The following is a 102,840-nucleotide window of genomic DNA, read 5'->3' on the forward strand; positions in this document are numbered from 1 at the left end:
TTTTTTATATCATTGGGTTAAAATTAACCCACAATTGGGAAGGTGCTATACTAACCCATAGTTGGGTTATTTTTTAATATCATTGGGTTAAAATTAACCCACAGTTGGGAAGGTGCTATACTAACCCATAGTTGGGTTATTTTTAATATCATTGGGTTAAAATTAACCCACAGTTGATAAGGTGCTATACTAACCCATAGTTTGGTTATTTTTTAATATCATTGGGTTAAAATTAACCCAAAGTGGGGAAGGTGCTATACTAACCCATAGTTGGGTTATTTTTAATATCATTGGGTTAAAATTAACCCACAGTTGGGAAGGTGCTATACTAACCCATAGTTGGGTTATTTTTAATATCATTGGGTTAAAATTAACCCACAGTTGGGAAGGTGCTATATTAACCCATAGTTGGGTTATTTTTAATATCATTGGGTTAAAATTAACCCACAGATGATAAGGTGCTATACTAACCCATAGTTGGGTTATTTTTTAATATCATTGGGTTAAAATTAACCCACAGTTGGGAAGGTGCTATACTAACCCATAGTTGGGTTATTTTTTAATATCATTGGGTTAAAATTAACCCACAGTTGGGAAGGTGCTATACTAACCCATAGTTGGGTTATTTTTAATATCATTGGGTTAAAATTAACCCACAGTTGGGAAGGTGCTATACTAACCCATAGTTGGGTTATTTTAAATATCATTGGGTTAAAATTAACCCACAGTTGGGAAGGTGCTATATTAACCCATAGTTGGGTTATTTTTAATATCATTGGGTTAAAATTAACCCACAGTTGATAAGGTGCTATACTAACCCATAGTTGGGTTATTTTTAATATCATTGGGTTAAAATTAACCCACAGTTGATAAGGTGCCATACTAACCCATAGTTGGGTTATTTTTAATATCATTGGGTTAAAATTAACCCACAGTTGATAAGGTGCTATACTAACCCATGGTTGGGTTATTTTTAATATCATTGGGTTAAAATTAACCCACAGTTGATAAGGTGCCATACTAACCCATAATTGGGTTATTTTTAATATCATTGGGTTAAAATTAACCCACAGTTGATAAGGTGCTATACTAACCCATGGTTGGGTTATTTTTAATATCATTGGGTTAAAATTAACCCACAGTTGATAAGGTGCTATACTAACCCATAGTTGGGTTATTTTTAATATCATTGGGTTAAAATTAACCCACAGTTGATAAGGTGCTATACTAACCCATGGTTGGGTTATTTTTAATATCATTGGGTTAAAATTAACCCACAGTTGATAAGGTGCTATACTAACCCATGGTTGGGTTATTTTTAATATCATTGGGTTAAAATTAACCCACAGTTGATAAGGTGCTATACTAACCCATGGTTGGGTTATTTTTAATATCATTGGGTTAAAATTAACCCACAGTTGATAAGGTGCTATACTAACCCATAGTTGGGTTATTTTTAATATCATTGGGTTAAAATTAACCCACAGTTGATAAGGTGCTATACTAACCCATAGTTGGGTTATTTTTAATATCATTGGGTTAAAATTAACCCACAGTTGATAAGGTGCTATACTAACCCATAATTGGGTTATTTTTAATATCATTGGGTTAAAATTAACCCACAGTTGATAAGGTGCTATACTAACCCATAATTGGGTTATTTTTAATATCATTGGGTTAAAATTAACCCACAGTTGATAAGGTGCTATACTAACCCATAATTGGGTTATTTTTAATATCATTGGGTTAAAATGAACCCACAGTTGATAAGGTGCTATACTAACCCATAATTGGGTTATTTTTAATATCATTGGGTTAAAATTAACCCACAGTTGGGAAGGTGCTATACTAACCCATAATTGGGTTATTTTTAATATCATTGGGTTAAAATTAACCCACAGTTGATAAGGTGCTATACTAACCCATAATTGGGTTATTTTTAATATCATTGGGTTAAAATTAACCCACAGTTGATAAGGTGCTATACTAACCCATAGTTGGGTTATTTTTAATATCATTGGGTTAAAATTAACCCACAGTTGATAAGGTGCTATACTAACCCATAATTGGGTTATTTTTAATATCATTGGGTTAAAATTAACCCACAGTTGATAAGGTGCTATACTAACCCATAGTTGGGTTATTTTTAATATCATTGGGTTAAAATTAACCCACAGTTGATAAGGTGCTATACTAACCCATGGTTGGGTTATTTTTAATATCATTGGGTTAAAATTAACCCACAGTTGATAAGGTGCTATACTAACCCAGTGCATTTGTCGAGTTAATTTTTATCCCAACATTTTTTAGTTAGTGGCAAAATTTGCAACCCTGTAAGCCATTCTCACATTTTTAAAATGATCATTAAATGTATTTCATCATCTTAATTGTTAATTGTAATATTATTGTAAAATAACACAAAACTTAACTTTGTCAAAATTGGCTTTTATACTTTAAAATGAACAGAAAATAAAACAGCTCATTTAGTTTGACCTCTTAAAAACAACCTTCCTGAAGCTTAAGCGCAATCTCACTGAACTGATTAATGATCATTTAATGAACAGCATGTTACTGAACTCATACAGGTGAACAGTCGCAATGAAAACATTCTCTTGACTTCAGAAGTTCCGTCATGTTCAGTCCGGCTGAATCTCAGTGTCAGTGCGGTGTAAGATGACACCTGTCCGCAAACATCCAGTTTAGACCTGCTCTCAGCCGCCTGTCGGCCTTTTTCCTCAGTTTTTCTATTCTTGACCATAAGGTATGTGAATATTTAACTGTATTCGAGTACAATGTTCAGTTTTATACCTAACTCACTGTCGCTGTGGACGTGTTTCGAGTAACCAGGTAGATGTGACGTCACGCGCTGTCATCTTGATTTCAATGAAAACTTGCTTTTCATTTCTACGGGATCAAAATAACACGCATGAATCTAAATGCAAGCTTAATTAAGGTATAATTATACAAGCTAAACAATAAACATGAGTCGCGTCTGTCTTTACAAAAGCTGTCGGCGTTCACATCTGTTTACATATTGGAGGTGTTGACGGAAGTAGCTCGAGCTTTTAGAAACAGGTTTGCATTGAGAAATCATTATATAACATTGTGTATTCTTGCTAAAGTAGTTCTGAATACGTTATCGAATACTGTATAACGCGTGTGATCATGTGTCAGGTGTGCATGATGGAGGATCTGGCGGTTTTGGACCTGTTGGAGTGTCCTTTGTGTATGGAGCCCTTGGATGTGTCTGCCAAGGTCTTGCCATGCCAGCACACGTTCTGTAAACCATGCCTTCAGCAGCACGAGGCATCACACCCTCATCAGATGTGCTGCCCTGAGTGCAGAGCTGCTGTTCCCGGATCAGTGGAGGAGCTTCCCACCAATCCGCTGCTGCTGAGACTCCTAGAGAGCCTCCATGAACGGGGTCCATCAGGCACACCGAGGGACCGCTCCAGATATGTGAGCTCTACAGTCCAGGAGGACCTCTCAAGCAGTTACATTCAAGATCTGCCCGACACACAGGCGGTAAGAAGTACAACATGTTGCATGCATTAGAGATGAATGCAGCTTTTGTGACATGCACTTGTTGAGATTTAGGCTTTTTTACTTTTCTTTGTGAGTTTAAAGTTTAGTCATACTTTATATTAGGTGTCTACTTTGTACTTGCATCAAAAAATGAATTGTTAGGCACAATGTACTGCAGTTTTGTTGCTTTTGAGGTGGATGCGGGTGAAGTTAAGGACAGGTTTAACCCTTGTAGGGTTTTGAGATCTTTTTAGACCTAAAATAAAAAATAAAAAAAGTTCTCTTTGTCCAAATGACATGAAACTTTGTACTGTTGTTAACACTTTCTAGATCTACAAATAAAAAAAAAAGAGTGATATCTTGTTTTTATGTTAGTGTAGAAAAAAAAGTCACACTCAGGGTTTTTGAAATGAAATATTGTAACAAAATAATTGTTTTTTAAAAACAAATGCAATTTTACTCTGTTTATTAATGTTTTTACTTCATATTTGTGCAGTTTTTGAAGGATTTATCATATCTTTTAAATTTATATAAATAAATAAATAAATATTTTGTTGAGTAGGTTTTTATGCAAATACTTTTTATACTTGTACAGCTTTTTATGTAAAATTCACTTTATAAAAGACCCACATTTCTAAATTGCATTCATGGGGATAACATGGATAATTTGACATGGTTTAGTGTAAGATTTTTGTCCATCTTTTGGAAAATGCAGTTTTAAAAGCCACTTTTACCAGTAGATGCTGCAGAGCTCCACTATTTGCTATTTGACTGACTGAAAGACATCTTTTCACAAGTATTTTTTCAGTTGGATTCATATCTAAATATTATGAAATCACAATTATGACAATAAAAATTACTTTTTGTCATTTGTTTTGTAGTGAAAAAAAAGGAAAAAAAAAAAAAACTATTTAAAAAAACATTTTTTAATTTATTTATATAAATGTAAAAAATATGTTAACTCCTCCAAAAACTGCACAAATGTTGTGTAAAAACATTAATAAACAGAGTAAAATTACATTTGTTTTAAAAAAAAAAACAATTATTTTGTTACAAAATTACATTTTGTTGCCTAGGGTCTGTGGAAATCTGAGTGTACTTCCCAAACGAAGACCGCACAAGAGTTAAGGAGTAAGGGAAGGGTTGACAGTGTAATTATAGATGATTTTACATAAATTAATTACAGGTTCATTGTTAAAACATTTATGTGCAATGCATCAATTGATTCATTTCAATGTTAGTACATAGTAGTTGAAGACACTTCATATAAATTGGTACCAAAAGTTTTTATCTTTGATTTATCATTAGTGTTATGTTAAATATGAATACTTCCATAAATCTGTCCTGAAAGTATCATATTACATTGCGTCTGTTGTCATGCCACATCAAACATGATGTTTGCTTTTCGATAGAACGATAATGCTGCGTAAATTATGATGAAATGTGTATTTATCAACACATCAGTATGGGTTTTGTGTTGGGATGTATGGGAGATCGGTTTGCCTTTCTGATTTGCTTAAGAGCTCAATTATCTGTGTGTGTGTTTAACAATGACCTCTGAAACACACTGGGCCTTAGTTTAGTTTAAGTAGGTCGGTGGATTTGAGTTTCATTTGGGAAAAAGGCCATTGCATTTCCAGCCACAAACAGTAACACTGTTTAAACTTTTGGGTTGATTTTGAGCTCTTGGGAAACTTTTCCCACTGCATTAGCCTCTAATTTAGTAGACATGCATTTGAAGTACTAGAGAGAGAACTTTTGGGATACTAGTATTTCAAATGCATGTCTACTAAATTAGGGGCAAATGCAGTGGGAAAAGTTTCCCAAGAGCTCAAAATCATCCCGTAAACCAGTGTAATAATTTAAATGACATATCATCGTTTTTGTGCATTACGATAATAAGAATTAAATGTATTTAAAGGGGACCTATTATGCCTCTTTTCACAAGATGTCTCTGGTGTCCGCAAAATGTGTCTGTGAAGTTTCAGCTCAAAATATCCCATAGATCATTTATTATAACTTGTCAAATTTGAGCAAAAACACAGCGTTTTTGTGTGTGTCCCTTTAAATGCAAATGAGCTGCTGCTCCCGCCCCCTTTCCAAAAAGAGGGCGGAGCTTTAACAGCTCAACAACAAAGCTGGAGAATCTCACGCAGCCAAAATGAGGAAAGTGTTCAGCCTTACATTGTTCAAACCGGAGTCGACACTGATGGAGAGACTCAGGAAGAAGTTACAACTTTTAGACGTTTCTGAATGGTTAGTGGATCAATTGATGTAGTTGCTGTGGAGTTGATTCAACTCATCCAAAAAAAAGTCTGATTTTCATGATATGTCCCTTTTAATTGTCATGCCAATAATGCCACAATGTAAAATCTTTTTTTTTTTCTTTAGAATTTGGAGTAAATTATGATCCAGATATGTTCTTAACCAGCATCAATTTTATTTCTTTCAGGTGCAAGCCCAAGCTTTATATGACTTCCATGGTAACGCACCCGGGGAGCTCACAATGAAGTCAGGTGACATCATTTATCTGCGGTGGAAAGTAGACGATAACTGGTATTATGGGGAAAGCAAAGAGAGCAGCGGTCTGGTTCCGGTCAATGTTTTGCGAGTCATAAGTGAGCAGCCGCAGCCTCTGGCCCTCTGCCGAGCACTTTATGACTTCAGCGCTAACAATCTGGATCCAGATGACAGCAAGGAATGCTTAACCTTCTTCAAGGTCAATCTCTTCTACTTTAATCAGTGTATTCAGTTTTGTTAGTACAGTAACCACGAACATATTTGGACACTTAAGCCATACTAAAAAAGGTATGAATTTTTTTTTTTGCAATGACTTTGCAACTATACAGCCAGAACATATATAAATACTTCTGTCTGTATATATTTGGTATAATTTAAACAAACCTCTATTTGTGAAATGTTTTGCATGAAAAGTGTTTGTGCTGTCTTTCTTAAAATATAAATTACACTTGCTTTCAGTGCTGGGTAGATTACTTTTTAAACATGTTAATCACATTGATTTAAATAGGATAATCTTGTGCCATACTGATATAAAAATACAAAGAAATTAGATTGTATTATATAATATGAAATGTATATAAAAAGATAAAAAATAAATATTTTATTCATTTACATGCATGTCATGTGACCATTAAATGAAATCAGAGAACTGTTTACTTAATTTTATTATTATTTATTATTGATTTACTTTTATTATTGTCCTAATTTATTGACTTAAATCTCACGAGGTTAAGCTGACAAAAAAAGTTTGTAAATATGAAATTATGTGAATTTGTATATTTTAATATGTTTGAAAGGCAAAAGCATGATAATTCAAATAATCATTAATATGTTCATCAGGAGTTAGATATGCAGTGTTGCAATGCTAAGAAAACACTTTTAGGCTTTTTATAGAAATGAAAATTTAAAAGAAAAAAAGACAGTGAATTATGAATAATTTACTGCCATTGTAAGAATAACATGTAATTATGTAATCCATAAAAAAGTAACTGCACTTTGACTGCGTGCATTTTAAAATGTGATATAATCTAATTACAAGTACTTAATTTTTTTAATCTGATCACGTAATCGAGATTACATGTACTCAGTTACACCCAGCCGTGCGTGCTTTAATGATATTCATTGATTTTTACATGTGGCTGAAGTGTCAAAATAGTTCTTTTGGCTATTATATGTTGAGTATTACATGCCCCATTTGTGTGATTTATATAGTGGGAACCAGGAAGCAAATACATTTCTTTTCTTCGAGCTCTTTTATAGCAGTATTGTTAGTCACACCACAGGACTTGAATTATATAACAGTTTTGACTCAGGCACAGCTTCCATTAAAGGACATTTTCCTGGAGTGTTTTTTTTTTTTTTTTTTTTGAGAGCAGATGGTTTAAATGGGTCTGGAGTCGAGTTAAGGGTGTAATGGGCCTGCGGCTTTGAGTGATTCGAGCCAAGTAAACGTCTTCAGGGACATCCATGCACCCTCAGCTGCCTAACACATGGCTGTCTCTCTTTCCCCCCCCACAGGGAGACAGCATTACTCTCATTAAACAAGTCAATGAAAATTGGGTTGAAGGTAAACTTGGAGGCAAAGTTGGGATTTTTCCTCTGCAGCTCACAGAGGTAAGACAACAAGTTTTTATTCTAGATTTCAAAACAAGGAAAATCTTTGATGAAATGTTTTATTAAACCCTAAATATCAATCCCTTTCATTACTGTAATGTGAAAATATTGGAAATACTGTTTTTTTTTAATTATTAAAATGCCCACAAATTAAAGATACTTTCAGTTGTACTTTTAAAGGGGACCTATTATGAAGATGTCCCCAGAATGTGTCTGTGAAGTTTCAGCTCATTTATCAGATCATTTATTATAGCTTGTCAAATTTGCCCCTATTTGGGTGTGAGCAAAAACACGCCATTTTTGTGTGTGTCTCTTTAAATGCAAATGAGCTGCAGCTCCCGCCCCCTTTCCAGAAGAGGGCGGAGCTTTAACAGCTCAACAACAACAAAACTGGAGAATTTCACGCAGCCAAAATGAGGATTGTTTTTTCACATGCTTGCAGAGAAAGGTTTGCCAAAACAAAGTTACTGGATTGTCCTTTTTCCTGTTTTCTGGGTTAGTAGATGCACCGGCGACCCGATTATAGCACTTAAACATGGAAAAAGTCAGAATTGCATGATAGGTCCCCTTTAAATCTGCTTTACAATTTAAACCAGGGGTCTTCAAACATTTTCTGTTTGTTATATTTTGTATAAAAGTTAGTGTTGGATTTTAAGCCTGGCCTATATATAATATAAGATATTACTATATTCACATACTTTGTTGTGTTTCTTACATTACAATTAAAAGCCACTAAATAATCATTGTTAATGTGCGTATAGTTGTGCAATACATTATAAGTTTACTTAATACATTTTAATGTGGAAGGGATAATGAAGCATGCTGAATTTAGAATCTTATATTTGGTCATTTTTAGCAACTTTTTAATTGTTTTGATTTTTAACAACCTACAAACAAAACTAATGAACATTAGTTTCTTTGAAAAAATGACTTCATCTTTGATTAAATATAGTAGTGGACTTTAGCTTCTTAACATCAGCACAAATTAGTTTGAGATCAAACATTAATTGGCAGACGCCTGCTGTGCCGCCACAGACCTCCTGTTGATGACCCCTGATTACAGAAATTACAGTAATGAGAATATTGTGCACCATTGAGAATGAGGGATATTTGCTTAATTGTCATGAAAATAATGTCGCAGCACAAACAAATAATTATCCTAAAAATAGACTTCTTTGTGCAATACAAACCCATATATATAACCCAGATATTTCTTGACTATTTTGTACTTTCTAAGCCTTTATGCAATAATAATTAGGGGCCAAGCACAGAAGGTACCTACTGTTGGCGTTCTTATTCTTATTCTTCCGTTTCCGCTCTGGAAGTCTATAGTAGCCCATAGAAGCGCTAGCGGGAAAGTTCTGAAATTTGGCACACTGACAGAGGACAGTCTGAACTGTCACCATAGCAAATTTGGAGTCTCTAACTTAATCGCTCTAGCGCCACCAGCTGTCCAAATTTGCACTCACTTCAAGACCATTGCTCCAATTTTCACGAAAATGGACTATATGCACGGAGCATTCTTTAGAACTTCCGCATTAATATAAGCCAGCTCGAAAACTTCCGGTGAGATGTCATTTGCTGGTGTGTTGAGCATCAGTAGTGTAATACTTAGTTTATTATCAGATTGTAGTCGCTTAAATAGACAGGCATAGCATTAATTTAGTTATTCAAATGTAACACGCATAAAAAAATAAATAAAGACATGCCTCAGTGTTCCTCCTCGGCTAAATTCAATTCGACTATCAGTCTTCACACTTTTATGTGAAAAAAAGCTTAAAAAAATTTAATATTTATTGTGCACTTTAGTTAGATTCATTGAATAAACTGTGTGTTTTTATAAGTGTGCTGAAATCATTGATGTTGCGCTGCACTGACTGACAGCTGCTGTGATTACAAGGTAAAAGTGCGGTACTCACTTTCTGTTTAATTAATTCACTATAAAAGTTATTGTTTTTCTTAAGATTTTGTAAGTATTTCATACTTCATATTTGTAAACCTAGTTATTTTATAATGTTTAATATTTAGTCAAAAACGAAGTGAAAAACTATTAGAGAAAATGGCTCACAAATGCGCAAATACATGCTACTTTGCCGTCACCTGCTGGTTAAAGTGATTTTTTTATTTTTAAAAAAGTGTTTTCTATCAAATTATGAATTTACTACATTTTTAGACGATCGGTTTTACAATGGGGACAATCTCAGAAGAATGAACAAGTAATGTTTGTGGTCACCACATTAAAAATAACATTTGAAGTGCTGAGGAAAAAATGCGTGTCTAATTACAGACACAGCGTTTTTAAACGGTCTGAATAGCTTCGTCTTTATTGCAATCAATAAAACTGGTTTATTGGCAAATTAGGTAAATGTGATAACTGCATTAAAATATGAATACAACATTAAAAAGTCAACCATTGATGGTTTTGTGTCGATGTACAGCGACTACAGAATGAACAGCTAACAGTTCACCGGAAATGCCCGAGCTGGCTTAACTACAACCAGGAAGTAACCGTGCATATAGTCCATTGAACCAGATCATCTTTAGACCATGCCTATAAAAAGTCGATTTGTCAAATTTGTCGAACAAATTTTACATAGGGCTTGTGAAAATTGATGTTAGGCTGTATCTCTTCAACGCTTTATCATATTCAGACCAAACTTGATACATGTCATCACAAGCATGACCTGGGGCTACATGCTTTGTTTTGGCGCAGCACCACCTACTGGTCCAGAGATATGAAAAATTACTCTTTTTGCTTATAACTTCTGAACAAATTGTGGTTTCTAAAAGTGGTCTTGTTGGATTTGGGGCATCGTTATGAAACTCGGTGTGTGTCTTTGGCACCATGACCTGAAGGCCCTTATAACGTTTCTGTGCAGTGCCACCTTATGTTCAAATGTTAAAATGCAATTTCCAAAAACTGTCTTAATAGATTCCTTGGGTCATGCCTAGAACATAGATACCAACTTCCTGTCCACCATTTAAATTTTCTTTAAAAACCTATCTTTTCGAACTCAACCAAAACAACTTTTGAGGCTGTATCTCTGCAATGCTATGGAATATTGACACCAAACTTTGCATGTGTCAGTGTCACCTCCCTCTGACTACACCACATAAAATTGGTCACAGCGCCACCTATTGGTCGAAAGTCATAAACCATTAAATTTTTATTAGTGGCTGTATTTATGATTTTTCAGGCATTTTGCCTAAAATCATCTTAATATGCCTTTAATTGCTCATTGTTGCAGTTGGTCTGATGCTCCTAGCAATTGACTCTTTGCCGGGAGTTTGATTGACAAGTGATCTAACCAATCAGAACGCCAAATCCACCATTTTGTCTGACAAAGCAGTCAGGAGTTAAAGATTAACCTCGGTGGACTTGAACTTGAAAAATGGTGTGTATTTACGTCTTTCTGCGTTTGAAACAACATTCCTTCTCATGTTCATTCATGTTTATTTGATGCTATAAATTAACTAGTTGGAACAGATGATCGGTTCACGAGCCGCTACAGCACACATTAAAGAGTCACAATTGTTCAAATTTCTTTAAAAAATTACACAATTTAAAAGCTGGGACTTTCTTTAATATCATAACCTGTTCTGTCTTGTCTGTCGACGTGTTGTCAGTGTCCTCTTTGCTCCACGATATATTTTACACTGCATGTGGCATGACAGCGCCATGGCTTGTCGGACAAAGCAACATTAACTAAGGGGGCGGGTCTTTTGGGTCAATTGTGGCTTATTGTGCCTTCTTTGTGCTTGGCCCCTTAATGGTTGCTTGCAGCTATATTTGTGACTGCTTTGTGACGTGAAATCTTTGTCACTATTTGGCAATCTTTTAAATTTTCCCTAATCGTTTCTCTGTTTAATGTCACGATTAAATTCAGTACAATAGGCCCTCATCTCTTAGCACTCGTGGTGTCGGTAGCCACATACAGAGTGTGATAACGGGCTTTTAGACGTGAGCTTGCTATCTGTGACGCTGCAGTCTTGTGACTGACATGTGCATTCAGCTCCAGTGAACTTCATGTGCCGCTGGATAATCGAGCTCCAAATAGGAGCTCTTTTCATTATCCGTGCACTGGATTATATCTGAGGTTAGTAAGATAAAACAGCCAGCCTCCCTCTCAGTGCCAGTCGGGCATCTCAGCGGTGACCAGCCAGGCGTGAAGGCACAGTAATGCTGTCTTTTACTTTGGTGGCAGAGCAGCACATCATGGGAAAAGGGAGGGGGAGCATCACTCCTGCCCACATGTGCTGCACCAGTCCATCTTAACGTCGCGTTCCTCAGATCAGCAGCTCCAGCTGCCACTTAAGAAGTTTGGGGCGAGCAGGTGGGACTAATAGCTTTGAACTTGCACTTTTCCTACTAGCAAACTAAAGTGGCTTACCAGCATGTCTTTTTAACCTGCTTTTGTGTCTTTCCGCTGTAGCCGAATCCGGCAGCGTACGAGCTTCTGGAAAAACGCAAGAGGAGGGACTCGGTGGAATCGCACCCACGGAGCGGCGCTAGGGTCAACGCGGATGCTTCCATCCACAGGCGGCTCGCTGGAGCATCTCACAAGTCAGCCAGGCCTCCAAATGTCAGTCTCCTGAACAGCCTGAACCATCCTCCCCTCAGCCAGAGCCAGCAGTCTCCTCACATCAGCTCCACCGCACAGCCTTCCTCCAGCAAGACGCCACAACTCGCCTCATTTAACAAACCACGTCTGAGGAGCTCTCACAGAAACTTGCCTAAGGTGAGCTGTGTTTTTATCACATTTTGTTTGTTTAGGAATGATGATTAGCTATTTATTTGCTATGCAGACATGTAATACGTGTGATTTTAGCTACACTGGGTGTGTTTTGGATGATAAATCATGCATTTAATACCATAGTGAGATGAGAGATCTTCATTTTTAGATTTGGTGAGGCAATGTTTGTTTTGGTTGTCTGTGATCCTTCTTGTATATCTTAATGCGCTCATGATGCAAAAGATTTTGTCAGTATTGTAAATTAGATATGCTTTGAAATCACTGCTAATGAATGTGATTTACCTAAAATAAGCAATTCCTTCTTGCATTTTCCCCTCACAAATGTTTCTCTCCGCTGTCAGTCTGAGATGTTCTCCTGTACGAGAGGAAGCCAGCGTGCTTGAGTGCTAAAAATGCCCCATTCTCTGTTGCTGCTTTACAAGCTCATGACTCATATAGGGTTACATAACACTTTCCTCTTATCTGCTTGGAAGGCTCGTTCCTTTCCACTGAGCAGTGACTCTCTCTCCTCCCGCCATCAGCTGTGTCATTAATAGATGGCGAGGAGAACATCACATCATGGGGAGGCGAGTCACTCGGGGGGTCGGTTAACACTGGATTTTTGCATTATTTGTGTTTTTTTCTTCAGGTTGTGCAACCGTGTGTGAAGTCACAGGAAACATGCCCACTGCTTTCTGACTCAGCAGTGTCATTCCGATGGGAAGGAAAATATTTAAAGCAATAGATCACCCCCCAAAAAAAAAAACAAAAAAAAACATCAGAATTTTTTTTTTTACTCATCTTTGGTGCAAAACCATCATGAGCTTCTAATGGAACACAAAAGTAGATATATTGCAGAATTTGCTGGCTGCTCTTTTCCATACAATTAAAGTGAACTAGAGCCATTAAAAATAGTCCATACAATTTTTTGGGGCAAAAAAACTTTGAGGGCAAAAAAGCTCAATTGTGTAGTGATGTATGAAGCACCACTCACACAGAAGTCACTTTCAAACCAAGCAGCTTTCTGATCGTTGACACTTTGAACTCAATTGCATGGGAAATCTTTCGCCCTTAGACGTGAAATGAACATCAACCTCAACTTTCAGACGTTATTACTGTCACGGAATGAAAAGCACAGGATTGTGGGATGTTAAAGGCAGTGATGAGTTTGCATCACCAACTTGAACTCATAGGATTCTGATTGAAATGACTGGGGAGCTTGTCTTGCAAGACGGACTTTAATTCTGAAGTTGCAAATGAAAGGCAAAGCTAGATATTATCTGTCAAGTTGGGTCTCCCATGGTTGGTTAACAGAGCAATATTCATGTCAAACACTCTCTAGTCAAAAAACAGATCATTTTGAATAGGCACAGTCTAAAAAACTAATTTATGGATAAAAGATAATTGCTTTCTATCTCGCAATTCAGACTTTTTTCCTCACAATTGCGAGTTTATATCTCGCAATTCTGACTTTTATTTGCAATTGCGAGTTTATATCTTGCAATCGCAACTTTTTTTTTGCAATTGTGAGTTTTATCTCGCAATTCTGACTTTTTTCCTCGCAATTGCAAGTTTATATCTCGCAATTCTGACTTTTTATTTGCAATTGCGAGTTTTATCTCGCAATTCTGACTTTGTCTTGCAATTGTGAGTTTATATCTTGCAATTGCGACTTTTTTTTGCAATTGCTAGTTTATATCTCGTAATTCTGACTTTTTTCCTCGCAATTGCAAGTTTATATCTCGCAATTCTGACTCTTTATTTGCAATTGCGAGTTTATATCTCGCAATTCTGACTTTGTCTTGCAATTGTGAGTTTATATCTTGCAATTGCGACTTTTTTTTGCAATTGCGAGTTTATATCTCGCAATTCTGACTTTTTTTTGCAATTGCGAGTTTATATCTCGCAATTCTGACTTTTTTTGCAATTGCGAGTTTATATCTCGCAATTCTGACTTTTTTTTGCAATTGCAAGTTTATATCTCGCAATTCTGACTTTTTTCCTCGCAATTGCAAGTTTATATCTCGCAATTCTGACTTTTTATTTGCAATTGCGAGTTTATATCTCGCAATTCTGACTTTTTTTTGCAATTGCTAGTTTATATCTCGCAATTCTGACTTTTTTCCTCGCAATTGCTAGTTTATATCTCACAATTCTGACTTTTTTCCTCGCAATTGCTAGTTTATATCTCGCAATTTTGACTTTTTTCTTGCAATTCTGACTTTTTTCCTCACAATTTCTAGTTTATATCTCACAATTCTGACTTTTTTTTGCAATTGCTAGTTTATATCTCGCAATTTTGACTTTTTTCTTGCAATTCTGACTTTTTACCTCAGAATTTCTAGTTTATATCTCGCAATTCTGACTTTTTTTTTGCAATTGCTAGTTTATATCTCACAATTCTGACTTTTTTCTTGCAATTCTGACTTTTTTCCTCACAATTTCTAGTTTATATCTCGCAATTCTGACTTTTTTCCTCGCAATTGCTAGTTTATATCTCACAATTCTGACTTTTTTTTGCAATTGCTAGTTTATATCTCGCAATTTTGACTTTTTTCTTGCAATTCTGACTTTTTTCCTCACAATTTCTAGTTTATATCTCGCAATTCTGACTTTTTTTTTGCAATTGCTAGTTTATATCTCACAATTCTGACTTTTTTCTTGCAATTCTGACTTTTTTCCTCACAATTTCTAGTTTATATCTCGCAATTCTGACTTTTTTCCTCGCAATTGCTAGTTTATATCTCACAATTCTGACTTTTTTTTGCAATTGCTAGTTTATATCTCGCAATTTTGACTTTTTTCTTGCAATTCTGACTTTTTTTCCTCACAATTTCTAGTTTATATCTCACAATTCTGACTTTTTTTTTGCAATTGCTAGTTTATATCTCACAATTCTGACTTTTTTCCTCCGAATTGCTAGTTTATATCTCGCAATTTTGACTTTTTTCTTGCAATTCTGACTTTTTTTCCTCACAATTTCTAGTTTATATCTCACAATTCTGACTTTTTTTTTGCAATTGCTAGTTTATATCTCACAATTCTGACTTTTTTCCTCCGAATTGCTAGTTTATATCTCGCAATTTTGACTTTTTTCTTGCAATTCTGACTTTTTTTCCTCACAATTTCTAGTTTATATCTCACAATTCTGACTTTTTTTTTGCAATTGCTAGTTTATATCTCGCAATTCTGACTTTTTTCCTCGCAATTGCTAGTTTATATCTCGCAATTCTGACTTTTTTCCCGCAATTTTGAATTTTTTCTTGCAGTTCTGACTTTTTTCCTCGCAATTGCTAGTTTATATCTCGCAATTCTGACTTTTTTCTTGCAATTCTGACTTTTTTCCTCACAATTGCTAGTATATATCTTACAATTCTGGCTTTTTTCTTACAATTGCGAGTTGATGTCTCATCTATGCTGACCTTTCCCTTAATCAACCTTTAAACTTAACCATACCATAAAGCCTGGCCCTAACCTTACCCATATCCCACCTAGATAGCAGCAACACAATAAGTACATTGTACCTAACAATTTTCTTTACACAAGTACATAGTAAAAAAAAAAAAAAAAAATCAAGAAAATACTATTTCAGTCTTTCTACTTCAAAATGTCATGTTTAATTAAACGGGTTACTTGCTGTTCATTTGTAAGTATTGAACATGATTTGAAAGTAAATCCTACACCAAATGTCAGTGATATAAACTGGGACCGAACTTACTTTCTTAAAATAAATGCTCTTATTGTACTCTTGCTGCACTTTTAAGATACAATATTGGATTGCAGCGCTTCTTCTGTTAATGTTACCGCCTCGCTAGGATGAATCACCTGTGCTGTACTTCTCCTTTGTTCGTTGCTTTGAATAAAATGTGTTAATTTATAACTTTTAGGCCTTCTTTGTCTTCTGTCGCAGTGCTAGTGTAACTAAGCTGTAATCACCTGCTCTCTCTGAGATAATCATGGGACATACTGTAGGTGTAAGTGTTTAAGAGAGGCGTAGAAATTGTCAAAGATACAGAAACTCTACAGGATTCACAGATCGCTCTCTTGTTTCATCATGCTTTTGTAATGCACTATTATTAGACTGGATCTCAGTAGAAGAGAGGGACTCATGACTCAGTTGCCCAGACGTATTTCTCTAACAGCCCATGTGACTCTCTTCCACGAGCCCGTGTCCTTAACATTAGTCGTTTGTTATCAGTGAGGAAAAGTCTCAGTCTTCTGAGTCAGCTCTGTGACTGATATCAGATGTTTCATTTGCGGTTATGTAACTATACAAAATAACTCCTGAATTAACCATAAAACTTCATTATAAAAGGGGAGATTGAAACTTTGTTTATCAGTTTGAAGTGCTTTAACAGGTAGCGGTCCTGTCGTGTGAGGAAGATCCGTTTAGATCCACTCTGACGGACAACAACAACAAAAACTCCCTAAGACTTCTTAGTTCGTCCATCCCGATAGCAAAATTCTCTGTTTTTACTGTTATTTCTATTCCTTATGTTTTATTTTTATTTTTCTTCTTTATGTAAAGCACTTTGAATTACCATTATGAAATGTGCTATACAAATAAAATTGCCTTGCCTTGCCTTGCATATAATGTATCTGTTAAATGTTGATTTATCTGTTTATGGTTGATGTTAGGGATTGCATAAAAGTTGGAAATTCTTCATTTGTTACATATTTAGTTGGCTAACTCCTTATAATAGTAATAGTAATGTGTCATTAAACTGTCAGTCACCACAGCTATTGTAGAAGTACTCATTTATTCAGGGAGCTCATGGTCTTTCATTCATTTTTGGTCTTGTGAAATTTCGTCATGTTTTTTGTTTTGTCTTGTTGTTTCTGTGTTGCCTTGTTTTATTTGATCTTATCTTTTGTCTCTTTTATTTGTTTGTTTTGTTTTTTTACTTTTGTCTTTAGTCGTCTTTTTTGTTTTATTTTGTTTTGTCTTGTTTTTTTGCTTTGTTTTTGTCTTGTTTTGTTTTCACGCTTTATTTTGTTTTTTTGTCTTGTCTTTTGTTTTGTCTTGTTTTTTCCTTTGTTTTTGTCATGTTTTGTTTTAAAGCCTTGTTTTTTGTTTTTATTGTCTTTTTTATTTAGTTTGATCTTATCCTACTTTCTCTCTTATTTGTTTTTTTTTCTACTTTTGTTTTTAGTCTTGTCTTTTTTTATTTTTTGTCTTCATTTTTTCTTACTTTTTTGTCTTGTCTTTTTGTGTTGCCTTATTTTGTTTGATCTTATCTTACTTTTTCTCTTTTATTTGTTTGTTTTGTTTTCTACTTTTGTTTTTTTTTGTCTTTTTTGTTTTATTTTGTTTTGTCTTGTTGTTTTTGCTTTGTTTATGTATTGTTTTGTTTTCAGGCTTTGTTTATTTTGTTTTGTTTTTGTTTTTTGTGTTGTCTTATTTTATTTGATCTTATCTTTTGTCTCTTATTTGTTTGTTTTGTTTTTTACTTTTGTTTTAGTCGTCTTTTTGTTTTATTTTGTTTTGTCTTGTTGTTTGCTTTTTGTTTTCATGCTTTATTTTGTTTTTATGTCTTGTCTTTTGTTTTTTCTTGTTTTTTTGCTTTGTTTTTGTCTTGTTTTGTTTTAAGGCTTTATTTTTTATTTTTTGTCTTTTTTGTGTTTTTTATTTTGTTTGATCTTATACTTTCTCTCTTTTATTTGTTTTTGTTTTCTACTTTTGTTTTTAGTCTTATCTTTTTTAGTTTTGTCTTCATTTTTGTCTTGTCTTTTTGTGTTGCCTTACTTTGTTTGATCTTATCTTACTTTTTCTTTTATTTGTTTGTTTTGTTTTCTACTTTTTTATTTTTTTTATTATTTTTTTTTGTCTTGTTGTTTTTGTTTTGTTTATGTATTGTTTTGTTTTCAGGCTTTTTTATTTTGTCTTGTTTTTTGTGTTGCCTTATTTTGTTTGATCTTATCTTTTTGTCTCTTTTATTAGTTTTTTTTTCTTCTACTTTTGTTTTTAGATTTGTCCTTTTTGTTTTATTTTGTTTTTGTCTTGTTTTTTCACGCTTTTTTATTTTAATTATTATAAAGTAATCATCAAGTGCTACTCATAATTGTTTGCATATAATAAAAGATATGTTGTCAAGGGTCTACATAAGCATGAATGTTTGGAGTTCAACAAATCTATTGTAGTGTTTCAGAACACTTGTATTGAAGAGATCACATTGCTGTTAGTGTTTTTGCAAAGACAGGAAAATGACCAGTTACAGTACTTTCTTGCTATTACAGAGGGACAGGACAATGAGCGGTGAAAGTCCGCCGACCATCACCATGGCACTGATTAACCCCCAGGCGTCCCCAATGCCATCGGAGAGCAAGATGTCTGCCACACAGCAGCTCTCCATCAGTGTGTATGTACCTTCGAAGAACACCTAAAAGATTTTCTTGCATCAAAACGAAAACATTTTGTAGGTTATAAAGATGCTTAGTTACTGCTTGAGCTTTTAAAGCGACATTTTTGAAGAATCTTTACATTGCTCATACTACAGCAAAAAAGTATGGGGTTGAGTGACTAAACAGTGGCAGTATTTTCATTTTTGGGTGTTTGGCTGAAATGTTTCTTTAACCTTGATGTATGACCTGTTCAGGTGCGCAGCGCTGTATTCCTACACACCCCATCGCTCTGAGGAGCTGGAACTGAGGAAGGGCGAAATGGTGGGGGTTTATGGGAAATTCAAAGAGGGATGGCTGCGTGGACTGTCTCTCAGAACAGGCAAAGTAGGGATCCTGCCGGCTAACTATGTTACACCTGTGCTCAGGTGAGCAGAAGAACAGTTACAACAACTTCTTACATTGTTTAATATGATACACACATTATTAAGAAATATCAATTAATATATTATATTATGTTTATTATTGCATGCGTTCTTTATAAATATTCGAAAGAACTGCTAGACAATGCAAAAAAAAATTTTTAGGAACATTTTTATTTTTACAAGCACACGCCTCATCTCGTTAATCAAGTTTACAGTAACATACTAACTTTCTCACAGAACATCTGCAAGGTTTCTTGAACAAACCAAACCTGCCATTCCCAATACAAGTACAGTGTCAACAAAACGACACACCCAACACAAGCCGCAGGCTGTTGTCTTGGCCCTAGACAGAGTAAACGGCGACACCCCTTCAGCAGCAATGGCTGTGATGTCATCTGCCGGTCCTGGGAGAGCACCGCAGCTGGGCGGAAAGCAGGGATGGAGCACAGTGAGGCGCACCTTCCATGCCACACACAGGGGTGAGAGCCAACAAGCCCCAGCATGCTGTCAACCTTAAGCCATTGAAACTGTTATCAATCAAAAACTAGTCAAATTAGTGTCAAATTTACACATTTCGTCCTTGTAAGTCAATATATATTGCCAGTCAAAAGTTTAGAACAATTACGTCTCTTATGCTTTGATCAAAAATACAGTTTATTTGGTTAAAAACAGTAAAAACATTACAATTTAAAATAACTGTTTTCTATTTGAATATATGTTAAAATGTAATTTATGTCTGTGAGGTCAAAGCTGAATTTTCAGCATTATTACTCCAGTCTTCAGTGTCACATGATCCTTCAGAAATGCTGATTTGCTGCTTCAACATTTCTGATTATTATCAATGTTGAAAACTCTTGTGCTGCTTTACATTTTTGTGGAAACCGCGATTCACTATTATTCATGTTTAAGGGTCAGTAAGATTTTTGTTTGATTTTTGAGGCATTATTTACTTAAAATGTGCTAATTTGCATACATTTCTAGTACAGAAATCTGAACATTGGATGAAATCAAAGGTTTTTACAGGGGGGATTTTACGTATCTCTTTTTATCTCTCCATAACTCAGAAAATACTGTCAACAGTCAGAAAAAAAAATAAAAAATAAAATGTTGTATATAATCTTGCCAATTATACATGAACAAATCCATCTGTAAAAAAACCTTCAGAATATAGATAGGACTAAAACTGTAAAGTATAGTGTATGTATGTGCTTCTGAAGTGGAGATACATGGCTCAGTGTAGGAGAAAAAAGTAATTTTGAGAAAACAGCCTTAAAAATATGTATTGTAATTGAAATATATAAACACAAATAAATAAAATGGCAAAAAAAAAAAAATGCTTAAAGGTAGATTTTGGATGTTTTCTTACTACTAGTCTGAAAAAAAACACTTTATTAAAAGCCTAAAATTGAAAAAAATACATTTTAGCCTGTAGTGTCGCGCCTTAAAGAAATGAAGAGTTTTAACACATTAAATTGAAAAAGTGATAGTAAAGACATTTATAATGCTACAAAAGATATATATTTCTGATAAATGCTGTTCTTTTGAACTTTTTATTTATCAATGAATCTTAAAAAAAATTATTGCAGTTTCCACAAAACTATTAAGCAGCAAAAACAATGTTTTCAACACTGATAATAAGAACCATTATTAATAAATGAGCACCAATAATACTTATATTTGTGTATTTGTTCAATCTGGTGCACTGACACACTTCTGCTTGGCCTTTCGTTTAGGGTTGCCTCACCATGGAAGCTACAACTCAAATTCCATCCTAAGCCTTCAGCCACCACCTCAGGATTTGGGACAGATCTACACTTTCGGTCGCTCACCTGTTCTTCCCAAAAAGAGAAATGGTTTGTTCTCAAACCCCATCAAGACGCAGCATTGGGCATATGAAACAACAGCACCCTCTGCTGGTGGATATCAACCAGCAAGCAGGGATCCTGTCCAGAAAGAGGCCAGCACAGCTCCTCAATCCATTCTGGTTAAACCAGATGCTCATAAACACAATGCAGAGAAGGTAAATAAAAAATTCTCTTTTAATAGTTATTAGGGGTGTAACATGATGGTTCGGTACGTACCCCGGTATTGAAGTCACGAAAACTAAACATAAAATTGCTTATTTTTTCTTAAACAGTTGTTTACTGAACAAATTGTGTCCCTCTTTTTAAATAAATTCAACAATAATTAATATTTTCTTAAGGATAAAAAAAATCTATCTCAGCTAATACTGTAAACTATATACCTTTCTTGCACATTACTGTAATATTAAAGATTATAAATTAACAACAGAGCCCAAACTATTAAATTCAGTTGCTATTAATTTTTTTGATATAATAATCAACACTCAAATAAAAAAAAAATGTAAATTACAGATAAGGCAGGATTTGAATTAAATTTTAAATCTAATAATAAAAATAGTGCCACCGCCACCGTACTTTAATCCCTCGCCATGTCAACACCACTTGAGATATCCAATATCTGTTCACAATCTTCAATGTCTTATCATGTTGAAAAAGTTTGGTGTGAATCAAACAAATCCACTAGGAGTAGTAGTTTAAAATTCAGAGCCTGATTTCCCCCCAAAAAATCAAAATTCAAACCAAAATAGCTGATTTCCTGTTGGTTGGAGCTAATGACTGTAAATTAGAAAGTTGCCCGGCTTAATGAGATCAATATATGTACCGAGTTTGGTTGCTCTAGGCAAAACTGACCTCAAAAGGTTTTTTTTTTTGTCAAAAGGTGGTGCTATAGAGGCCCTCCTCCCCACCTGCTTCTAAGGCTTTGCCCATGTCTACTGGCCAACAACTTATGTGTGTCATATGTTCATGCAATTTGAAGCATGCTAAGGGGCTCAAAACATCCAAAAAGATTATTAAAGTTTGATGCATTGCCATGGCAACAGTATTTAAGATATCAAGAATCCTTTCACAGACCAGCTTCGGCTCGGCCCTGATGGTTGAAAGAGATTTTGAGCATGTCAAGGACCCCAAAGTGCCTGTGAAGTCCCCAAAAAATATATTCATCATAATTCTTAGCAAACAAATTCACCCTTTCAAGGCTTGGGCCCTAATTATTTTTCTTTTAATTATTATTTTACTGTGATAACTTGTTTTCATGACAAATTTATTACAACATATATTAAATATTCAAGTCATTACTAACAGGTAAAGTAAATATAATGAATATATAAGCTAATACAGTGCATATATTTAGTGAAATGCTTCATTTCTCTAGTGAACTAACATGCTGTGGACACTAAATGACTTGCCTGAGGTAAATGTAATGCTGCGTGAGTTGTTTTATTGATGTCTTTCCATGTTTGAAAGACTGGTTGAGAGATTACACGTAAACATATCTATGCATAGATCATCTGTTCTTCTTCTTCTGCATTTGATCCTGTTGATAGCAAACAGTGTTGCATTACCATGTGTGCCCCCTTCTGGATTGGAGTGTGAATCACCTGTGACTAACTGTATTTGTCGTCTGACTGTATGCACTGAAACGTGACGGTTCGGGACGAATAATGTACCGTTGCACCCCTAATAGTTATGCTTCGTAAGGATTTCAATGAATTACATCAGTTGACTGAATGTGTTTTTTGATGTTCTTTTAGCCAGTAAAGTCAGTGCGGTTCCTGACTCACGATGCTCCTCAGACAACATCAAAAATGTCATCCGCCTCAACCACAGGACATATCTCTAGTTCGCAGTCAGCCCTGGACCACTGGAACCCGTCAGCCATCTTAGGTCGGGATGGAAGTACATTAGTTCTTAAAGATACAAAAACACTTCCAGCCAGAAAAAGCACAGGTCAGGATCACGCCGCTATGGACTGCCTCTCGCTAAATATGAAGCCAGTATTGATCAACAACCAGTCCGGCTCTAATAGGTGGGTGTTTTTGAGAGTGTCTTTAAAGAGGAAGTATTGCATTATCTGATCTTGTCTCGCTCATGTGTAGGAAAATTACCTAGAAATTAGTTGTAAATTTTTTTTTCCCTTCCTCCTGAAAATTGTCAGTCAGCAGATAATATTACGAGAGATCTCTCGAGATAATGCCGTGAAACAGATCAACATTTCCTGTCAAGAAGAAGCATTCAGATATGCTTGATATATCTGGTGGATATTGTTTTTGATGTTCACAGATGTTGTTTTCTTTAGATATAGGGTAATGAAGGGATACAACGCTAAAACAGACGCAGAGCTCACGCTGACCGAAGGTGAAATAGTCATCGTTCAAAGGCCTCGAGCAGATGGAAGGCTTCTCGTCACCCAGGAGATCAGTGGGAAAACGGGCCTTTTCCACAGCAGCATTCTGGAAATACTAGACAGAGTCCTTTGAGTGCCATAGTTTCCTCTGTTATGTAATTGTTCTTCGAGTGCTGTGTTTAGAGTCACACTGTTTTAGCCTGTTGTGTAATAAACCAAAATAAAAGCAATATCCTGTGTACTTATAGGGTATATGACAGATTATGTCATTTTTCATGCACACCCACCCGGCACAAAAACCTGTAGGCTTTTCCTTCGTCGCTAGTCAGTTATGACTGAGAAATGTGCCTTTTTGTATGTTGAATCACTGTTTGCACTTTTGGATGGAGTGAGAGATGGAGAAGTTTGTTAATTCTGGGAAACCAGTAAGGCCTCAAGATTGTCTTTTTCACGCACAAATCCTGTTGTCTCAATATAGTAAAGGTGGAATTGTTTTGTTTATAAAATGTCATAGCAACTATATCCTGATTTATCAGGTTTCCTGTTCTCAGTCCTTTTCTTCCCTTTTCTTCTTTTTTTTTATTTTGGGAAAATGACTAAAGTAATAATAATAAACATAAAAAAAAAAAGACTCAAGAATTTTGTCTCGATGGGCTTTTTGACTTTTATTTAACTAACTCTTTAGGTGTCACCCCCATTTTTGAGAATTGACATGAAAATGCACTATCCAAACTAAATGATTATAGTTCAAGAATGCTTTGGAGTACAGACCTACGTTTCATTTTGTTTAAAAGAAGACAACCAGATTATTGCTGACATGAAAACGCTTTTGAAAACATTAAAACAAAAAAGTTGAGTAAGTATGAAAGTATGAAAAAGTTATGTAGGTTTAAAGTCACTGTAAATCAAATGTACTTGTGTTATAAACATTTTTTATATTATATAAAATGTATATTTTATCAAATATATTTGACTCTAAAATTGCTATCAAATGAAAGCCATATGTCTTACCAAGTTGTGTTCCAAATTTGAAGTTGATATCACAAAAATTGTAGTTCCCATGAGATATTAAGGCGCTGTACCAAAAATAGCCACCGGGTGTCTTCGACATTCTATCAAAAAAAAAAAAAAATGCATTCTCCTGTTACAAATTGATACATTTCTTTCCAAATATCACTTCTATCACAAAACAGTTGTCAAATACGGAACCGTGAGATTCAGACCTTTCCGATGATATGTGTTTTGTCAAGGTTAGAAAAGGTTTTGACTATAGACATTATGTAGCCCCGCCCCTTTTCAGCACTGCGCTCGTTTCCGGTTTGTGTTTCCACAGCGATCTTGCGTATTTATGAATGAACTGTTAATTTTAAAATCTTCCCGGGCTACTGCCATTTGTTAGGACATCTGATTTAAACATTACAATGCTCATGATAACATTTGTTAACTCTACAATAAGTAAATCCGCTTTACCAGCTAATTATTCTTTAACAGCGACGCCATAGAAATGTACAGGTCTACCGCAAAAACGGAAGTTCAAAGACAAAATTCTAAAGATGGCTGCTCGCACGTTTCTCTGTCTGGCGCATATCGCTGCATTCACATGGGGCGTCGGCATTAACGCATGACGGAGGGTGTGTCTGAAGCTTGTGTTGACACAAACCGTTATAGTGATAACAGCCAATCACATTACTTTTCAGTGTTGCATGAACGCAAATGGCTAGCAACTGCTCTAGAGTGTTTGCATAAGGTGATCTGATTGGCTGACACCTGCGTTAGCGCTTGAAAAGTTGAGAAATCTTCAACTTCTGCTGCTTGCAACGCGAGTGAAGCGACGCGACGGAAACGTAAACGAGAAGCGTTAACGGCTACGCCCCGTGTGAATGTAGCTAAAAGAAATATGGTAATATGAAACCTGACACCACCCACTAAGGGAGGAGCTTGCTAAAAAAAATGTAAGTACTGTTTCCTTGGTACATCCGATTTCAAACCGGTTTTCACCGGCTGAAACTTGAGTTTGTAAACTTTAGAATTACACATTTATGATGATTACTAAAATATGTGATATGAAAAAAAAAGGCAATAAACAAAAATAGCACCAAGCGGCCAATTGGTGGGCCCATAACGCTTAATTTTCAAAAATGAAAATTCTGTCATTTATTACTCACCCTCATGTCATTCCACACCCGTAAGACCTTCGTTAATCTTCGGAACGCAAATTAAGATATTTTTGATGAAATCCGATGCCTCAGTGAGACCTGCATAGCCAGCAATGGACACTTCCTCTCTCAAGATCCATTAATGTTCTAAAAACATATTTAAATCAGTTCATGTGAGTACAGTGGTTCAATATTAATATTATAAAGCGATGAGAATATTTTTTGTGGATCAAAAAAACAAAATAACTACTTATATAGTGATGGCCGATTTCAAAACACTGCTTCAGGAAGATTCGGAGCGTTATGAATCAGTGTGTCGAATCATGATTCGGATCGCGTGTCAAACTGCTAAACTGCTGAAATCATGTGACTTTGGCGCTCCGAACCACTGATTCGACACAAAAAATTCATAACACTCCGAAGCTTCCTGAAGCAGTGTTTTGAAATCGGCCATCACTATATAAGACGTTATTTTGTTTTTTTTGGCGCACCAAAAATATTCTTGTCGCTTTATAATATTAATATTGAACCACTGTACTCACATGAACTGATTTAAATATGTTTTTAGTACATTAATGGATCTTGAGAGAGGAAATGTCATTGCTCCCTATGCAGATTTCAACAAAAATATCTTAACTTGCGTTCTGAAGATGAAGGTCTTACGGGTGTGGAACGATATGAGGGTGACAGAATTTTCATTTTTGGGTGAACTAACCCTTTAAGGGGTTAAACTGGGTATTATTGCTTATATTAAAAACTAAAATAAAAACATTTTTCTACTATTGCACCCCCTCTACATGAATAATTTGCCATTTTAGTAAAATACAGACTAAAACATGACAATAAATAAATGATTCAGTGACATTGTGATAATAATTTTTCAGATGGCAAAAGGATATGCAGTTAAATGAATGAAATAGCTATTGTATTGGGACATTTCTGACATACATAAATATGTAAATGCCCGGGTGATGTATCAGGAGCGCACATTACCGCGCATGTGCAGTAACCACAGCAGCAGCGGGCAGGTTGGGATCGGCGCTGGAGCTGGAAAAACACACCATCCACCCGAATGAGCTCATCGATTATCATTCCACACAAAACGCGTTATTTAAAGTCTTAATAAAGAGCCGTATATCCGCATCTTAAAATGCCGGTAAGACTGTAATATCATATCTTTATATATCGCTGTGTAATTTGTTTGTTGTTATGCCCCACCTTCCCATCATTCCTTCGCCTTGCAACCGGAATCTTATGCAAATATTCACGGACTGTTACGTGACAGCGTTTTCCACCACGCGTTTCAAGTAACGTTATATGATGTATTTAATAATGTAATGTTTTTGTCTTCTCAATAACTAGAGTGTTTTTGTGCACATCAAGCTAACAGCAGCCTGCTAGTTATTAGCATCATAGCAAGTTTAGCAGTATTAAGATCTCTCAACGAGTCACATTCACGCTGGATTCATTTATAAATTGGCTTACAAGAGATAGTTGGTTATGTTCTGCGTGTAAAAATTAATATTGTTAATTAATTTAGCTGTTAGCTCGACATTTATCCGCTGCTTAGCAACAGCGTTGACCCCACCTATTAATGACATCAGCAACCGGTGACCTTTACAATAAAGGTTAGCCTGCTATTACAGGAGCACCCAAAATACCCTAACTGGGTGTTTCTTTAGATATGGCTGTGTGTACTGTGACTAATAAAATGATCTAGTTTATTTGTGAACTAGCAATGTCCAGCAGTGGACTGGCCACTTTATTAGGTACACCTTGCCAGTACCAAGCTCCTTTTGCCTTGTTTGTGGCTTAGATTCAACAAGGTGCTGGAAACAATCCTCAGAGATTTTGGTCTGTATTGACATGAATGATATCTGCAGATTTTTCTGCTGCGCATCCATAATGCACATCCCAAAGGTGCTCTATTGGATTAGATGACTGGAGGTCATTTGAGTATAGTGAACTCATTGTCATGTTTAATGCTGCTATTTCATGCATTCTGACTTATTTACACTGTTAAAGAGTTGCATTTTCATGCTAAACATGGCTAAAGTTTCAAAACACGAGTTGGACATATAACAGAGTATTTCTGTGCCTAATACACTCCTTCCGGTTTCGGTACAGGATTCAGAGAGTTTTTTTTCGAGTGTGTCCTGTATGATGTCAAAAGAGAGCGGAATTCCTGGTATTGATACAATTTTCACGATTCAATTCAATTACTATTCACATGCTTTCGATTACGATTTTGATTAAATATCGATTATTTTGGATGTAGTATTTCAGTTTCAGCACATGGCAAATTTTCTAGAGGAAAAAAATCTCTCAACTAATGCTGTTATCTACACATGAGAGTCAGCTGGTACTACTATAATAATATTGAAGGTTAAATTATTTATATACAAACACTTAAATTACACTCAATGATGTTTTTATTATAAATAAAGTTTAGAATTATATAATCATATTTCTACTCCAATTCGTTTTTTTGAAATGTAAACATTTAAATCGCGTCTGTCATAACTGATTTATTCAAACGTGCATTAAATATTGAAGAACATTAAAAATTTTAATGAAGATGTAACTGTGCATAGCTATATTTATTTATTTATTTATTTGATAGGGACAGTGTGTGTTAATGGACAGACATGATAGTACATGAATGTAAACACACCGGATTGTAGCCGAAGGCTAATTTCCATCCGTTGTCCCGGAGGCTGGGGTCACAAAGGGCCGATACATGGACAAATACATTTCATAAATTTTTTTTTTTTTAAAAATACATTGCACAATCAACATTATTACACATCCTTATATTGCACGATCCACATTATTGCACACACCTCACATTGCACACTACTCACATTACATGATTCACATTATTACACAATCCACACATTACACACTCCGCTTATTGTACAAATCGTATTATTGTGTGGTCCAATAGTGCACAGTCAGATCAACCAACAGTTCAAATAATGTACAGTTTCTACACACACACACACACACACACACACACACACACACACACACACACACACACACACACACACACACACACACACACACACACACACACACACAATCAGCCCATACATGCAGTTATGTCTCAATAAAAGGTTTAAATAGAAATGTAAATTGCCAGTAAAAATGAGTGCAGGTTTGGTTTGACCAGAGCCGATTCTTCATCTGAGCTTTAAAAGAATCATACGTAGAACTTTCTCTCAGTGCTAACGGAAGACTATTCCAGATTCCCACCGTGAACAGACAGCACAGTCTGTCCAAAGGTGGTGCGTCTGTGTGGTATTGCCAGGTCACCTCTGCTAGTAACTCGTGTGATGCTTTCTGAGCTATCTTAATGTTTAATAAAATCATTCAACGGTGGTGGTGCGAGGGAGTGTAGGACCTTAAAAATCAGACAAGCTCTTTTAAGATTAATCATGTTGTTGATATCCAATAATCTATGCTTTTTCAAAATATGGCAGTGATGGTGAGAAATGGGTTTTTTATCAAGTATTTTTAAACTTTTTTTGAAAAGATTTTCAGTAGTTTTAAGTGTTGTGGGACAAGCAAGTGACCAACTAGTTAAACAGTAGTCCATATGTGAAATATGTTATCTTTCTAGAGTTCACTTTTCTAGCTGACTAATGAGTTTATGGTCACTGAATATGTTTTTCTGAGGTAAATGTGACGTGACATTGTTTACAAGCTATTTTATTGAGGTCTTTCTGAGTTTGAAACAATGATTGAGCGATTACACAAGACATGATACGGATTTCGGTAAGTTGTATTGCAGTTCCACGCAAAAGTCATCTTTACCATGAAAAAAAAAAGTTTTAACCAAAAGAACAAAACCCTTTTTAAATGGTCCATTTAGGTCTGTAATATACTGTATTAATGTGCTCTAGCAGAATTTTTTTAAGAAAATTGCCTTGTTTATCCACAATATAACAATGCTTAAATTAAATTTTCGACCAACCATATTTCATGCTTTCAAAAAAGGGATCAAAGACCCCCTTCTTTAAACTTTATTTTAACAGTAAGCATTATATAGAAAGATGGAAGCATGCCAGAGAAATAAATACACTCATTTTGTCATAACAGCACTGCCTGATGAATTTAGGGATTAGGAATAAAGAGGTCAGGACGCTTCAGTGCTCTGTCACATCCGTAATGTTTTAAAGATTAAGTTTATGTCATGTAAAAATTATAAATGCAAATAACTTGAAACTTTATATGCAAAGCTAAATTATGCTTATGCTTATTAGGATCAACAATTAATTTCACTACGTTGCTCTGAACAACCATAATAAGCGTTACGGACGCTTCATATTAAATCCTATGAGTTTGCTTCTTTATATTGCTTTCATCTGTTTCAGGCTTACCATATCAGAACATATCAAGTCAAGTCAAATTTATTTATATAGCGCTTTTACAAAAATAATCGATAATATCCATATCCAATAATCGCAACAGTCTTTGTGCTTTGTTAGTTTTAATATGAAAAAAAGGTTTAACTTTCAAATTCAGTCGATTTTATAACAAAATTTAAACAATAGATGTTGCTCTTTAATAGCCTACGGCACATGACAGATTATCTTTCTAATGTCTGGACTCCTTTATTAAGGGATTATGAATATATAAATAGACGGTTCAATATGTTGCTATTAAATGCATTCTTTGAGCGTTTATATATTTCAAGTTTTGACTCCAAATGTCACGTCCATGCACCTATAAATTGTCTGTTTATTTTACTCATAGTTTAGATTTGACAAAATTGGTTACAATCACACACAAAAATGATATAATTTTCACATTTTTATGGCCGACTTACAAACAATGTTTGTAAATAATGTTTTTAAACTGGTTTGTATTTGTACAGAGTAATAAGCTGGATAAACCGGAGAAGATGGAGGTGAGCGATAACGTGAAGGTGGTGGTGAGATGTCGTCCACTCAACGAGAAGGAGAAGATGATGGCACACAAGCAGGCCGTCACTGTGGACGAGATCCGAGGAACCATTACTGTGAACAAACTTGATATAATTAGTGAGCCGCCAAAGACGTTCACCTTCGACACAGTGTTCGGCCCAGATAGCAAACAGCTGGATGTGTATAATTTAACAGCTCGACCCATCGTTGACTCAGTGTTAGAGGGTTACAATGGTAAGTAAAAGACAATATAAATATTTATTGCATATATCGCCCCCTTTTGTATCTATTTGGCTGTTTTTGCAAATTTGAAACGATGATGATGAGTTAATGTTTTTGCTTTTCCAGGAACAATATTTGCATACGGTCAGACAGGCACAGGGAAAACGTTCACCATGGAGGGTGTCAGGGCAGTGCCTGAACTCAGAGGCATCATTCCAAATTCATTTGCTCACATATTTGGCCACATTGCAAAAGCAGAAGGAGATACCAGGTGAAAACGGGGGTGTTTTTTGAGTGCTGTGCTGTGTATATTAAATTTGCTGAATTATCATAATTAGTCATGTTTCTTATGATCTACCTTCTCAACGTTATTAGAGCTGTATGACCTATATGAACTCTGATGACGTGTGTTATCTGACCACAGATTTCTGGTAAGAGTTTCATATTTGGAAATATACAATGAGGAGGTGAGAGATCTGTTAGGAAAGGACCAGATGCAGAGGTTGGAGGTGAGAAACCAACATATTTCATCATGTCTGAAAGTTGCAAGGTTGAGATGATAGTGTTTCTCAGTCCTGCTTCTGGGGGTCCCCCAGCATTACACTTAATAGGTGTGCCATTAATCAGACACTCTAAATATAGGTCACGATGCGCTCGACTAATGCATACATTCGCATGAAATCTGCACCCACAGGATTCTACAGAAAATGGCACAAATTTCCACTGAATTTAAACACTACTACTTTGATAATTACACACTCTTTGCTGGTTTGTTTATCAAGTATTTTTCTGTATGTGACCCTGGACAACAAAACCAGTCATAAGTTGCATGGGTATATTTGTAGCAATATCCAACAACAATACATTGTATTGCTCAAAATTATCGATCTTTCTTTTATACCAAAAATCATTAGGATATGAAGATATATGAAGATATTTTGTACATTTCCTACTGTAAATATTTAAAAAATGTATTTTTGTGAGTGGATATGCATTGCTAAGGACTTCATTTGGACAACTTTAAAGGTGATTTTCTCAATATTTAGATTTTTTTTTTTTTTTGCACCCTTAGATTCCAGATATTCAAATAGTTGTATTTCGACTATCCTAACAAACCATACATCAATGGAAAGCTTATTTATTCAGCTTTCATTTAAAAAATGGTCCTTATGACTGGTTTTGTGGTCCAGGCCATTTAGTTTGATATTTTTTTCAGCTACAAATTGCAATGTACTGTCATAGAACATAACATATTTGACCATATTTACCATAATTAATAAAAAAGTTCAGTTCTGCGGATTTTTCTCCACAGTTAGTGTCAACAAACACTTATATAAAAAACAACTTTCACTACCATTCAAAAGTTTGGGGTCGATAGGATTTTTTAATGTTTTTGAAATGTCTTATTTTAAATTTTATGGTAAGCAAAGCTGCATTAACAATCTTCTATGCATAGATCGTCTGTTCTTCTGCTGTGCTTTTTCTTTTTGTGGCGGTTAGGGCAAGCATCATTTGTTGTGCAACTTAAATTCAGAATTGTAAAGGCCGGAAATGCAAATAATGAATGCTAACCTCAAAATATAGGTCAAGGAGAGACCTGATGTAGGAGTTTACATCAAGGATCTTTCTGGATATGTGGTAAACAATGCTGACGATATGGACCGGATTATGACCCTTGGACACAAAAACCGTGAGTATACCTTAAAATTTTATTAAATAAGTGAAACATATAAGTTTGGTTTTGGCATGCAAAGTAATATTTAGAGTTAGATCAGTAAAGTCTAGAAAATAGACCTTAAAGGGGACCTATTATGCCAAATTCATTTTTATAAGGTGGTTGAACACAGTGTGTGTAAACAACCAGCCTATAATGGTAAAAATCTACCCAATTATTTTTTTATAATTCCAATAAATCATAAACAGTCTCTTCAAATGAGCGGTTCCAGATTTCCCCTACTCTTATGTAAGAAGCCCCGTCCACAACTGGCAACAAAATCTGCCCTATTAGCATAGACCCCGCCCTGAACACAGTCATCCATGTTTGTTTCATTCTTATTAAAGCTACTAAAGTTACTCAATCAAGAGCAGCTGTATGTCATTTTCTGTTTTTCTTTTCTTGTTTGATTCATATTAAGGTTCTGTATATTACGCTGCTGTCACTTTAATACACAGATCTAGTATGCACATGTGATTTCTTTCCCTGCTGTTTACGTTTAGACATAACTGACTGTGTTTATGTGAACTTTGTGTGTTTTTTACATAACTTTGTGTGTATTTGACAGTTTAAGTGCAATAAGACTTGTAAGAGAACTTAGTTTAATACTCGCACGACGCACCAGAAAACCATATATCAGAAGTTTAGACTGATATGGCTTTAAAACGCATGCAGATAATAAACTTTAATGATGAAGAAGAACTGCAATGTCACGTGAGTGTGACCACGATAGAGATAATCATAACCAAACAGATGTTTTAGTATCTGAGGCACAAGCTGTACAGGCTCCGCCCTCTTCTGGAAAGGGGGCGGGGAGCAGCAGCTCATTTGCATTTAAAGATACATGCACGAAAACAGCATATTAGAGCGACCAATATATTACAGCGAGGGTCAACATTACTTGTTGGTGATCTCTAGACACGAAGCCCCAAAGATAACCAAAGTTTGCATTGTTTGTCCGTGTCCAGGTTCTGTAGGTGCGACTAATATGAACGAGCACAGTTCTCGCTCTCATGCCATCTTCACCATCACTATCGAGTGCAGTGAGAAAGGTGTAGATGGAAATCAACATGTGCGCATGGGCAAGCTACACCTGGTCGACCTTGCGGTAAGCGGCCCACGTCATGTGGATGAGCTTTAGAGTGTTTTAGTTTCTTTTCCGTTACTGAATAAAATGTTTTGTTGCTCAGGGATCTGAAAGACAAGGAAAAACAGGCGCCACAGGTCAACGTCTTAAAGAGGCCACAAAAATCAACCTGTCCCTGTCCACCCTGGGAAATGTTATCTCTGCACTAGTGGATGGAAAAAGCACCCACGTGCCCTACAGGAACTCAAAACTCACCCGACTGTTACAAGACTCTCTGGGAGGAAACTCTAAAACCATGATGGTACGATAATCGATGTGCACACACAGATATGAGCCTTTTCTACTAGTTATGATTCAGATTCTGCAGAAATTAATCAGATTTCAATCAAAACACCGCAGATAGTATGATTGATTTAATGTTACTTTGCAGTGTGCAAACATCGGCCCCGCAGATTACAACTACGATGAGACCATCAGTACTCTCCGTTATGCCAACCGTGCCAAAAATATTAAGAATAAGGCCAGAATTAATGAGGACCCCAAGGATGCACTGTTGCGGCAATTTCAGAAGGAAATTGAAGAGCTCAAGAAAAAATTGGAAGAAGGTACCACACCTCAGTTTCATAATGTCTTTATGTCAGAGTTGGTCTCCAGGATGTGGCTCATTGGCTATGGTCTAAACGCAAGTGAGCTGCACAGTTGTCTACATAGGGAGCTAGCTTCTAACCGTCACATGTGAGGTGCCTAAGAATCCCATTTAACACTCAATCTAACAGAAATGCATTTTAAAATGTTAAATGTAAGACGTAAAGTAGCAGTAATGTTTTCTGTTAAAACCAAAGCTGACACCGAAGATGGTGTCTTTTTGCTTTCTTTGATAAGTACATCTATGGTTCCTTCAATACAGTCCAAGTCAGAGTCACTTTAGGATTTGGTACAGAGCCAGAGTATTATACATATACAGAGTAATAACTATGCTATTACTGTTCAGGTGAGGAGATCTCTGGCTCTGACGGCAGTGGATCAGATGACATGGATGAGGGTGAAGATGAAGAAGGTGATGGAGGAGAGAGACGCAGGAAACGAAGAGGTATGAGTTCCCCTTTTCTTTTCCATTTCATGAGAGGACGTTGTTAGTCATAGAGGTCTCTTAAAAAGATGATGCAGTTCGTGGTTTTGACTTTTTGATTTCAAGTATTGCCTTCATAGTCTGCTGCTGACATGACAGGGTTGTTTTCTGTCTTTGACCTCATTAGATAATGTTGCTTTTATGCCAAATAATAAAGATGGTAAATTCAAAAAGTTTTTATAAATAAACTTGAATGAAAGTTTGTTTATAAATCTTCTCAATCTCTGCACATAACCTGCTGTTATCTAGGTTAAAATGTTTGTATATCACAACATATCAGTAAAGAAGAAACAATGTGGCTTTGGTTTGCTTGTCTAGACCATCAGATGATGCAGATATAGTTTCATTGTGCGTCATTAGCGTAAACAGTTAATGCCTGGCAATGACTCTGACTATGCCCACGTGCAGTCCAACAGTCTGGGACCACTAGTGACAATGCAAATGAATGCAGTTTTTTGTTATTATAAGATAGCATTATCGGCCTTAGTTTGAGTGAAAAGCTGGATTGAAAAATAAGATGTTTTAGTATTTGGTCTGCTTTAATGAAAGCAGCACTCAAGCTGCACCTGATGATCATGTTCTCCAGCATGATTTGAGAATCATCCAAAGAGCATCTTAGCTTGCCTTGTGGATCTTTGAGGAGAGATCCCAGACCAGTGAGTGAGAGCAGCACATGTATAATATGAGCAGTGGTCGACCGATATATCGGCAAGGCCAATATTTGCCTTTTTTTTTTAATATCGGCATTCGAAGTTTTCTGTTTGGCCGATCTGCTGAAAGTGGGAGTTTTATTTGAGAATGCCAGCGCCTGAGCATGCATCTCTCCTATTCTCCGTCTTCACTAGTAATGGTGTCTGGGATGCGATATATTGGCCACCATATCGAAAATATCTTTAATGATATCGTTATCGGCCCAATAAGAAAATTTGGCCGATATAAAGGGTGATAATTAATGGATTATTTCCTTCAGCTGAGACACTTCAGATGTGCACTGTTCATCATGATGGTTTTGAATTGCTTGAAATATGATTGAAATGGAAATACAGTTGAATGCAACATGTGCAGCACAAGTCTGTCATATAAGTTAATGAGAACATTATTATCGTGTGCTTGGGATGTGATGGTGAGACTTTTGTTTTTGTAATCAGGCTCTCAAAAATTATATAACAATTTGGATTTAGATTTGTCAGCCAATATATCAATTATCGGCTTTCAAATATAATGAATTATCGGTTATCGTATCGGTATCGGCCAAAGTATTCATATTGGTGCATCTCTACTAGAAAGAACTGTTAAAGAACGTAAATGTATACGAAAAAGTATTATAGCGTTTGCTTTTATAGTATTAGTAAAAGAAAGGCAACCAATGTACTATTTATGTATTTATAGCCTATCATTTAAACTAATCTTTGATTATATAATAAATTAAATTATTTTCACAAACCTTTGCAAACTTAGTTGAATCCAGCTCAGATATTCTATAATGTGGATTTGTAGCCCTCTGAAGTATGTTTAATTTAGAGATTTATGTTTTAATTCATTTTCATATTATATATTTCTTAATTTATTAAAAATGAATTCAAATAAATATATAATATTATAGCCATTGGCCACCCTGCTCTCTAATATATTGGCATCAGCCATCAAAAAAAAAAAAAAAAATTGATCGACCACTAAATGTGAGTCATTCCCACCTTTTGTGCTTCCTTAAAGGTGCCCTAGAATCAAAAATTGAATTTACCTTGGCATAGTTGAATAAGAGTTCAGTACATGGAAATGACAATTCCATTGCTTCCCCCTTCTTATGTAAATCTCATTTGTTTAAAAGACCTCCGAAGAACAGGCGAATCTCAACATAACACCGACTGTTACGTAACAGTCAGGATCATTAATATGTACGCCCCCAATATTTGCATATGCCAGCCCATGATCGAGGCATTACACAAGGGCAGCCAGTATTAACGTCTGGATCTGTGCACAGCTGAATCATCAGACTAGGTAAGCAAGCAAGAACAACAGTGAAAAATGGCAGATGGAGCAATAATAACTGACATGATTCATGATTACATGATATTTTTAGTGATATTTGTAAATTGTCTTTCTAAATGTTTCGTTAGCATGTTGCTAATGTACTGTTAAATGTGGTTAAAGTTACCATCGTTTATTACTGTATAAATACACTGTATTATAGTTGAGAGCTCGGGAGGGCTTGGAGCGTGAGATTTAAAGGGGCCGCAGCCTGAATCGGTGCATAGTTAATGATGCCCCAAAATAGGCAGTTAAAAAAAAAATTAAAAAAAATCTATGGGGTATTTTGAGCTGAAACTTCACAGACACATTCAGGGGACACCTTAGACTTTTTTAGACTATTACTTCTTGTAAAAACTGGTTCTAGGGCACCTTTAATCACTTTTCCCAAATACACATTCCCTCTTGCACCCTGACATCAGCACACTCCAATGCTCAATTGAATGTACGCTACCATTCAAAAGTTTGAGGTCGGTAAGATTTGTTTAGTGTTTCTTAAAGAAGAGTGCATCTGTTTGAACAAAAGCACATTAAAAACAGTAATATTCTGAAATATTTAATAATTTAAAATAACTGTTTTCACTGTTTATGATTTATGGGGATTTAAAAAGAGGAGTGGGTGGATTTTTATTATTATAGGGTGGTTATGGCACACATTTATGTTCAAACAAGTACATTTTGCATAATAGGTCCCCTTTTAATTTTTTTCCAAACTCCAAACTTTTAAACAGTATTGTACATAACTGCATTCAAAGCCCCACTGTGCAATGCATATTACACAATGGAAATTAAATTAAAAAAACTTAAATTAATCTTGAATGCACAAGCTCCAATGTGGCACCTGCTGCTAATCATAACATCTACCCAGCTTCTAATAACTTTTAAAAAATGACATGAATTAAATTATTCAGCAGTCAAGCCCTTATTTTAATTACCATAAAACAGATGTGTAATAAATTGAATCAGTAGGTAGCAGTGGGCTAAGTGACACAGCAGAAGCTGGAAATAGGACACAATACTTCTTCCGACAGGAACTCTATAAATGGTTCACAGGCGTCACCTTTCTCACAGAAACTCGCATCTAATTTTGCTTATCACCTTCCTTTCTGGTGCACCTCAGTTTTCATGCATCAGTCTAATGCGCAGTCACTGCTGTGTCATTTCACGCTAACCTAATTGCAGACTTGACTCCTCTTTAAGAGGCTTTTAGATGATATGATTCGTGCTTGTGTTTTTTACTTTTCCTGTGCAATGTGCATAGTATCATGATCTCTTCACCAGCTCACCTCCAAACTCCACAAATTAGTCTTCAAATTAAGTGTGAAATTTATTTCAATCATCATTGGTGGATGTCACTTTATCATAGACACATTATGCAAACTTATGTAAAAAATGATCTCACAAGCTCATTAGTGTAAAATTCCTGGTGTATTTCATTTAAAGGGGACATATCATGAAAATCGGACTTTTCTTATGTTTAAGTGCTATAATCTGGTGCATCTACCAACCCAGAAAACGTGAAAAAGAACAACCCAGTAACTTTGTTTTGGCAAGCCTTTCTCTGCAAGCATGTGAAAAAACTTTTGCACAAAAGATTAACATGACGATGTTGATGAGTTGAATCAACTCCACAGCAACTACATCAATTTATCCACTAACCATTCAGAAACGTCTAAAAGTTGTAACTTCTTCCTGAGTCTCTCCATCAGTGTCGACTCCGGTTTGAACAATGTAAGGCTGAACACTTTCCTCATTTTGGCTGCGTGAGATTCTCCAGCTTTGTTGTTGTTGAGCTGTTAGAGCTCCGCCCTCTTCTGGAAAAGGGGCCAGCAGCAGCAGCAGCTCATTTGCATTTAAAGGGACGCACACAAAAAGTGTTTTAAGAGATAAAATTATTGACTGCATTGACTGACTTTAAAAAACACTGAGGATGAGAAAATGTGTTGACATTTATTGCAGCCTCCAGTGAATGTCTGCCTGTCAGGAATTTGTTAGTGTTATTAATACTAATACGGGCTCCATATTCTTAATGCAAAATATTATTTATTTATTCATTTTGGAAAAAGTCTGAAGCTTGTAATAAGTTTACTGTGCAAAAACATCAAATAGTCATGAAATACTCTATTGTTTTATGGTGCCTTGTGAGCAGCGTCAGTCAGCTTACAATGAAACTGGAATAAACTTCAGCAGCATAAGATTGCTGCTACAAAATGGTTTGCATCTTATTTCTTGTGCTAAGTGTATTTCTTCTGAGGTTTTATATCTGTTGTTATATCTTCTGAATGTGTCATGCTCAGGGAGGAAGAAGGTGTCTCCTGACAAGATGGTGGAGATGCAAGCGAAGATAGAGGAGGAAAGAAAGGCACTGGAGGCCAAACTAGACATGGAGGAGGAAGAGAGGAACAAAGCGCGTGCAGAGCTTGAGAAGAGAGAGAAGGACCTTCTCAAAGCCCAGTAAGATATTAATATGGTACAACAAGTCATTGAACATGTGCAGACGACTTGGATGTGTCCACCATAACAGTGATCTCCAGCACAAATGTTGGTGCCATATAGTATAAATCAGTATTTGGCCATGGGACCCACATTTTCCAATGATCATTAAGCTGCAACCCAATTTTTAGGAATTTGAACCAAGCAAATATACTTTACGATTTGCACTTTTCTTAACGTACACATAAATATACATACACATGAATATATAGTATAAGGTAAAGTCCAAAACTAGTGTCTGTTAATACAATACAATTTTACCTCAAAATTCAACATATTGACACAAAATGATCACTGCAAATCCATGTTTCTGTGAATTGCAGCAATCCATTTGCTTCTCTTTTCTGTAGCTTTCGACAATCTGTAAAAATATAGCTCAGATTTCTTGTCAAATCTGTTTGTACAGTCAATCGCAAAGCTCTTTCCTGTTTTAGATGTTGTGTCTTTTGCGGCATTCACACAGAAAACCAATGCTTCTTTTTGCCACTCAGTGAGTGTAACTTTTTGGTAATTTCATGACGTACTAATTGACGACGTATCTATGATGATGCATGCTCGTAATTTACATTATATAGTATAGTGAAGTGATATACAGTGCATGCTTCCACATTTGGATTGAAGAGTGAGTGCAGCAAGCACAGTACAACGTCTGACAGGAAAGTTTGTTTTTCTGAGGTGTGATTTTATAACGTTATAATAATGACACTGACATCTCGCCTGACCGCAGATACTGAATCGGGACAACACGTTTTTACTTAAACTCTGTATGATAGAAGAGTCGAGACTTTCCAAAATAAGTCTTGCTTCAAAAAAACATTCACAATTACTGTTTTTGTTGTTGTTTTTTGACTACACAATCCCCTGACCCACTCAAAACAGTCTTGCAGCCCACCGGATGTTAATATAGTGGGTGTAGGAGTATAATAGTGCTTTGTGTCATTTCCTGTATCTCAGACAGGAACATCACTTATTACTCGAGAAGCTGTCCGCTCTAGAAAAGAGGGTTATTGTTGGCGGGGTTGATTTACTGGCAAAGGCCGAGGAACAAGAGAAGCTTCTGGAAGAATCCAACAATGAACTGGAGGAGAGGAGGAAGAGGGCCGAGCAGCTCCGAAGAGAACTGGAAGAAAAGGAGGTAAAGATGATGACAAGACTTCATAATTGACCAGTATTGCATAGTTTTCTCACACAGTGATTCATGATTGCACATGTCTCAAAAACAGCAAGAGCGCTTGGACATTGAGGAGAAGTACACCAGTTTACAAGAAGAGGCTCAAGGCAAGACCAAGAAGCTGAAGAAAGTGTGGACCATGTTGATGGCAGCAAAATCAGAGGTGCAGTGGATTTCTTGTGCTTTCAAATAGCGTGAACTACTCTGTTACGAACGTCTCTCCTGTTTCAGATGGCTGATCTGCAGCAGGAGCATCACCGGGAGATCGAAGGTCTGCTGGAAAACATCCGACAGCTGAGCCGAGAGCTTCGTCTGCAGATGCTCATCATTGATAACTTTATTCCTCAGGAATATCAGGTCTATATTGCTGGTGCACATGCACTTCAAAACCTTGTTCTTTATTGCTGACACTTTATAACAACAGTGAGGTTATCAAATAATACCTACAGTGATGAGTATAATGTTGTTGATAAAGATCTTGGGCTTGAGCTTCTGTAAACCACCCTTTTCTAGGTCACAACAAAATCCTCCCATACATGCATATCAAAGCTCTGTCAAACATATTTTATTGGATTGTAATATTTCTACGTCTCTGAGAAAAGTTTAGTTATAAAGGTTTTATTAAAAAAAGGGGGTCTTATCTTATTAAATATCTTATTTAGTTTCTATTTTACATTTTAATATGCATGATTTCGCCATGAAAATTGCAAAAAAAAAAAGAGGCATGATGTTTAAAAACAAACAATCTAGAGAAAACAGCACAACTGACCACCTGATATTCTTTTTAAACAGTATTGAAGGAGTTCACATGTATGCTGAACACCAACCATTTCAAAAAACACAATTTTGAATTTTATTTTTCGGTAGCGAAACAAGGTTTCATATGTTCACATTAGTTGACTAACTAAGAACGAACAATACATCTAAAGCATCTGCTTAATTTCAACATTCACTAATACATTTTTAATTAAAAAGTTGTATTTGTTAAGATCAATGCACTTAATAATGCTAACTAAACGTTAATGTGCTGTGAACTAAAATGAATAAACAATGAAAACTACAGTTGTTGTTAAATAACATTAACGATGATTAATAAATGTTGTAAATAAATGTTTTGCTCACTGCTAGTTCATGTTAGTTAATACATTAACTGCTAAAAAATGAGACCTTATTGTAAAGTCAATTTTTCTAAAAAAACAAGCAAATAAAAACTAATTTGGAGTAATTTTGACTTTACCTATATATTTATGCATGTATATATGTTGTGTGTGTGGAGATATATCACAATTACAGTATACTTTAATACAGTAATATTGTAGTTTTCAGTAGTTGTAAAAGGAAGCATTACTTATTGCTTCTCCTGCACAAAAACAGCACCTCATGCACATGCATAAATAAGAATGCTAATCATTTTTTGCTTTTTCCCGCTTATCAGGATTTGATTAGTCAGATATTTTTGCAGATAATATAAAGTGTGAACCGCTGCTCTTGCACAACAGAGGCATAAATGTGAGAACTGAGCACTGTATTAAAAGTCTTAAAGGGATAGGGCACCCAAAAATCAAGTGTCATCATTTTCTTGCCCTCACGTCGTTCCTGTGTGATCTTTTTTTTTTCTTCTGTGGAACATAAAAGAAGACATTTTGAGCATTCTTCAAAATATCATCTTTTATGTTCTATGGAAGAAAGTCAGGTTTGGGATATCCAGAGTGTCTGAGCTTTTTCATCTCAGCGTTTCAGGTTTCCTTACTATGAAAACGTGTGCAAACGACATCTTGTTTGTTGTCTTGTGTACAGGAGATGATTGAGAACTATGTGCACTGGAATGAGGACATTGGAGAATGGCAGCTGGTGAGCTTCTTTAACACATTTCATCCTGTGATTCTCTGATCAGCAATCAATACTTATAATACAGCTGATCTATTTCTGTTTTTAGAAATGTGTGGCCTATACGGGCAACAACATGAGAAAACAAACACCTGTGTCAGACAAGAAAGAAAAGGATGTAAGTGACAGTTCATATTGAATGTTTTCCAGAGGCGCACGTGCTTAAACCTTTTCATGTTTAATTTTTGTCCTCTGTTCCTGTTTTGTGACTCAGCCATTTGAAGTGGACCTCTCCCATGTTTATCTGGCCTACACTGAGGAGAGCATGAGACAGTCCCTAATGAAACTAGAAAGGCCTCGGACATCAAAGAGTGGAAAGTCCAGGCCTAAAACTAGTCGTAGGTGAGGTGTTGCTTGAGTTTGTTTTTTGCACCTTTGCACAGTCATAATAAAAATGCATCTGTTACAACGGTTACATTTTAAGTTATCCTTCAGTTTAGTTCAGTGCATGATACATTGTTGAACTGGACACTATCTCAATATTCTGTGTCCATAATGATATATCATGACTTTTTTTTTTTTTTTTTTTAACTTTCTATCATTATTAAATAAAATAATCCAAATAAAATTCAAGCTTTAAAGGGATAGTTCACCCAAAAATGAAAATTTGATGTTTATCTGCTTACCCCCTTTTTTTTTCTTTTTTTCTTCAGTCGAACGCAAATTATGATTTTTAACTGCATCCGCTGCCGTCTGTCAGTCAAATAATAGCAGTAGATGGGAACTTCAACTATAACAGTAAATAAAACTTGCTTAGACAAATCAAAATTAAAACCTGCGGCTTGTGACGACACATTAATGTCCTAAGACACGAAACGATCGGTTTGTGCGAGAAACCGAACAGTATTTATATCATTTTTTACCTCTAATATGCCACTATGTCCAACTTCGTTCAGCTTCCTGTTAGTGAGGTCAAAAAACGCGTTCTGGTGACGGAAGTGATGCCTCGCCCATATACTTCAATGAGCGCGAGACATCACTTCCGTTGTCAGAGCGCGATCAGACCTCACTAGCCGGAAGCTGAACGGAGTTGGACATAGTGGTGTATTAGAGGTAAAAAATGATATAAATACTGTTCGGTTTCTCGCACAAATTTGATGTTTATCTGCTCACCCGCAGCGCATCCAAGATGTAGGTGACTTTGTTTCTTGAACAATCGTGAAACCGATCGTTTCGTGTCTTAGGACATCAATGTGCCGTCACGAGCCGCAGGGTTTAATTTGGACTTGTCTATGGAAGTTTTTTCGACTCTTATTGTTCAAGTTCCCAATCACTGCTATTGTTTGACTGACAGACGGCAGCGGTTGCAGTTAAAAATCATAATTTGCGTTCGACTGAAGAAAAAAAGTCATCTACATCTTGGATGCACTGGGGGTAAGCAGATAAACATCAAATTTTCATTTTTGGGTGAACTATCCCTTTAACAGTGTATCTCATGTTTTGTGTCAGTAAGTTTATAATGTTTTGAAAGAAGTCTCTTAAGCTCAACAAGGCTGCATTAGTAAATAGTAAAAACAGACAACTTAATACTTTACAATATGGTCACATTGGTTAATGCAACTAACTTGAACTAATATATTTTTGCAGCATCTATTAATCTTAGTTACTTAATGTTAATGTTCGTGTTAGTTCACAGTGCGTTAATACAACATTTTATCTTAGAAATGTATTAATAAATGTTGAGATTAAAAATGTTGTAGATATATTATTTATTATTAGTTCATGTTGACTAATGCTAACCAATGAAACCCAAATAAACTTTTCCTGATAATTTCCTCACCCCCATGTCATCCAAGATGTTCGTGTCTTTCTTTCTTCAGTCAAAAAGAAATTAAGGTTTTTGATGAAAACATTCCAGGATTATTCTCCTTATAGTGGACTTCAATGGCCTCCAAACGGTTGAAGGTCCAAATGTCAGTTTCAGTGCAGCTTCAAAGAGCTTTAAATGATACCAGACGAGGAATAAGAGTCTTATCTAGCAAAACTATTGGTAATTTTCCAAAAAAATACAACTGTATATGCTTTATAAACACAAATGATCGCCTTGCACGTGCTTCCGCTTTCTGTATTCTTCAAAAAGCTTAGGCTGTATGTCCTACGCCTTCCCTATTCTACTTGCGGAACGAATGCAGTGCCATTTCCGTTTTTTTTTTTTTCCGTAAGTAGAATAGGGAAGGCGTGAATGACCGATTGTTTCTCTAGATAAGACTCTTATTCCTCGTCTGGTATCATTTAAACCTCTTTGAAGCTGCACTGAAACTGTCATTTTGACCTTCAACCGTTTGGAGTCCATTGAAGTCCACTATAAGGAGAAAAATCCTGGAATGTTTTCCTCAAAAACCTTCATTTCTTTTCGACTGAAGAAAGAAACACATGAACATCTTGGATGACATGGGGGGGGGGGGATTATCAGGAAAATTTTATTTGAAAGTCGACTAATCCTTTAAAAATTAATAAAGTAAAATAGTTCAAATAGAAAGTAAAAACGGTAATATTGTGAAATATTACATATTTGTACATATTACATTTTTTTTTACATATACATTGTGAAGTATTACATATTTTGCAAATATTACATATATTTACATGTTTCGTCCTTTTAAGTCAATACACTACCAGTCAGTTTTTGAAAAAAATATTTTATGCTCACTAAGGCTGCATTTATTTGATCAAAATGCAGTAAAAAATTGTAAAAGTTTGTGATATGGTGGAATATTATTACAATTTAAATATTTGTTTCATTTCAATATATCAATATCAAATATCTGTTTTAAATATCACTATTGAAACCATGTTTCAGGATTCTTTGATGAGCAAAGTTCAAAAGAAAAGCATTTATTTGAAATACTGTATATATTTTTTAAGTCTTTACTTTTAATCAGTTTAATGCATCCTTGATGAATGAAAATAATAATTTATTTATTTATTTATTTTTTATCTTAAATGTCTGTTTTTTTCCCCAATCACTTTGTTTGTTTGTTTTTAGGAAACGCTCCTCCAAACCAGAGGCGGTGATTGAATCTCTGCTGCAGTGAGCCTTTTTGTCCAATGAAGACCACCATATTTTGTGCATTTTCAAGGCCAGTCCAGTATATGTCTTAGGGAATACCGATTCTTTGACACTTTGGCATAAGTGTAGATGGAAAGAAATCATGTGTTTATATGCAGAAACTCCAAAGCTGAGGAAAGTTTTCTGTAAAATGTCCATCATGACAGCACTCCAAAAGGCACATTTCACCTTTAACATAAACAGTTACTGTATATTCTGCTTGACACTGATGGCTGTGCTGGCATATGTTGAGCAGCTTATTGGTCTGACACAAGGAACATGCTATTGAGAAATCTAATCTTAATGTTTTATAAAATTGGCAGCGTGCAATTACTTTAGCTCCTTGTACACAAGCTTATGCTACTTAATTTTTTATAGCGAGAATGTGCATGCCATGATCCCCTGGCTGTAGTGCCATTAGCTCCGTTTACTCTAACTGTAATGTATTTCCATTGTGCACTGTAGTAAAACCGTTAGTCTTATGTATTATGTAAAAATGTTTACATTTACTGTTTTGTTTTTGTCTGTACTCCTCCTTTAAATTATTAAATTATTTTACAAGGTAAGAACCTAGTGTTGAATAATGATTTCAAATTCCAAATTTCAAATTCAGCAAATGTTTTTATTCATAAATACAATAAATATGATAAATATCACAAAAACATACAAAAATATAGTATAAGCTGTAAGTCTCAGGTCATTTCACTATTTTTGGATGCAGTTTTGGTTTAGAGCGAAGTGATTGGCAGCAATCTTTGAGTTTTTTGAGAAAATCCTTCACTGGACATTGCTCTGGAGCTGTAACTTTGCAGTGCAGGTGCTGTGGAGAAAAACACATTCAGCTCTGTTAGATTACACTCAACCTTTTTCTTTTTAAGCAGTCTAAAATATGTATTACAGTGTAGACATAGTTCATACTTTGAAGTAACGGAGGTTGTTTAAATGAATTATTAAAAGGGAATTATTAATTAGTTGAGTCAGTTCCATATGGCGCTACACTGATACACTTTAAACGTGAATAAGTTATCAAAACTCAAAAAAATTGAGTTAGTCGCAACGTAACTCTCTAAAATGCACATGAACAGAAACTTATAAATTAGCATAACAAAAACGCTACTGAATCACTACTAAATCTCCCACTTAACATTTAATCTTGCACAAAAAAACATTATATAACACTTAATTTTGGCACTCAAAAGGGAGAGTAAATGCTATGTGCAAAGCATGATGGGAAACAGAAATCCCCTGAAGTTCATCTAAATGAAAAAAAAAAAAAAAAGTTCATAAAACTCAAAACAATGAAACCAATTACCTGTTATAGCAGGTAAAATAACTACCTTTATTGGCTTTTTTGTTACTGTTATTTTTCTCCAATGGAAAATGGATATGAAATTCTACTATTTCTATAGTGTGAGTAGTATCTAATAGTATCATCACACAGCATTGGTTTAAGCAGAATGCTACTCCCAATATTACAGACACACTATATGGTAAGGGTTATAAATATGACCTGTTGTTTATCATCTAATTCATTGAATGAATATTGGACGATGACTTACCTTGGTTATATTTGCATAGGAGTACAGATTCCTCCATATCAAGTTTAGTGGATCACTTTTTAGATTCAACCCGTTCATGACCTTTTCTGCTAGGCAAATGTCTTTGTCCTGTGTAACCGTAGAAGTAATTGTGAATTGGTGAGAGTAATTGTGAATCAAGTTTTTACAACATTAACAAAATTAGTTCTGTAGTTTGATATAAAATTCAACTTACTGTGCATTTCCGATTCTGAAATATGTCTGTCACAAAGTGGTTAAGAGTCTATGGAAGAAAGATTGAACGTTGTTAGACTTTGCAAATCACTTTTTACCTCTTCAGAGCAGTTACAGAGCAAGACCAACTGATCTATTTTTAATTCTTACCTCATCTTCATGACACAGGACATGCTTCACAGCCGCTATGATGTTGTCTAAAATAAGATCCTTAAGATCAGGTTGAGTTGCATTAACGGCTACAAATGTCAATGCCAAGAGCAAGAAAGTCCTCATGCTTGGTTTCTCGTTGATCCCTATTGAGGTGTGTAGATGCTGAGATGCTGGTCTTCAAAACTTGAGTGATGATAGTCTACTTATATTAGTGTAGAGGAGTAAAAGGATGTGATGCTGAGGTGATCTCCGCGAAGGAGCTGATTACATGTCACACACACACACACCCACCAGAGTGATTTCAGAGAATGATGAAACTAAAGAATTCCCTCTAATCTAAACAGGAAGACACTTAGCTCATTACTATTATAGGTTAATATAAAGGCTGTTGTATGCATCTGGTAATATACCAAAGCTATGTTTTATGCATAACAAAAGAATGCGCTATTTCTTAGTCATTAACTTAAGAACTAATTCTGTCCAGTGTTGTAATGAGAGATTCCATTGATATCTGTCATACAGCTGTGATCATCATATGTGGGCTTCTGGAAGAACCATCTGACCTTCTTTCATTTTGCACGAAGGGACGGTGTATCAGACAGACTTTACGTACAGTGATGTAAACGCCAGTGTATCTTTTTTTCACACGTCTTCTGAAGATGCCACAAAACCACAGCAGATTATGCTTTATCATGCTGTACCAAGAAAAAAAACTGCATCTAGGTCAGATTTAGCACTGTCGGAAAGTAATGAAAGATTTACCGTTTCATTTTCATTGTCATTAATTAGATAAATTATTATTTTTGTGTTTGCTTTTGGTATTGCTAGCCTATTGAATCAAATATTGGCATTAAAAAAACAGTAAATTTGACTTCATTTCTAATCCAAAATCTTTTTTTTTTTTTTTATCTTAACCACAAGTTATTTTCGCATCAGTTTCCGACTGATATTAGTGTTTTTTCTTACATATCTTACTTGTACTTACTATAATAATACCAACATTAAATTATGCATAATTGCATGCAACTGATGCCAACCCAAATTTGGTCACACTTTAGATTTGGGTCCAATTCTCACTATTAACAACAACATTTGCCTCAATAAACTCTGAATTACTGCTTATTAATAGTTAGTAAGGTAGTAAGGAATGTCGCTTCGACAACTAACTGAAAACGTAAGTGAATAATTACTAGAACTAAAATAAAAATAAAGCTCAATTGAAATATTAAAACTGATACTTTACTAAATCTTAACCTAAATTAAAAAGAAAATTGAAAATATGAAAATAAAAGCTAATTAAAAATATAAATAAATACTATATAATAGTGCATTGTAAACCCTAACGCTCAAAATAATTAAGTTTGAGTAGGACAAACTTAAATTAGTTCAGTCAAATTAACTTTTATGAATATTTTACACTCTTTTTCTCTCAAGTTCACAGAACTGATATATTTTAAGTAAAATTAATGGTTTCATTGTTAAGTTTTATGAACTTATTTCTTTTAATTTAGACAAACTTAAGTTACCTGAAACTGGGCTTGGATTTCTATTTTCCAGCATGCTTTGCCCACTCGTAAATGCTAAAATTAAGTGTCATATAATGTGGGTTTTTTTGTGCGAGAGTAATGTTAAATGGTGGATTTAGTGGTGATTAGTATTTTGTTAGGCTAATTTAAAAGAGTTTCTGGTAATGTGGGATTTTGCAGAGTTTCCATCATGATGGTAAGTGGTGCATGCGGCTTGGTTTGAGAGCAGTATATTAAATGCCTCATATTGCTGTACTCATACAGTAAGTGCTATAAAATAGTTTTAACAAATTAGCAAGTTAGCATTTTCTGAATTTGCTAAGTTTACGATAATAAAAATGTTCACATTGAGGTTACATGAAAATATTTAAGTTAAATGCATTCATGCATAAAAATAAGCTCAGTCTTACTGAAACTTACTCTGCATTTTACAAACCCGATTCCAAAAAAGTTGGGACAATACAAATTGTGAATAAAAAAGGAATGCAATAATTTACAAATCTCATGAACTTATATTTTATTCACAGTAGAATATAGATAACATATCAAATGTAGAAAGTGAGACATTTTGAAATGTCATTCCAAATATTGGCTCATTTTGGATTTCATGAGAGCTACACATTCCAAAAAAGTTGGGACAGGTAGCAATAAGAGGCCAGAAAAGTTAAATCTACATATAAGGAACAGCTGGAGGACCAATTTGCAACTTATTAGGTCAATTGGCAACATGATTGGGTATAAAAAGAGCCTCTCAGAGTGGCAGTGTCTCTCAGAAGTCAAGATGGGCAGAGGATCACCAATTCCCCCAATGCTGCGGCAAAAAATAGTGGAGCAATATCAGAAAGGAGTTTCTCAGAGAAAAATTGCAAAGAGTTTGAAGTTATCATCATCTACAGTGCATAATATCATCCAAAGATTCAGAGAATCTGGAACAATCTCTGTGCGTAAGGGTCAAGGCCGGAAAACCATACTGGATGCTGTTATCTTTGGGCCCTTAGACGGCACTGCATCACATACAGGAATGCTACTGTAATGGAAATCACAACATGGGCTCAGGAATACTTCCAGAAAACATTGTCGGTGAACACAATCCACCGTGCAATTCGCCGTAAAACTCTATAGGTCAAAAAAGAAGCCATATCTAAACATCATCCAGAAGCGCAGGCGTTTTCTCTGGGCCAAGGCTCATTTAAAATGGACTGTGGCAAAGTGGAAAACTGTTCTGTGGTCAGACGAATCAAAATTTTAAGTTCGTTTTGGAAAACTGGGATGCCATGTCATCCAGACTAAAGAGGACAAGGACAACCCAAGTTGTTATCAGCGCTCAGTTCAGAAGCTGCATCTCTGATGGTATGGGGTTGCATGAGTGCGTGTGGCATGGGCAGCTTACACATCTGGAAAGGCACCATCAATGCTGAAAGGTATATCCAAGTTCTAGAACATCATATGCTCCCATCCAGACGTCGTCTCTTTCAGGGAAGACCTTGCATTTTCCAACATGACAATGCCAGACCACATACTGCATCAATTACAACATCATGGCTGCGTAGAAGAAGGATCCGGGTACTGAAATGGCCAGCCTGCAGTCCAGATCTTTCACCCATAGAAAACATTTGGCGAATCATAAAGAGGAAGATGCGACAAAGAAGACCTAAGACAGTTGAGCAACTAGAAGCCTGTATTAGTCAAGAATGGGACAACATTCCTATTCCTAAACTTGAGCAACTTGTCTCCTCAGTCCCCAGATGTTTGCAGACTGTTATAAAAAGAAGAGGGGATGCCACACAGTGGTAAACATGGCCTTGTCCCAACTTTTTTGAGATGTGTTGATGCCATGAAATTTAAAATCAACTTATTTTTCCCTTAAAATTATACATTTTCTCAGTTTAAACGTTTGATATGTCATCTATGTTGTATTCTGAATAAAATATTGAAATTTGAAACTTCCACATCATTGCATTCTGTTTTTATTCACAATTTGTAGAGTGTCCCAACTTTTTTGGAATCGGTTTATATTTTATTTTTCTTTTAGACTTTACCTCTAGAAATATATTAATCCATAATATCCATAATATATTACAGCAGTATTTAAAACTAGTTTTAGTATGTTTATTACAGGTGCATCCATAATTTACACCTGAAAAAATTACATTATATCCATTTGTGTACCTTTAAAGATTATGACAAAAAAAAATCTAATAATCTAGTTGAATGTTTATCTGCAGGGGGTGCTGTCGCTCTACTGTCTCTCTATATTCAGTTTGACACCTGCTGGATAGTGTGAGATTCTGAACTCTAGAGACATATCAAATTTGTGAAAATTAAAAAAAAAAAAATATTCATTTAGAAACACTGAAGGTAATCGTAACACTGAAGTTGTAATCCGCATCAGTTTACAGTAACTAGTTCAAATAAAGTCCCACTTTATATGATGTGTTTTTAACTGTCACATTAAAAATGTTGGGTATGTACTTACTGTAGATTTAAGGGTGGGTTAAGGGGTAAAGGAAGGGTCAACAGTGTAATTAAAGATGTAATTAGTTACATGATATTACATACAGATATTTTTACTTTATTTTAAGGTGATGTAGTTACATTTGTACTCAAATAAGTATGCAGTAATATTACATGTACTTACTATAGAGTTATGTTTAGGGTTAGTTACTTGTAATTATGCATAACCTGCTGTTATTACTATAGTACGTACATGTAGTTAAGTGTAACATTCTTAAATAGAGGTACATTGTAAAAACAAATTAGATATATGTACACAAATTCATTGTCAAATGATTAAATGTTACTACATAGTAGTTGAAGACACTCAATATAAAGTCACATTGTTTTGTAAATGTATGATGATATAAATACATTGGTATTACATGTATTTTACATTTTCATGCATGCTTCAACTTGAGGAAGGTATGTCATTAGTCATGCAAGGAGTTAACATCAAAGGGTCGCAAGTGAAAGTTTCACAGTTTGTCACAAAAGTACAAGAGTTGTTCCTTTATGAGAAGCTAAAAGATCTTAGAAAAAGTTCTTAGAAAGTGTGTCTTAGTGCAGTGATTCTCAAACCTGTCCTGGGGACCCCCCACCACTGCACATTTTGCATGTCACCCTCATCTAACACACCTGATTCATGTCATCAGCTAATTAGTAGAGACTGCAAGAGTTGAATCAGGTGTGTTTTACATAAGGGAGACATGCAAAATGTGCAGTGGTGGAGGGTCCCCAGGACAGGTTTGAGAACCACTGTCTTAGTGTGCCTTCGGGTAGTAAATAAAGAGAAACTATAATCTTACATATAGTCTGGTTTTACAGACAGGGCTTAGATTAAGCCAGGATTAGGCCTTAGTTCATTTAGGGCATTTAAGTAATAAAAATACATGACTTGAGACAAAACAATGACACTGACGTATTTTAAGATATGTCAGTGCAAGCTACTTTCAGTTAAAACAGCTCAAACGTGCATTTTAGTCTGGGACTTGTCTTGTCTGTGAAACTCAACTCAACCTGATCCTTTACATGCAAGCAATCACATCATTACTATGGCACAAACTGATTGGCCTTTGCTGATCCTGCAGCCAATGAGATTGCTTGCTCAACATTTAAATTCATTGTTTGCTGTAACTGTGCACTGTCAGAGTTCCTCTGAACCCCTCCACCTCCCCAGCTCCACCTGCCTAGATCTGCAACGTGTTTGTTTGTCTAACTAACAGCAGCGTAACAGATCTAGTACAACCAAATACATTAACATTGCTTTATTCAATAACATGCTAAAACTGTTCCAAATCACCGGAATATACCAGCACATGTTAAAAAACAAAAACAATCAGACCAGAGTGAACCGAACTGTTTTTTTATGATCAACCTACAAGCTAAATTTGGGTTGTAGTTTTATCCCTTTACTTGGTTTTACTCTTTAGCCATATGCATACAAATGACCTGAATTAGTTTGTTTTAAACTATTGTAAAGTAAGCGTACGCCATTTGATAAAAAACAAAATCATTTTAACATATATGATCTACACCAGTCCTGAAGCACGGAAGAAATTCAAGTAGCACTTCTTTCACAGCACAATACTTGTATTATAGATTTAGTAATTTATGCATAAAACTGTTTCAAGCCTGCATGGCTTTTGAGTGGAAAAAAATAACTGTCTGTGTGTATTTTATAACTGTCTATGAAATCATTTTTAGTCAGACGTGTGTTACAGCTCATGCTCAGATGTGGCTTTGCATTGTGATACTATCTCTGTTTCAAGAAATGCTCTGTGCAGTTTCCTGTGTGATCAATGCTCTCTGCTGACTTTGCTCTTGGCCTAATAAGGGTTAGTATAAATGTTCATGTTGATTTATTTAATATGAAACACCTCTTTATTTATCCCAAGCAGTTATAATTACAATCAATTAAAGGTAGAGAAGTGATAAGGGGAAAAAATGGAAACCATAACTCTTAATTTCCGAAATAATTTATGAAGTGTAAAATGCTGACTCTTAAAAATATAGGGGTTTTTCACAGCTATGCCATAGAGGCATCATTTCTGGCTCCCCAAAGAACCTTTCAAGGAACAGTTCTTAAACAGTTCTTAGTTTGACAGACATTTTAAAAACCCAAAGAACACTTTTCCACTATAAATAATCATTTGTGCAATGGAAAGGTTCTCCCAATTCATATTGATAAATGTTATAATACACATATGTAAAGTACATACAATGGCCCCAAAAGGTATTTGAATACTTAAATTACATTTTAAATCATATGAATATCATTGTATTAGCCTTGTATTAGAATATCATTGTATTAGAGGCTAATTATTTTAGAGAAAGTTAGCTCAAGCACACTTTAAATGACAGAACAGATATATTGCTGAGGACAAAACCATATTTGGCTCTTTTCTGTGTCAGACATTAGTGGATTATATTCACAGTTAATGTGATGAACTACATCTGTGGTTACTCTGCTGCGACACCTGCGGGATCTTAAAGGGAAATGACTTCCTTCATTAAAAATGATTTTGTTTGTTCAGATCAAAGCTTCAGCATTGTTTGTCTGAAGATGCCACTTTGGTAAAGCATTACAATAAGGAGTGTGTCTCATTCAGCTCCTTAGGTTAGTATATAATGTGCACGAACTGAGCAATGATAAGGATTTATTTCCTTGCTCTCTTTCCAGCAACATAATGCTTTTATTCGCTATCAATGCTGAAATATAATTTAATAATGGTTCGTTTTGAAAAACATCTATCATGTGTCATTGTATGCATCAAGTTCTGAGACTTATGTTTCACACATCAGAATTTCCGTAATGGGAAAATATTGAGCACTGTCGCTCCCTGGTGTTTACAGTTCTTTATGGGACTTTTTTGGGTGCTTTTCAGTGCAATGGAAGGATTTTGCAATTTAGACGGCACTTAAAATGTCCGACTCCCTGATCAGTGTCCTGACTACTGAACTAGGGAGCTGATTGAGACACACCCAAGGTCTCAATTGTTAACATCAGTGAATGCATTAGCTAACATGAGCAATATACAATATAGACAAAAGTATTGGGACACCTGATCATAATGACATCGCATTCTAAATAAATAGACATTCATCCCTTTGCAGCTATAACAGCTTCCACTTATCTGGGAAGGCTTTCCAAAAGATTTAGGAGTGTTTCTGTGGGAAATTTTGCCCATTCATCTAGTAGAGCGTTTGTGAGGTCAGTCACTGATGCTGGATGAGAAGGCCTGGCTCGCAATCTCCGTTTCAGTTCATCCCGAAGGTGTTGGATGGGGTTGAGGTCAGGGCTCTGTGTGGGCCAGTCAAGTTCATCCACACCAAATTCATCCAAACATGTCTTTATGGACCTTGCTTTGTTCAATGGGGCACTGTTTCGCTGGAATAGAACCGTTCCTATATAGTTGAAAGCATCGAATTTTCCTAAATGTCTTAGTATGCTGAAGCATTAAGATTTCCCTTCACTGGAAATAAGGGACCAATCCCTGAAATACAGCCCCATACCATTATTCCTTCTCCACCAAAGAATAGTTAATTTTTTTACACGTACGCAAAAGTCACTGTCAAGGGCGTAGTTTTGGTTTCAACTTTGGGGGGGTTGAACGTTGGTATGGTTGTATTGTATTGGGGGGGTTGTAACTGATGGATTTGAATATTGGGGGGGGGGGCTGTAACCCCCCCCTATCCCTCCACAAACTACGCCCCTGGTCAGTGTAAGTGCGCGTGACGTGAATTTCTTAATCAGAAGAGTAAGTGCACCGCCGGCGTATTTTGTACGCACAGGTCGCACGCACATGTACATACATTTTTTTTGCAGTAATTAGTTTAGCCACAAGGTGGCAATTGTGCCCTGGGGGCTGGGGCTGTCGATTCACAAGGTAGTCAAAGAAAAACTGCATAAACTTGCCAGACCGGAACACATGAAGGATACAGTGAAAATGGAGGCCTACATAGACGACAGATTGTGTGAAAAGGTTTAAAAGTGCCCTCATTTGTACAACTCTAGCATGAAAGAATACAAAGTTACACCGATCAGGCATAAAATTATGAGCACTGACAGGTGAAGAGAATAACACTGATGATCTCCATCACGGCACCTGTTATGTTATGCTAAATTGTAATGACTAGATGACTGGATCAGAGCATCTCCAAAACTGCAGCTCTTGTGGGGTGTTCCCGGTCTGCAGTGGTCAGTATCTATCAAAAGTGCTCCAAGGAAGGAACAGTGGTGAACCGGAGACAGGCTCATGGGCGGACAAGACTCAGCGAAGGCTGACCCGTGTGGTCTGATCCAACAGATGAGCTACTGTAGTTAATCCTGTAGTTAAGTTAATGCTGGTTCTGATAGAAAGGTGTCAGAATACACTCGTATGGAGCTGAATAGCTGCAGACCAGTCATGGTGCCCATGCTGACCTGCTGAAAGCACCAACAGTGACACGTGAGCATCAGAACTGGACCACGGAGCAATGGAAGAAGGTGTCCTGGTCTGATGAATCACGTTTTCTTTTACATCACGTGGATGGTTGGGTGCGTGTGCGTCTCTTACCTGGGGAACACATGGCACCAGGATGCATTATGGGAAGAAGGCAAGCTGGCGGAGGTGATGCTTTGGGCAATGTTCTGCTGGGAAACCTTGGGTCCTGCCATCCATGTGGATGTTACTTTGACACGTACCACCTACCTAAGCATTGTTGAGACCATGTACACCCTTTCATGGAAAGGTATTCCCTGGTGGCTGTGGCTCTTTCAGCAGGATAATGCTCCTGACACAAAGTAAAAATGGTGCAGGAATGGTTTGAGGAGCACAATATTGAGTTTGACTTGGCCTCCAAATTCCCCAGATCTCAATCCAATCGAGCATCTGTGGGATGTGCTGAACAAACGATCCATGGAAAAATTGTTAAATGTGGAAAATGTTGTCGGAAGATTTGACACTGAAATTGTGCAACTGTGGTGTAGTTCGTTTTTAGCCTAACTTTAGTTTAATTCTTCTGGCGAATGAACAATTCATCAAAGTTGTGTTCATCTGTGAAAATTATCTTGAAGTGTAACGGAGGCCAGCTAGTAGAGGTTGCAGCCTTTAGTCTCCTCGTTAGAGCGTCTGACTCCCACGCCGGAGACCCTGGTTCGAGGCCCGCGCAGAGTGGGGCGAGTAGGACCTGGATAGAGGGATTACAGATGGACAAATTGTGCAAGTATTATAAACTTTTGTTTGGACACAGATCTTATTTTTTGCAAGAATCCAGAAGCCCATGGGAGATTCCTATTGGGTTTTTGTTGAGGGATGCTAATTGCCCCCTAATATAATGCAACTGATGCAATACGATAGCCTTTCTACATCAGCCAACCACACAGGCCTGAAGAAAGCATTGGTGCTGTGCTGGGCCTTAGTTTCTATGGCTATATAGTGCTCTCTAGTGGCACTGATGTGGAGATGCTCTGCTCATTGAAGAAAAAAAGAAAAGTTCTGAATCTGTGCTGAGATTGGCCGAAGAGCTGAAACTTTCTTGACCTGACTGGTCATCTTAGTAGCCTGATCAAGCAGCAACAGCAAAAAAATTTTTTTTTAAGCAACTGAAATTTAAGCACAACACTTACAGTGAGTTGTGACATCTATGTTGTGTCGTTATTAATAGGTGTAAACCACAAGATTTTCCTGAGCAGTTTTAGTTCTGTGTTTTACGTGCATATAGTTGATATGCATTATAGTTTAACATCACTGACCCCAAGCAACTTATGAGAATGTGATTTCTGCCCACATTATAAGTTAAAGCTGATGCATATGATCCGGAACGTCATCGTCTCACCACAACTCGCGTACATCGATGTTCCTATATGACTTCTGCCTTTTAGGAATTACTAGCACATTTCCAGGTATTCATATTCTCTGTCCCTCAGTGGTGAAATGATGATCCAGCCATTTCATCACACTTTACACAAGACTGCAGCTCTCAGCTCTTCACAGCTCTGAATCAAAAATATCTGCACTAAGACACATTTTCATTCCGGAAACTCAAAATTACTCTCGCTATAGAATTTGCATCTCTATGCTAGTTTGAACACTTTTAGCATTTTTGACTGTCAATGTGCTCATGTTAACATTGTAGTATATAAACATTATATTAATCACAAATCATGGACTTACTTTATATTAAGTATCTTTGACTACTATGTACTAAAATTTGAATTAATCATTTGATAGTGCACTTATGGTGTATATATGTTTTTACATTTTACTGCACTCTAAAAAACACTGGCTTAAAAACAACCCAAGGGCTGGGTAAATATAGGACAGAACACTTGTTGGTTAATTTTACCCAGTAAATTGGGTTGATTATTTCACCCAGCATAATGGGTTGATTATTTTTTCCCTATAATACTAGCTTCTTCTTTTTGTTTACTTCATACATGAATTTATGTTTGTGGATTAACATAAATCCTCTAAACTTTTTTTTTAAATACTTCACACAACAACTGGTGATAATTCCTGTATTTTCGATCATATTTGATTGATAGTATAGCATATTTTATATAGTTTATAATACATGTTTCCTACATTTAAGCTTGTTTAACAAATAACAAAAATAAGTAAAAATGAACAATTTTTAGAAGTAATTCAAGTGTAATCGATCAGTCTCTGTTGTCTTGTTTCCACCGTAACGGCGCTGGATCTCGTGCCAGAGATGACTCTCGTTCAGTGAGGGAACTGATATCTTCAGATCGCCGCCTGTGTTTCAGTCGTAGCTGAAAGATTCTGTGACTGACTCCATAACCTGTCCATGAATAATCAGTGTGTAGTTCTGAGAACATATTTTAACATCCTAGGTATTTAAATTCTGTATCTTTTTGAATAAAATCATAAAATTTTATGTAAGGCATCAGGTGTTTCCATCACATGAAAAGTCTGACTCGACACTCGTTTAGGTGATTCACATCGCACCCCTGTATGTTGCTTTGCATAAAATTAAACAATATACAGAACAATAATGAATTTTAGATAAAATAAAACGTACACAAACCTGTATTTTACTAAAGACATGCACCAATTTGACGGAGCTTCACTGCTCTCTCCTGAAGAGGCCGCAAAAAGCCCATGAAAAATAACTCAACCCCTGGGTTATGTCTGACCCAGGAGCTGGGTAAAAAAAAAACTACCCAAACGCCGGGTTGTTACGTCTGACCCAGGATCTGGGTAACACAAAAACTACCCAAACACTGTGTTGTTACGTCTGACCCAGGATCTGGGTAACACAAAAACTACCCAAACACTGTGTTGTTACATCTGACCCAGGATCTGGGTAAAACAAAAACTACCCAAACGCTGGGTTGTTACATCTGACCCAGGATCTGGGTTGTTACATCTGACCCAGGATCTGGGTAACACAAAAACTACCCAAACACTGGGTTGTTACGTCTGACCCAGGATCTGGGTAAAACAAAAACTACCCAAACATTGGGTTGTTACGTCTGACCCAGGATCTGGGTAACACAAAAACTACCCAAACACTGGGTTATTACGTCTGACCCAGGAGCTGGGTAACACAAAAACTACCCAAACACTGGGTTGTTACGTCTGACCCAGGAGCTGGGTAACACAAAAACTACCCAAACACTGTGTTGTTACATCTGACCCAGGATCAGGGTAACACAAAAACTACCCAAACACTGGGTTGTTACGTCTGACCCAGGAGCTGGGTAACACAAAAACTACCTAAACGCTGGGTTGTTACGTCTGACCCAGGATCTGGGTAAAACAAAAACTACCCAAACATTGGGTTGTTACGTCTGACCCAGGAGCTGAGTAACACAAAAACTACCTAAACGCTGGGTTGTTACGTCTGACCCAGGATCTGGGTAAAACAAAAACTACCCAAACACTGGGTTGTTACGTCTGACCCAGGATCTGGGTAAAACAGAAACTACCCAAACGCTGGGTTGTTACATCTGACCCAGGATCTGGGTAACACAAAAACTACCCAAACACTGTGTTGTTACATCTGACCCAGGATCTGGGTAAAACAAAAACTACCCAAACGCTGGGTTGTTACATCTGACCCAGGATCTGGGTTGTTACATCTGACCCAGGATCTGGGTAACACAAAAACTACCCAAACACTGGGTTGTTACGTCTGACCCAGGATCTGGGTAACACAAAAACTACCCAAATACTGGGTTGTTACATCTGACCCAGGATCTGGGTTGTTACATCTGACCCAGGATCTGGGTAACACAAAAACTACCTAAACGCTGGGTTGTTACGTCTGACCCAGGATCTGGGTAAAACAAAAACTACCCAAACATTGGGTTGTTATGTCTGACCCAGGATCTGGGTAACACAAAAACTACCCAAACACTGTGTTGTTACGTCTGACCCAGGATCTGGGTAAAACAAAAACTACCCAAACGCTGGGTTGTTACATCTGACCCAGGATCTGGGTTGTTACATCTGACCCAGGATCTGGGTTGTTACATCTGACCCAGGATCTGGGTAACACAAAAACTACCCAAATACTGGGTTGTTACGTCTGACCCAGGAGCTGGGAAACACAAAAACTACCCAAACACTAGAAAAATAACTTGGGGACTTGGGTAGAAAAAATAACCCAAGATTTTTAGAGTGTAATGTTCACAAACATTTCACAAATATCTGTATGTAAATACAGCTGTAATTTGCATCTGTTGTTGACCTTCATTTACACCTTAACCCACCCTTAAAACTAACCAGACGACCAAACCTGTGCCTAACCTTACCCATACACCCACCTCAATAGCAGCAGTGTTTTGCAATACAACATGAACACATTAAGTCTATCATACATAAAAATGTTTTTTTTCTGAAGTGCATAGTAAAGACACCCAATAGGCCTTTAAAGTGGGACCCAATTCATTTGTTACAGTGTTTAGTAATCCTCATTAACGTTAATCCATCATTATAGTTCATGTTAACTCAGGTCCATTAAATAATATTAACAGATATAACGTTTGATTTTAATAATCCATTAGTGGAACATTAATTAAGCATTTAAGCATGTTGGAATTTGCACAAAATGTCCATGATTTGTCATGTCCTTGCACCGTTGAAGGTCTAAAATGTGAGTCATATCTTCGTATTCGTGTTAAGTGCTTCCTCTCTGGTAAGCTGTTTTCTCCCTTGCGGAGAAGGAGCGAAATGGTAGAACCTGGGTTTGAAATTACCGTGTTTAGCATATCACCTCACCATCTCTGTTATGTTTGCAAAAATGCTTGCCCTCCCTCAAAGTTCAACAACGCAGTGTCAACCGCTACCTCCAGTGACACTCACGCTTATGTTGTCATGGCCCACAAAGTCTCCAGAGGCTCGAGAAAATGATGCCGGGGAAGTTCAGCTGGTACGGATGAGTCTGATTATTCCTTTTTTTAATGGAATGATCTATGGATTTCTCAGTTCACAAACCACATTGACCTCAAGGTCAAAAATATGTCATGAAGCCCATTAATGACCAATGTGCTGAACAATGCAAATTTGGAAAAAGTCAAGTGCTACATTATATGCAGATATTATATTAAATATATATACATATAAATATATGTACTGTATATATGTATATGTATGTATGAACATGAACACACACACACAAAATTAGTGTGACCATAGGCTGCTGAGTTTTTTCAGTAGGGTAGAACCACATAGGGTGAATTCCACTAAATAGAGGCTGTGGGCTGACAACACTTAAACCTCTTTTTTTTTTTTTTTTTAAGCAGCTGATGGTGTTAAGACAAGACAAGTAGTAGAAATGTAGATTCATCATGCTGATCACCTGAAATGAGTCAGTTCTCTTTCCCATGTTCATCTGAAGCACTTAAACTTGCAGCTTCACAATAAAAATGTGCTGACATTTATATTTTTAAAAATATATTACATATGACACAAGCATAATTAAATATCTAAGGCATATCCAAATTGCCATACTGTAGAGTAAAATCTTCAAATTGCCATATTGTATAACTTACACCGCTAACAAATTGCTTCTATTTTTTTTTTTTTTTTGGTTAAGTATAACATTTTAAAATACAAAACTTCTAATTAAACTAGCTTCTGCAAACTGCAAAAGTACATAAGGCATCATTTGATTTGAAACTCAACAATGTGATCAGGACCCCTGCGTGAAGCAGAGGTTCCCCGAATGAATATTTACACCTGCTGAGGGCCCAGCAATGCCTGTTCCTGAAAGGCTTCGTTTCAATATGATTTTGACTGTACAACATACTCATTATTAAATGATAAATGATAAATAAATGTACCTGAGTTTAAATTATTTTAATCAAAATAGAAAGAGGTTGTAGAGTATAATGTACAGGAGTTTAATTTATTTAAGAGATTGTAGAGTATGTCATAAAACTAGCTCAACAATTTAGAAAATCAGATAGCGTCGGTTAGGCTGTTGATAAAACTTGATTTTATTCTTCTCTACTACCAGTTAATAAAAACATTTTCACCATAAGTCTATGGGTTGCGGTTGTACATAGACTTTCACTATCAATGCATTTTTGTCAGCGCATTTATTTCCTTTTGGCTGTTTTTCATCTGATTCTTATGTGGTTTTTAAAATTTCTTTCGTTTTTATCTAGCAACTTCGTTTTGGTGCTGAGAATGTGAACGACATGTAACTGCACAAATAAACAGATAAATACTCAAAAATCTAAACACTTCTCCTTAATTAATTTTTTAATGAAATTTTAAAAGAATGTAATCACATCTGTCCTAAATATTGAAGAGACACTAAACACTGAATGAAATTTGGTATACTTTATAATTGCTATTTATTATTTATTTTAGTGTAAAGCAATACTCTTACATCATCTACGGGTGTAATGCATTAATTCATTACTGTAATATAATTATTTCAATAATTACAAAACCACATCACCTCAATAGGAGTTGTGCAATCTGGAAGTTTAGCTAGAGGGATTCGTTCCCCACATGGATTTCACCTCAGATTCAAGTTTGTGAACTTGAACATGCAAATTCACTGCATTGATCTTAAGCTGCTTTACTTGGAAGTGACCTTAGTTTGCTACATTATTGACATGGACTCTTTTCCTGCAATCTCGCTTTAGTTATACTAACATGACTGCCTCAAGAACAAGTTTAGATGAGATCTGCACTCCTCAAATGAAGTTATCAAGAAAGAGATCAAGCATCCACAACACAGCTGGCTATATTTCACCCTCCATTAATCTTCGAACATCTTTAAGAAGCTAAGTTTTCCCTTTTTATCAAGTTATTGGCAACATGCTTGTTGGTTAGGGCTATCTGGGTATCAACAAATCTATTGTTTAAGGCTTACCTAGATGTTCAGTAGCATGCTTGTAGCAAGGCTTGCGATCCTATTGACAATGTGCATTACTTATGTATTGCCAATGGCAACATGCTTGTTGCTGCTAACATACTGTGCTTAAAGTCAGGTCACCTTTGCAAGCGTTCAACACGTGTGCAGTTTTGAGCAATCTCTTGCCACGAGTTACAATGTACAACCCATCTTTGTATTCTTTCATGCTAGAGTTTTAAATTGAGGGTACTTTCTAACTTCTTCACACTTCACCTCCATTGTCATTGTAGATTTCATGCATTCCGGTCTGTTCTGTTTATGCAGTTTTTCTTTGAATCAATGCCAATCAACGTGGATAAACTAATTACTGCCAAAAAAAAAAAGAAAAAAAGCATGCGGTTAAAAAAAAATGCTCACCCTCGCGTACACATAAAAAGTGAACTATACTTTGCGCTTAAGGCTCATCTGGTTATTGGAAACATGCTTGTTTCTTTAAACGTTTCTGATTATTATTGCCAGCATGCTGTGTTTAAGTCAGGAACATGCTTGTTGCTTAAAGCTTATCTAGTGTATTGGAAACATGCTTAAATGCACTGCAGGTAAGGTTCGCCGCTAGAGGTCTCTTATTCAAACACTAACAAAGCTGTAGCTTGATTATCCTGTGAAGGAGTGTGGAATCATGGGAGTTGTCATATTTACCTCCACAGCCATTGGAGGTAAATATGGGAGCATATCAGTCTGATGGGAGCAGAAATCATGTTCATGAATAAAAATGCACATTGTGTTTTCTTGGTTTCAACAGGAGTTAAACCAACAACCAAGGATAACAAGAGCCCTGTTTCCACCTGGCATTAAGATGCGTTTTGGTCGATCGGATCACAAATGGACGTGAGAGACAAATTCCCGTTGACACCTGGTGTTTTAATCCTTCCCTTTTGTCCATTTTCAACCACTTCTGTACCGATTTTTTCGAAGGGAGGGTCTATGGGAAGGTAAATGTATGGTGTTTTTTCAGATCTTTCGATCTAATGGACAAAATAAGCTAGCGCAATTTACATATGAACCCACCCATGGCAACAGAAAAACATACAGAGAGATTTAGCTTTCGTTTCTGCGCTGATAGGTGCAAGATCACGCCGAACGCTGTGAGTGTATGTTAGATATCAGGAAAGTTGAGAGAACATTGTGTTTGGTACATTTTTCATCTTCAAACCAATCTTTGATCTTCCTTTTCAGTTTAAATAGCACACTTTCCATAATGTTTACGTGTTATATCAGTATCATAGGTCTTGTGCGCTGACCACATGAGCGTCTACACTACGAAAGCAATCCGGTCGAATACATTTTCGACTACCTCTGGTGGTAGAAGGTGGACAAGCTCAAAATGTTTTACACTTGTATTTAGCGTTGACCAACTTTTTATCCAATCAACCAAAATGCATCTTAATACCAGGTGTAAACAGGGTCAAGGATATGACGTCATTGACAAGTGACACAATGACATGGACCACTTCACTGGTATCAAAGGTGGATTTCTCTTGATTTAACATGGTTAAAAACATTTGGGATAATGCAAGTATGCGATAACTAAAAATATATCATTGTTCACAGTCATGGCCTAATGGTTAGAGAGTCAGACTCTATGTGTGCCTTTAAAAATATCTAGGAATCAACATTAAGCTTGTTGCATTAGGCCATCCACTTGTTATTGGTGACGTGTTTAAGTCTGCATGAACGAACCGGACGTTGTCACCGGTCTTACTTCAGTATCATGATGTACTTCCAAGTGAAATCTCCATCTCTCATCTCTAACTCACAGCAGTTTTGCCAAGTAGTCTGCCAAGGAATGCCATTCCAGAAGGGAAGCCATCTTCACATTTTGAGCAAGATTATTAAAAGACAAATTGCACGGCTGAAGGGTTTACCACAAGACTGTGCTACAAACAGGGTCAAATTGGATTTCATGTTGACCTCAAGGTTTTTTTAGGTTATCAGCAATATGGTTGTTGCCTAAGACTTGTGATGGTTATTGGTAACATGTTTGTGGCAGCTCAGACACACTAAGCCAAGATCAAGAACTAGTGGAAACAAGCAACTGTGGTTTACGTTTACGTTGCCTGAATCTGGGTCAAGTTGCGCTTGAACTACAGCCAAAAACCATGCATATATGTACCTGCATGAGAGGAAATGACTGTCCACACCAGCAGGTGGGAGTAGTCTGTATTCAGAACTTTAAAGAAACTGGAACTTGGATCGCGGATATGCAAACCGTAAGCAAGCAGCGCTTGATCAATGCTGATCACTTAATCTTCTCTTTCTTTCACTAGAGATGGCATGTTGTTTACGGAAATATTGCATTGGAATGCTCAGAAGAAGAACCCTTCGGTGTGTTTTAATCTCTTACTTTTTCTTCTCGTGCACTGGTTGCGAAGCTGAACAGTCTGGGTAAGGGCAACATGCTTGTTGCTTAAGCTTTTTGGGTTTTGGTAACATGCCTGTTGACTTAAGCTCATTTGAGCACCCCTTCGCTGCTATTCTCCTTCTGTAAGGGCCAGTCTTTGTTATTTCTGAGGGAATTTCCAAAATATCATATTCTTGTCTGTCTAACTTTTTCAGTATCAGATTTTTTTTTTTTTTTTTAAATAATTCAGATTATTCACTGTTAGTTTGTGTTTAGGGTCAGCATATGGGTTTGTTTGTTTGGGGGTGGTTTCACTTTCTGCTTTTATCCATGTTAGACTGCATAGATGGGCAGGGAGTTCTTCCCCCAGAACAGAACCATACCGCCAATCCAAAGTGTATGCTAACTGTTAATCATCTTTGCTAGCAACATGTTAAATCATGCTAACAACATGCTAACATTTAAAATCATGCTAACATGTTAAATCATGCTACCAATACGCTAGCAAACATTCTAATTCATGCTAACAAATGTTAATTCATGTTAACGTATTAACAACATGTTAAATCATCTTAGCAAAATGTTAGTTCATGCTAAAACATGTTAACAACATGCAAATTATGATAACATGTTAAATCATGCTAACAACATGTTAGCAACATGTTAAATTATGCTAACATGTTAATTCATGTTAAAACATGCTAATGACATGTCAAATGTTTGCAACATGTTAAATCATGCTAACATGTTAAAAAACACTAAATCATGATAACATGTTAATTCATACTAACATGTTAAATCATGCTTACAACTTGCTAACAACATGTTAAATCATGCTAACATCATGTTAATTCATGTTAAGAATATGTTAACAACATGCTATCAACATGGTAATTCATGGTAACATGTTAATTAATGCTAACATGTTAAAACATGACAACATGTTAATTCATGTTAAGAATATGTTAACAACATGCTAATTCATGCTAACATGTTAAAACATGACAACATGTTAATTCATGTTAAGAATATGTTAACAACATGCTAATTCATGCTAACATGTTAAAACATGCTAGCAACATGTCAAATCATGTTAGCAACATGTTACATCATGCTAGCAAAACACATTAGTTAATGGTAACATGTTAAAACAATTCATACTAACATATTAAATCATGCTAGCAACATGTTAATCATGTTAGCAAACATGTTAGTTAATGCTAACATGTTAATTCATACTTAAAACATGAGTTAAAACATGATAACATGCTAGCAACATGGTAAGTCATGCTAACATGCTAATTCATGTTAACATTTTAAATCATGCTAACAACATGTTAATTCATGTTAACATATTTCATGTTAACATTTTAAATCATGGTAACAACATGTTAATTCATGTTAACATTTTACATCATGCTAACAACATGTTCATTCATGTTAACATATTTCATGTTAACATTTTAAATCATGCTAACAACATGCTAATTCATGCTGACATGTTAATTCATGTTAAGAATATGTTAACATCATTAGCAACATGCTAATTCATGCTAATTCATGTTAACATGTTAAAACATGCTAACAATATGTCAAATCATTTTAGCAACATGTCAAAACATGCTAGCAACACGTTAGTTCATGCTAACATGTTAAAAAATTCTAAATCATGATCATGTTAATTTATACTAACATGTTAAAGCATGCAAACAACATGTTAAATAATGGTAACATGTTAATTCATGCTAACATGCTAAATCATGCTAACATGTTAAATCATGCTAACAACATGTTAATTCATGCTAACATGTTAATTTATGTTAAGAAAATGTTAAAACATGCTAATCCACGTTGTCATCAAACGTTACTCATCTAGTTGTCATTAAGAACAGAATGATATCTGCATTGATTCTGTTCTGTTCGAACCGAATGCAATGATTGGACAAAATTTTTGGGGGGTTCTGAGACTTCCACAGAAAATACATGTAGGCCTTTTTTTGTGTGTGTGTGTGTTTTATGAAGCAGGGCATGGCTGATATCAGCAATTGCTATCAGAATGTGAAGAGAGTTTATCTCAAATGAAAAAAGCCTTTAATTACTTTTTTAGAGTAATCAAACACCATCTATAAATGCTGAGTGTTTGTTCATGAGTGTTCAAAGAAAAAAAAAAGTGTGATGAAGGGAAATAATATTTCAAATATCAGTGATGTCATTACTGTGATGAGTCACTAATTTGAAATTCTAAGTTTCTAATGACAGCTTGTGAGGGTGGAGCTTATATTAATTATTATTATTACATCATCAATGGATTTCCCACAGCAAGGCTGCAGGATACTATTATTACCCAAGCCCACCTCTTCCGGATTTGAAATGCAATGTGAAAACACCACCCTAGTTCGTTTCTCAGATCTCCAATGTATAAATATCTGTGCTGTGACCTTTTTTGTACTAATGTAAACGGCGTCAAAAAGACAGCACCACACAGATCGTCTACAGAAACCACCCACATGCATTGTCTAATGAGATAAAATTCCACATGTTAAGAGACAAATGCATATCCAAAACTAGTTCACACATAAGCTGTCATTATTCACACAACCTCAAAAAATTTTTGTGTGTGATTCACATATTCTGGCCTCTTATACCATTAACCTACATCTGCTGTTTTGAAGTTTGATGAAACTCTCATGGTGCTTTACAAACACACTTGAAATTTTTCTGTGAATTACAAACTGTGAATATTCAGGCCACTTTTTTTTTCCAATAAAACACCATTAACCTGAATGTTTTAATGTAGGCCTTGATGAAACTCTCATGGTGCTTTAATTTCAAAAGCAGATGCTGTTGAAATGAAGTTGATTACAGCAAGCTGGTTCACATTTGAATACGTGTTAAATGACCATGTTACATGCATTATAATAATAATAATAAAAAATGAATATAACAACATAAAATTGACTGTTGTAACAAACCTTTTCTCAAACAATATTGCACATTCCCACCCCGTTCGGCATGTTTTCCTCTGTGGGCAGTATAAAATTCTTAATGAAACCCCAGTATTTTTCCCTTGAACCAATTTAGAAACTTGACATACATCACGGTTATAATTTAGGTGTGAGCATGTGGCATTAGTTTCCTGTTTTAAAACGTATATAAGGGTTAGAGTGCAGAATGAGATCATTATCTCTAGAAAGCATCCTTGTGAACAAGAACATGAAACTGCTAATTCTTCTCGTCACACTGCTTGTTCAAACTAACTCTAGTTTGAGCAAGCCTACCCCAAGCCTTAAAATGATCTTCAATGAAATTCTGTCTGATCTTAAAGACCTGAAAAAAGAACTTACTCCACATGATCTTAAGGTGAGTCAGTTATTTTTGCGTAATGACGAGGGAGAGACTTAAGGTGATTTTACTATATTTATCATACTTGCTATAGTTCAGCCAAAAATAGTTAAACGGCAAGCGCAAAGAGAGACGTATTTGTCGTTATAGCTGATGTTCTATATAAGCACATTTGTATAGTAGGCATATCAACTAACTTACTTTATGTCAATTTCTAGGCAAATAATCATGCAGTACAATTACCTCACAATATCAAGAACGTCGTAAGTATTTTGTCATTCCCTCTGTATTGCCGAACACTGAAACAAATGCTTTATATGTAATAATAATATGCATTAATTTGTTTTTATGGGGATTTTTTCCACCCACAGTGTGAGTGCGAGGCAGCATTTGCTCAACACCTGAAAGCTGCTCTAAAGTCAGTTAAAAAGGTATTACTCATGAATGAAATTGAAGCTCCCGTGGACCTAATTGACAACATTATAGATGACCTCAATTTAGTTCTGCACCAGGTCAAGGTAAGACATCTGCCTTAAATTACTTGCATCATCGATTGGGTTATTAATGTTTAACCCTGCAAAATGCATGAAAGATTTGGTCAGTTAAAAGGCCCGTGTTTTTTTGTTAGACATTCTCATGTCATTTTAACGTCTCTGTTCAATTACAAAATTAATTCTGGGCATCAAAGACAACGCAGTATGGAAAGAGCTGATTTATCATGTAAAATAACGCAATGCATTTATTATTTTCTTTTGCTTTTTTCCCAGAAGTCAAGTGACAGCTGTACCTTCGAGCAATACAATATGAGAAACCATACAGAACTCTTGATTACGAAGAACACCGGATTCATCCAAAACTGGAATTCACACTGCGCACTGAAGAGAAACTAAATGGACGTCCTGTTATGGAGATGGGAATTACATTTATTCAAAAAATATTTATTTATTTATTTGGCTATTTATTTATTTATTTTTATTGTTAAATGACATAAATGACAAAGTTTATCAAGTTTCATCCTGTTAAGAAAAATACAATATACTTTATTCTTTAAAGTTCTTTCTTGTATTGCAGCAATACAAAAATCATGTTAAATTATGATACATTTAATACAATAAAACGAATATTTTTTAAGGTTAACTTTTTCTGTTGCTTCATTCTTGTTTTTGTGTTGATTCTTAATGTGCAGTAAAAATCAGTGCATTTAAAACTTCATGCACATTAAGTTGCATATCATATTTATAGGCCCCTCAACAGTGGTGCTGTCGTAAATTAAACTTCACTCACTCGTAACCGACCCAGTATTGTTTATCTTCTCTTGGTTTTACTGATGGGATGCAGTGCATCTTGAAAGAGGCTGTGTGTACAATATTGAGTCTGATGGATGGAAACAGACAGTCCCGCAGCTGCCGGCAGTGTCCTGACGAGATGGAACATCCCTAACAACACAAGAATGGAATATTCAGGAGACAAGTGACTAAGAACATCCAGCTTCCGAAGTGTGTTTCAAAACCATTGTGTCAGAAATTGTGCTTCCTCAGTCTTATGAAGACTTCAGGATATATCAGTTCATGACTCTTTCCGCCGAGGTACACTTCTGTGTCCCTTACGCACTTTACAATAAGGTTTATTTGATAACATTAGTTAACATTAAAGGGATATTTCACCCAAATGGTGTAGTTTTGGTTTGAACATTGGGGTTGCTGAAGTGTGAACCGTTTTAGCGGGGTCCCGGAGCATGATCCCGCCTGAGATTTATTTGTTTTTGCAAAATGGTCTTTTGTGTGGTATCATTATAACTGCAATAAAGTAATAGCCTAGTTCACAATTACACCTAAAACCTTATCAGAATTTTCTAAATCAAAGTTAAAAACTAAATTTACTCTCATTTTTCTTATACTGAAAAGTATCATAGTTCTTGCAATTGTTTAACTGTTTGTTGCAATAAGGATATAATTACAGGTAATTAAAAAGACAGATTAGAACGTTGGTCAACCAATCAGATTTGAGCATTCAACAGTAAGTGCATGGATACATTATTGATAATAAATACTACAATATTCCGTAAAAAAATAAGAATTGTCCATTTTGATTTCATGCCGACTTTAATGCATTAACTAACAATGAGTAATATATTTGTCATTCAAGTTTATATATAGTTATGTATAGTAGTTACTTGGTTGACGAATAGGGCTATGCACCTCCTTACAAAGATTTCCTTCACATTTGCTAAAATAATTTCGTTTTGGTCTTTATTTCAAGCCCTATCTGTGAAAAGTGCCTTCACTGCTTCATCTAACATTATATAGACTTAAACAGTACAGGCACCTGATCTGGACTGTCCACATCCACAAAGGGAGCCATCATCTGCACTGCAATTACTTTATTTATAAACTCCATCTGGTTAAAACTGGACTAGTCAGAGACATGAACAAGACAGGAAGCACTCAAACAACACACTGTATACGTATGCTTGTATTTTGTGGGTGGCATTGCAACACTGAGAAGCTTTCTATAGCAAATCCATCCCTTTCACAACTTAGCTGGTCACTTTTTTGGCTTTCTGTGACATCCAGTCACGGTTGTGATTTCAGGTCTGTCATGCATCACAGAACAGATATTTTATTTCTTATTAGTTGGTACAGTCAAAAACGTACTAAAACTTTTGATAAGATGCTATCTTGACTAGTCATGTCAGTATTGCGAGGGTGGGGAAGAGATTTCTTGCATACAAAAATGCTTTAAGTTTGAATGCTATTGTAGTTGTAATTAATTCAGTGTCATTTACCATCACAAATGGACACTTCTGTTTTTTTTTGTTTTTTTTTTTTGTCCAACTTTCTGTTGACTGCATTGCATCAGTTTTTAGGTATTTATAGAAGGTCCTCATATGCTTTATCAAATAAAATCCCAAGGCAAGAAATCATCAGACTTTCAGTTGATGATAATGACAAGTGATTGCAAATGAGTCATGAAGGACTACATATAGCTATACTTAGATTTGTTGCTTGAGATAAATAATGATGTGTAACAAAGGAATTCATACCAGTCAGACTGATTTAAAAGAAACTCCAAGAGCAGCTGGAGGTTGTGTAAGCTCTCATCCGAGGACAGATCGTTTCCTTTGAAGCCGGCTGCTGGTGGCCGAATCTAAACTCACAGATCACTGTGTCTCTGATGATTTTTCAAGTGTCCACATTCATCACGCAGACCTGAGAAACCATGTCTGCATTGATCTGGATCTGATCCTGAAACAGGCTGACCTTAATCAGGAAAGAGCCAGAGAAGGAAATGATCAGAAAGAGTGTCAGCACACCTTATATAGCAGTGAAATGTACATTTTGTCCTCAAAGTTGATGTGTTAGAAGCAGGAAAAATGGGCAACGGTAAGGATTTGAGCGAGTTTGACAAGAGCCAAATTGTCTCGGTCAGAGCATCTCCAAAACTGCAGCTCTTGTGGGGTGTTCCCGGTCTGCAGTGGTCAGTATCTATCAAAAGTGCTCCAAGGAAGGAACAGTGGTGAACCGGTGACTGGGTCACTGCCGGCCGAGGCTTATTGAAGGCTGACCCGTGTGGTCCGATCCAACAGATGAGCTTCTGTAGCTCAAAATGCTCAAGAAGTTAATGCTGGTTCTGATAGAAAGGTGTCAGAATACACTCGTATGGAGCTGAATAGCTGCAGACCAGTCAGGGTGCCCATGCTGGTGGATCCTTTCCAGGTTTCAGTGATTGAACTGATTATAAAACCAATATAACAAATGATACTTAAAGGATTAGTCCATTTTTAAATAAAATTTTCCTGATAATTTCCTCACCCCCATGTCATCCAAGATGTTCGTGTCGTTCTTTCTTCAGTCAAAAAGAAACGAAGGTTTTTGATGAAAACATTCCAGGATTATTCTCCTTATAGTGGACTTCAGTGGCCTCCAAACGGTTGAAGGTCAAAATGTCAGTTTCAGTGCAGCTTCAAAGAGCTTTAAATGATACCAGACGAGGAATAAGAGTATTATCTAGAGAAACAATCGGTCATTTTCTAAAAAAATGCAACTGTATATACTTTATAAACACAAATAATCGCCTTGCACATGCTTCCGCTTTCCGTATTCTTCAAAAAGCTTCATCATTTGTGTTTAAAGCATATACAGATGTATTTTTTTCAAAAATGACCCTAGATAAGACCCTTATTCCTCGTCTGGTATCGTTTAAAGCTCTTTGAAGCTGCACTGAAACTGACATTTTGACCTTCAACTGTTTGGTGCCCATTGAAGTCAACTATAAGGAGAATAATCCTGTAATGTTTTCATCAAAAACCTTCATTTCTTTTTGACTGAAGAAAGAAACACATGAATATCTTGGATGACATGGGGGTGAGGAAATTATCAGGAAAATTCTATTTGAAAGTGAACTAATCCTTTAAGCATTCAAAGACTTCCAGTGAATTTGATATGCACAGGCTCAATAACTATAATAGTGCATTTATGCTTATAAAAACTGCAAGAGCTTATAGAATTGATTGGCTGTTATATCACTATGAGAATGTGGCTTCAAAAATGCATTGTTGCAATAAAAGGGAAAAAAGTAACTTTTAAGAAAAAGGATATTTATCATGATTTTTCCAAAGTATTGCTGCAAGCGAAAGATGCTCGTTCAAAGCATTGTAAGATTAACTAAGTTGTTGCACATGGAAAGACTACTTTATAGTCCATTATAGATGCATGTCTTTTCTGTTCGCAGTTATGTCGCTGTAGTTAAGCAGCATTGATCTGTTACACGCTGTGGATGATGATGATGAAAGTTGATGACAGCGATGAGGTCAGTTACTCATTTCTGCTGCATCACACCCACCAACACGATGTCATCATCATCATCATCGTCATCGTCATCACAAATATTACTCTCACACAATTCCACTAAACTCTATAGGTTTGAGCAAATTTCAAGAGCAGACCCACATCTATATTTACAGTGGAAATGATAGAGACATTACATAAAAATACTCACTAGGACTTTTTTTTATCCTGCTATTAGCTACTTTTCACACCCTCCTCTTGCCAGTGTGTTTATACACAATTCTTAAAACATGTTAATCATATGTAAGAATTTTACTGTTTTAAAATGTGAAAAAAATGATATTTATTTTTTCATACAACAATTTTGTGTGGAAATTAGTATACAAGACATTTGGACAGTATTTTAGAATACAGTGTCCATACTGCATTGCATTCACTCTAAAAAATAACCCAAGTTGGGTTAAATAACTGACCCAACCTGTTGTTGCTTGCTTAAAGTATTGCTTGCTTAAAATAAACCCAAAATAGGTTGGAAATGAACATTTATTAATATGTTTAATGAATAATAATTAAAGAATAAATTGCTTATTAATAAATGTTCATCTTTTGATTATTATTGTTTCCTCTAGTAATTATGAGTCTGATTTTTAATTTCCAAACTATTTTGGGTTCATTTTAAGCCAGACATATAGTCATTTTTAAACAATAGTTGAGTTAAATAAAACTGCCCAACTCATTGGCTAACCATTTAACCCAACTACTGGGTTAAAACAACCCAATCACTGGGTTTTTCCATTTTAACCCAACTTGGGTTGTTTTCAACCCAGCATTTTTAGAGTGTATGTAAAATAATAATAATATTACTATGCAATAATATGACTAATAATAACAGTGTGTAAGCTGTTCTAGGAAATGATCAATATTAAACAAGCTGTTCTTCACTATATGACTCACTACTTATTCATATGATGGCACAAACTAATTAGGGGATTAAACATGCAGTATTAATCATTTTATTAATATTTTATCTGATAAACCCATTGGTTGAACATTTTACATGTATGAAATGCTCTGTGCTGTCTTTTAATCTTGCAAAACTGGCAAAAAGATAATTAAATATGCAGCAAATAACATTTTTAATAATGAAGCATTGTTTGTAAAGGACTGAACAAGTAACATCTCTGGATATCATAAATAAGATTTATTTAAGTTGAAACAATGGAACAACTCCTTCAACAAGTAATTTCAATACAGAGTATGGTCAAAGAAGTTGGTTGCTCCCAGTCAGCTGTGTCTAAAATGTGGTGCATGTGTAAACTAAATGGGAAGGTTATAAAGCAAGACATACGGGCAGACCAAGGAAGACCAAGATAGAAATCTCAAAGCAATATGCCTTTACAATAGAAAACGCACAACAAAATAAGAGAAAAATAGACAGAATCAGAAGCCAATTTTTGGGACAGCTTGAACTTACATATAGAGCTTACTGAGCTTACATATAAAAGCCAAATGTAACACTTAAACAAAAGAAAACAAAGAGAAGCAATCATGGATTCTGGATGAAAGTGTTATTCAGTGAAGAATCACGAATCTGCATTAACTTTTGTCAGGTGCCGTTCTAAAGAAGAAAACAATCAAATTTCCCAACTCATTTATGATATGGGGGTGCATGTCAGGTAAAGGACCAGGGGAGATGACAATCATAAACTCAACAGTAAATGCACTGGTGTACATTGAAATTGTGGACACTTTTCTCATTCCATCGATAGAAAATATAGGTTTGGTGATGATGAAATAATTTTTTTTGGATGATAATGCATCTTGACACAGAGCAACGAGTGTTAAAGCTTTTCTTCATGAAAGGCATATCAGTTCAAAGACATGGCCAGCAAACAGTCCAGATCTCAATCCAATTGAAAGTTTATCGTGGAAATTATAAACACTGCCAAGGCAAAGCTGATCTGTCAAACGCTATTTGAGAAAGTTGAAACCAGCTTGATGGGGAATATTGTTTTTCATTAATGAAGTCCATGCCTCACAGAATTTGTACTTTTTTCCTCTACTTGCTCTGGAAAAAGACATGCCATTAATAATAAGAACAAAAGTGGATTTGTTTGAGGTGTGTTTCCTGAAGCCAGAATGTTAAGCTATTGAACAAAACCTTTTTTTATGTGTCATATCTGTGACTATAAAGTAAAAAATCTGGCTGAGCATCATCTAAGTGTGTTGATTCCATCATTTTTGTTGTAATACCAATGTAAGAAACACATTTGCCTAGTATAAGACTCCCCAATAGGTGGCCTCATAGACTTGATTTAGGTTATAACATCTGGCAAATCAAATATGTGAGTTTTGCATCACATCTCCTTAATTCAGGTAGGCTATCTCTTTATTTTCGGTGTTAGGTGAACATTTGCATTGAAAAAAAAAAAAAAAACCTGCAGGTAAATAAATGAATTAGCGATTCATTCGCACACTAAAGTGGAAAACTATACCAACAATAAAGAAACGTAGTCATGTAATTAATCGCCTGACCACAAAATAAGGATTTAATTAAGATGAACGGATCATGAATAATAATAGGAACGTAATTTTAGAGGGCATCGCGTGCACGTGCACAGACTGTGCACACACTGAGTGTGACTCACAATGTTTTGCTTTCCTTCAGCATCGACTCTAAAACTGGACGACCTACTGTTAAGAGTAATTTCTCAAGCCCCTCGGGCTCGGACACGACACATCTCGGTGTTAAGTCTATTTGTCATGCCACTCGGCGTGCAATCTCGCCACGCGCGCGCAGCAAGCAATCGACGCGCATTCGTCGCGTGGAGCTCGTGCTGCTCTGGCATCCTGATGGAATAACACCTGATCTTCGACGGGATGAAGGAAGGTGCGCTACAGTCAAGTTTTCCTTCTATGAATCATTCTCTACGGACAAGACGGTTCAAAGCGCAACACTATTCGGATAAATGCACAAAAGAAGCTGTTATCTAACAGGTGAGGATAAGTTTTTTCTCAATGATTCAGAGCTCTTTTGTGTATGCATTCTCTTAATATTAGTTTTGTCCATTTGTTTGACTAACAGAACTGCAGGAACAGGTTATTGCTCAGTGGAATCTAAAACGTCCTCTTATTGCAAAAGGACTCCCATCTAAAAACTGTGTGCAGAGTAATTCATTGAACTTATCTGATGGATGCAGGATCACTGATATGCTACAATGATATTATGATCAACTGAACCTGAAGGACTTTATTGACCACTTTTTATGCAATGAGGGAACATGAACTGGAAATATTAACTTTGGTATGAAAATGTCTTCAGAAGAACCCACGGTCAGCATTACCTGACATGTGACAGGTCTGACGGACTCTAAGATGAAGTGTTCGAACGCTTGCATTGATTTTTAATGCACAGCATTATGGCAGTGATGGATTTGAACTTGACGACAGTAATTGACAGCGGTTTCATGGAACGTGACCGGTCCTCGCGGGTTCTGACCGGTTGCTTTCTTTCCGTTCTAATCCTCTCCACCCTGTTCGGGAACACGCTGGTTTGTGCAGCTGTCACAAAATTCCGCCACCTGCGCTCTAAAGTCACAAACTTTTTTGTCATCTCGCTGGCGGTGTCAGACCTGCTGGTGGCCATCCTGGTCATGCCCTGGAAGGCTGTGACAGAGGTTGCCGGCTTCTGGCCGTTCGGTGCTTTCTGTGACATTTGGGTGGCTTTCGATATCATGTGCTCCACAGCTTCCATCCTGAACCTCTGCGTCATCAGCGTGGACCGATACTGGGCCATTTCCAGCCCGTTCCGCTACGAGAGGAAGATGACTCCCAGGGTGGCCTTTGTGATGATCAGCATGGCTTGGACGCTGTCTGTGCTCATCTCCTTCATCCCAGTGCAGCTCAAATGGCACAAGGCTCAGCCAGCGAGCTTCTCCGAGGTCAACGCGTCTCACAGGGCTCCGCTGACGGACAACTGCGACTCCAGCCTCAACCGGACGTACGCCATTTCCTCCTCGCTCATCAGCTTCTACATTCCCGTCGCCATCATGATTGTAACCTACACTCAGATTTACAGAATCGCCCAGAAGCAGATCCGAAGGATCTCGGCTTTGGAAAGGGCTGCGGAAAATGCCAAGATCCGCCACGACAGCATGGGCAGCAGCTCCAACGTGGACTCCGAAAGCTCCTTCAAACTGTCGTTCAAAAGGGAGACGAAAGTCTTAAAAACATTGTCCGTCATAATGGGGGTTTTTGTGTGCTGCTGGTTGCCATTCTTCATCCTGAACTGCATGGTGCCATTTTGCAAGCGCACTGCGACTGGCCTCCCCTGCATCAGTCCAACGACATTTGATGTTTTCGTCTGGTTCGGATGGGCCAATTCTTCTCTCAACCCCATCATATACGCCTTCAATGCCGACTTTCGTCGGGCTTTTGCCATCCTTTTGGGGTGCCAGAGACTCTGTCCAGGAACCAACAGCATGGAGACGCCGAGCCTGAACAAGCAATGAAAAGCAATGCTCAATGTGTGAGCTCACGTCACACCATTCCTTTGCCAAGGAAATGGATTTGGGATTAAGACTCTGGGAAGAGAGCCCTCCTGCTGCGCTGGAGAGCAGGGAAAGGCGGTTGCGACGTCCCTTAAGCAAGGCTAATCTCTATAAAAAGCTATGCTTCCCCGAAGAGTGACGCAAAGGTGGTCTGTGTTCCCAGTGTCTATTTCAGACGACAGATTATTGAATCCACAAGTGACTTGCAGATATTAGAGAAGCAATATTTTGTCAAAAGAAAAATAGATGTTTCTTTGAATGTTTTTCAGAGGTTGAATTTGAAAGAAACTGTACAGCATTACTGTTTGTGAAGCTAAAGTGCAGGGCAAAACTGCAATACACTTGTGTATTTACTGCAAATGAGTGGATCATTCCATTAATATCTGAATTATCGCTGAATAAATGACCATTTCAGGCATTTCCAATAAAATTCAGTGTAATCTGAATCTAATACATCACTGCTTGATAAACATCTATCTCATCCTCTCCACTCTCATTACATTTCCTTTACATCTTGCCTTATTCATGAGACTTCACATTTTTTTCCAAAACAAGAGGGCAGATGGTCAGTCATGAGATGGCCATCCCATTATTGCCATAATGAACATGTATATTGTTCTGTGGTACTTGTTCTCTTCAAAGCCTCTGATTCATTATTAAACTGTGAAAGCTAAACACTACGACCGGCAGAACAGATGGCCGTAAAATAAAAATGCAGATGTGGCCGCGCGCTCAGTTACGGTCATCAAGTAATAGATACGTTATTGTTGAGATTGTAATTATGTTCTGAAAGCGTATGGGGCCTTTAGTACAAAATAACACTGGATTGTTATGTGTCTGTGGATGTGATGCAATGTGCCATGTGATAATGTAGAAAATGAGAACGTCTGCAGCAAACTGAATGTAATTATTTGTGATGATTCTAACTATGTGGTTAATTGAGATATTTTCATGCTTTCGCAACACATAATTTGGTGCTGATACCTGTATTTCACAGTACTACAGTTATTGTTGTGGTGTTTAGAGAAATACACTGATTCAGTCGTTTAGCGTTACGATGTTGAAGTAGAATTAAATTATAGTTAACTAAGAATCGACAACTGATGAGAAAGTACATATGTAAAGCAACCATTAAGTTAATTTCATTGGCTTTTGGTCAATTAAATGTGTTCATTCTTTCTTTGCGAGCATTGTGTTTGTATGTGCAAAGCATGATCAACTTCTGGAAAAATCTTACAGTTGCGTTTCATAATTCCTCAGCACTCGATCTCTTATTTTTCATTTGATGAAACTCGAATAGGAAGCAATAACAGACAGCAGGATCTCAAACAGGGATGGGCATATCGATATGAAGTATCAACAAAGAATATATACTAACAAGAAGCGAAACTCAATAGAACGTTTCATTGCAACACCGGCGCCCAGCAGCATCCCTGCGTTTCCACTATTTTGTGGTGAAACCAACAAAATGGCAATATCAGCTGCTTTGATAAAAAAAGTACATTAAAGCTGAAATCCAACCTGAATGATGGCAACACAGAATAAAATACTATCGCTAGTGATCATCAAATCCTTTTAACAGTTTATTTTATAGTCTTCCCCTTTTTTTCACAAAACCTTTGCTCTCTAGAAACCCAGTCAGTTTGGGTTAAAATTCTTTAAAAGGCTTATAAACACTGAATTATTACCAACATATGAAATTAAATTAAGGACATGCATGTTGGACAATAAATATATGAATATAACAGCAATGCATCATGTATTATAAGATCATTTTGTTTGTAGCTTGATCCATTAAAGGTGCCCTAGAACCTTTTTTTAAAAGATGTAATATAAGTCTAAGGTGTCCCCTGAAGGTGTCTGTGAAGTTTCAGCTCAAAATACCCCATAGATTTTTTTTAATTTATTTTTTTAACTGCCTATTTTGGGGCATCATTAGAAATGTGCCGATTCAGGGTGTGTGGCCCTTTAAATCTCGTGCTCCACGCCCCAAGAGCTCGCGCTTGCCTTAAACAACATAAAAAAAAAGTTCAAACAGCTAATATAACCCTCAAAATGGATATTTACAAAGTGTTCGTCATGCAGCATGTCTAATCGCGTAAGTACAGTGTTTATTTGGATGTTTACATTTGATTCTGAATGAGTTTGAGGCTGTGCTCCGTGGCCAACGGCTAATGCTACACTGTTGGATTGATTTATAAAGAATGAAGTTGTGTTTATGCATTATACAGACTGCAAGTGTTTAAAAATGAAAATAGCAACGGCTCTTGTCTCTGTGAATACAGTAAGAAACGATGGTAACTTTAACCACATTTAACAGTACATTAGCAACATGCTAACGAAACATTTAGAAAGACAATTTACAAACATTTCTAAAAATATCATGTTATCATGGATCATGTCAGTTATTGTTGCTCCATCTGCCATTTTTTGCTATTGTTCTTGCTTGCTTACCTAGTCTGATGATTCAGCTGTGCACAGATCCAGACGTTAATACTGGCTGCCCTTGTGTAATGCCTTGAACATGAGCTGGCATATGCAAATATTGGGGGCGTACATATTAATGATCCCGACTGTTACGTAACAGTCAGTGTTATGTTGAGATTCGCCTGTTTTTTGGAGGTCTTTTAAACAAATGAGATTTACATAAGAAGGAGGAAACAATGGAGTTTGAGACTCAATGTATGTCTTTTCCATGTACTGAACTCTCGTTATTTAACTATGCTGAGGTAAATTCAATTTTTGAATCTAGGGCACCTTTAAAACATACAATATATATATTTCAATTCAGACCTAGATAATATTAATATTACTCCTCTAGGTCTAAAATATATTGTTCGCTGCAAACTTAAATGATGATCTTAAATGTATTAATTATTAATTTACTTTTAATAAATGTGTAAAGTTGCATAAAATGGAAATATTCAATAAAGTAGGCTAACTACATTACCTCATATGGATGAATGGTTCGATTCCACAACTGGTAAAATAAAATATATATAAGACAATACAACAGTTACTGTAGGAGCCATACAGTTTACTGATGAACTTACTCTATTGCGCTTCTGATTTGGCAATGAAATTTGGAGACGCGCATCTGATGCCTGTGATGGGTAAACTCGCGACTATGACAAGAAAAACCGACATGCTTGAGGATTCTGTCCTTTTTAGGGTCTCGTCTTCCTGTTTTTGGTTCGGTTACATGTCTTTGGTCCGTGTTGCGTTCATATATCATTCGAACCGCACCAGAGTTCGTTTGGAAGCGGACCGAGACCCGTCTTTTCAGCGGCCTCGGTCCGCTTGTTTGGTGCGCACCAGGGTTCGGATGGCAGCGTTCACATATGTTCAAATGAACCGCACTAACCGAGCAATCGCACCAGGGTTCATTTTAATCGAACCAAACATGACAAGTGTGAACGCACCCTTAGGTTCTATACTCTTTGTACTCAATATATTGATACTGCAATTGAGTATCGAAAGTATCGATACTCAAATAAAAATATCGATACTAAGGTGTTTTTTTATCAGTGATTTTGTTTATTTAACAATAAATTTAATGCATACAATATGCATTGAATTGGACAAATAACCTATGTTAGCGAAAAATTGTGTAGTAGAACTATTTTCCTTCACTGAACACACGCAAATGTTGCAAGTCAGAACCAATCGATCACACAGAGCGTTCACTCACTGCCGACACTTCATTTAAACAGGGCTGCGTTTAGTATCGTAAGAAACCATTGATGCTTTTGGGAAACGCAACCCAGAACAATGCTTAACAGAAGACAGATAAAACATGTTTGAGTTATTTCACAATAAACAAAATGAAATAGTCGCCTACATAGTAAGCGCAATTACATTTATTTTAATTGAACGTTAAAAGTTCAGATTGATGTTCTATCAAAGACTATAGAATAACACTTAAAGAGATTTTGGTTCTTTTCTGTAACTAAAATATCAACACTGTCAGAATACAAAGGTTGTAGGGTGCAACAGCCTGTCACTGGCAGTCCCGTATGAAAATGAACCAGGCTAGGCCTATAATATTTGTATATTTCCATTGTTACCCCTACAAGTAAACATTTTAACCACGTGTAAACAAAACTATAATCAAATAAGTTGCAAATAAGGCATATTGAATGTTCAGATAACTTTCAAATATAATGTTAAGTGGGTATCAATACTTATTTTACTCTTAGTAATTCAGCAATTTAGAAAATTTAAAATCTATAAATTCAGATTAGTGGTATCATACTGGTATTGGCCTTGAAAGTATTGGTATTGTATCGAAAAGAAAATAAGTGGTATCGCCCATCCCTACTCTCAACCTCTCAAACTTTCATTAGTTACCATCAAGCGCTTTTTGACACTGTGCAAAGCTGGCATAAATAGAGATAATAAGCTCAGAGGAACTGAGGAGTCAAATTGTTTTTGTTTGCCAGCCTCCATGAATGTATAAGAGTCAAGCTTTCACAGCAGGGCCCTCAAAGCTGACATTCCCACTCAGCCTCAAATACAACTCTCTCATATCAGACACAATAGGAAGCATATTGGATGAGTTATTAAACAGTAGACGCTGTGCTTAAGATCCAGAAACAGCAGTGCATGAGTCATCACTGTCATTTGTTGCTATACGCTGAGTTGTGTTTGGTCTACGTCGGCCGACAGGAAACAGCAGGGCCACCGTGTAATTAGTGTAATGAAGAGCATTAGTATTGTGTAACATACTTGTCCATACTTAATGGACAGGTACCATAGGAGTGTATATTAAGTTTACCAGCCCCTTACAAATACAGTCACACACTGATGTTTCTCTTGTACGACTATAAAAAGTGGTAACCTGAAACCTTAAAGAACTATTTACTGAATTTAACCTGTAAATTTAGTTTGGTCAGCATAACGTACACTCTAAAAAATGAACCCAAGTTGGGTTGAAAATGGACAAACCCAACAATTGGGTTGTTTTAGCCCAGCAAATGGGTTAAATGTTTACCCAACCTGCTGGGTGTTTTTAACTACTCAACTATTGTTTAAAAATGACTGTATTGCTTGCTTAAAATGAATCCAAAATATGTTAGAAATTAACATTTATTAATGTTAACATTTGTTAATAAGTTCACTGAATAATAACAAAGACTATAGAATAACACAAGACGTGTCACTCGTATTGTTTTGAATGGGAGAAAGTGTAACGTGCAATATGGCGGAATAAGTCCCGCCTTCTAAATAAGAGCCAATCGCCGACTGGTAAAGTCATCGCGTCACTTCAGCGGCCGTTAGAATCACCGGTTTCTATAGAAACAGTCAGACGCGCGCCTCCGAAGAGACTATGGAAGAGAAGCGCATTTAGGTCTGCGCATGCGCATTAGCTTGATCCAGCCTGAAAAATACAGGTTTTTTTGTCATGATTCGAGCGTTTAGAATCTAAATTTATGAGCCGGTTGTTGTTAGATTTCATTGGTGATTTCAAATATGAAATTTAATCGTAAGATTGGCGAACAGTTTTGGAGAATTTGATGTTTCCCCATGCATGATGCCCAGGATGGCCGCCGAGTGAAATGACTTTGATAATAATGAATGCAATACAATACAATAAACATTTATTAAATCGCTTATTAATTAATAAATGTTCACCTTTTGGTTATTATTGTTGCCTCTAGTAACATATTTTGGGTTCATTTTAAGTCAGCCATATAGTCATTTTTAAACAATAGTTGAGTTAAATAAAACTGCCCAGCACATTGGTCAAACATTTAACCCAACCACTGGGTTAAAATAACCCAATCACTGGGTCAACTTGGGTTGTTTTTAACCCAGCATTTTTAGAGTGTAATGTATTTAGGTTGATTCAGGAATGTTAATATGGATTAATAAGAAAAAACTCAATTAATTTTAAATAGATGTTACCACATGAAGCACATTGTTGATTTAGGAATATATAAAAACAAATAACAATAAATAGTAAAATAATGCTTTTGTGCTTTCTCAATGAACTAAAATCAGTTAATTGAGATCACGTGCATGAATTTGACTTAGTGACGTGTTAATGTCAATCAAAAATTGCAGCCAATCAGAAGAGTGCAAAAAGAAGAGCACCATTTTGCAACGAACATAATACGTCAGGTACATAATCAAATTCATGAATACACCATTTTAACATTATTAAAATTACATACTGAGTTACTGAAACGATTTTTGTCATAGAATACACTTGTCTGTTCACAACGAGTTTGAACGTTCGTTTCCTTTCATTTGTTTTGAAGATCTGAGGTAAATTGTCTATCTTCAGTACGGTTATAAAAGATACACAAAATGATATTCAAACTCACCTTAGATGCTTTTAAAGCACGTAAACATTGCCTGAGACTATCACTGACACTTTGTTGTTGTTCCAGCCGCGACGTCGCAGAAAAATAGAAACCGTTTCTAAAATAGAATCGTCACGTGTCGCCGTCGCGGTTGGTTAGGACAAAATTTTTTAGCGCGTGTCGCAGCATCACGTGTGGTTAGGACACTGTAAGGTTGTTAAAACATTATTTTCAGTGTATGTCATGTTTAGATATGTATCTCCAAATAGTATCTGGACACTTAAAGGATTAGTTCACTTTCAAAAAAACAAAACATTCCAGGATTATTCTCCTTATAGTGGACTTCAATGGCCTCCAAACGGTTGAAGGTCAAAATTACAGTTTCAGTGCAGCTTCAAAGAGCTTTAAACGACACCAGACGAGGAATACGAGTCTTATCTAGAGAAACGTTTGCTCATTTTCTACAGAAATACAAATGTATATGCTTTATATAAGCAAATGATCACCTTTCAAGTATAAAAAAAAATCCTGGAATGTTTTCATCAAAAACCTTAATTTCTTTTCAACTGAAGAAAGAAAGGCATGAACATCTTGGATGACATGGGGGTGAGTAAATATCAGGTGAACTAATCCTTTAAGACACATTCAAAAATGTAACAGATAGGCTAGCATAACAATAGTGTCTGAAAATAATGCTGAAAGATGCTAGTTTTCGCTTGACTTTTGAAAGTAGGCCTAATTATAGATTTGACTTTTAATCAGCTGCTGGTGTCAAGATAGTTTTATTTACTGGATGGTCAGTTCTGCTCAAGTTCACAGTGTAACCACAGGTGTAGCTTATCACATTAACTATGAACAACTAACAATAAGTGTCAGAAGATCTCTTGGAATTCATTTTGAACAATATAGGCCCATATATATATTGTTTCAAACCTAAAAAATGTATGTAAAATGTTTTGCTTGAAAAGTGTGTTTGTGCTTCTTTTCTTTCAGAAAAATTCCATTTGTTTTTGTTATCTAATGCCACGACATTCATACATTTTTAAGTGTAACTTAAGTAACTTTTGTGGTCAGTGTAGTAGCCTTTAGAAGTAAAGTTACTGATGACCTCAGAGAGAGAGAGAGAGAAACAGGATGAGGTCCCTTAGAGAGAGACTTGCATAAGCAGTGTATTACCACAATTTTCCGACGATGCCAGTTTTGGGCAAAATGTGGTAGAATCATGCCTGTGTTTCACCATGTCATTGGGGACTGTCCCATGACAGACATGGACTGGGAGGAAATTTGCAACACATTTCCTAAATTCCCACATTCTCAGAAAAGAGAATGATGGAAGTGCAATCAGTCCCTTTATATTAATTCTATCCCCTCTGATTTAAAATGTATAGGCTGAATCACAACTCCTACTGTATGTATTACCAGAACTAATGCATTTCTAATAGCTCGCATACAATTGCTGTGACAGATTAATAAGTAAAGGGTCGGAAACGGTGAGGGACAATGCGTCAACAGATCCTCATGTCGACTGACAGAACTGTACGTTTGATGTCGAAGGCTAGTGACTGCTGGTGTCTTAATGCTACCGCACGAGTGAGTGATGGTTTTGTTTTTGCACAGCCGTTTAACCTGTCAGCGATGCTCTGTCACTCAACCTCTAGACCCCTCCCATGACCTTGTTATATGAGGAGCACTGGATGGTAAGTTGGAAACAGCCAAATACCAGCGGTCAGCATTATCCAACCTTATTACACAGTAAAGATGGGTGGAAGCAGCCTGTTGCGAGCAACAACACATTGTGCCGCTAAGATAAATCTCAGCAGCCATCAGGCAAACTCTGCTTTAATCCATCCTAATCCTTGCAGTCCGTTCACATGTCAGGCCCAAATGGTGCACCCACTTTGCCAAAAGAAGCCCCTGACTGGGACTTAAGAGTGAGGAGTAAATTCCCCTCCAAAAATGAAAACATGCTCGAGTTGTGTTAGATTATGCAAAATCAATTGACAAAAGCTGCATAAACTGTGTTTGTTGACAACTGTTGAAACTGTGCCAGTGAATTTAGATGAAATAAAGACGGGAAGTTATTTTGATTAAGATTATGAGGGCAAATTAATTTAAAAAAAAAAAAAAAAAATATATATATATATATATATATATATATATATATATATATATATATATATATATATATATATATATATATATATATTTGCATGGATAAATCATTTAAAATAAACATTGCAATATTCCTAAAAATAAAAACTGTAATGAAATTTTTATTTCATGGTGACTTTTCATGGGAAAATCTGCTACAGCAGTAACAATAAATACTTTTTTTTTTTTATGATTAAAACCATATTTTCTAAATATCATAATGAATATGGCGATTATCTCCAAATGAGCATTTGATTCTATGTCATGTCAACACATGAGCTTATTATCACATCAATTAATATGCCTATGTGTGGTTTTTATCCCAAATAAACTACTTTTACAGTAGCAGTTTTTTTAAATGTTGATTTAATTATCCCGAACAAAATGAAAATCATTAACAACCAATATTTTGGTTATTTTAATGATTCTTATTTCTACATAAATCTTTAAAAACATAAAAATTTACTTTACAATACCTTGCTACCCGAAATGGCGATAAGGATCAGCAAAATTTCCACCTGTATAGTGAAATGAGGATGTTTGTGCTGCGGTGAGTTTTTGTGCCATCTAGTGGTTAAGAGAAAAGAAAAGAAAAAAACATGCAATTTTTATTTTGTGACTTGATCCAACAAGCTCTGCCACATACAGTCCTGGCAATCCCGTTGTGTTGAGAAATCGAGTCCCCCCAGGAATCGGGTCTCCTTTCGGACCCCAAGTGAAACATCCACACAATTAGCCTGCAAGCTTAGCTTATATCATATTAGGTATGTTTATTGCTTCCAACATCTGTTTCCAGTTTGTTTTATTAAGCAATACATAGGCATTCATTTTATATTTCAAGCATGTTGTTTGTGCACTTAATGTAATAATTAGTCAAGACATCATGATAACATCTTTTAATCAGGCATTAACGCCTGGGTCCTAAAGGAGACCCGATTCCTGGGGTGGGGGACTCGATTTCTCATGACACTATCGGTGTGTTCCAAACGGGATATATCGCCCTCCGAAGGGCGCTTTGGAGTGAAAATAAACTAACGTTAAATAAAGGGTGCAGCTTGCAAAATCTATCCTCGATTGTCTCGTTAAGAAGATGTAGAAGTGCGTTCCAAAAAAAGTTTTTTTGACCCCTACACCCTTCATCCCTTCGAAGCTCTCACTCCGGAGGGTAAACCCTTTGAAGGGCATAGGGATGAGGCCTTCCGAATGGAACACAGGGACTATCGGTGCATTCCAAACGGGATATATCGCCCTCCGAAGGGCACTTTGGAGTGAAAATAAACTAACGTTAAATAAAGGGTGCAGCTTGCACAATCTATCCTCGATTGTCTCGTTAAGAAGATGTAGAAGTGCGTTCCAAAAAAAGTTTTTTTGACCCCTACACCCTTCATCCCTTCGAAGCTCTCACTCCGGAGGGTAAACCCTTTGAAGGGCATAGGGATGAGGCCTTCCGAATGGAACACAGGGACTATCGGTGCATTCCAAACGGGATATATCGCCCTCCGAAGGGCACTTTGGAGTGAAAATAATCATGGCCGCCATGTTGAAGGGTTGTTCAAAGCCGAAGTGCTCAAAACTGGCCACTTCAAAGGGACCTTCGGAACGAAGGATTTCGAAGGGTTCAACTGATGGACACTTCGGGCCCCCATGATCCTTTGCACAGGGAACTTGTTTGGCCTCAAACAATGGGTACAGGAGGCTCGGATATGAATAGTATTTTTCTATACTATAATATTTATACGAGTTAGATTTGGTACATTAATGGTCAAAACGACATTGTACTTCAACAAAAATACTTAAAAGCTCCCTTTATCAGTCCATTCAAATGTTTCAAATACATAGGCACAATATAAAATATGGTGCAATAAACCATTAATAAATAAACAAACGTTAAACAAAAGGCGCAGCTTGCACAATCTACTCATCGTTCAGAGCATGTTTTTGGGGTGTGTACAAAATGTGCGATGAAGGCGCCCTTTGATTGTCTCATTAAGTGTGTTCCATCCTCTACACCCTTCATCCCTTTGAAGCTCTCACTCCGGAGGGTAAACCCTTTGAAGGGATTAGGGCATAGGGATGAGCCCTTCCGAATGGAACGCATGCAAGGCCAGATGACACAATGACACCATGATATGACATCATGTGCTCAACGAGAATCCCTACTCATTCATTTTTGTGTTATTTAGAACGGATCCGATACACTCGCGGTACATCTGCACACACTGTGCAACGATTGTTCTTTTTCTTATAGCATTTGTCTGTAGGCTATACAAACTTTCTGCTACTTCTTCCTCAGGCCAAATAGTTGCATGATTACTAACGTCATCATATCACAAACGCTACTCCATCAACAGACATGTTCTGGCATTGCCGGGTTGTGTTCACAAATAAGGCATTTTACATGAAGCTTTAGATTAATGAATTACAAACAGTTTAAATAGGCCTATAAACCTAAAAAAATGTGTTTGGGTTTCTCCAATGCGTTCCTCCCAGCATATCCTGGGTCACTTTGTTTAACTTGCAAGACTTTAAATTTTAGATCTTTTTTATCAGACAACACTCTAAAAACTGCTGGGTTAAATATGGACAAACCCAGGGATTGGGTTGTTTTTACCCAGCCATTTTTTTCAACCAATTTTGGATTTACTTTTTTAGCCGGCAATATAGTAATATAGTAAAAGGCATGTTTTTGCTCACCCTCAAATAAGGGCAAATTTGTGGAGTATTTTAAGCTGAAACTCGACCAGACCAGAGACTTATATTACATCTTGAGAAAGAGGGCATAATAGGTGCCATTTAACCCAACCTGCTGGGTTTGTCCATATTTAACCCAACTTGGGTTGTTTTTAACCCAGCATTTTTTAGAGTGAAGATGTATACTTTTACACGTCATAAAATCCTTGCAGACTGTTTAAGATCTTAACATCACTTGTGATCTGTATTTGATACGGTTTGTGCCAGCATGTTAAGTGTGAGAAAGGCAGAATGAAGCCAGGCATAATGAACATAATGTAAATTAGAGGTTGATGGTTTGGCCTTTCAAAAATAGGAATGCCCATTGAAGGACGGAGTCTGGGGAAGCTGTGTCATGTTTGAATGGATGCAATGCTAATGCTCTGCCCTTTAGGCCTGTTTTTGAAGTGCGGCCTGTCCAATCTGACTAATCTCATCACATCACTGCCATTCGCGGACAGATGCCCTCTATCAACAAAACAAGACACCCGCCTCGCACTGAGAGGATGAGAGACTGAAGGACTTAGGTGGATAAAAGTGAGGGAGAAAATTAGTTTTCTCTGCATTCCCTCCAGAAAAACACGGAAGCTTTGGCAACATACAGGCAGAGCCTCCTTAGTGAATGGTGCTAATTTCCAGATTGTGAAAGACAACGTTACCTCTGGTGCGGTTTGGATGCCGTTCAAAGACGCGAGGCTTATTCAAGCATGACTTAGATTCCTGCTCGCTGCCAACATTTAGACCTCCAACAAGGGCTTCCGGCTCTCAAACGATGCTGCAGAACTTCCTGTGCGTCTGACTCGGCTTTGGGAGCACCTGAATTCCACAGCTGCGTGAGTCACACACTGAACAGAAAACTATAGCAGATCAAGAAAGATATCACATACTTATAGTTAAACAATTCCCCATGCTTATGGTATTAAAGGATTAGTTCACTACTGAATTCAAATTTCCTGATAATTTACTCACCCCCATGTCGTCCAACATGTCTTTATTTAATCAGTCGAAAAGAAATTAAGGTTTTTGAGGAAAACATTCCAGGATTTTTCTCCATATAGTGGACTTCACTGGGGTTCAACGGGTTGAAGGTCCAAATGTCAGTTTCAATGCAGCTTCAAAGAGCTCTACACGATCCCAGACGAGGAATAAGAGTCGTATCTAGTGAAACCATCGGTCATTTTCTAAAAAACAAACAAACAAATGCTCATCTTGTACTGCTCTGCGATATGCCACCATGACGTAATCATGTTGGAAAGGTCACAAGTGATGTAGGTGGAAGTACAGATCCAGTGTTTACAAAGAGAACATGCAAAGACTAAGTACTACGTCCTTTTTCACCCTACAGCAGTACTTTCTAACGTGATTACGTAATGCGTGGCGCATCACGATGAGCATTTGTGGTTAAAAAGTATATATTTTTTTATTTATTTTTATTTTTTTTAAATTGAACGATCTTATTCCTCGTCTGGGATCATGTAGAGCTCTTTGAAGCTGCACTGAAACTGACATTTGGACCTTCAACCTGTTGAACTCCAGTGAAGTCCACTATATGGAGAAAAATCCTGGAATGTTTTCCTCAAAAACCTTAATTTCTTTTCGACTGAAGAAAGAAAGACATGAACATCTTGGATGACGTGGGGGTGAGTAAATTATCAGCAAATTTGAATTCTGAAGTGAACTAATCCTTTAAATGCATTGAGCCTTTCCATTTCCATCCAAGAGTATAAAGCTGAGATTCGAATGTGGCCTCACCAAAGAAACACAAATGTTTTAGCATTCAACAAAACCACCTTAAATAATATTGCACTGGTGCCCATGTTGAAGTAGAAATTTCACAATGGATACAGCAAATAGCAGGCTAAATATGGCCCTGTTTGAAAAATGCTTGTGTCAAATGGGTTCCTGGGAGTCAGCCGACCCCCTCTGAAAAGGAAGAGTCAAATAAACTCAGCTGCAGCTGTGTAGGGATTTTGCATCCTGAATATTTTATATACAGTGTAATTCAGAAAATGAACAACAATGGCTTTTAGTCTTCCTCAGTTTTCCCCTTTCGGATATACACTCAAAAAAATATTTAAGCCTAAATTTCGAATTTATCTGAATTCCATTTAAAATTTTCATCCATTTTGAATACACAGTTTTAACATAAACTGATGCATATTGTGATGCACTTAAAAATAAATAAAATAATGAAGTTGTTTATTATTAACTATTTGAATTTAATAGATTTTTTTATTAAAATGCAAAATGCATTTATTCAAATTGTTAAAGGTACACTATAACTTTTATAACTAGTGGTTATAAACAAAACTGCATGTATTTTGACTGTGCGGATGAATGGTTATCCTCCTGCTCATAAAACATTCACTGCTAGGCTTAAGAGATATAACCAGTTTAGATGGAAAGGATCTCAAGCTGACTAGCTGAAGACGTTACTGCTTTACCCATTAATAGACACGGTAGGCTATTTCCTTGAAAATTCCAGCACAGAGCTACAACAAACATAATGAAATGAGCCTTCAAAATAGACAGTGAACTCTGATGGAGAGCTACATATGGCAATTTATCTGCTCAATAAAACACCTTACTCATCTGTTGAGTAATAAAAACAACATCATCTCTGTGTTGCTTTTACAATATTTCAAATTTCTCAGTTCTCACCATCTATGAAAAGCCAATGCACGTTGGAAAGGCGGAAATACCACGGTAGGGCGAAAAACTCTCATTTCGTCTGCTCACCAAGGCTACATTTATTTAATTAAAAATACAGTAAAAACAGTAATATTGTGAAATATTATTACAATTTACAATAACTGTTTTCTATTTGAATATATTTCACAAAGTAATTTATTCCTGTGATGCAAAGATGAATTTTCAGCATCATTACTCCAGTCTTCAGTGTCACATGATCCTTCAGAAATCATTCTAATATGATGATCTGCTGCTCAAGAAACATTTAATGTGTACAATTGTACAAAATATTTGTGTACAATATTTTTTTTCAGGATTCTTTGCTGAATAGAAAGTTCAAAATAACAGTGTTTATCTGAAATCTAATCTTTTGTAACATTATAAATGTCTTTACTGCCACTTTTGATTGATTTAATGCATCCTTGCTGAATAAAAGTATTAATTTCTTTAATTTCTTTTCAAAAAAATAAAAATAAAAATTCTTACTGACCCCAAACTTTTGAACGGTAGTGTATAATGCTACAGAAGCTTTGTATTTCAGATAAATGCTGTTCTTTTGAACTTTCTATTCATCAAGGAATCTTGAAAAAAAAAGTACACAACTGTTTTCAACATTGAAAATAATCATAAATGTTTCTTGAGCAGCAGATCAGCATATTAGAATGATTTCTGAAGGATCATGTGACACTGAAGACTGGAGTAATGATGCTGAAAATTCAGCTTTGATCACAGAAATAAATTACTTTGTCAAATATATTTAAATAGTACACAGTTATTTTAAATTGTAATAATATTTCACAATATTACTGTTTTTTACTGTATTTTTAATTAAATAAATGCAGCCTTGGTGAGCAGACGAAACTTCTTTATAAAACATTAAAAATCTTAGTGGTTCCAAACTTTTGGACTGTACTGTATATATATATATATATATATATATATATATATATATATATATATATATATATATATATATATATATATATATATATATATATATATATATATATATATATATATATATATATAAAACAGTGTAATCCAAATAGATGGGAATTTATATGTAATTTAATTGCATAAATCTTAAATTCAGATCAAAATTTTTTGAGTGCACTATTTTAAAAGAGGTTATTTGAAGCAAGTCCTTTAATTACAAATGTCATTTATTAACATGCTGGAAAGTGTTGATATTGCATGTTGACATATACTGAACATCATGATAAAATGGTGATTTATTTGAGCAGCGATTCCTTTGTGCAGATGTGCAAAAATCTTGCCAAGCAATTCCAAGATGATCACTAACCTAAATCTTATAATGTGCTGTTTTATGCTATTATGTAACCTTGTGTTAAAATCCATCGGGAACTTGTAACACAGATTAAGTGATCTGAACAGTCCTTTAAAAGCCTTTTCCCTTTGATAAAAGCAAGAAAAGGGGCCGTATCTTTGCATGTCACATGCGCCCTACAGTCCGACAGAGAAATTGATGACTCACTCAAAACAAGAGCAACAGCTTCCAGAGGAGAAAAAAATAAATATAAAACTGCAAACAGCTGCACGAACCTCCCTCAGCTCATGCAAGAGTAAAGCAAACATCTACGTGATTCTCTAACAAATGTTCTTATGTTAATGATCGAGATGCAGAGGCAGAAACGGTCACGATTCTCTTAATATTCATTGATCTGATAAATCCAGTTTATCCCATCAGTCAAAGAGAATCATGTCCAGTCCTAAAACACACATTGAAGCAGATGCTGCGGTGTACGAAATCTCCCACAGCATTCCCACAGTCATCACATTTAACATGCTGTACAAACACTCCCTCACTGAGAGGTCAAAACTCACTGTGCTTTGTTATTGTGACCTTAAAGCATGCATAGCACACATCCTTTGGGAACATATTTTACATACATCGCATCTCACCCTAAAAATAGTTTTTGTTGTTGTCGAATCAGTGTCATTTCTACAGATGACTGGTTCTTGCAGTGCTGAGGTGTACAGTATTAAGGTACAACTAGGTTATTTAAAGCTGCTGTATTTTTAGTTCACCGGCTTTTTTTCTTTTAGCACTTTTGCTTTGCCAGTGAAATATTTATAACAGAGCCAACCTCTAAGCAAAGACCTCTCAACCTTGCACATGAAGAAAAAAAAAAAAAAGCTCCACTTCCAGCCCGGAGATCAAAGTCAGTGAAGTGCAAGCTCTCGTTCAGCAAAACAATGTCCACACCATTGGCATCAGAGGACCATAACTGTGTTGTTCCACATCCTGTGATGGAGAGTCGTAGGGACGGAGATATAACATTCTCAGACAGTAATAGCCATGGGGGGAGAGCTGTGATCCACACACTGTTGGATCGGAGGATGTTCCTCTCTCTGTGTGATTGGCTTCAGATTTGACACACTTCAGCCTAAGGTGGCGGTTCTTAACTGGTTTTGCTTCAGGACTCGGTTTTTACATTGGACACTGAGTGATGATTGATGACCCAACACGGTACCAAAATTGATTCGCAAAAAGTGAAGTCATATTAATTGGCTTTTATTGGATTCTAAATGTCTCTCTTTTTGGTTTAATGCTTGTCTTTTCTTTTCGTGTGGTTTTGTTTATGGTCCTTGAGGATGTCATGGAATCTGTCCATGTTAGCTTCTGCCTAATTTAATGAATTATACTTATGAGTTTGATTGAATACATGGCCTTTGATTTCAACAACAAAAGGAAGTATTTTATCCTGTGTTTTGACCCTTAAATATAATTATAAGGCAGCAGCTATTGAAACAGAGTATTAAAAAGCTACACTAGATTTTAAAACACTTGGGGTCAATAAGATGATGTCAGTTAATGTTTTTAAAAGAAGTGCTCACCTTCATTTATTTGACCAAAACTGCAGTAAAACAATGATAATGTGAAATATTATGTAGAAATTAGTAATTATAGACCAATAAGTATTCTCTGGGTAATGTCTGAAAAAACAGGTGGCAGAAAAATGAATTACATATCTTAAAGGGGACCTATAATGCCCCTTTTCACAAGATGTAATATAAGTCTTTGGTGTCTCCAGAATGTGTCTGTGAAGTTTCGGCTCAAAATACCCCACAGATCATTTATTATAGCTTGTCAAATTTGCCCCTATTTTGTCTGTTTTTGTGTGTGTCCCTTTAAATGCAAATGAGCTGCTGCTCCCGCCCCGTTTCCAGAAGAGGGCGGAGCTTTAACAGCTCGCGATTTGGTTCAGTGTTGCCAAGTCAACGGTTTTCCCGTGGAATTGGGCTACTTTTACACTGTTGCCGCGGGATGTTTTTCATGTCTGTGGGTTGAATCGGCCCTATATAATGTGATATTTAGCCCCTGAAATGCAAAACCAACCAAAAACATGGATTTTACCCCCCGGAACGCAATTTTTACCGTGGGACATCCCCCCTGAAATGCGATTGGGCTAGTTTTGAGAAGCAATTGGGTGTTTTTTTTTGTGAAAACCTGGCAACCTTGCTTTGGTTGCTCAACAACAACAAAGCTGGAGAATCTCACGCAGACAAAATGAGGAAAGTGTTCAGCCTTACATTGTTCAAACCGGAGTCGACACTGATGGAGAGACTCAGGAAGAAGTTACAACTTTTAGACGTTTCTGAATGGTTAGTGGATAAATTGATGTAGTTGCTGTGGAGTTGATTCAACTCATCCACTAGCATGTGCCGTCATGTTCATCTTTTGTGCAAATCCAGCTTTGCGTAAAATGACGGCATGACAACAACACTCTTCTACAACAACTCTTCCTCTTTTCACCTCCTTGTGATGAAGTTTTGCAGAAGTATCTTAGACATTATTAAAAGCATATTATTTTTAATAAAGTATTCGTATCAATACTGTGTGCCTTTTACCTCATGCTAATTTTACCCAGTGTGTCTGTGAGGCACCATACATTTATAAGATTTTGAAACAAAACAAAACACTTTTATGATTTATTTTCACACAAAATCTGTTGCTCCATCAATGTTTAATAAAAACATACATATTTATTCTGCAATCATACACTATAGGAGTAGTGAAAATCCTTTAGCCCCCTTGTACCCTACTTAGCACAAACCTGGAGGGCAATGGAAGAAAGCTTGTTTTGCCCTCCAGGTGGGCATTCCTTTAAGGGTGTGGCGTCATGTGAAAACTATGAATTGTGGGTGGAGTTTGTAAAAACAATATTTGCCAGGGATCGTTATTTGCACTATAGTGTAAATAGACACTTATTACTTGCATTTAGCATTGTTTTTTCCCTGCTGCATAACACACTTTGATTTGCAACAAACACTGAGCCTTAAGGATATAAAATAGCACCTTTGCATCCTGAATTTGTATTTAATGACTGCATTTATGTCATCATTAGATCAAAATGCAAATAAAGATAAGAATCAATTGCACCTGCATAACTACAGAGAGATCTTCCTGGAGGATTGCTTTTAGACCTCATTCCCCTGCTGTTAAGAGGCTGAATAAAGTGATTGTTTCATAAAACACACCTGCTCAAGGGCTTTGAAGCAAGATAAAGGGATTTCCCATAATGACACCATCTGAAATAAAAACAGTGTTTCATTTCAGCCTCTGGAGTACAGGAGTCGCCGCATGCTCATAAGACTCTTTTTGTGCTGTGCTTTAGCTGAAAGATAGATTTTCATTGGTCTCCATCTACACTCTAAAAAATCTTGGGTTATTTTTTCTACCCAAGTCCAGGGTTGAGCCTTTTGGGTCATTTTTTGGGGGTTATTTTCCAGTGTTTGGGTAGTTTTTGTGTTACTCAGATCCTGGGTCAGACGTAACAACCCAGTGTTTGGGTAGTTTTTGTGTTACCCAGGTCCTGGGTCAGACGTAACAACCCAGTGTTTGGGTAGTTTTGTGTTACCCAGTTCCTGGGTCAGATGTAACAACCCAGTGTTTGGGTAGCTTTTGTGTTACCCTGATCCTGAGTCAGACGTAACAACCCAGTGTTTGGGTAGTTTTTGTGTTACCCAGGTCCTGGGTCAGACGTAACAACCCAGTGTTTGGGTAGTTTTGTGTTACCCAGTTCCTGGGTCAGATGTAACAACCCAGCGTTTGGGTAGTTTTTGTGTTACCCTGATCCTGAGTCAGACGTAACAACCCAGCGTTTGGGTAGTTTTTGTGTTACGCAGCTCCTGGGTCAGACGTAACAACCCAGTGTTTGGGTCATTTTTGTGTTACCCGGATCCTGGGTCAGACGTAACAACCCAGTGTTTGGGTATTTTTTGTGTTACCCGGATCCTGGGTCAGACGTAACAACACAGTGTTTGGGTAGTTTTTGTGTTACGCAGCTCCTGGGTCAGACGTAACAACCCAGTGTTTGGGTAGTTTTTGTGTTACGCAGCTCCTGGGTCAGACGTAACAACCCAGTGTTTGGGTAGTTTTTGTGTTACCGGGATCCTGGGTCAGACGTAACAACCCAGTGTTTGGGTAGTTTTTGTGTTACGCAGCTCCTGGGTCAGACGTAACAACCCAGTGTTTGGGTAGTTTTTGTGTTACCCAGCTCCTGGGTCAGACGTAACAACCCAGTGTTTGGGTAGTTTTTGTGTTACCCAGGTCCTGGGTCAGACGTAACAACCCAGTGTTTGGGTAGTTTTGTGTTACCCAGTTCCTGGGTCAGATGTAACAACCCAGTGTTTGGGTAGCTTTTGTGTTACCCTGATCCTGAGTCAGACGTAACAACCCAGTGTTTGGGTAGTTTTTGTGTTACCCAGGTCCTGGGTCAGACGTAACAACCCAGTGTTTGGGTAGTTTTGTGTTACCCAGTTCCTGGGTCAGATGTAACAACCCAGCGTTTGGGTAGTTTTTGTGTTACCCTGATCCTGAGTCAGACGTAACAACCCAGCGTTTGGGTAGTTTTTGTGTTACGCAGCTCCTGGGTCAGACGTAACAACCCAGTGTTTGGGTCATTTTTGTGTTACCCGGATCCTGGGTCAGACGTAACAACCCAGTGTTTGGGTATTTTTTGTGTTACCCGGATCCTGGGTCAGACGTAACAACACAGTGTTTGGGTAGTTTTTGTGTTACGCAGCTCCTGGGTCAGACGTAACAACCCAGTGTTTGGGTAGTTTTTGTGTTACGCAGCTCCTGGGTCAGACGTAACAACCCAGTGTTTGGGTAGTTTTTGTGTTACGCAGCTCCTGGGTCAGACGTAACAACCCAGTGTTTGGGTAGTTTTTGTGTTACCGGGATCCTGGGTCAGACGTAACAACCCAGTGTTTGGGTAGTTTTTGTGTTACGCAGCTCCTGGGTCAGACGTAACGACCCAGTGTTTGGGTAGTTTTTGTGTTACCCGGATCCTGGGTCAGACGTAACAACCCAGTGTTTGGGTATTTTTTTTGTTAGCCGGATCCTGGGTCAGATGTAACAACCCAGTGTTTGGGTAGTTTTTGTGTTACCCTGATCCTGAGTCAGACGTAACAACCCAGTGTTTGGGTAGTTTTTGTGTTACCCAGATCCTGAGTCAGACGTAACAACCCAGTGTTTGGGTAGTTTTTGTGTTACCCAGTTCCTGGGTCAGATGTAACAACCCAGTGTTTGGGTAGTTTTTGTGTTACCCTGATCCTGAGTCAGACGTAACAACCCAGTGTTTGGGTATTTTTTGTGTTACCCAGATCCTGGGTCAGACGTAACAACCCAGTGTTTGGGTAGTTTTTGTGTTACCCAGGTCCTGGGTCAGACGTAACAACCCAGTGTTTGGATATTTTTTGTGTTACCCGGATCCTGGGTCAGATGTAATAACCCATGAGTTGAGTTATTTATCGTGGGCTTTTTGCGGCCTCTTCAGGATAGAGCAGTGCAGCTCCATCAAATTGGTACATGTCTTCGATAAAATACAGGTTTGTGTACGTTTTATTTTATCTAAAAAAAATTTATTATTCTGTATATCATTTAATTTTATGCAAAGCAACATACAGGGGTGCGATGTGAGTCACTTAAACAAGAGTCGAGTCTGTCTTTTCGTGTGATGGAAACGCCTCATGCCTTGCATAAAATTTTATGATTTTATTCAAAAAGATACAGAATTTAAATACCTAGGATGTTAAAATATGTTCTCAGCACAGGCAGCGGTCTGAAAATATCAGTTCCCTCACTGAACGCGAGTCATCTCCGGCACGAGATCCAGCGCCGTTACGGTGGAAACAAGACAACAGAGACTGATCGATTACACTTGAATTACTTCTGAGTTTTTAATTTTTACTTCTAATATTTGTTGAACAAGATTAAATGTAGGCAATATGTATTAAAAACGATATAAAATATGCTACACTATAAAATATAATAATAATAATAAAAAGGAATTCATGCAGTGGTTGTGTGAAAAACATTTAAGGATTTAAGTTAATCCGTAAACATTAATTCATGTATGAAGTAAAAATAAGCTAGTATTACAGTAAAAATGAATCAACCAATTATGCTGGGTTAAATAACCCAATTTGCTGGGTAAAATTTACCCAACACGTGTTCTGTCCTATATTTACCAGCCCTTTAGAGGTTTTTAGAGAGTAACTGTACCAATTAATGTGGCCACAGTGATATAAACAGGAAATCATATGAACAGTTCATCGTATTTACTGTTGCTTTTTTATATCTTCATTTATCTTACAGACATTTTAACATTGAATCATTCTACCTGATTCTCTCTTGTTTTGAGAAAACATGTTTCTCTGAAGGTTAGTGAAGAGGAAAACACAAAGTCTGAAGTTTGTTTCTCTCAGACGGGTTTTGCTGCATGCTCTACTGAGCAGAGAGATGACTGAGCCACTGGTCATGTTGGCAGGTGTGCGCAGCTCAGCACAGCAGCATCGGTTGGCTTCTTTTCCTCCCCATCAGAGCCATTGTGCTCTTTGTCAATCAACTGTGCACTCCTTTGAGCAATTACCATAGTTTATTCTACCTCGGACGCACCACCTCACGTATTTTGTGTAAACATTGCACACAAATTATTTGTTCCTCTGAAGATGGAAGTGTCTATAAAAATGACAGGCACCGGAGATTTGTTCACAGATGCAACCTTGAGCAAGTAAAAACGTTGCACAAGATGTGACATAAAATATACCCGGGGTCTATCAGATGTTAGGGGTTGTATGTCTTTACATTCGTTTTTATTTCTGTTGTGAAACACAAAAATAATTTGTCTGCCTTTGTTTCACTAAAATGTACTGTTAAAAGTGCAGTGTTACAATAAATATACTAATATAGATACATTATAATGTAATATCTATAAAATATTTTATTGTGAACTTTAATAAAAAATGTCTTGTTGCTTTTTGTATTTAATGTGCATTATAAATGGACTGTCTCGCCTATATATTCACAAAGAAATTGCTACATCTAGTGGACATCTTTAAAACACCAACACTGCTGGATAACAATCAATATGTCGCCCTATATATTGGCACAAGATCAACAGGACCAAATCAGTTAGATAAGTAAAATAAATCTGTAAATAGCAGCATCTAGGAAGCCAATAATGTTTTGAAGCTATTGCATTTTTTTTTTTTTAAATGTGGGACATTTTGTTCACACAAAAATGAATATTATCCCATGATTTACTCACCCTCAAGCCATCCTACATGTATGACTTCTTTCAGTCAAACACAATCAGAGTTATATTAAAAAATACTCTTACAAGCTTTATAATGGGAGTCAATGGTATAATGAGATTTTGATTTGTCTCAAATTACTTCTGTAAAATACATGTAGCCTCTTTCCTACACTCAAAAATACACACACAAACACACATTTTGTTTATAAACATGTTCGCACATGCACACACAATAATTATGACATTACAATAAAATGACAAACAAATGAATGTCTTAATGTGTTTGTTAAAAAAGTCTAAATTTGGAAAAGGAAAGAGGGTTTGAAAAAGAAAAAGCAAACATTTCACTTTGCTGCCACCTGTTGATGAATCATTGCAGCTTGAGATTCAAGCTGTTTATCATCATTTTTTTCATATGAAAGTAAAAGTGCAAGTGTTTGAAAACATTTCAAAGTAATATTGATGTTGTTTTGTTAGAAAAAGATTATGTAGGTTTCATAAATTTAGACTGTTTTGAGCATTCATGAGTTATAGCCTATGTTTCAAATGAATTTGAATTGTGGTTGATTATGATTTCACTTTTTTAACTTTAGTTAGTGTGTAATGTTGCTGTTTGAGCATAAACAACATCTGCAAAGTTACGACGCTCACAGTTCAATGCAAACGGATATGTTTTTTTACAGAAATTGCTTTTTAAGGACTACAACAAACTACAACGAGCTTCGTCCCGGGCTAGTGACATCACTAACCCCAAAATTTACATAAACCCCGCCCTCAAGAACACACAACAAAGGGGGCGGGGCCATGTTGGGCTGCTTTAGAAAGGAGGAAGAGTTGTTGTAGTCGAGTGTTGTTGTCATGCCGTCATTTTACGCCGGACTGCTTCACAAACGAGGATCAATTCAACACAAAAGATGAACATGACGGCACATGCTAGTGGATGAGTTGAATCAACTCCACAGCAACTACATCAATTTATCCACTAACCATTCAGAAACGTCTAAAAGTTGTAACTTCTTCAAAGTTGTCGACTCCGGTTTGAACAATGTAAGGCTGAACACCGTTACTGACAATCCTCATTTTGGCTGCGTGAGATTCTCCGGCTTTGTTGTTGTTGAGCTGTTAAAGCTCCGCCCTCTTCTAGAAAGAAGCAGCTCATTTGCAGCTCATTCTCATGAGCAGCAGCTCATTTGCATTTAAAGGGACACACACAAAAACGGCATGTTTTTGCTCACACCCAAATAAGAGCAAATTTGTCAAGCTATAATAAATTATCTGTGGGGGATTTTGAGCTGAAACTTCACAGACACATTCTGGAGACACCAGAGACTTATATTACATCTTGTAAAAGGTTTTTAACTTTAACTAAATCCATTGGTCAATGGAGTCCATAATGGTCATTCTCATATTATATGCTCATATAAATCTAATCATCTAATGATACATTCAAATAAAAATATGTGAAATTTCTTTTCTTGCGTAACACTGCTTTTTGCTGTAGTTCTTGAAAAATGTGAAATTTCTCAACTTTTTTAATGAATAAAAAGGGTGTAAATGAAGTAATAGCATGGTAAAAACATGGTAACATTCAAAACTTTTGTGCATACATTCATTATCAAGATGTTACTGATTAGATACAATATAGTTTTAGTTCAAAAATGTTTTATAAGCATATGTTCCACCGGGTCCAAACAGACCCTGCAATGCATAAGTTTTAAACAGTTTTTCATGCGTTAGGAGGGCCTACAGAAAATGCAGATGTGCATATATTGTTAAACATAATATCTATAGATGTGCCTATTAGTGACTTTGTAATGAATTAATTTGTTGCAGCTATATTATAACATAAATAAAGCTAAAAGTCAAAACTCAACCCATTAATATTAGCACTAACTTTTTCTATTTCTATTTATTTACTAAAAAATATATTGCTATGTGTAAATGAATAAATATAAGAGTTTTAAGGTCAGTGAGAGTCTATTATTTAGTAAATGGTTCCTTTTTTCTCTCAGACTCATTTAATAGTCTAAAGTGCATGAATAAATACAGTAAAAACACCTTTTTTAGACCTCCCTGGTCGTCGTCACCAAGGATCAAAGCCTTCCACTCAATAGACTGAACAGTCAGAAAAACTTGGCATGAGGATGGCTTTTGAGTTTCGACCAAGATGAAGTGAAACCCTCTAGGGTCGAAAGTGAATTTTGCGCCGCAGAAAGATCTGTTATCAAACTAATGTTGCAGCTTGTTTTAAAAACAAAGACATAGAAATGGACTGTGAAATGACTGCTAATTGTAACATGGGTGTACAGTAATGGGAAACACTTTGTCGATGCCAGACAATGCCACAGTTAAGTGAGCAAAAGAAGGTGAAGCCAATCATGTAATGCTTTTGCTTTTTATCACTGAGCTCTCATACACCATTTCACACTGGTGGAGTTAAACTTGGAGAGTAAGGACAATTAGTAAAGGGTCTGGTTGATGTAGAGCTCGGCATTCACGATCAGTTAAGGCTCAAAGTCAAATTACAATACAAAGCCAAGGGTATTTTTAAAAGGGTAGACCAGGGGGAGAAGACCTATCTGTTCAGTGGTATCAAGGGACATGCTAAGACACGGTTGGTGTCTATGGAAAATAAGCAGTTGCGCTCAATCACTCCGACTCAGGGACTGTGACTGAAGGGGGCTATTATATCGGGCTATTTTTGTGTGTAGATACCCACATATTTGTAATTACACCATCAGAAGATTATAGATTATTTCATGGAAAGGCGATACAACAAAGCCAATTAATCCATCATAAATTATATGCAACACTG

General features: G+C 36.5%; 4 protein-coding genes across 7 annotated transcripts; 3 read left to right on the top strand and 1 right to left on the bottom strand.

Moving 5' to 3' along the window:
- The first annotated feature begins 2,634 nt into the window (after positions 1 to 2,634).
- Positions 2,635 to 24,116, top strand: sh3rf2 (SH3 domain containing ring finger 2). Of its 4 annotated transcripts, none has more exons than XM_067365403.1 (11): positions 2,635 to 2,761; positions 3,175 to 3,525; positions 5,978 to 6,244; positions 7,564 to 7,659; positions 12,093 to 12,398; positions 18,630 to 18,751; positions 18,989 to 19,159; positions 19,394 to 19,635; positions 20,890 to 21,176; positions 22,773 to 23,047; positions 23,318 to 24,116. In XM_067365403.1, the coding sequence occupies exons 2-11, from the start codon at positions 3,181 to 3,183 to the stop codon at positions 23,496 to 23,498; spliced, it is 2,292 nt and encodes a 763-aa protein (XP_067221504.1). In that variant the 5' UTR covers positions 2,635 to 2,761; positions 3,175 to 3,180; the 3' UTR covers positions 23,499 to 24,116. The 4 variants fall into 4 exon arrangements, with proteins under 4 accessions (XP_067221504.1, XP_067221748.1, XP_067221583.1 ...); XM_067365482.1 differs by lacking the exon at positions 2,635 to 2,761 and adding an exon at positions 2,851 to 3,075; XM_067365647.1 differs by lacking the exon at positions 22,773 to 23,047 and having other exon boundaries at positions 23,318 to 23,458.
- Positions 24,117 to 26,520: 2,404 nt separating this feature from the next.
- Positions 26,521 to 45,789, top strand: kif3a (kinesin family member 3A). The gene is made up of 17 exons (XM_067365757.1): positions 26,521 to 26,677; positions 30,404 to 30,686; positions 30,801 to 30,945; positions 31,099 to 31,183; positions 32,259 to 32,364; positions 33,357 to 33,496; positions 33,579 to 33,776; positions 33,906 to 34,080; positions 34,467 to 34,565; positions 38,930 to 39,086; positions 40,080 to 40,260; positions 40,349 to 40,459; positions 40,528 to 40,653; positions 42,094 to 42,147; positions 42,233 to 42,301; positions 42,398 to 42,525; positions 45,170 to 45,789. Exons 1-17 carry the CDS (start codon positions 26,672 to 26,674, stop codon positions 45,216 to 45,218), a joined length of 2,112 nt encoding a protein of 703 aa, XP_067221858.1. The 5' UTR covers positions 26,521 to 26,671; the 3' UTR covers positions 45,219 to 45,789.
- A 140-nt stretch (positions 45,790 to 45,929) lies between these two features.
- Positions 45,930 to 47,287, bottom strand: il4 (interleukin 4). The gene is made up of 4 exons (XM_067365870.1): positions 47,155 to 47,287; positions 47,006 to 47,053; positions 46,792 to 46,899; positions 45,930 to 46,052 (listed from the first exon to the last, which is right to left on the bottom strand). Exons 1-4 carry the CDS (start codon positions 47,278 to 47,280, stop codon positions 45,930 to 45,932), a joined length of 405 nt encoding a protein of 134 aa, XP_067221971.1. The 5' UTR covers positions 47,281 to 47,287.
- Positions 47,288 to 76,233: 28,946 nt separating this feature from the next.
- drd1a (dopamine receptor D1a) lies at positions 76,234 to 77,782 on the top strand. The gene has a single exon (XM_067365975.1). The coding sequence runs from the start codon at positions 76,436 to 76,438 to the stop codon at positions 77,537 to 77,539; it is 1,104 nt and encodes a 367-aa protein (XP_067222076.1). The 5' UTR covers positions 76,234 to 76,435; the 3' UTR covers positions 77,540 to 77,782.
- Positions 77,783 to 102,840: the final 25,058 nt, after the last annotated feature.

Source organism: Chanodichthys erythropterus, chromosome 1 (assembly GCF_024489055.1).
Source record: "Chanodichthys erythropterus isolate Z2021 chromosome 1, ASM2448905v1, whole genome shotgun sequence".
Classification (NCBI taxonomy): Eukaryota; Metazoa; Chordata; class Actinopteri; order Cypriniformes; family Xenocyprididae; genus Chanodichthys; species Chanodichthys erythropterus.

Bases quoted from the DNA above. Each gene is read 5' to 3' on its own strand.
- il4 (XM_067365870.1), bottom strand. From the start codon at position 47,280: ATGAGGACTTTCTTGCTCTTGGCATTGACATTTGTAGCCGTTAATGCA. The intron at 47,054-47,154 runs GTAAGAATTAAA...TTTCTTCCATAG, and splicing joins TCCTGTGTCATGAAGATGAG to ACTCTTAACCACTTTGTGAC. The intron at 46,900-47,005 runs GTAAGTTGAATT...ACGGTTACACAG, and splicing joins TTCAGAATCGGAAATGCACA to GACAAAGACATTTGCCTAGC.
- sh3rf2 (XM_067365403.1), top strand. From the start codon at position 3,181: ATGATGGAGGATCTGGCGGTTTTGGACCTGTTGGAGTGTCCTTTGTGT. The intron at 12,399-18,629 runs GTGAGCTGTGTT...TTGCTATTACAG, and splicing joins CTCACAGAAACTTGCCTAAG to AGGGACAGGACAATGAGCGG. The intron at 18,752-18,988 runs GTATGTACCTTC...TGACCTGTTCAG, and splicing joins CAGCAGCTCTCCATCAGTGT to GTGCGCAGCGCTGTATTCCT.
- kif3a (XM_067365757.1), top strand. The intron at 42,302-42,397 runs GTAAGTGACAGT...TTTGTGACTCAG, and splicing joins CAGACAAGAAAGAAAAGGAT to CCATTTGAAGTGGACCTCTC. The intron at 42,526-45,169 runs GTGAGGTGTTGC...GTTTGTTTTTAG, and splicing joins AGGCCTAAAACTAGTCGTAG to GAAACGCTCCTCCAAACCAG.
- drd1a (XM_067365975.1), top strand. From the start codon at position 76,436: ATGCACAGCATTATGGCAGTGATGGATTTGAACTTGACGACAGTAATT.